At 31.3% G+C, this 132,555-nt stretch overlaps 18 protein-coding genes and 3 long non-coding RNA genes across 49 annotated transcripts in view; 9 read left to right on the top strand and 12 right to left on the bottom strand.

Annotated features, from left to right (window-relative positions):
- The window catches only part of LOC106666461 (unconventional myosin-IXa-like), a 23,702-nt gene extending 14,974 nt beyond the window's left edge, over positions 1-8,728 (top strand). For all 5 annotated transcript variants that reach the window (XM_024229730.1, XM_014393660.2, XM_024229731.1 and 2 more), the window contains 11 exons: positions 1,786-1,978; positions 2,056-2,300; positions 2,366-2,634; positions 2,704-2,877; positions 3,187-3,475; positions 3,535-3,752; positions 3,837-3,914; positions 4,506-4,702; positions 4,770-5,025; positions 5,096-5,288; positions 8,114-8,728. In XM_024229730.1, coding sequence (XP_024085498.1) covers positions 1,786-1,978; positions 2,056-2,300; positions 2,366-2,634; positions 2,704-2,877; positions 3,187-3,475; positions 3,535-3,752; positions 3,837-3,914; positions 4,506-4,702; positions 4,770-5,025; positions 5,096-5,288; positions 8,114-8,223 — 2,222 coding nt within the window. In that variant the 3' untranslated portion in view covers positions 8,224-8,728. The remainder of the gene's footprint in view (positions 1-1,785; positions 1,979-2,055; positions 2,301-2,365; positions 2,635-2,703; positions 2,878-3,186; positions 3,476-3,534; positions 3,753-3,836; positions 3,915-4,505; positions 4,703-4,769; positions 5,026-5,095; positions 5,289-8,113) is intronic.
- A 3,712-nt stretch (positions 8,729-12,440) lies between these two features.
- Positions 12,441-16,861, bottom strand: LOC106666464 (microsomal glutathione S-transferase 1-like). The gene is made up of 3 exons (XM_014393672.2): positions 16,461-16,861; positions 15,557-15,639; positions 12,441-12,791 (listed from the first exon to the last, which is right to left on the bottom strand). Exons 1-3 carry the CDS (start codon positions 16,695-16,697, stop codon positions 12,542-12,544), a joined length of 570 nt encoding a protein of 189 aa, XP_014249158.1. The 5' UTR covers positions 16,698-16,861; the 3' UTR covers positions 12,441-12,541.
- Positions 16,862-19,524: 2,663 nt separating this feature from the next.
- Positions 19,525-22,112, bottom strand: LOC106666463. 9 transcript variants are annotated; one of them, XM_014393667.2, is made up of 10 exons: positions 22,006-22,111; positions 21,810-21,869; positions 21,470-21,748; positions 21,354-21,392; positions 21,195-21,293; positions 21,046-21,122; positions 20,385-20,423; positions 20,242-20,326; positions 19,865-19,902; positions 19,525-19,796 (listed from the first exon to the last, which is right to left on the bottom strand). In XM_014393667.2, exons 2-8 carry the CDS (start codon positions 21,835-21,837, stop codon positions 20,300-20,302), a joined length of 588 nt encoding a protein of 195 aa, XP_014249153.1. In that variant the 5' UTR covers positions 21,838-21,869; positions 22,006-22,111; the 3' UTR covers positions 19,525-19,796; positions 19,865-19,902; positions 20,242-20,299. The 9 variants fall into 9 exon arrangements, with proteins under 9 accessions (XP_014249153.1, XP_014249154.1, XP_014249151.1 ...); XM_024229735.1 differs by having other exon boundaries at positions 19,564-19,604; XM_014393668.2 differs by having other exon boundaries at positions 19,525-19,902; positions 21,354-21,389.
- A 2,839-nt stretch (positions 22,113-24,951) lies between these two features.
- LOC106666462 (survival motor neuron protein) lies at positions 24,952-29,103 on the top strand. 3 transcript variants are annotated; one of them, XM_024229737.1, is made up of 9 exons: positions 24,953-25,242; positions 25,322-25,376; positions 27,948-28,022; positions 28,101-28,184; positions 28,241-28,364; positions 28,425-28,528; positions 28,610-28,645; positions 28,717-28,825; positions 28,884-29,103. In XM_024229737.1, exons 2-9 carry the CDS (start codon positions 25,344-25,346, stop codon positions 28,943-28,945), a joined length of 627 nt encoding a protein of 208 aa, XP_024085505.1. In that variant the 5' UTR covers positions 24,953-25,242; positions 25,322-25,343; the 3' UTR covers positions 28,946-29,103. The 3 variants fall into 3 exon arrangements, with proteins under 3 accessions (XP_014249150.1, XP_024085505.1, XP_014249148.1); XM_014393662.2 differs by having other exon boundaries at positions 24,960-25,238; XM_014393664.2 differs by lacking the exon at positions 28,610-28,645 and having other exon boundaries at positions 24,952-25,242.
- A 1,856-nt stretch (positions 29,104-30,959) lies between these two features.
- LOC106666553 (hsp70-binding protein 1) lies at positions 30,960-37,059 on the top strand. The gene is made up of 6 exons (XM_014393828.1): positions 30,960-31,384; positions 31,496-31,670; positions 36,144-36,365; positions 36,470-36,625; positions 36,702-36,910; positions 36,979-37,059. Exons 1-6 carry the CDS (start codon positions 31,214-31,216, stop codon positions 37,045-37,047), a joined length of 1,002 nt encoding a protein of 333 aa, XP_014249314.1. The 5' UTR covers positions 30,960-31,213; the 3' UTR covers positions 37,048-37,059.
- A 166-nt stretch (positions 37,060-37,225) lies between these two features.
- LOC106666560 lies at positions 37,226-42,047 on the bottom strand. Its single transcript, XM_014393843.2, has 3 exons — positions 40,838-42,047; positions 40,597-40,773; positions 37,226-37,591 (listed from the first exon to the last, which is right to left on the bottom strand). The coding sequence occupies exons 1-3, from the start codon at positions 41,915-41,917 to the stop codon at positions 37,511-37,513; spliced, it is 1,338 nt and encodes a 445-aa protein (XP_014249329.1). The 5' UTR covers positions 41,918-42,047; the 3' UTR covers positions 37,226-37,510.
- Positions 42,048-47,325: 5,278 nt separating this feature from the next.
- LOC106666564 (serine protease 55-like) lies at positions 47,326-48,370 on the bottom strand. The gene has a single exon (XM_014393848.2). It carries the CDS (start codon positions 48,321-48,323, stop codon positions 47,382-47,384), a length of 942 nt encoding a protein of 313 aa, XP_014249334.1. The 5' UTR covers positions 48,324-48,370; the 3' UTR covers positions 47,326-47,381.
- Positions 48,371-49,242: 872 nt separating this feature from the next.
- LOC106666519 (myogenesis-regulating glycosidase) lies at positions 49,243-62,119 on the bottom strand. Of its 5 annotated transcripts, XM_014393777.2 has the most exons (14): positions 62,009-62,119; positions 59,541-59,648; positions 52,676-52,782; positions 52,387-52,567; positions 52,017-52,154; positions 51,871-51,937; positions 51,540-51,798; positions 51,254-51,470; positions 50,922-51,192; positions 50,663-50,853; positions 50,327-50,501; positions 49,973-50,263; positions 49,646-49,854; positions 49,243-49,562 (listed from the first exon to the last, which is right to left on the bottom strand). In XM_014393777.2, the coding sequence occupies exons 1-14, from the start codon at positions 62,009-62,011 to the stop codon at positions 49,245-49,247; spliced, it is 2,535 nt and encodes an 844-aa protein (XP_014249263.1). In that variant the 5' UTR covers positions 62,012-62,119; the 3' UTR covers positions 49,243-49,244. The 5 variants fall into 5 exon arrangements, with proteins under 5 accessions (XP_014249263.1, XP_014249265.1, XP_014249264.1 ...); XM_014393779.2 differs by lacking the exon at positions 59,541-59,648; XM_014393778.2 differs by lacking the exons at positions 59,541-59,648; positions 62,009-62,119 and adding an exon at positions 55,427-56,258.
- Positions 62,120-65,704: 3,585 nt separating this feature from the next.
- Positions 65,705-74,259, bottom strand: LOC106666537 (sorting nexin-27). The gene is made up of 10 exons (XM_014393811.2): positions 73,783-74,259; positions 68,823-68,925; positions 68,622-68,750; positions 68,416-68,549; positions 68,218-68,347; positions 67,975-68,152; positions 67,657-67,907; positions 67,441-67,590; positions 67,109-67,237; positions 65,705-67,026 (listed from the first exon to the last, which is right to left on the bottom strand). Exons 1-10 carry the CDS (start codon positions 74,040-74,042, stop codon positions 66,958-66,960), a joined length of 1,533 nt encoding a protein of 510 aa, XP_014249297.1. The 5' UTR covers positions 74,043-74,259; the 3' UTR covers positions 65,705-66,957.
- Positions 74,260-74,519: 260 nt separating this feature from the next.
- On the top strand, positions 74,520-81,639 carry LOC106666538 (lachesin). The gene is made up of 7 exons (XM_014393812.2): positions 74,520-74,797; positions 74,868-75,109; positions 79,140-79,396; positions 79,454-79,717; positions 79,781-79,920; positions 80,599-80,713; positions 80,852-81,639. The coding sequence occupies exons 1-7, from the start codon at positions 74,737-74,739 to the stop codon at positions 80,865-80,867; spliced, it is 1,095 nt and encodes a 364-aa protein (XP_014249298.1). The 5' UTR covers positions 74,520-74,736; the 3' UTR covers positions 80,868-81,639.
- Positions 81,640-83,460: 1,821 nt separating this feature from the next.
- Positions 83,461-86,019, top strand: LOC106666566 (transcription elongation factor 1 homolog). Of its 3 annotated transcripts, XM_014393849.2 has the most exons (4): positions 83,465-83,557; positions 83,673-83,775; positions 85,480-85,606; positions 85,671-86,019. In XM_014393849.2, the coding sequence occupies exons 3-4, from the start codon at positions 85,491-85,493 to the stop codon at positions 85,801-85,803; spliced, it is 249 nt and encodes an 82-aa protein (XP_014249335.1). In that variant the 5' UTR covers positions 83,465-83,557; positions 83,673-83,775; positions 85,480-85,490; the 3' UTR covers positions 85,804-86,019. The 3 variants fall into 3 exon arrangements, with proteins under 3 accessions (XP_014249336.1, XP_014249335.1, XP_024085502.1); XM_014393850.2 differs by lacking the exon at positions 83,673-83,775 and having other exon boundaries at positions 83,461-83,557; XM_024229734.1 differs by having other exon boundaries at positions 83,477-83,775.
- A 1,400-nt stretch (positions 86,020-87,419) lies between these two features.
- LOC106666558 (zinc transporter ZIP1) lies at positions 87,420-92,087 on the bottom strand. The gene is made up of 5 exons (XM_014393837.2): positions 91,443-92,087; positions 90,681-90,769; positions 90,509-90,619; positions 88,117-88,326; positions 87,420-88,056 (listed from the first exon to the last, which is right to left on the bottom strand). The coding sequence occupies exons 1-5, from the start codon at positions 91,750-91,752 to the stop codon at positions 87,892-87,894; spliced, it is 885 nt and encodes a 294-aa protein (XP_014249323.1). The 5' UTR covers positions 91,753-92,087; the 3' UTR covers positions 87,420-87,891.
- Positions 92,088-95,208: 3,121 nt separating this feature from the next.
- On the top strand, positions 95,209-105,366 carry LOC106666474 (poly(A) RNA polymerase gld-2 homolog A-like). 7 transcript variants are annotated; one of them, XM_014393699.2, is made up of 13 exons: positions 95,209-95,734; positions 98,459-98,546; positions 98,622-98,928; positions 100,043-100,213; positions 100,271-100,471; positions 100,548-100,659; positions 101,164-101,265; positions 101,344-101,512; positions 101,572-101,715; positions 101,783-101,911; positions 101,971-102,148; positions 103,563-103,678; positions 104,741-105,366. In XM_014393699.2, exons 3-13 carry the CDS (start codon positions 98,642-98,644, stop codon positions 104,887-104,889), a joined length of 1,758 nt encoding a protein of 585 aa, XP_014249185.1. In that variant the 5' UTR covers positions 95,209-95,734; positions 98,459-98,546; positions 98,622-98,641; the 3' UTR covers positions 104,890-105,366. The 7 variants fall into 7 exon arrangements, with proteins under 7 accessions (XP_014249185.1, XP_014249182.1, XP_014249181.1 ...); XM_014393696.2 differs by having other exon boundaries at positions 95,210-95,734; positions 98,614-98,928; positions 100,530-100,659; XM_014393695.2 differs by having other exon boundaries at positions 95,212-95,734; positions 100,530-100,659.
- Positions 95,530-95,933, bottom strand: LOC112128009. Its single transcript, XR_002910820.1, has 2 exons — positions 95,860-95,933; positions 95,530-95,794 (listed from the first exon to the last, which is right to left on the bottom strand). It is a non-coding gene; the product is annotated as an uncharacterized LOC112128009 (long non-coding RNA).
- Positions 98,824-99,276, bottom strand: LOC106666478. The gene is made up of 2 exons (XR_001340436.2): positions 99,192-99,276; positions 98,824-99,102 (listed from the first exon to the last, which is right to left on the bottom strand). It is a non-coding gene; the product is annotated as an uncharacterized LOC106666478 (long non-coding RNA).
- A 1,154-nt stretch (positions 105,367-106,520) lies between the features above and the next one.
- LOC106666476 (metaxin-1) lies at positions 106,521-110,489 on the bottom strand. 2 transcript variants are annotated; one of them, XM_014393704.2, is made up of 7 exons: positions 110,125-110,489; positions 109,910-110,056; positions 109,736-109,839; positions 108,655-108,820; positions 108,078-108,312; positions 107,874-108,019; positions 106,521-106,838 (listed from the first exon to the last, which is right to left on the bottom strand). In XM_014393704.2, exons 1-7 carry the CDS (start codon positions 110,215-110,217, stop codon positions 106,773-106,775), a joined length of 957 nt encoding a protein of 318 aa, XP_014249190.1. In that variant the 5' UTR covers positions 110,218-110,489; the 3' UTR covers positions 106,521-106,772. The 2 variants fall into 2 exon arrangements, with proteins under 2 accessions (XP_014249190.1, XP_014249189.1); XM_014393703.2 differs by lacking the exon at positions 106,521-106,838 and adding an exon at positions 107,290-107,438.
- Positions 110,490-110,949: 460 nt separating this feature from the next.
- LOC106666475 (bystin) lies at positions 110,950-115,477 on the top strand. The gene is made up of 7 exons (XM_014393702.2): positions 110,950-111,278; positions 111,345-111,527; positions 113,551-113,692; positions 113,766-113,915; positions 114,586-114,812; positions 114,889-115,097; positions 115,155-115,477. The coding sequence occupies exons 1-7, from the start codon at positions 111,150-111,152 to the stop codon at positions 115,369-115,371; spliced, it is 1,257 nt and encodes a 418-aa protein (XP_014249188.1). The 5' UTR covers positions 110,950-111,149; the 3' UTR covers positions 115,372-115,477.
- A 541-nt stretch (positions 115,478-116,018) lies between these two features.
- On the bottom strand, positions 116,019-119,259 carry LOC106666477 (odorant receptor Or2-like). Its single transcript, XM_014393705.2, has 6 exons — positions 119,122-119,259; positions 118,763-118,944; positions 118,567-118,666; positions 118,316-118,420; positions 118,102-118,257; positions 116,019-116,189 (listed from the first exon to the last, which is right to left on the bottom strand). Exons 1-6 carry the CDS (start codon positions 119,257-119,259, stop codon positions 116,130-116,132), a joined length of 741 nt encoding a protein of 246 aa, XP_014249191.2. The 3' UTR covers positions 116,019-116,129.
- A 3,067-nt stretch (positions 119,260-122,326) lies between these two features.
- Positions 122,327-125,332, top strand: LOC106666527 (60S ribosomal protein L36). 2 transcript variants are annotated; one of them, XM_014393796.2, is made up of 4 exons: positions 122,327-122,431; positions 122,591-122,717; positions 122,806-122,940; positions 125,197-125,332. In XM_014393796.2, the coding sequence occupies exons 2-4, from the start codon at positions 122,598-122,600 to the stop codon at positions 125,284-125,286; spliced, it is 345 nt and encodes a 114-aa protein (XP_014249282.1). In that variant the 5' UTR covers positions 122,327-122,431; positions 122,591-122,597; the 3' UTR covers positions 125,287-125,332. The 2 variants fall into 2 exon arrangements, with proteins under 2 accessions (XP_014249282.1, XP_024085501.1); XM_024229733.1 differs by having other exon boundaries at positions 122,380-122,462.
- A 163-nt stretch (positions 125,333-125,495) lies between these two features.
- LOC106666526 (dolichol kinase-like) lies at positions 125,496-131,074 on the bottom strand. Its single transcript, XM_014393795.2, has 8 exons — positions 130,832-131,074; positions 130,535-130,773; positions 128,803-129,011; positions 128,512-128,700; positions 128,238-128,447; positions 127,918-128,176; positions 126,725-126,802; positions 125,496-126,653 (listed from the first exon to the last, which is right to left on the bottom strand). Exons 1-8 carry the CDS (start codon positions 130,903-130,905, stop codon positions 126,526-126,528), a joined length of 1,386 nt encoding a protein of 461 aa, XP_014249281.1. The 5' UTR covers positions 130,906-131,074; the 3' UTR covers positions 125,496-126,525.
- Positions 131,075-131,101: 27 nt separating this feature from the next.
- LOC112128010 lies at positions 131,102-131,460 on the top strand. The gene is made up of 2 exons (XR_002910821.1): positions 131,102-131,292; positions 131,415-131,460. It is a non-coding gene; the product is annotated as an uncharacterized LOC112128010 (long non-coding RNA).
- Positions 131,461-132,555: the final 1,095 nt, after the last annotated feature.

Consider the following 132,555-nt stretch of genomic DNA (forward strand, 5'->3'; position numbering starts at 1 on the left):
CTGCGGACTGATTGGAACACAAAGTCGTGTTGCGTGACAGACTATCTCTCTTTATTGACAAGGTACTACATTCATAGTACTCAGTTTGCACCTTAGCCTTCAATGTCGTGAATTCATCATAAGGCATTTTATCCTTTCTCATCTGTTTCCGTATTTCAGCGATCATTGAAACAAACTTCTCAAATGCGCTATTGAGTTGGGAAACACGGGCTTCGAAGATCGGTAATTCATCGGTGTTTTCCTGCAAGCTCTTTCTGATGTCCAATCCAATGTTCTGTGAATAGGCAAGTTCGGAGATTTCGTCCTTCATGCTTTCGATATCCGGATTTTGATTATCCGATCTTTTAGGCATGTTGGTTGTAAAACAGCGTCAAAAGCAAAGAAAATCAGAACATATGTTGAGGCTAGCTTGTGTAAATGCCAATGGGAGAAAAGTAGAAATATCTTGAGAAGCATGAGGAGACAAGGAAGATCAGATATCCGGCCCGGAGGACCAAAATGTGTTGGAAGAAGGGGCTATCCTTAATTGGCAGCAATGCTCCTTACCTTTGCTAGTTTGCCGGAACCTGTTCCTTCACGTTGACTCCCTTATAGAATCAGGACGCGATATGAAGAAAGATAGATTAAATTAAATTAATATGATATACATACATTGTACGATAAAGTTAATTTAATTTACATAAGTTGAACAATAAAGTGACCTGGCCAGGGTCAATAGATTAAAGAGAATAGTGACAGACTTATTACGGAAAATTAATCAAACTATACAAAAAACTTGGTTTTAAATGTTTTTCACAGTAGTTAACAATTAAGAGAACAAACACTTCAAATTAAAGTCTTATTAGAAGACGTGAGTAGCCGAAAGGAAAGATCTGACCTGTGAACAGCAAAATGATGTGTGGCGAAGAATTGCAGGCGACGTGATTCCACAGCGATGAGCAGGTGAAGAGAAAACAAAACTTTGTAATCCGGCGGGGTACTCGTAAATTGTAACTTAGATTACAAATCGAGATCAAAAAAAGAATTAAACAAACGCGTTCGTCCACTCTCCAATACTAACTCGCCAGCTGGACCCCGAGACCTTTTTTTCTTGTTTTTTTCTCCATGGATATTTGAGCAAATAAACAAAATTAAAAAAAAAAAATGAATAAAATTCTTTCCGGCGTAAACAGATGGGGATGTCGCTCGACTGGACATATGAGAAGTGATGGTGAATATATACTTGCAGCCACTCGTTCTGGAAGCACTTTTCTGGGGACGAGTCAAAGGCCCGTACAGACGAGGCGAACTCGGTGTTTACACAAACTCAGTAATAGATATAGTTGAACTTGAAATCTTGAACAAAAAAAGAAGACTTCTGTGGCTATCATCAGTAGCTAAAAATCTTAAAGCTACAGCTAGGCGGACTTTAGCTGGTATCGGCATTCTCCATTTAGTTTTTCTGTTGTTAATTAGTGGTTTAATTTTGCACAATATGTACTCAAAATCAATTTGTAATATTCTTCAAAAGTTTGCAAAATCTCCACAGTCCTCATAGAGTATTTCTATAAACATGTTTTCCATACTTGGTTCTGTTGAGATGACATGCTATCATCCACCATCATCTTTAGCGATTTTTTTTTTTACTTTTTTTTTTTTTTTTTTTTTTTTTTTTTTTTTTTTTTTTTTTTTTTTTTTTTTTTTTTTTTTTTTTTTTTTTTTACTTTTTCTGCAATTAGTTGTAAATAGCTGTCAACACTTAACAAATGAACAAATGAAATTTTATTGACAGTTTACATTTTTTAGGAGTTGGAAAGAAAAATGATAGCTCAATTCATAGTGATGGAGAAATGGATGTGGATCCTTGGAAAGAAAGTTTGCCATCTAAAGCCAATATTCCTCCTCCTCCAAGATTGCCAAGGCGAAGGGACCTAGTTTGCCGTAGCATCGGTGATGAACAGCCTAAACCTTTACCTGAAAAGCCATCTAAACTACCACTGTAACTACTTTTAAATAAACTATTATTATTATCATTAATTATTGTATACTAGGTTAAATAAGAAGTTTTACTTTCAGTGGAAATCTCGATTTGAAACGCAGAAACAGTGATCCAGCAGCACAATCTGAAGCAACTGGTGAGGTTAAACACACTCCTCCTCAGCATTCGCCTTCAGCAGATCTATTAGAATGGAAAGGAACAACGATGTTTACCATAGCAGGTCATAGTTTTAGGAAAATAAATCGCTTTACCAAAGATGACAGGTGTTCATCATGTAATCACCCTATGGATGCATTTTTTACTCAAGGACACAAGTGTTCTGGTTTGTAAATTAAAAAATAAATTCTTAGAAAATTAAAAAAAAAATTCCCTTTGTTTTATTAACAGAGTGCAAACAACTATTTCACACCAAGTGCATACAAAATGGAGGTGTACTCAGGCTTCCTTGTCATTCGTATTCGAGCAGTGCAAGGAAAGGAAAACAATCACGTAAATCATCGAGAGTACAACAGTCTGAAAAACATCAGGTCGCCTCCAACAGTTCATCCCAAGCCAAATTCAGCCTGCAAGGAACATCAGAGTTCACTGACAGCACGGACAAAATTATTTCTGGTATAAAGGAACTACAACAAATGCAAAATTTCATTACAAAAAAGGTACTCAATTTAGTTTTAAATTAGCTTTATGTGATTAATATATTCAAACCTGATTATTTTGCTTTTTAGATCTATAAAATAGAATCAACAGAGGGAGAAAGACCTTCCAAAGCTGATATGGTGTTTAAACAAGCTTTAAAAGAATTCAAGGACAACCTTATAGCAACATATAGCATAGTCAATAAGCAAGGACCAGTAGCATTGAATATAAAATATAAAGACTTGATTGCTAACTTTTCACATGTATGTTTGTTTAAAAAAATAGCATTTTATGTATTTTCTCATATATTCAAACAACCAAAAGCAAGATTTTAAAATTCCACACAAAATAATGTAAATTATTCCAATTAATTTTTTTTATTTTTTTAATCTAAGGTTTAACATGGTCAATTATGACCATTAAGGAAATATGGAATAATTTAATGTAAATCTTACAATCTTAATATAATTCTTACATGATGAAATTAAAAAAAAAAATGTTTCCAAAACCCTCCTACTTTTATAAAGAGCATATTGTACCACGCACATGAACCCTTCATTTCATAATTACAGGTAATGGATACTGTAAGGCAACAGGAGGACATGAGAGCAGAGGATTTCCCTGTGACCATGGGGGTCAACGCTTTCAGAGGATTTATGAATGAATTTATGGCGAAAACAAGAATGGAGCAAGAGAAACCAAGGAAGTTGAAAAGGAAAAAAGAAAAAAAGCGAAAGACAGAAGATCCCATCAACCACGCTGGGCACAATTTTGTGCTAACAATTATTAACATCCCGACTGCTTGTGAAATTTGCAATTCTTTTTTCATGTGGCCTTTAGAAAGAGGCTTGGTATGCCAGAGTAAGTGTTGACGAATTTATACACCAGATGCAGTTGTTGAATTGTATTGGCTGTTTCAGATTGCAAACTCACTTGTCATAAAAAGTGTTACATAAAAGTCATAGTGATGTGTAGTAAAGAAGTGACTGTACCTAAACAGTGCCCTCATCCAGTCTTCGGAGTTCCTCTTTATCAATTGACAACCGGAGAAGAAAAAATACCAGTCGTTGTCGATCGACTTATCACAACCATTGAAATGTATGGTCTTTATACAGAAGGCATTTATAGAAAATCAGGAGTAAGTTTTTAATGTAGCACTACTAAGTGTGATTCTTTTCAATTATTCAGCACAAATTTGATCCTTTTTTTTTTCTTTTTATAGGTAAGCTCAAAAGTGAAAGAATTGAAAACTATAATGGAAGAGAGGGAAATTGAAAAAATCCAGTTTGAACAATACCAGGTTAATTTCTTTTCAAATTTATTTATATATATTTCATAAACATTTAAATCAAAGCTCAGTTATCAAAAGTTACCACACAACACATTAAACAATATATTTTTTACTCTTCTTTTTTGGTTGTTGACTTGAAAAGGAACCCAAGAAATACAACACATTAGGTTGTACTATCTGGGTCAAGTACTGAAGAAACAATGTTAGTAATGATTTAAATTGATTTATAATTTTTATGTAAAGTGTGACTGAGATGAAAACAAATCAATCTAAATAATTACTTTAGTTAAATAGGACGAATTAAAATAAATATAAATTATTAATGATCTTAAGGTTTTTCGTAATACAAAAACAAAATATATTTCCAAATATATTTGTAATTTATTTTTTCTCAGTCTTATGTACATAATAATGGACTCATTATGCATTCTTCAAGTTAATATTGATTCATGTCAAAACGACACAGGCAAGAATCGGCAGGCGGGAGATGATCAACCTATTAAAATTTCATCTATCACAAACCTCACCACATTGTTTCATCATTTCCACATACAAAAATTTGTATTGTTTCAATTTAATAATTTTAAAATGTATTATTAGGTTCATGTTTTGGCAAGTGTTTTGAAGAGCTTTTTGAGAGAAATGCCAGAACCTCTACTTACTTTTGACTGTTACGAAGATTTTTTAAGAGCTGCAAATCTAACTGAGGACAGAGTGTCAACAATGTTCACCATTTTGAAAAAGCTGCCATCTCTCAATTTTGATTTGATGGAAAGATTGATATTTCACTTAGCAAGGTATTCACCTTTTTGTTTTATATTTCATTCATTATAACAAAATTTTATTTGTCTCGTTTAATTATAGAGTGGCACTTCATGAAGATGTCAATAGAATGAGTTCAAACGCTTTGGCAATAGTTTTTGCCCCTTGTATTCTCAGGACTAACAAAGTAGTACCAGCGCAAGATTCGCTACATGATATAAGTAGACAAACAGCTTGCATTGAGGTCATAATATCTGAACAGTTGCGTAAAGTTCGTTCAACACTGGCTGATATTGATACATTGGACACTGCATGCCATACGGCGACATACCGTTTGTCATCTATTCGTAGTTCAAAGGTAGTGGTTGGCCCATTTTGTAATGTGAATCCTAATAATTGATAATTCTAAATCCCCTTACTTATCTCAGATATTTACACCTGAGGAGTTAGTTATTTCAAAGCCTGATGATGAAGAAGCCTTATTAATGGGCAAGATTGAAGAAATCCAAAAAGAAAAGGCGTTGTTAACATCAACACTACCATCCTTGACACGGTCACCTAGTGATGATGATCTCCTGTCGACAGATGATGGCAGCTTAGATGACGTTGACACATCTATTCGTAAGTATCTATTTTCTAGATTAGGCTCAGTTTGGCCCATTAAAATAAATATTTAAATAAAATGTACTGTATAGGGGGTTGGTGTCTTAACGTAGTCTTAACTATAGTATGTGTGTCAAAAGTGGTTGGCCAAGTATTGGTCATCTAAACAAAATTTAAGTCTTGTGACAGTCATAATCAACAAAAATCACACAGTATGGAAAATAGCTGGAGTTTGAAACAACCCAACAAAAACCTAACCATAAAAAAAAGGACCAAGTTCCAGATCCCCTCTAAAAAATGAGCCTATCAATATCTACACTGTGGCCAATTCCTTTATTTTTTTTAGTCCGTAACCTGAGTGACCTTAAAATAATGTGCCAAAATATAAAGTTACACTCCCTCCCAAAACAGCAAAAAAGACAATATGACACCACAAGAATAGCACCACACTTTATTTAAGTATAAAAAACTTGGTTCAAAATTTATATTTCCATCTTTATTATATTTTTCCAATCAACATGTTTTTTAATTCACCCAGGCCCTGACGATGACCTGAGTAAAGGTCGAAATGTCAGCAAAAAATAAAAAAGGTGTTTTTCTAAACTACCTCGTTCTTGACTGCTCCTCACGAATCCAACAAATTATAAGACCTACCTTTTTATCAAATTTCACAGTTTACCTATACGGGAAGTGCCTTTTAATTTGCAATTTTCAGATTTTTAATTATTCAGAAATCGTGAGATGCGGTCTGGTGTGATGTAGGTTTCAGAAAAACATTTTCTTTATCGTGCCAATGTTTCGATCTTTATTGAGATCATCTTCAGGGCTCAAAGTGTTTGTCTTCTGTGTAATTGTGCCATTCTTGCGTGTCGTGTTGAGAGTGTTGTTTCAGATTTTTTCTTTTACTTACTATATAAACCATAACATTTTTACTGAATTTCACGTTTCTAGCTCGGGAAGTACCTTACAATTTTGATGATCATCGAGTCAGTCAAAACTAAAAGGCAAATTTCAAAAAGGCTTATTGCTCAAATTTTTACAATGTCCTAAGCGACCTAGGTTTAATTTATGTTATACATTTCAAAAGCCTATTTTAAGAGAAAACAGAGATCTGAGGGTGAGAAAAACCGGGTAAATTGGTTCATGTAAAGATAAAGATGGCGGCTTGCTGGAACTAGGCCAGCGCAGTGCCATGCGCTCAGATATCCATACAATCATTAAAAACCATAAGCACAAGCTGAGATTTGTTTCAAACTTCAATGTTTAGGTGTCACATACATTGACTGAAACCAATTTGATTGCTCGCATTTGTGATTTGCTGTGACATCATTAAGAATATGTCTCAATCTTAAAGCGAATGACTACTGGAAAGAAAAATTGGGTCCCATATGATAATTTAGAACCACAGTAAACAACCTCAAAAACAAGATTACCCTAAGATTCAACTGTCTATTGCTCACATTTAACGAGACTAGCTAGTGTGATTAGCTCAAACAGTTCAGAATTGGCAAGTTGTATGTCCTCCCGACATATCATTAATGACCTGAAATGAAAGACTTGTTTGGGATGTTTATCTGCATCATCCATATTGGGGCTTAGTGTTTTCGTATTACCACTTGATCTGGTCGTTGCAGAATTCTGTAAGGCTTAGTACACATGGAACCCTTGGACAAGAGCAATTTTACAATGGAAATCGAAGAAGTATGTCTGTGGTGTTATTTTCTCTATCGCTGCTAAACTAAGAAGACGCGACAAAAGGAAGTGTCGAGTCCAACCTATTTGCACAAATAGTATGTTTGTTACTCCCTACCCAAAATTACATGATTATGAACCAAAAATTTTCAATTATTGTAGAATTTCAATTAACTGTTGACGATTTTGTTTTGCATTTGATTAAGGGCGATATTTCATCAAGACATCAGTGTGTGAGGGATTCCGTCTTGCCCAAAAAAACCTGCCATAAACATTGATAATGTTGATATTGTAAAACAAGAGGGTTTCAACTTTTAAAAATACATTGGAGAACAAGTTAAAAGCTCAGGCGTTAGACAAGTTTAAAAAAGCTCCAGAACTTCCATATCATGCTGCAATGCTGAACTGCTTGATGGTAAAACCACCTTTAAATCACTGGAATGTGAAGAACATGGTGGTTGTTGAGATATAGTCATGTAGACATTTGTGATGGTTATGATAGGTATGAGGGATCTACAATAAATATAATAATCACTGCACTCCACATTCCACAGGTCTTTTTTCAATTTTGTCGGTCAAGAGATCGGTGTCAACAAGTTACATTTCCATCGTAATGATAAAAAAAATAATCTGTAGTGAAACGCGTGTAGTGAGGAGAATCTTGAATCGCACGTTACCATGTACATACTTCGAACTTCAGTATTTCATTTGTAAACACTCGTTTCAAAACTATTCATGTGTACTAGTCCTAAGTGTAAATGCTTTGTTGATGAAGAGGCTGTCAAAAAACATCTGGATCAGTTTTTCACCTGTAAACATCAGGAGTTTTATGAATACAGCGTAACGGTAAACAGATGGCTAGAGATCATTGATAAAAAGGGTCGATATTTAATTGACCAGAATATACTATTATGATTATTAAATAAAATGTGTCTAATTGCAATCACAACACAAAAACAAAGAAATATTTGCCAACAATATAGGTAAAAGGAAAAAGAAATCAATCACTTGATATCGCATTTTACTTATACACGTTTATTTTCTGGTTACCTGCTGAATATTTAAAATTATTACCTGAAACCTAGGTACCTACCTAGGTTTAGTTCGAAGTTTTCTGTGAAATTTCATTTAACAGGAATATGTTTTTCTAGCGCAACCTCTCTCGAGGCACCGTGTGGTCCACAAACATAAAAAAAGAGGTTCTGAAAGTTCATCTACATTTTACACTGCTGACGGAGATGAAGATCAAATCATGGTGTAAATATTCAAAATATTTTTTAAAACAAATTCCATTTTTACTGTTTGTTATGTAAGGAGAGAGTGAATGCAGATGCCTAGCTACATTAATGAAATGTTCTTCCGAAGAGTCTCTAGGTTTATTAATTTTAAAACAAATATTTTTGTATATAAATAATAAGTTTATGAAAACCTGACTGAACAAATCTTAATTGTTATTCTGAGTCAGAAACGAGTTGCATTTTAAATGAAGAATGAAAAATCAAATTTTACTTAGATAATTAATATTTTTAGTTAAATTGATAATCGAATCTCTGAGTGGAGGTCCTCACCCGCAAAGAAAAAAAAAAAAAAAAAAAAAAAAAACATCAAGTATTTAAATTTGCATTTACTACCATTTACTTCTTTTTTATTTTATAAAATGTGATATCTTTTAATGCGGTTCTAGTCTTCTTGACCTGTAAATGTAAGTAGTTATTGACTGCTGTATTACAAGTAGTTATTTAAAGAATATAACCGCGTTACCAGTGGTTTTTGTTTTTATATCCTTAAAAAAACTTTTGCATTGTAAAAAAAAAGTGAGACAATTTTTATAGCAAATTCATCTTCAAATATTTTTATTGGCGTAAAGGAAAATATATTATTTTTTATTTGAGGAAAAATTTACTATATCTACGTATAAATATTTGTTACAATATTGTAATTAAAAGATTATTTCTGTTGCATGTATATAGGATTGTATATATGATCAACAATGATCATGATGATAAATTGTATATATGATTTTATATATACATATAACACAAGTTATATTGTTGAAAACGAGTTTTAAAAAATTGTTAGCTTCTTGTTTCTGGTTGTTATCAACATTAATATCTAAATTTCAAGTATATTTTTTAATAATAATGAGTCTATTTGTTTTTATTCTCTAAATAAACTACTTATCTCTTAAAGTTTTAAGAGATTAAATATTATTAATTTTTTTACATTATCAGGTAGGTAGAATGTTTTGTCTCTGTTCATAGTTTATTAATATGTCCTGACAAAGATTTCTAATAGCTTTTGTAAATTGGATTTGTTCTATATGTTAAACCCTGTAATCTTATTCCTAAATAACAAGCCAACAGTGTACCAAATAATCATTTAACTGTTTGAAACCGACAGTTTTTGGTGTCATTATTAAAATAAAGTTTTGATTTATTAAACGTTGACTGCATAACTTATTTGTATATTAGACTAAGAAACACTTTATTGGTGCTGTGTGTAATTTTCATATGTTTTATTGATATGACCAATTAAGTAGTTAAGTTTAAAATGTATAAATTTATTTTTCATCTTTAAAACAAACAAAAAAACAAAAAAAAATTAAAAACCCTTGCAGGTTTCAAAATGGGTATTTTAAGAAACAAAATAAGTGATCATTTATCAAACTTGTTTATATTTTTTATATTATATACAAAAAAAATTTAAAATATAGAGAAGAGCAGAACGTGAATGTTCAATTTGAAAATTTTATTACTTTTCTTACCTTGGATGAAATCGTGTTTTATCGGTTACATATGATTATTAAACAATTGCCCAAAGGGTAACATGTTAAATTTATTATATTTTAAATAATTTTTATACTTCTTCAATGCAAAGAAGGATTGATTAATAAATATAGTAAAATAAAACCACATAATGTAGTACTTTCGCTAATTTGTATTATTTTTATTACCCATCTATTCTTAGTTTGTAACTTTTAATATTAAAACAAATATTTGTTGGAAAACATTATAAAAATATATTTTTTAAAATTTTTTATTAATATATATAAGGAAAATAAATATATTAGAGATAACACATGTGTAACCGATACAAACATGGTGTATTTCTACACATAAAGAGTAACAACATTAAAAAATACAAATTTCTATAAAATATAAGGTGTCTTCCATTTAGTTCCTTCCTCTTTCTCCTTGTTTTTTGTATACTGTGTAAATAGAGAAATATATAAACAATAAATTATTATATATAAAAAATATGGTACTTTGTAAATAAATTGAACTACCTTACTATGTGTATATAGCATTTAAACAAATATTGATTTTACACATACACATATATGGAGTGATGTGATATGAAAATTCACTCTCAATTTTGTTAAAACCATATACAATTTAAAAGTGTCGATGGTTTTATTTCATACTAAACATTGTTTCCATTTTCCATGATTACTGCCTCTTTTTTTACTATTATATAAAAGAAAATTAAGTTATTTTAAACAATATTGCTCAATATCAATATAAATATATTTAAATGTACTTCAAATTACTACCATATTTTAATTTTTTTATTTTAGTAGAAAATATACATATATTTTCCCATATGACAAAATGACATATTTTATAAATAATCATAGAAATACATATTTTATATAACAAGTTGTAATCGAAAAAATTTCTGTAATTCTAAGAAATAGCATAATCTGGAATATTTGTACTTGCATACATGTGGCACTAAATAATTATCATACGTTTATATTAATCCATATTTTATGAAAACAGTTGTTTGTTTCATACTTCGGTTTTATTGTTTGAGGAAAATAAATGTTATAGAAATTGACAAACTTAAGCACGCATATAAGCATAAGCCTAAACATTGTAAATAATAATATATATTTTCTTTATTTTGTATGTACAATAGTGTTGATTCCTTCACTATGTGAAAAATAAGTTTAGTTGACATTTATTTTAGACTTTATTTAATTTTTTTTAAGAGATACATAAAAACACAACAGAAAACTGAATTTTCATTTAATATTTTAAATGCTTACTAATAAAAATAAACCTAAATGTTGTAAATTCATAAGTTTTTAAAAAATATTAATAACTAACAACAAAAAAGAGCAAATTTAGTGTCATTAAAAATAATTGTAAATTTTTTGTATTACTTGAAAATTAATTCATATGTCAATAATTTGTCCATTCTTCTTGTACAATTAAGCTCAAATCACACTGAAAATTTGTCATTAAAAATTAAAACAACTTTCAATTATTATTATATATTATTTAAGTTTTGCTATAAAATAATGCTTATAAGTGTTACCAACACTTAAGGTCAATTATAGATAATGCTAGTGTGATTTTACATCAACTATTGATAAGTGGACTGACAGGTTAATTAAAAATTAAACAATTGTTAACATTCCAGTTGAAATTTTGGCAATATTTTTTCCTAAATGTCTAAATACATTCTTCTATGAAACTAGGTAGCTATTATTTGTATATTGATAATGATATATTTTATATATGAATATTGTCAAAACAACGTAGGCTATATCTATATTAATGTTGATGTTGAAATTCTAATCGATTTGATGTAATAAGACTAAACATTGATGTTAAATTTTAAAAAGCACAAAGACTAAAAGTTGGAGAAAGAATTCCTTTATGCTAGTCTATACTCAAATGTATATTTCATGAAGGGATGTCATTTAATTTTAAATCTTGTGTTAAAGTTTTTCAATAACATAAAAACTAATTTTGTTATTAATCCAATTCCATGTTATGCTTATTGTTTTGATTCTAATTTATCAGTAAACAATTGTACAATTCACTTTTAATTTCAAAGCTTTATTTTATAAATTTGTTTACAATTTATGTATAATTGAACTTAATAGCCATTCCAAGGTTCTAAGGATGAAACCAGTATATTAGAAATAATTGAATATCGAAGATAAAATAAGTTCCCTAAACCAAAATTGAAAAGGATAAATATATTTTTTCCCCAAATCCAAGTATAATTAAATAAATAATATACATTTGTAAAAATAAATGTACCTTATTTTGGTTGACCTTTAAAGAAAGATGAACAGTTAGTGGTTTCCATTTATTTGGAAATACTCAGGAACATATCAGATAGGTCTAATTATTTCTGTAAATGTTCTGCTAAATACCCTAATAAACTTTATTTGTAAAATGGTTTTTATTACTACACTTATGAAATCCTGAAATTCAACACCATGAGTCTTTTATCTTCGGTGGGGTTCAATTTTTACCTCTATCCAATTGAAAGTATTTAATATTAAATAACTAGCTGAACAGTGACAAGGAAAAGAACTGGCTCATAAAATTTTACTTGCTTATATCTTTTATTTTTTTAATAAAAATCCAACATGATCTTAAAAATTATCCAATTTACATTACATTCTAATAACACATTTAGATAACAAAACCAATATTAATCTAATAGGTTGTAAAAACTAAAATAATGTTTATCAGTAAGGAGTTTTGATTATTTATTTTTAAATGAAGCTCATATGAGCCATTACGTATATCATTAACTTAACATTGAAATTCACCTCAAAGTTGTGGAAATGATACAAATATATAAAATATTATAATAACATTTGTAATAAGCCCTATTTGGAATGAAATAGCCCTCGCTGGCTGTTTCACGACATAAACTGTATAGACCACTGTGTGTAGAAATCGGCCAATTGTGTAGAGCCGGAACATCATTAAGGCAAATATTACGTTTGGATCCGATGCTACAAATATGAGGCCTGTGATCATGAAGATCGGGATATTTTCCATATCATTTAGGTGGGCTCTAAAAAATAAATGATAATTTCTATATGAGATGATAATAGTGGTGATGCGCATATGTTTTTAAACGTTCTTGTGCATTTTTATTGTCAATTCATTTTAATATTTAATAAAATTAAAATAATGACAAAAGAAGTGTATTATGTACTTATAATACATAAAATAAAAGAGTATTCTTAATAGTGCATGCTATCTGGTTATGGAATCATTGTATTACCACAGTGTATGGTATATTAAATGTCTAATAAATATTTACTTTATATATGTTTACAAACTATTTTACATAGTTTAAACAATATTTTGCATAAGTTTCTTGAATAAATTGAAGTGCACCAACCTTTTTAAGTATTTTTTAATTTTTAATTAAGCAATTCAGGGCTTAGCTCATCAACAGACCTCCAGGGAGCGTGGAGGATAAATTTTGCTATATATAGCATTAATAATTGTAACTTAATTGTATGTAACTATAAAATTTGTAATAAAAACAAAGAACACACAGCAGGATTATCAAAAATTAATAACCAAAATGTTAATCACTTTGTAGACCTCAACACAATATTTTACAGGGAAGGTGCAAATACAATTTTTTCCAATTTCTTTTGATTCATGGTAGTTAGTTTAAGGGGAAACACGGATTATTATGACAGAATGACAAAAAATATATTAAATTTTAAAATTAACGACCTACCAAGAAAAAATAAACAAATATTGTTGTATTGAATTCGTGATGAGATGCGAGAATCGCCCACTTTGGGTTAAGGTCCAGAGTTAGACCTCAGCCTTTTCCAACCCTTCACTGAAGTAAGGCTCCAAGGGCTGTCAGCTAAACACACTCACACTCACTCATTCTTAAATATATTAGTTACATACCATTCACTCTTAGTACACACACAAAAAAACAAGATTTATATCATTGCTATATATAGTAAAATAGCCTTGTTTCTTCCAAAAATCGGAACAGAGGACCCAAATAAATTAAGTCTAAAGTCAATTAAAGCTTTTTATCATAAGGGGAAAAACCAACGTTTGATTTCTGATGTAGATTTTTATTATTCATTATTTTATTGGCAATAAAATATTTAGGACTGAAATGGCCTGAGTTTGCCAGTGTATTTTCAATTTTGATGGGCAAAATTTTAATTTTACAGTTCTTAATTTTAAAATATAATGATTTCATAATCAATATTAGTTTAATATAAAATTTAATTATTTTGTGTATGAATGTTATAATATTAATATCTCTATTTAAATTATTAGAATTGCGAGACCTCCTAGGAGGCCTCTGGCCTCCCCCTGATAGATCAGGGGGAGTCACCCACCTTGGTGCATAAGCAACTCCGAGGTTGATTAAAATTATTAATTACAAAATTTAATTAATTTATGTATTGAGCATAAATAATGAAATGTTATAATTTTAATATTTAAATTATTAATTATAAAATTTAAATATCGGTATATGTATATATATATATATATATACACACATACACACACACACGCACGCGCGCGCGCACACACACACGCACGTACATAATGTATATTATATATACATACATATCACATGTACATAATGTATATATATATATATATATATATATATATATATATATATATATATATACATTATGTACATGTGATATGTATGTATATATAATATACATTATGTACGTGCGTGCGTGTGCGCGCGCGTGCGTGCGTGCGTGTGTGTATTTACGATTATAATAAAGATCGTCTAGATATACATGTATAAAAGCCCATTTGTAAGGACCGCTGCATTCGAACCCGGGACCTTCACCCTGCAGTGAAGAGCGTCGTGACAACGCCTAGCCGTTGCGACCACCGACGCCCCCTCTGATCCGTTTATTCTTGCTAGTTTTATCTGCCAGACGCATTTCTTCGTCTTCAGTGGTTTGATATGTGTCATTTTATCAATATCGTGGCCGATTTCACAATTGAGATCGATCACCGAAGTCGGTGAAATTGTGAATATCGTCAGACAGACCAAATCATGGAGAATGGGATAATTTCGGTTTTATTTACTTTTTATATAATTAATAAACTTTTTGACGTGAACGGCGTTTTCAACTATATTCAGATCTTTTTTATTTAAATTAATTTACAAGCAGTGTTACACAATTTGAGTTTCAAATTAATAATGGACGAAATTATTTTGTGATCTTTTACGGAAATTATTCCTACAAAATTTTGTGAGAAAAGTCACGTGGAATGCGAGGGAAATGCAATTTAAGGGTACAAGTGCTTTCTTTAAAGATGGAACTGTCGTGTATTAAAACATGTTCGATATACGTAATAAAAAAAAGCAATAAGCATCATAATCAATACTGCACAACAAGCTACGTATTAATATATTTGAGGGCGTTAAGGAAAAATACTCTGTGTACATGCGTTAGGGAATTTAAAAAGGTTGTGACTTTTAATCAATAAATCAATAAACCTTCCTTAATATAATTTAACGAACGATTTGAATATATAAATTATAAAAGTTAAATTATTGGTATTGCACAAGACGAACGACGAGATTCATTTTTACCAGCTAAAAATAAAGCAGTATTCTTGCATCTGAACATCCTCATGTACCAAATCGAGCACGACATATAAGAAATATAGTAAATTAATCGTGACTGTCTCAGGACGATTACAACCCATATATAATTGATTACTGTATTAGCTTGTGATTTTTTCCTTTTTTATTGGAGGACAATTGAGACAAGAAAAGCATAGATTTCCGTTTATTAGACCTCGGCTCACCTACGAATCCTCTCAACATCTTCATCAGGAACAAGCTTGACTTCAGTACCAGCTTGAGCGGCGTCTTCGGGGTTCACGAAGGCCTGAAAACGTTTTAATAAAAATTTACATTTTCTAGTAGTTACTTTTTTTTCGGTACTAATATGAAATGGCGGAGATCGACCAAATTCAAATGGAATAATACTGTCTTTTTACCAGCTCAGTGAAACAATAAATTTTTCATTGATACAAACAAAAATGTCTGTCCTTGGTAACAGCAGAAAATATAGCATGGAAACTATTCAGATATATTTGATTCGCCTAATTTCGCTGTTTTTGCCTGAAAGGTTTCGTCTTTTCGACATCTTCAGTTGCTGCTTTGTGTGTTCCTTCATTTTTTTTTATACATCCATGCAAAATTTTGTTGAGGGTTGAAGTGGTTTTGCTGTGGAACTCCATCATCCAGGGATATAAATTGTAATTTGACCGAAACGGTCAGGAATAGGCATGCCCAAACGTAAATACTAACAAGCTATATTTTTTGTGACCAGAATTTTTGTTTAACTGACGTATATAAAAACAAGTAAATTATCATTTTTTCACTAAGCAGAATGGTGAAAATGGAAAAAATAAATTGCACAAATATGTACTTAGTAGTTATTATTGACCGTATTAATTATTTTCATTAATTATACTTTTTATCTAAGGTCTTGGTTGAGATGAAAAAGCTAGCCGAAAGTTGTGGGTTCGAATCCGGTTGTGACAGTAGCTTTTTCATCTCAACCAAGACTTTAGATAAAAAGTATAATTAATGAAAATAAATTATACACTTTAATCATTTGATCATTGTTAATACATACGTATTACAACTACGCGTATTTATGAAGCAAATAAAAAAGCACTTTTGGTGACTCTTCTACATCACCTTTTTCCTAAATCTTTGATAACCGGTTAGTAGAGCTAGTAACAGCATCTTGAAAGCTAGCAGTGCACTGTAGAAGGCGTAGCCTGCGAAGACCGGATTTTCCGTTGTGAAGAGTGACATGGCTTCTTTTAGACTGGAGCTTTGATGGTGGCCGTCATCGATCTGATCGACAGTCCATAATAATTGATATACCTCTTGTTGATTTAATGCCCTACTTGGACTTTGACGTTCGGTCATTGGTAAAAAGGGAAAATGACCCCGACGGGTTCATTAAACTTAAAGCCACTTTTGCAAGTCAAGGCGAATTTATAGGTCGTGATACGTCTGGTTAGCAGTCGAACTTTTAACTAACTTTTCGTTCGGCCATTTTTTTTGTCATTTTTCGGAAATTTTCTACAAGTTTCATTTTGAAACGAAGTGATAAAGTTGCATCATGGAATCAATTTATTTTAAATAACAACCTTCGATTTTTTTGTTTTTGCATAAATTCATGTCTTAAGTCAGATCCTAAATTAAGTTAATTAACTACTTAGTGGGAAATTTGAAAAAATTTCTGGCTGGTTGTGTATAGTTAGGATGTTTTGTAAAATTCACGTTTTGCAATAGTTTTCTTGACTGTATTTGGCATTTTATCTCATTTTTATACTTGAGAAAATTATTTATAACATATAGTCGGTTCAATTTGACATGCTTTACATTGATCGTAAATCGTGGCTGTTGTTCCTCTTTCAAACTAAGTTTAACTTCGTTGAGGAACCTTGGACCTCCAGAAGTATGTAAAGAATGAAGAAACTGTTTATTTCGAAATGTTACATTACTTGATGTAGTATTTATTAAGAATATTCCGCGTAGACTTCTAGATATTGTGTCCCCATGTTTTGTTATTGTGACGATTTCTTCTTTGGGAAAGCTGGCTAAATATTGATTTAGTTCAACTATCCAGGTTACATAGTTGTTGTCTAAATTGATACTAGTGTATCGGCAGGATGTTGTGTCTCCTGTTAATACGATTTCTTTCTTGTAGTTGTTCTCTTCAAGATTAATCGATTGCATTGAGCATACAGATATTGATTGAAATTTTTTACAATTATTGTCTAAAGGTTCAATTTCATTTGAATTCGCTCTTGGTTTCAGAAAATATTTTACATTTGGAACAATTGTTATAAAATTAGAGTTATGTGTTGTTGGTACTGGAATTAGTTTATATAAATCATACATTTGTTTTCTTATTAAGGGTAATTGTAAAAGATAAATAATTTGATTGTTTACAATTTTACATTGCACACTAATTAAATTTTCTAATTCAAAAATGTTCCTTAAACTTACTTCAAGTGATAATTGATCCTCATAATAAGTGGAAATTCTAGTAATTTCCTTAAACAATTTGTGAGGAGATGTAATACTAGGGTGTAAAGTCTGGAGTTTACAAAATGTTAATGAGTTTTCTATATCCTGTACTATATTTAATAGTATTTCGTAGGTGATATGTAATAAATTTGTTGTATCTCTTAATTTCTCTAATTCAACATAATTGTTTAATTTTTTATTTACTGCTAAAATTTTTGATTTTAGTTCGGCTGTATTTTCTTCAACTACTGTTAATGATTTATTAAATTCCTCAATGAGTTCATTGATTATTGAATATTGCAAATTTATTTGTTTTTCAAAATTAATTTGACTACCTTTTAGATTTTCAATATCTTTATTAAATTGAGCTCCATCGTAAGAATCTAGATTACCTGTAATAAATTTTATGATGGATCCTAATCCATTGATCAATTGTTTGTTCACGAATGTGGAATCATTATCTATGGTGTCAGGCCAATTTAAGATTTCTCTTTCAGGAGAATCTAAAATTGAATTCGCAAGGTTTTCCTCCCTTAGCTCTGGAAATTCTTCATAGAATTCATCTAGCAGGGTATCTATTTCTTCATCATCAACCTTGGAATTATTGGGATATTTACCTTTTACTCTGGCCATATTTATTTGGACTCTGGACAAGGCATCCGCGTTTTGGTTCAATTTACCTTTTTTATAAATGATCTCATAATCGTATTCCTCCAGTTTTAGAAGCCATCTTGTCAGTTTCGAGTTTGGCTCTTTAAGGGAAAATAGCCATTGCAAAGGTTTGTGATCACTAAATATTTTAAATTTTCTGCCATACAAGTAAGGCCGGAAATATTTAGTACTCCAAACAATTGCAAGCAATTCCTTTTCTATGGTGGAATACTTTGATTCTGTTTCATTTAAAGTTCTACTAGCGTAAGCAATTGGTAAATCCGCTCCATTAAAATTTTGGCTAACGATGGCACCAATTGCTACATTGCTCGCATCTGTTGTTAGGTTAAATTGTTTTTCAAAATCTGGATACTTTAATATTGGATCATTAGATAATATGTTTTTACAGGTTTCAAAACTTTCGACGTATTCTAGATTTTTTATGTCGATTTTACTATCCTTTTTTAAAAATTTTGTCATAGGTTTTGTCAACTGCGCAAAATTTTTGATGAACTTTCTATAGTATCCTAACAGTCCGAGGAAGCTTTTTCTTTCTTTTTGCGTTCTGGGTAAGGGGTAATTTTTTATGGCATATATTTTATCTGGATTTGGTTTCACTCCATTCGGTGTCACCAAATGCCCTAAATATGCTACCTAGAATCTGCTACGAAGAAATTCTGTTTTATCAGGTTGGATTTTGAAGTTATATTTTCTCAACCTATCAAAAACTAATTTTAACCTTGAAATATGCTCTTCTAAACTTGTACTGAATACTATGATGTCATCTAAATAACATAAACATATTTCATTATTTATCCCCCTCAGAATATTGATCATTACTCGCTGAAAGGTGGGCGGGCTATTTTTTAGGCTGAACAGCATCCTTAAAAATTCATAATGACCAGTTTCTGTAGAGAAGGCTGTTTTTTCAGTGCTTTCCGGACTCATCTCTATTTGATGGAATCCGGAAGCTAGATCTAAAGAGGTAAAATATTGGGACCTGCCTAATTTATCTAATATATCATTAATATTTAGGAGAGGGAATTTATCATCAATTTTTTTAAAATTTAAATTTCGGAAGTCAATCATTTATTTTAATCCCAGTTTTACAGAATTATTTTTCCATTCTCCTTCTTATATTCATTGCTTTTAGTTCAAAAAATGTTTGTTGTGATTGAGAAATTACATGAAATCAGGTAGAATAAATTATTATTAAAATTAGTAAAGACAGCATTGCATACACTACAAATAATTTACATTTTTTTAAAAATAAAAGATCGATTTATTCATTGTAGCAAATGTCTTTTTTAATCCCCTGTGACCTTCTAGATCCAATCCCTTTTTGGATAATGAGTTCATAAATTAATAGAAAAAAAGTGAATTGTTTATTGAAAATGTAATAATACCTTTTTCTTTATCTGGAGAATAACAGTTACTTTCCAATCTGAAAAACAAAATTGGAGAGTAAACAAATTAGAAACTTAACAATTATGATACATTTAACCCATATTGGTTACAACTTTTTATGAAAAATCAGGGATAAAGCGAATTTGAAAAAAAATTACATAAACAACAAGCTTACGAGAAATATATCCCCTTCATCAAGACTTTGGAACTATTTCTAATGAGATACACAACAGGTGGTCAATCTTGTCCATTATGCTAAGATAAACTCGTAAATTCATTATGATTGAAGCCATTTTTTAAATTTGCCTTAGCCCTGATTTTTTAAAATATATAATGAAAGGTTGATATCAATCGCTTCATATATATTCATTATTACCATTATTTTCATTAAATTTAAGAGTAAGCAGTACTTAAATTCTTCAACAACAGTAAAGTTATTTTTTCTTTTGCTTGATCGGCACCTAAACAAGTAAAAAATTTAACAAACTTAAAAACATATATATACTGTGCACCACTTACTTTTTTGGTGAATATACTTGTGACTTTTTCTTCTCGGTTCTAATTAAAAGAACAAAAATTCTATTATTTTGTTTGTTTTTAATTTTAACTACATCATTGACATTTAGTTAATCTTTTGTTTTTTGTCTCAGTTGCTTCTTCAAAAATTGAAGACGCCTCTTCCTTTATTAATTTTAAAGAGTTAACAGTAGCAATGTTTTGTTCAGGACTTGGTTCGAAAGTAATGGACTTTCTTTTAGAGGATTTTAAATTCTGTGAGAAATCTGTTCTTTTGCCACTGTTTTCACAATTATTATTATCTGATGTGGAATACTGCCTCTATCAATGTCAATTTAAATTAAAAATTGCGCTGTAAATATGATATTAAACAGTGAACACAACTTTCTACGGTCGATTGGAACTGATTGGAACTTCTCAAAAAATAACCTTTATCAAAGAATTTTCTGCCTTGAGTTCGCCTAGACTGGATAATTAACATGCATATTAACAAATTGTGAAAAATTGTTGTGAGATCTCCAAGATGATAGTTTGATCCTGATCTGCTTATGCTCAATGGCAAAATATCGCATCTGACAGACAAAACCAGTGAGAATAGGCAGGCCAGGATGTTTGGAACTGTAAAGTTACAACATTTAAAATTTGTCTCTTAGGTCTTACTTACTATATTGGGAGATTTAATTTCAGCACTAGGACTGAGGATAGCTTGATGTCTAGAATGCAATTTAACCACTTGGCTATCTATAAATGTTTGATCATTACCACAAATATAATTCTCAAACCGTATTAGTGATGTATTTTTAACAATCATACTTTTCTTTCTGGCATACATTTCTTGAGGATTAGACTTAAATGGTTTACCAGTCGCTAAAGGGTTAAAGGGCATCTGACTTTCAGGCTTTGTTACCATATCTGTAATTTATTTTTAATTATTATTTCCTTTTAATTTTTGATTGGCTTCTTTTTACTCACTTAATTGACTTCTTAAATTTCCTATTGATGAAATATCTTCTGATAAAGAAAAAATGCATTTATTATACATATTTAAAAACAAGTGAAAGTAAATTAATAAGGATGAAAATTTTTACCAAACTTTTTAAAGTGTTCTGCAAAATATTGATAACTTTGTTGCAGATTCACAGAAATGTCTCTGTCTGAGGTGAGAGTTTTGTTCAGATCTGTGAGCAGGTTTTGAAATACCTGCTTGAGCTCATTGTACAGTGAAATTGTAAAGATCAGTGTAAACATTAAATCTATCATTTCCTTTGTAATATTGAAATTTTCCTTTTGGGCTTGTAAAAGCGCCAGTTCTTGTTGAGCTATTTTATTGGTAAGCTTTTTGTTCATTTCGAGCCACTTCTGGTGTGCTTGTTAAATCAAATAGTTATAAATTAAATTGGGTTTTATCATTGCTTTCTTTAAATTTACCTTCTAAATTTCCAAAATGGCAAATCATTATTCTCACCCCCTTTTTTCACTGGCTTTGGCCTGCATAACAAAGAAAAATACATTGAAAATGTGAGTAGATGATATATATTCCAGAATATCTATAAATATAAATGTTTATCAGTTAAAACATTCTCCTTTGACCAAAAACTTCATAATTTTAACATTTTAAACTAACTTTTTGTGAAGTCAATATTTTCTTTGAAATTTAATATAGGATCAGAGCCTGTGCACTGTTAAAAACCAATTGAGAATTAAATCTTTCTAACATTATTGTCATAACGTGCCTGTGGCAGGATTATCGTTTGGACTTTGAGCTTGTGCCAGTGCCAAACAGTCACAATGCTTAGTAGCAAAACCATATTTATAAGATTAAAAAAAATTATAATGAACATTCACAAAGATAATGTAATATTATCAACATTCCTCTTTGTTTGAAATTTTTCCTGAGTTACTCAAGTATTGATATCTTGAGGCTGACATGAATCCACAGAACTAAATTCACCAACTTCCAAGAATTTTGTTTTCCGTGAATTATTCTATAAAATGATGAGATAGTTATTGTAAGCTACTCAAAATTGATGTATAACTGCAACACAACCAAAGGCTAGGTCACAACTAAAATAGACAATTAATTCAATTTTTTCATTGTTAAAAAGTTACTTGATGGTGATGATAGAGATGGATGCTAGGAAACAGTATTTGTGCTCCCCAGAAACTGCAGCCTTCCGGCTTATTTCTTCCTAGTACCCTAGTTCAGTGCTTTCGACTCAATCCTTCTCAAAAGTATTAGGCCATTTTAAAAGTTACTTAAGATAAACATAAAAAATATACTGGAGTAAATTCATGATAAATATTAAAATCGTAATTTAATTTCTGCTATAAGACAGACAATACGACAAGGTTGATTTTCATTAAACTACCTCTCTTTCTAATAATAATTAACTGAAGATCAATAAAAGTAGATTCAATTTTCTTTGGCAATCAATGAAAATCAATGTTTTTTGTTGGTTACTTTGTTTAATACTAAACATTGCAGGAAAGACAACTTTGTTTATTTTATTAATATTATTGGCAATGATTTACAAAGTTCCTAAATCACATTTTCTACTACTACTGACCTAATGCCATTAAATGCCTTTTACTTGCCTAATCAATACGAGGAAAAAAACTATTTTTGAAAGTCATATAAAATTTAAGTGCCATTACCAAAACACAGTATCCAGCCAATATGACCTACTTGTTAATTATTCTTCAAGGCAGACAAATTGGAGCTTTTATTTTAACTATGCAAACTTTTTCACTTTTCAATATTCACATTCCAAGCCAATTATTTTTTGATTTTCAAAATACACTGTTCCATTTCACCAGCATTAAAAAGAAGAAGATACATTTAACAATTAAATTGTAAAAGAGAATCAATGCATCTCAAAACAAGTCTGGACAATAAAAACAAAATATTTGTATTTAATAAAATTTTAACAAATGCCTCTTCATTCTAGATAGCACATTTCAACAGAAAACTTGTTTTTTTGGTTAGTTCAACCTGTTTGAAAAACAAAATTACACAAAAATGAGCAAAATTTAGTTTTGGAAAGGGATGATGGGAAGGAAAGATCTGTTTTATATCTGATATTGCATTTTCTGACATTTCGGCTTTCTTGGAGATGGATGAGGATGAATGGAAAGGCTCTTTAGGATAATTGAACAGAAGAATCAAGAAATTTTAATTTTAGCTGCAATTGTTATTTAAATTTATTTGAGTAAATTTTGAAATATTAATGTTGAAGTATTATTATATATTATTGTTTAGGTAAATTCAAAATGTTTTTGGAAGACTCCTTTCGCCTACCTGTTTTGTGTTAGAAGATATAAACGATCCCCAAAAAATAAGAAAGGCACACATAATGCAACTTAAAGCATATAGTCAACCTAGAATAAATTAAGCTATATTTTAATCCTTAACTGTTTATTGAAAGTTACAAAAATTAGTCTCTTTAAAGTTTCATTTTGTTGTTAATTTGATTTATAAAATAAGTACAAAATCACGCTCTTAAGAGTTAAAAAACAGAATAAATAAAAAGAAACAAGAAAATAATAAATTTGGCAATTATAAAATTTAATAATAGAAGCTAATTTTAATTACTATAAAACAGGATTTTTTGTATAAGCCATGTCTGCCCCTCCATGTTCCAAATGCTATCCTCTTGATCAAAACCTACTCACTACTTTGATGAACAGAAGACATATAATTCCAAATCATAGCAAGAATTCAGTCATTATGGACTTGGCTATATTTGAATGAAATTGAACTTTATGGCTACATCCTTTGATCAACCAAGAAAGATGCATAGCCTCAAGACTACTTCACACCATCGCAGAAAATGGTTCAAGGGCAGAATATTGGGGTCTGGAATAATAATGGATCCAGTGTGCATTTCTAAAATTTTAGTCTATGAATCTGCATCAGCGCTCAGCAATAAACCCAGTACAAATCCCACCATTCTTATGCTAAAAATATCCCATATTGTAGGTGTATTTGTAGATAATCACACTCGATTTTAATATCATAAGTACATATTTTGCGTGAGGTGTAATTTTTTTTTAAATTTTAATCATGCAAAATTAACTGATTTACATATAGATGTTCGTTTTGCCTAATGTACTGGACTTTAGAAAACAACTGAAATGTACAAATAGATGCGACACACGAATACTTCGGACCTTCTGACTGATTTACTTAAGTCAAAGCCAGAAAAGGAATATTTTACCCTCTGGATACAATTATAATACTGAATCCAGCCAATCTGGAATGTTTCTCTATTCTTGCTAATGCTATCTTATATCCAACTGGATTTTTATATTTTTACAGTTTTGCAATTGGTACAAATATTTGGTTTGAACATGTTCAAACTTGATGCTGGAATTACTTGAAATGCATTTTCAGTTTTGGCGCGATATTTCTGTTTTTCGATATAATAAATATCGATCATTTTGTTTCAATAATATTGGTTTTATTATAATAATTGTTAATTATTACATAATAATTATATTATTAATTCATATGGTGTTAGGCAGATATTTCATGGCTGATTTTGTTTTCCGTTGAATCCATGTGTATATATTATATTATAAAATGTATTGTCGGCACAATTATCTATATTTTTAGTATCGTAAACAAAAATTATTAGTTTAGTCAAAAATATGTATTTTTTTAGTATGAGATGTATCAGCCCAACGTTATATTGTGACAGGCATCGAGTCCGTAATATCGATTCAAGTGTTGCAAAATGCGGACATGTGAAGAAACAATTCGTTATAAACTTATAACAGCGGTACTCCGGAGTCAGGAGTTCAGGACCTCAGGGGCTCAGGAGTCAGGAGTCAGGAGTATATCAGACAGCATACTGCGTACGTAAGTGCATACCGCATACCAGAAAAAAGAAATCCACAGGTTTACTTAAAAACTTCATCTTGCCTTTTTTTTTGTTTAGGTTGATTCGTTGAGTTTCAGTAATGAGTGAAATGGCTCTTTGCTCTGAGGAAGGGGTAAATAAATCTTAACTTTGTATTATTTTCTGTAAATTGAAATGTGTAATGTTGCTTTCTGAGTTAACTGGTGTAATTGCTAAAAAAGACAGGAAACTGGACAGCTGTACTATTTTTATAATATTGTTTCTAAGAATAATAGATTTATGCAATTTATTGTGTTCTTGGCTCGGTTGAAAAACTGAATGTACTGGGTATAAGAGATAAAGTGATCATTACAATAATCTGATCAATGTTCAGATCTCTGACAAAACACAGTGTAATACTTTTGCACCATAAGTGCGTTGAAAGGCTAGATTCGTGCTAGCATGGGAAAGCAAGTAGAAAGTATGGACTTAAGCTTATGTCTGATTGCAGTTAAATTCACTAATTTCGTGGTCCGCTTGACCAATTAATATATTACAATTAATTAAGGTTTTTAGTTGAGATAAAAAAGTCAATGGCACGAGCAGGATTCGAACCCATGATCTTTGGCTAGATACGCCGTTGCTCTACCACTTGAGCTATCGTGACCTCGATTCACTCGGACACTAACTTCCCATTTCAACTCCACCAACTCTGATTACAGTGTAAACGATTTCAACAATTTTAAATTATTTTTTATATTTGTGATAAAAATATTGTCTAGGGTTTTCCTTCTGTGAAGTTTTCAATGATAAATCAAAATCTTTCTAAAAAAAAAGCTTTACATAAATTAGTAACATTATTAATATTTATTATTAGTCCATACTGGTAAACTCTAAATCGATATGTTAAACTTTAAGTACTTAAGGAAAGAATTATGATCTCATTTTTGTTAAAATTGTTTTAAGTTGAGATCTCACCCGGCCAATGACGGATGTAGGATGTGATTTAGGGTCGCCAAAGTCTTGATCAAAGAGAAGATAGTTGTCGCAATGTACGACGATTGTTTCGTACTGTCATTTAAAGCTTCTTTGATAGATAGTCAACTCTAAAGGGTCCGTGTGACCAGGGTGAGCTCTAATCCAAAATCAGGGTCTGTAGTACTGGAGAGGCATCGAGTAGAAAGGCAATATTTGCAAATCAACAACGCTGGAACATGGGGGTGCTGTTGTCTCATAGTTGAGTGCCAGTTTGGCTTGTGGTAACCAGATGACAAGGACATTGTATAGAGAATGCTTTGCTTCATGTGCCATGTGTAAGTCACAGTCTTTTCAAGAGTCAGTTATGTTAAGGGGTGGAATCAGCATGCCCATACTGAACTGATTGTCATACAGAATGTATCTTTGATTGCACTAAAGTTGAGGAAGTTCTTCTGGAAGCTGTGGTCCCATTCACTCCATTTATCGGGGACGACTTCTTGTTCATGCATGATAATGCTCAGCAACATAGAGCTAAAGTTGTCACCCTTTCTTTGGAGTTTGAAAGGATTACCACAATGAATTGGCCAGGACTTTCTCCTTATATGAATCCTATAGAACATGATGAAGAGACACATTAAACATCATTTGCCATCTCCAACAAGCGTTGAACAGCTTCAAACCACTCTCGTTGAAAAATGTGAGACTTAAGGCCCTCTGCTAGGTTAGAGGATGTAACACGTGCTATTAAGAACAAGACTAGGTAATAAATTGTCAGTTAAATTTTAATCTCTTTTTTTCTTTGATTGTATTTAAAACATTTATAATATTATTTGTAGTTCCAACAGATGGTGTCAATTCTAATCCGTACAGAAAATAAACTAGATTTACTAGATTTTGAAGTTTTAAAAATGCTGTGAGCGAACTCAGTACGGATTTCTTTCATGCTAATAAAGTAATAAGACATATTTGATCAATGTGCCATTTTGACTTAATCGTATTGAACCTAGGTTAGAATTAGTGTTAAGTTAACATATGCACTGAAACCAAGTTTTTAAAAATAAAATTTAAAAAATCATTCTATCAAATTCACAGAATCCAAATGTTTCGTGTATGTATGCACTTCAATACCAGTTCTTAAGAGATCTAATTTTATAATAATAATTAAAACGTCTAGGTTCCTTTTCTTTACTGATTCCTATTCATCCATGGCAGTTGGTATTTTATTTTAATTTATTGAAGAACTTAAGTATTTTTTCTCTTTATTAAAATGATTTTGGCTAATTCCAATAACCCCTCTTCAATTGACAAGGTTTGTAATATAAGGTGAAACTCATAACATCTGAAGGGGATTGTAGTTAGTCCGAAATGCATTTATTGCAATGAAGATTTAAAAAAATACTTGAGTTCTTCAATAAAATAACACCAATCCCATGGAACAATTTAAAAATTAAAAAATGGCATTTCCTGCTTGTTTAAACTAAATGCTTTTAAAAGTTAAAACATTAAAAACACAACCACTTTTACAGGTTGAAAATCTCTAATAATAATAAAAACGCGATTTTCATTGAATTCCAATAGTTTTTTTTTAATTTTTTTTTTTTTTAATTTTAATAATTCCATATCTTGAAATTGTATGCATGGAATGCTGAAGATGGGATTTATAACCCAAAACATCCATCTCTAAATATATTAAACTACCACGGAATACCTGATTTCTTTCAACCTTAAATTTTTTTTCTTTATTCAGAGTGATGATGGTGTCTGGGACGATACCCTTCTTATCAAAGCCTATTCCAAGGCCATAAATGCATCAGAAGAAAGGGTTAGTTTTTAAAAGTATTTTTTGAATTTAATAAATGTTTAAATAATAAAACCCAAATTTATCATTTTGAATAACTAGGTCCATGCCCGAAAAGCAAAGGAAAAATCAGTAAATAATTCATCCTCATCTTCAAAACATACAAATGATTCTTCTTCTGCAGAGGTAAATTAACAAACCAAAAATGTGCCAGTTTATACATTTTTAAAATATTATTTTAGAATGAAAGGTTTTGGAAAGTTGGAATGCCATGTCGCGCTGTTTATTCAGTGGATGGTAAGGAATATGAAGCCACCGTAGAAGAGCTTAATTATGAAAATGGGACTTGTACCGTTGTTTACGTAGGTCAGTTTTAATATTATATTTAATGAAAGAAATATTTTTCTCATCGTTATTCTTTTGCAGGATATGAGAATGTAGAAGAAGTAGATATACATAGTTTAAAGATGTCGAGTGGAGAGAAAGCCAGAAAATTACAGGATCAAGTTAAAAATAATTTTAAGGAAGGTGTAAGTATATAAATCAGTAAACTAAAAAAAAAAGTTAAATAAAATAAAGCACAAATTGTATATATTTGTCTATATTTTCAGTCGAAACTGATAAAACCAAATTCAAAACGTTTTGGCGTATGTATATATAAGTAGTATTTCCAGTGTAAATAATACATGATTTTATTAGTTGTTCTTTTTGAATACAGTTCATTCCTCCACCTCCTACCATACCAATCCTCGATGGGATGCCGATGGACGAATCCGATGCTTTCTCTGCTATGCTAATGTCTTGGTATATGAGTGGTTATCATACAGGTGATTACAACATCTACATATCACAATATTGTTTTATTAATTTATTTTTTTGCCATAGGTTATTACCATGGTCTGAAAGATAGAGATGCTAGAAGAAATTCCCATCATCAAAGCAGCTGATCGCAACATTACTAAGATGTGTATAAGACTGAAATTAATATTGTTAAAAATAATTTATTCCTTTTTCTAACATATAAAGTATGAAAGGAAATAAATTTATTTTAAAGGGAAAATCTTTTGTACATTGTTATTCAGTACCAATTGTATGTTAAACAGCATTCTGTTGTCGTTTTTTTTTTTTTTAATTCTGTAGAAAATAGTTTTTAAAAAATAAAATGTACTTACATCAAATCATAGGATTTCGCTACATTAACAAAGGTTGATTAGAAAGATGTTTTTAAATTGTTTATTCATTTAGTCTGAAACATGGTTTAATATATGCATGCCACATTTTATTGATACATATTTATATTCCTAACGTTTTTCATCCACTTTCATGGCATGCTTCCAGCATCTCTTCAGATTCCTTTGATTATATATTTGCTGCATTCACAGGAATGTGAAACAAATAATCTTTAAAGATTTTCTCGTGTCAGACATGACCGAAAACTTTAACTTTGTTGATGAATCTTGCAGGTAACCAATTTTATTCTTGGAAAATTATTTATTATTTTCCTATGCTTATAAAACGAAATTTATTTCTAAGAATCCATGTCACATTTGTACTTAAGCAAATCTCTAACAATATACTATAACAACATTCCTATCCCCCAACTGCATATTCTACCTTGGGTTCCACCTAGACTGATGAGGAATCAGTATATACGACTAAAACAATGACCTAAACAGATGCTATAGTCCACTCTACAAACTTACAGGATGACAATCTTATGACGAAAAACAAACACTATTTACAAAACACTACTACTACCGATTTGGACATACTTAATAGAATTGTGTGGAACCACTTTTTAAAATCCAATTCTTTCAATCTAAAGTCCTCATATTACATATAAATAATCTGTACTATGTCTCCAATACTACCATCAACTACGACTATAAAATCCCATTTATCCAGAATATAATCCCCAAAAATTTACCAAGTTTGACAGTAATCTCCTATCAACCCAATTGACTCGCCCAATTCTTGTCCATCAGAACCCATTGGTACAATCCCATAAGGCGTCATAATAAGAAACAACCTGGCGACCTCCTTTCTGAGGAGTAGGCAGTGAAGTGAAGTGGAAGAATAATATTGATTATTTATTCCCCTCAATTTAAATAGCTGTAAATATATCTGACGGTTAATTAATGATTGTGGTGAAGATCATGAGATGTGGTCTGGCGTGACGTAGGTTTAGAAAAATTTTTCTTTATAGTGCCGTTTCAATCTTTGTTGAGATCATCTTCAGGTCCTGGGATTTACAAACATTGTTTAAATTATACAAATACGTGTAAGATGTGAAAAAATGAATTTCTATCATTACATAAATTAATTTTTTCACATCTTACATGTATTTGTATAATTTAAACAATATTTGTAAATCCCAGGCCCTGAAGATGATCTCTATAAAGATAGAAACGTTGGCACGATAAAGAAAATCTCTAAACCTACATCACACCAAACTGCATCCCATGATCTCCAGATAATAATTGTAAATATATCTATGTTCATCAAATTGCATATACTAGCAAACAATCGTTGCTGACTCCTCTCAGGATATTTTCAGATGATAAATATTGTTTCACATTACATAATGTATATATTCGTACAGAAGGTACTACATAATTTACAAAAAAATTATACTCGTAATAAAATTTAAGATATGTACGTGTAAGGGGGTTTAAAGCCATATTTGGACCTTTAAAAAAACTAAAGAACATTGGTCCAATGATCAGCTAAAGGCAGTCCTAACGTTGAGTAAAGAAAACATAAATTTACGATTTTACTTCAATAAAAGGTTTATAGTTTGCAACAAGTGTTTAAGCAATTTAAATAATTGATAAATTAATAAGCAAGTAATAAAATAACGTTATTATGGTAGTTTTTCTTGTCCAATATCCAATAATTGACTCTGAAAAATTTGTCGATTCATCTTACACCGAATGATAGAAGTTTTTTAAAACATATTTCAACAATTTACAATCTTTAAACTTGGAAAAAGAAAATCGAGGTATGTTTTGTTTTATGATAGCAAAGAAAAAGTGGACACGATTAAAGGTTTCGAGGGAATATTTTTTTGTTTTAATGGTCAAAAAGTTGGTTAACCTTGTGAATAACACGTAAAGAAGGAAAAGTGTAAAGGCGAGACAACAACCTGAACGCATTCCTCTCTCTATTTGACCGTTGGTTTTCTTTAGAAAATCTACCATCCAGACCTGAGGATTATGTCCTCGAACGGGAACCAAGGAGGCCCGAACCAGGATCCGCCTTTGGCCCTGCCCCAACCCAGACAGCCGAGGAATCTTCAGGATCTGCTGAGATTCGCCGTCGAATCTAACGATGGTAATGCAGCTGCTAACAGCCGAGAACCACCTCGGGCCAGTCTCGACCCTGAAGTTAGTTGACTTTCACTACTATCAATGGTTCATAAATAATATAAAAAACATGAAATTAAACATTAATTTTCAACGTGTCATTTATTATAAGTTAAATTGTAATTGTTCCAGAGTAGAGAGTTTATATCGAATGCGCTACGAGCACTATCAGTGGATGTGACAAAAGAACTTCTTGATGCGATCAATGTGCTCAAGACGCTGGAAAAGTACGACCAGGATCCTTTAGTATATGAGAATGCCTTTGTGACAATTACCGACCACATTGACAACATCGATGCTGCCAATGGTAAAATATTTTGTGATATCTCTTGATGAACATTTAGCTCGGTCATTTCCAGTCATTTTGGTCTGCCTGATTTTGCCCCTCAGATGAATTTTGACCTTTCACTATCATCAGTGTTAGGTTTACAGATTTGGGTTATAGCAGGAAAAACTGGGGATCAGACCGGAAACCCTGCTTCGGATGTACGCCATGATGGTGAGACCTATTCTCACATATAGCGCCATACCCTGGGCCAATGAAGCCGAACAAATAACAAAATGAAAAGAACCTATGAAAATACAGACTTACATGCATCTGTATAACAAGAGCAATGAGCACATGTCTCACAGCTTGTTTGGAGATGATAATGGGATTAATCACCCTCCAGCACATGAGGACAGCACAGAAAACTATTAGTAGTACTTATCAAAGAGAAACCTAGGAATAAAACTGAAATAGCAACATCTAATGAAAGACCATCCGATACCCATGACCCCAAGAGACGACATGAATAGGATGTTTGAGTTTAACCAAAATTTCCAAATAAAAAAGTAGTAGTACCAAAAAGGAATGGGAAAGCGAGAACAACACCCCTTTTAAGAATGGCACCATCTACTGGTACACACACGGATCTAGAATGCTGGAATGTATGGGGGCAGGAATATTGGAACCAAATACTCAGAATCCATGGGAAATACACCAGTATCTTCCAAGCTGAGGTCTATGCAATTAAAAGATGTACCCAATTCAATCTGAACAAAGGGTACAAAAACAAGAATGTAGCTGTCATGTCAGATAGCCAAGCAAGTTCAAACATCATTAGCTTAAAGATGGTGCTGAATTGCAAAACCAAACTAAACAAATTAGGTATGCAACAAAGTCAGCCTATGCTGGGTGGCCAGGACATGTGGGCATAGAGGCAACAAGAAAGCGGACGCCCTTGCAAGAAGAGGGGCTGCTATACCGCTGATAGGACCCGAGCCCTTCTGTGACAAGAGTACATACATCAATGAGCACCTCAGACAGAATTTTAAAAAGAAAATAAGGGAACAATGGAACTAACTCATTGGACACGAACAATCTTAAGAACCTCCTAACAAACTTTGTTAGGAAAGAGGTAACTGATTGTATTAAAGGAAGAGGAAAAACTGAATCTTAATAGGACACTGCAAACTAAATGAAGAAGATTGGCTTAAACCAACATGACACGTGCAGATTCTGCAAAGAAGCAAAGGAGACAACAATACACTTACTAACAAACCATGGTGCTACACTTGCTCGCAGGAGAAAGATTTTTGGAACATACAACCATAGACGACATTCAACCACTGAAACCGGCCCTACTAAGTTCTTTGTAGTAGGGCTTATTGGTGTGCTTTAAGCACAGAACGGGGGATACAATAGCTCTTCAAGGTCGCAGTGTAATGTGCACCCTGACTATTATATCTATCTATCATTATCTATTGGGTTGTCCGGAAAATAATGCAGGATTTTAAGTTTTCATTAAAAAAAATCTATATAAAATATTCTGTTTACGTTTACAGGATAATCCCCTTCCAAATGATATTGTTTGTTTACCTCTGTAGCATTCCGCTACTTGGAAATAATTCAGTCATCCTTATAATGTCAAAGCGAGAATTTCGTACGATTTTCTTTTACGAGTTTAAACTCGGCCGAAGCGGAGCCCAAACGGCTAGGAACATTAACCAAGTCTGGGGCGAGGGTTGTGTTAATGAGTGCACTGTGCAAAGGTGGTTTAAAAAATTTCGGGAGGGAGATTTCAGCCTTGAAGATGAAGAAGGTCGTGGAAGGCCTTCCTCTCTTAATGATGATGTTCTGCGATCAGTGGTGGAAGAAAACCCCAAAACAACTGTTCGAGAACTTGCAGAGCAACTCAAAGTCAGTAAAACGACCGTCGCTGACCACCTCAAGGCGATTGGAAAAGTGAAAAAACTCGAAAATTGGGTTCCACACTCATTAAACGATCGCCAAAAAATCAGCGCTTTGATGTTTGTGCATCACTTCTTTGTCGAAACAAAAATGACCCATTTCTGGCCAGAATTGTTACATGTGACGAAAAGTGGATTCTCTACGATAACACTAGACGTTCTGGACAGTGGCTCGACAAAGGAGAAGCTCCAAAGCCCCCAACTCATCAAAAAAAGGTAATGGTTACGGTATGGTGGGCTTCATTTGGTTTAATACACTACAGCTTCTTAAATCCTGGCGAAACCATCAATGCTGAATCATACTGTAACCAAATTAATACCATGCATCAGAAATTGGCAGTAATGAAGCCCTCTTTGGTCAATCGGAAAGGGCCCATTTTGTTGCATGACAACGCTCGACCACATGTGTCACGTGTAACGTCACAAAAATTATTGGAGCTTGGCTATGAAACTTTGCCTCACCCACCCTACTCTCCGGACCTCTCGCCTACTGACTACCATTTTTTTAGACACCTGGACCACTACTTACAACACATAATATTCAAAAATCAAACGGAACTGGAAAATGCATTTATTGACTTTATCAATTCTAAAAATTCTGAATTCTACTCAGACGGAATTAATAAGTTACCAACACGTTGGGAGAAATGTATTGAGAGTATGGGAAATTATTTTGATTAAAGAACATTGCTTTAAAGTAACTAGTTTCTTTTTTTTTGTTTAATACCAAAATCCTGCATTATTTTCCGGACAACCCAATACAAAATAAACCTGTGTGGATAAGCTTACTAAAATTATTGTAAACAACCAAGCTATAAAATATTCATTGTTAATTGGGTGACTTGACATTTGTTATCAGCTTGATTGGTGCTCGCTTCATTTTTTCCCCTTCCATATCACATCCATTGGGACAATAAATTGCCTTGCGAATTTTGGAAAATCAAAGAGTACTGTTAGCAGCATCCAGTTGCTCTTCCAAATGGCTAATTGGGTATTGCTCATTCCATTTGGTGGAAAAAGCCCCCACAGATGTTTCAGCAGCATCCACCATGGGGCGTCGTAAATGTTTCATAGATCTGCTTCAGCTGCCTTGTCTTGTCTTCTTTTCTCTTGAACAAATTTGACAACGCTTGCAAGTATTGGTAATGCTTAGTGTGTTGGCCATTGTGTTACATGAAGTTTCTTTTACTTCATTATGGTCAAGAAGTTCTTGAAAATGGAACGTTATGGTTCGAGACAAGTGAGAGGAACCAGCAAATGTTTTTTTCATCTGGTCATCCACTAGCTCTTTTCCCAGATAACATAGGCATTTTTGGCAGGGTAGTTTATCCAAATAAATGAGTTTGGCATAATAAAATAACATAAAAAGGTCATCTTCTAGAGCCCTTTTGTATTTTACATTACACACATTTAGTCAAGTCTACACCTATTTTATGGTAGTTGTAATGAGTATTAATTTCAATCCCCCCCTCAATTTTGTCACACTACATCTGAATGAATACTCAAAATAAAAATAACTTTTTCTTTTTATTCTGGAGCACATAAGAAACTATAGTACTCCTTTGGAAACCTTAATCATTGGTTGGTGGAAAATGGTTCCCTGTGCTTTATTTATTTTAATTTGTTTGGGATTTTCCGCTTGTTTTTATTGTTATTTTATTTTATTTTTTTTGTCTAGTTGAAAATGCTTTGAACACTGAAAAATACGAGGTGAATGCTATCATCTGCTGTTCTTGTTAGCCACGGTTATGCTTGGTCCGTATCCCCCGTGTATAACAAGAGTTTACTGTATGTTGATTGACTGACCAGGTTTACAATAAGGAAAATCATGAAAATATGGATAGAAAACAAATAGTTTTATTTGTTACCAAGCTATTCATTAATTAAATGGAGCTAAAAAAGAGATGCATCAGTTTTTTATTTGTATTTATTTTTTTTTACTAATTTGTAATCGAAAAAGAATTTGTTCTCTAACAAAACAGGTGTGGTGTGCTTCATGGAAATGTATATGAATGCAAACTAATAAATTTTACATTTTTATAACTATACAAGTGTCATTCATTACCATTTATAACAGGTCCAAGCATTTTAGAAGACATACAAATTATTTAACAATTAGAATTTGATGCTAAGCAAAAAAAAAAAAAAAAAATAGAGACAATAAAGCGGGCAAACTTGCTAAAAAATTAATAAGATGTTTCTGAGGTCTCACCAGCCTAATTAAACATTATTTTTTATAATTATATCAAAGAAAAGACCTCATAAATTGTACTTTGTCTATATTGGCAGCTTGTTAATTCCACACAACAGAAATAATTTTTAATACTACTGACAAGCTTCTTCAAAGGACACAATTTACATTCAGAAAAAAATCTTCGGTTTAACTTTTATTACCAAAGACTGTGTGTACCAAAAACCATCTCTCGTTTTGTTAACTTGAAATAGTTCTCCTGACCTGAACTAGTATTAATTTAATTTAATTTATTCTATCTTTTCAATTCCAAGTGCCATACAAAACGCCATTCAGCTATATCTGCTAAATTTTCAGATTTTGTAAAGTTGGGTGGGTTTGACATTGCAACCAGTTGTTTAAGTACAAGACATGCCGAGGTGCGATGGAGAATGGCTGATGTTCTGGCTCAGTGCGCCCAAAACAATCCATTTTGCCAGCTTGAAGCGCTTAAAAGAGGATTTCTCCCTATTGTTCTGAAAATGACAGACAGTGATCGCGATGAAAAATGCAAGATCAAAGCGTTTTTTGCTGCTTCGAGTAAGTATCATGGTTGTTATTGCATAAATGTGATGTGTATGATTCTTTGGAGTAAAATTTAAGTTGACTTCTACAGGATTTATAAAATATCTTTCTTTTTGTAGACATTGTAAGAACTTGCGAGCCAGCTTTGGAAGAATTTATCAAAGTAGACGGGTTTTCTGTTGTACTAAGAGCTATGGAAAGTAATATAGAAAGGTTAGAAAACAAAGCTACGTTTTTTCTCTCGGCTATATTATCAGAAAACTCAAAGTTAGTTGGTGAGTTAATATTATTTTATTGCTTTAATAAAATCTAATGTCCAGTTATAACCATAGCCATTCATTTAATTTACAGCTGAATTAATCGGAAAAGGGTTTATAGAGCAGTTAATAAATATGATTAAAAAGGAACACAGCCCCAAACATGAACATATGGTTTCTGCATTGTTGACAATAACAAAAAATAGTACCACAGCTGAAAATGAATGTAGAAGGCAAGAACTAAATTTACTTCCTCATTTGACAAAAATATTAAACACATATGGCCATGAAGACACATTCAAGGTAATTGTATTCAATTTTGAAACTTTTTTTATAGAAAAATTATTTTTTCATCCAATGGATTTTTCTAGGAGGAAATCAACTATATAAAAGATTTGATTCTTCTAGTTTTCCCTGAAGATCCAGATGTGGAGAGGTAAAAATTAACAAAAGAAAAAAAATTAAAAAATATGAATACAATTAATAAATGTTAAATGGAAAATTATTTTGCCTTCATAAAACAAACTTTTGGCAATGTTATAAAACGATAAAATATTTTTTTCTTTTTAGACCTCGTAAGGGTTATTATTTTACTGATTATTTTCTTCAAATAAATGATACGTTGTAAGTAGTTTTTATTCATTATCCCTATTGCTTAAATCAAAAGAAAGAGTAACATTTTCATCAAGAGTGTTTAAAAAGTATTAAACACAATTACAATAATTTAGTTTTTACATGAACAGTATTTAAAAAATGTACAGAATAAAATGATGACCAGCTTTATTAATAATTAAATAGATTAAAAAAACAACCTGATGATATACACATGCACAGAAAACATTTAAATATGGAACTATAAATCACAAATATTTTTTTAAATTCCTTTTTCTAAAGCTTCCAGTTCTACTCTACACAGAGATCAAATTTGTCAACTTGCTGACACTGTGAATTAAACTCTTTTATCCATTTTTCCATTGCAGGATCCTAAAAACAACAAAACATATATATAAATAAAACTCTACAATAATATACTCTTTTTTTCTATTGAATTCTTATATTAACATGGGTGTGGTGTTTGGTAGATACCAGACCACATTTCACCACGATCTCCAAATAATTTTATATTAACCTTTTTTAAAATGAAATATACATACATATAAACATAATTTAATTTTTTTACTTTAGTGTTTGTATTGATTTCTATAATACATACATACTTTATCTTATTATTACAACGCCATTTGTTTTAAAATATAACAAGTATATCAAGAGTTATGTATATATTCATAAATAAAATAACATATTTTGGATGTTTTTTTCTTAAATTTTTTGTCACTTTTTAAAATTCTTTTAGTCTTAATTTTTTGCGGGTTCACTTTATAAATTATAAATGTCTTCTTTTTTTTCTTTAATAACTACTAACACACAGTAGGCCACTCATGATAGTTTATTAATTTAGTCTTTAATTTAATTACAATCTATTGTCATTTTAATCTTAAGTTAGTTAATCTGTAATTGTATATTATTAAGCATATGCTGGTTTCTAGTATCCCACTAACTATGTATTTATGTAGATATTAAATGAAGATACCACAGCAATCTGCCATAAATTTCATTCCTGAGTACTGAGAGCGTAATTTTACAAAGTAAAAACACATTTTTAGCATTATTTTTAACATATAATTAGATTATTTATGGGGGGGGGGGAGACTGACACATGTAACAGATTGCTGCTGAGCTGAAAGTGTATATAGTTTGTGCTTATAATGTTTTGAAAAAGATGTTTTATACAGCAGATATGTTAAAAAATGCATTTATTACTAGTCATTTAATGTAAAAGACTATTTCTGCACACTCAGGTCAAAACAGAATAAGTTAAAAAAATTCAGGATTGTAATTTTAAAATTTTGACCAATGGAAAATTCAATTTTTGTAGTAACATTTTTATTGTGATCAAACTTAATGCAGTTGAAAATAGGTTTCTTAAGTTTATTCAACCTTTTCAGGATGGATTTTCAGATGCTAAAATGCATTCTACTGCCTATTCCCTTGGGCACTGTGTCCCCCAGCCTGATTTATTTTGCATTATATATCAAATTTCAAAGCGTTCGCTTTCAACACTCCTTTTATGTTACACCAATTCCTTTCAAAATTTGACAGTACATTCCTCGGATATTATACTTTACAACATAAGTAAGTAAATGTAAGGAGTAAAAAGTTTCATTTAGTTGAAAATTTATTTGATTCAAAAATATGTCATTTGGTGTTGAAAATCAGTTTGATTTTAAATAATAATAATAAATATTTATTGAAGAATAAAATGATAAGGATGAGCCTATACTCATGTTGAGACTGTTGCTAGTCTGACTCCATTATTATTATTATTATTAGCCATACAAGCCTATGGGAAATATTTAAATTATGGAACAAAAATTCAGAATTCTAATTTAAAAAAATTTTTATATGTAATTTAAAATGGGATTTTTGCATACATTTGGCCTTCCAAATTAAGAATTTTAAAAGGATAAATTAAAGCTTGGATGGCAATAGGATAAATTAGTTAAGTGAATGTTTGGAGTCAGAGCTTTATAGCACTCACAAGGGATATAGCTAAATTAAGATAGAAGGTTTGGGATGTTAGGGCATGAAATGACAGCCGTTAAAACGCCATTAAAAATTATAATAATAATAAATATTTATTACTGATTTATTTAACTCAACTCTGCACATGGATGTAAAACTAAAACTGTGGCCACTTGGCAGCAAAAGGCAAAAAAATCAGAAAGACTAGGGTAGAGGTATGGAAGGGTAGAGAAAAGGGCAGTGGTGAGAGGTAGACTGAAGTAGGACATTCCCAATGTGACACAGATATAGTGGCCGAATGGTTTTTTTAATAAAAAGGAATATGACATAATTTCACGAAAGTGTGTGAGATAGAGAGAGAAGCCAAATTATGAACAAAAGGAGGTCACAAATTCACTGCAGAGGCATCTGCTAACAAATTGGATCACTCAACAATCTCAGCCCAACAGAGAGACAAGCACCTAAAAGGGAAAACCTCGAGTACGAGAAAACTCGACACTAGTCCCAAATACTTTTTGGTATTTATCACACTATGCACTGACAGTTAACTAGTTCTTTAACACAAATTTATCACACCTGCCGATTATCAATGCACAATTTTTGTAGTATAGGCAATTATAGGCTTACTAATAGGCAGTTAAAAATGGGAGATGTCAAGTTGTATTAAAAATCATAAATGCACTAATTCACTAGTTACCAATAAAACAAATGATAGTATTTTTTTTCTTGTTGCATAGTACATGTTTAAAATAAAATGGAAATTATCCCATTTTGTCAAAATTTGACTTATCCAGTTTTGTTTCAAGGGTGCCGATTTTTATACAGTATTTTTTGTTTCCAGTAATATGTTTCTTGTGTGCATAGAATATATATGTTTTTTTTCTGTTTTTATATACATAAATACGTAACAGGTTCTTTCGACAATTTAGACAAAAGTTTAAGTACTAAAAGAACAAATCTTTATGACTCCATATGAGGAAGAAAACTATTCTTCTTAGGCTTCCAATTGTTTTACATAGATTAGTTTTTTATTTTATTTATTTTTTATGAGTGTATTTCAACTATGAGATTATATGCAATCTCAGGGTGTCAGTGTTTTTGGAAAAAAAAGCCCATTTGTAAGTATGTCAGGTTCGAATGAAGGGCTGCTGAAATTCAAACCTTTATTGTACAGTAATAAATGTTGTGCAAATGCCTTAACCATTGCATCCACCAACACCCCTACTTTATTTTTAAAGCATTCCTTCTTTAAAGATAAATTTATCATAGAAAAGAAAGTCAGTTATTCAGTATCCATTTGTTTTTAAGCTGAGAAAATAATTCTTTCTAATTTTTCAGAACTTCTGTATCAGGCTTAAGTGTAAAGATATCTGTCATGAAGTGTTATTAAATATTAAAAATCTTACTTGTTTTTCATTTGGTTTCCCCTGTTTCTTTCCTCCTTTCTTTTTATACGATTTAGGCTTTTTTTCTTCCTCCTCATCCTCATCTGATAACTCTTCATCGTCGTGTTCTATTTTTCCACAAATTATAATTTTTTTCCTCTTTGGCCTCATCTGTCTTTCGTACGAACGTCTAGGCAGCTAGAAAAATTTTTGCAATTTACACACTTGTTAAGCGTTTAACACTGTGCCAAACTTTTTTTACCTTTATCATGTTTGATTCCTCAGCTTGTTGTTTTGGGTCAAACACACTTTTAGGATGTTGAACTTCTTCAGTCAATAATATTGAAGTATCCTCAGGAATACGTGAAGTTGTCATCAATTCTTCTGTTTCCTCTTTGCTGGATGGTTCTACAGTTGTATCTGGTTCATTCAACTCAAACCTAAGCCTTTTTATGACTTCTTTAGTCGGCACTGTCTCTCTATCAATACAGGCATTCTTATGTACAATAAATTCACACTCAGGATTCCTTACTGATAAATCTAAGGTCTCTTTTAAACTAATTTCAGGTTCGTCAAAGCCAAAACAATTAGATGTGTTGAACCGCTTCGGATCAATAAGTACGGTGGTGCAGGTTTCGTCTTCGTGATATTTAACTGGGGTGATGTCGCTAAAATGATGTACTGTTGAAGCATCTAAACTATTGTGAATGGGTGTGGAGTGAGATTTATCAGGAAGTTCTCGATCGGGACTAGGCTCCATGACGCAAGGTATATATTTCGGTGTCGATGAGATACAAGTAGGCCTCGGAGAACCCCCAGGGATCGGAGAACATCCTTGCAAGGACGCCGGAGACAAGGCTAAATGATGTAAAGTACTTTTATTCGGTGTGATTTTATCAAAAACTTGAATAAATGGATTGACATGCCTACTGGGAGTGCTGCAATTTCTCGTCTTTGGTTCTTCTGGGACATTTTCATTTTTGTCACTCAGGACCTTTCTCAGTGCTCGTTTTACAACTGGAACATCTTGATTTTTGCGCACTTTCGGTTTTGCTTTTTTGTTTTCCTTCGCCTTCCGGTCGTCGTCTTCTAACTCTATTTTCTCGCTGTTCGTCAATGTTTTTTTATGTTTTATATGAGCATTTAAGAGCACCTTTCTTTCTGCTTTGCTTATGAGGTTCGCTTCCGTGTTTCCCTTTTTCGACCTGATCTTTTTTACCTTTAACACTTTTCTTTTCTTCTTACGACCTCCGACTTCGTTCTCGTCCACCTCGTTGAAGGCGTAAATGTCCCCCTCTGTCTTCTTCTCCTTCGGAGAAATTGATTTCGACAGCTTCTTCATCCTTGGAATGCCGTTTTTACAATTTTACATTAAATTAAAAATCAATAAAACAAATATCCAGTGTTTACGTTTCAGTCCAGTTTGCCCCCACTTTATGAGTTTATGCTACAAAACCGTTGGATCACTTGGAAGTTGGATCTCGTTTTCCATTATCGATATCAACAATCGATGAAGACCTTTTTAGGACATCCACATCCTTTTCGTGTCCTTGTGACTTGGGACTTGGGAGATGTTGGTAGATGGTACTCATGTTTAACTTGTTTTAGAAACATTTTGCGATATGATCACCTCTACCACACCCGTCTACCCTCCCTAGTAATTATATATTTCTAACAAAAAATTCAGATAGCAGCCATCAAAGCACTAAGTGCAAAAATCATTACTTCAAAGATGATGCTGAACTGAAAACTAAACTAAATTTAGTTTGCAAAATAAATTCACCCTATGCCGGGTCCCAGGACATGTGGGAGTAGAGGGCAACGAGACGCCCTTGTGAGGAAAGAATTTGCTATACAGCTGAAAGGTCCTGAGCCCTTCTGCAGTATAGGGATTCACACTATCAATGAATATCTTAGACAAAATAACAATACAAAAATGAAATAGTGGTCCACTCATTGGACATAAACAATCCAAGAACCTTCTAGCATAGCCCACAGAACCAAGTTGGGAAGATTTGCATGGCAAAAGCAATGAAACAACAAAGGTAAAAGGTAAAGCATATGTGTCAGTCCAGTCACCATAGTTTCCAAGCGCTAGTTCTCAACTCTTACAAAAAGGCTACTAAGTACTAACTGCAATAATCAGAATACAATTGGGCTACAATAGTCTCACTAGGTATGCAATAAACTCCAGCATATGAATGCAATGGCGAGAATGGGCAGATACCGGTCATGATCTACTGTCTTGTACACTTTGGAGGGAAAAATTCATACCCCTAAAAACTGTAGTGAATAATAGCATCCACCTACCCACAAGGTGCAGGATCTTGCTGGGCAGGGAGGAGAACAAAAACAATAGTCAAAGCCATGGGTATATTTACAAATAAAAACAATATAGAAATTTTATAAAATCAAAATAGTAATAACATGAAATGAATATTAAATAAAAGTGAAATAAAATACATAAAAAAAGAAGAAGAGAGACATGGCTATATACCTAAATGGGCAAGCCACAAAAAAACTAAAATTTTGGAAAGAAGGAAAACGGAATTCATTAAAAAAAAAGCTGGGGAATACAGGATTCTTAACACTGCAGGCTGAAGAAGATTGGTATAACATAACATGTGCAGTGTATGTAAAGAAGCAGAAGACCTACTAACAGACATACCTACTAACTATGGTGTCACATTTACCTGCAGGAGGAAGTATTTTGGGATGTACAACATTACTGCATAAGAAATTGAACCACTGAAACCGGGCCTTGATGAACTAGGACTCACCGGTGTTATGCACATAATGGGGGATACAATAGCACTTAAAGGGCACAGTGTATTACTCACCCAAATTATATATGTACAACACCAAAAAATGTCTATCACAACACCAAAAAAAAAAACTATTTTCTTTTATTTTTAGACAAGTTTGAGTAATGCTGGCATACAGACCTAAATAGTGTAAAGAACTATTAGAAATAATTGAGCTGGAATAAGTATATTAATTTGCTGGATAGAAAGGATAGTTCTATCCAAATTTCAGGCATTAAATAGATAGCTGCTAAAACCTTTTTGTGACTAGAACTATCCTTTCCAACCAGAGAGTAGCACCCATCTGGGGCTTTGGGTGTCAGACAGTCTGGGCTGGATTGGGGGTGCCTTGTCGACCCAACCCATCCTTGATAAAGCCCTGCACTGAACTGCTTAAAAGGATTGAATTATTTATCCTTACTAACTTTAAAAAAAACTTAATATAGATTGCTGTCCCTTCCTTAATCAACAACTCTCCTATTAACTTTTCTAAAGTTAAAAATCTCCAATCGGAGCCCTATTTACAATGATATATGCTTTCTCTATATTAAATTTCTTACAAACAAGTTTTGGGGAAAAAAATTGAATTATTGCGTACACAAGAATATTGAAAGAAAGTAACAATATTTTTAACTACTTCATATAGCCTATTTTCTCATTAGATTTTGATGTTTTTACTTAAGAGAGGAGTGTATTTCCTTCGTGATTACTCATAGTTTCCCTCCATTTCAGTCAATTCACTTCTTAAGCAGGATTTGAACTTAATTTGTCCAGAATTGTATAAGGAATTCACAGACGGTTCAGTTATTAATAATGAAACTGGGTGTGCATTGTACAGCCCTCAACTTTCTCATGGAGTAACTTTCAAACTACATTCACTGTGTAATATATTTTCAGCTGAACTTTACAGGATACTTAAAGCATTAGAATATATTCTCAATAGTGAACACGAAATAACCAATGTTGTAATTATCTCAGATTCCAGAAGTGCATTACTATCCATACAAAATTTCCGTTTCTCGAAAATCTCAAATCATCTCCTGATTCACATAATTGAACGTCTCAGCCAATTGGAAAAATCAAGAAATGTTTCAGTTTACCTTTTCTGGGTTAAAGGGCACTCCAGAATTCGACATATTGAAACTGTCGATAGATGGCAAAAGATGCACTACAAAGAGAAATCATCGAAAAACTAAGAAATCACCAGGGGCACACCTGATCACCCAACCCCTTCTGAATAACTTACCAAGGAAAACACTTGTACAGCTCACCCAAATATTTAATGCCATGCTCAGGACCACTTATTTTCTCTCCAAGTGGAAGCTTGCCCACATAGTGATGATCTCCAAGCCACACAAGGACAAATCAAATCCGGAAAATTATCGGCCAATAAGTTTACTTAGCATTGTTGCTAAAACTTTTGAACGGCTAATTCTCCCAACCCTCATGAAATACCTGAAGCCAGATCATCAATTTGGTTTCTGAGAAGGACACTCCTGCCCACAACAGCTCCAGAGGGTAATTGACAACATCCTCGTTGCCTTCGAACATATAAAAGTCACGCTGGGGTTATTTCTTGATACAGAGAAATCTTTCAACATAGTATGGCATATAGGACTATTAGCAAAAATAAAAGACAGCCTACTGGACACCTACTATCGACTTATCCTTTCCTACCTGTCGGAAAGAACTTTCTGTGTCAAAGTACAGGATAGCATTTCTGACCCAAAGCCCATATTTTCTGGTGTCCCGCAAGGCAGCATTGTGGGGCCTCTCCTCTATTTGGTGAGTGTGAGTGATCTCTCATCCCAAATCATGATGGGATTACAGATTACAGTCAAGACAGCACTTTTTGCTGATGATGTGGCTATATTGAGCACAGGGGAAACTAGCAAAGTTAAACCCAGATAAATCAAATTAGTCCAGTTCACTTATCTGAAAAAAGCCAATGAACAACAACTGGTACTAAATAATAAGAATATCAGTGAATCGACACACACAAAATATCTGGGTGTTACTCTTGACCGGAGGCTGACTTGGCATCAACACATAAGTGATGTGCTAAAGAGATCACGATGCAGACTAATTGACCTCAAACCAATACTTAAGAGCCCAACTATCAGTCTGAGCAACAAAAGACTAATATATATGTCCCTCATTCGACCCATATGGCTATATGGCTCTGGTGTTTGGGCCTCAGCGTCGAACAGCCAAATTAAGAGAATCCAGACATTTCAAAACAGGGCCTTACGGATTTTAACTGGAGCCCCCTGGTATGTGCGAAATACCACACTGTACCGAGACCTGGACCTTCCTCTAGTGGACCATGCACTGAGAGACAGCTACTGGAAGATGTTTAGCAAGTTCCAGCCCCCCACACAAACACAGAAATCCAAGGAATACCGGACCACCTACCTCCTGCACGTCCACACCGCAGACTCAAGTTACACCGATATGATAACTAACTATAATTAACTGTGATAAACTGTGATTAAATTAGATTAAATCATGTATAAATAATTAATGGGGGGAGCTGCTGAACTTAAAGATCCAAGAACTGTTTGATGTCGTTAAACATTATGCCACAACTATAAGGTACTATGTACAAAAGTTTAAATAAAGTTATATTAAAAAAAAAATCTTTAGTACCGATCCTCGTTTAAACAAAAATCCATGGTATAAAGGAGGTAATTTTACCAAGAGATTGCTGTAATATTATCCGGATCCGAACTAATCACGGCATATGTGGTTTATATCTAACCATCCCTAACCATCCCTAAAAAAACCATCCAAGACTGACCTCTGCGAAACTTGTAATTTGGTTGATGACCTATAGCACGTAATAATGATCTGTTCCAGTTTTGCAAAAGAACGGGGGAATTTATTTAATGCATTATATCAAATGCAGTCAATTGAAAAGCCGTTTAATTATAAAATGTTATTATACTCACAAAATATTGAAATTTATAGAGCAATCTTAAGTTTTATTTATAAATGTAATATATTAATTTAACCGGAAAAACATAAATAATTACATCCTCACAGTATAATAGTTTCTTGGGTTAAGCACCTTTTGTCTCCACTGACATCCTTCTCTGCCTCCAGGGACGCCGAACCTGGTGTGGTGGGGTTAGGGGTCAGGAAAGATGTGGAGGATAGATAGGATAAAAGAGCAGTTGACTAATAGCAAAAGCTAAGGTTTAAAAAAAAAGTTAAAAATCTCGGCATTATTTTCAACTTACATGGCATGACCATGAGAGCTCTATTATTAAGGTCTACTCAATTCTTTCTATGCCTTTACTTTTTCACTCCACAGAAAACTATAGCCCCTAACAATTCCTTTATTCTCTTATTGTAGTGCTATTTTTTTCTCTTCCTAATTTGCTTCTTCAGGAAGTATGTTCTGCTTCCTCAATGGCTTGTTTCATTTACATGATTCTGAGTTTTTAAAATCGACATGAATCATCTTCTTTTATTCCCTATTCCTTTTCATTCTCCCATTTCCTTTTATCTTCTTTCACTTCTAGCTTTCATTTCTTAACGTGGTTTCTTTAGAAGAAGATAAGCTAAGAAAAAATATATTATGATTTTGTATGTTTTATTATTATTGCTATTGCTACTATTATTTAGTAATATAAAACTAAATTTATTTGTAAGATGTGTACATTTAAGAAGGCTTGTACCTTTAAAATAAATAAATTAATCATAAGAGATCCATGGATCTCTCAGGTCATGATGTTCCATTCTTTCCCTACCTTGGGCTGCCTCTGATCCATGGTCTGTGAAGGTTTGGCTCTTATAGGGCCTTGCCTGTGCCGCTTAGTCTCTAGTCTTATTAATGGTCAAAAGGATAAGGCCAAATAAGAATAGATAAATAAAATTAATAATAAAAGTTTTCCCTAATATTCAGTAGTTATCTCCATATGTTATTTAGATTTCAGGTGTTAATTCTATTGAAATAGAACTTGATAAATTTATTTCATATTATTTATTAATTGTGAATCACTCAAAGTAGGCATAAATAATGGAAATTGATATAAACATTACAGCAAATACAAAAATATGAAAATTAATTTGTAAAAATGAACTTGAAGACAAACCGACGATGAACCTGATGTCTGTATCAATTCGCTGATACACAGTGGATAAATTGAATTCACCACAGAATGGCCCCCAAGCCACAATGCCGTAAACATGCCCAAGGCAGTAGAGAGGTCCTCCGGAATCTGCTTTACAAACATCACTAATCCCGGAGTCTACAGCACATATCTGCTTTCTATTATTCAATTCCTTCGGTAAGATTATTGCACAGCTTTCCAGGCTAAGGAGATTCACTTCTGCGTAAAGCAAGTTTATGGAAGGATTTTTGTATATACCTTTACTACTGATTTTAGTCATCCCCCAACCAACACCATAACACTTGACTTCCTTTTTCATTAAATCATTCAATCTCTCTTCAAGGAGTTTAGGGTCGGTTGAAAATATTGGCATCGGTTTCAACCATGGTGTCCAATTGAACTGTTGGGTAACTCGAAGTAACGCTAAATCATAGGATGATCCAGGAAATATATTTTCGCATTTACTGTGAATAATCGCGTATTGTATAAATCGTATCTGTCCTCCTTTACCCGGAATACGATTGATGTTACCAGCAACGACAACAAGCCAACTAAGTTCATATGGTGTAATTTCTTCACTTTTGAGATCAACAACGCAGTGGCAAGCCGTCAGAATGAACCATCGTGTAACAACGTTTCCTCCGCACTTTTGACCGAAATGTTCTTTCCTCATGATACTTACAAGAAACGGAAACTGTCCAGGCAATGCCGGGCCTCCATTGATGACTTTACTCCTCTTTCCAAAATTTTTTGGATTACTATTTTGAAATCTTGTAAATAAAATAATCACGACAAAAAGTACTCTTGTGTGTAATAGATTTAGCATGTTTTAATCTTAATCATAAATTTCTACTTTTTTACATGTAAAACTTTATGATTCATATGTTTTATATGTAACTTGATTTTATTTATTTATAGAAAAATTGACTTTTTAGCAGATCAAAATTTTTAAAATCTCCAATAAATTGTGATTATCTTGTGCATGCTTTTTTAGTTAGCTTTGTAGTTGCTACTTGACTTTTCCAATTGTTATGAGGCTTTTACATAACCTATGGAGAAAGGAAAGGAACTTTTTTACTCAGCGTACTAAGAAAATAATTTATTTGTTATAAAATATGAAATTCTCCCAATCAAAATAAAAAAACAGATTTTCAACTTCAATTATCAAATACTGTAAAAGCATTATAAAATAAGTCTTAATTAAAATTCTACAATTGATGCAAATGGTATAATTGATTATTGAGTTTCATATTGGTTTGACTAAGCTAAATTTTCTAAATTTATCTCTCATGAGGACCAATATGGAATTTAAAATTAGAAATAGACATTTGCATAATGTCCTTTTTTTAAACGTAAAAAATTGAGTTATGGGAAGCATTGTATTATTAACATACATCTGATAGTCGGTCAATCCTTATGATGCTGCAATTTAAATATTAAATATAAAATGTTATCTTTTTATTTAATGAGCAGTAGTATGTATCACAAGTTAATTTAATCTGAAATGGAGTATAAATTTTTAAAGTCAATCCGTCAACAGTAAACTGCAATTAAAAAAAAAGAAAAAAAAAAGTAAAATATGTGCTAAAATCTATACCATATAAATAAATTATGTGCAGTCTGCAGAACAACTAATCAATAGTATTGTATTCAGTCATGTTATAATCAGTAAATTTCTGTTGGATCCTAATATCACAATTGAGTTCAGCATTTCAATAGAAATTCATGGGAAACAAAAAATATTCTTTTAAAAACGTGTATTGTCTGGCATTTTGACAAAATAAGCAATTTTGTCACCAGGGACTTTGTAAGAATGAAGCCATCTTGAACCTTTTCTTAGGCTTCCATCAATTCCATCTTTCCAGACACCAGCGGGCAAATAGACTTCTCTTTCAAAAGTGCCTTTACTCAAAATCGGCGCCACTATGAGTTCATCCCCAACCGAAAATTCATCTACTACCAGATGGCATGCTGAATCAGAAGGATCCAGCATCCACAGAGGACGAATCAATGGCACACCTGTATTCAGAGCTTCTAAAATCAATTTATTAAGAAGTGGATTGACCTGTAAAAAAAAAAATATATATATATATATATATATATACATATATTATGTTAAATATTTTCAGTACAAAGTCAATTACTTACTGTTTGCAACCTTAAAGCAGTTAGAACTTTGGCTTGTTCAAGCACCTGATTATCAGAGACATAATCACTTGGAAGATGAGAATATCTGATCACAGGCAAGAATGTTGCCAACTGAAGCCAGCGTATATATAATTCTTTGTTGGGAAGATGTGAATCTGATACTTTATGATCTCCAATTCCCAGCCCACGAAATGTAATATTAGATCCATCTTAAATTATATGTTTTTATTTAACAAGAATTGAACAATAACAGTTACTGAAATAAATTGTTCTTATACATAGTTTATGGTTTTAATTTATTGTTTTATTTGAATTTAATTATATTACCTTGATCATATGATGGTAGGTAGTCTCCACCTACCGGGCCAGGCATTAAAAATGGATATCCGACGATTCCGTATGTGAGTATTGTTGGGATAATCACTTGCAATGATTCCCAGGTTGATGAAAGAGTAGGTAAAGAAACAAAAACTGGCGCAGGTGGCCGTGATATCGCCCCCGAAACACCAAGCACTCTTATTCTATTGCTCATTTTGTTTGTAAAAAGTGTCTTGTAGAGATCTGGGTTTGTCAAATTTTGTTTTAACTGATAATATTGTGGCATATCATATGCAGTCCCTGAACAGATTTATTTAAATCTTATTTAAATATAAATATGATTAATTTAATTCTACAATGTACCCATGTCAAGGTAAAATGAGTCAACTTTGTATTTCTCCAACAAATCTGTTAGCTGTGCGTGCATCCATGGTATTGTTTCATTGTTTGTAACATCAAGCATCCCGGCACTCGAAACTGATTTATACCGTGTTAAAGCTGGTACTTTTCTTAATTGTTCTGATCCTCTTTCTGTAATCTATAAATGAAAATAAAAACAATTTTTTTTTTGAAAATATAAAAACTTGTTTACTGAAATTTGATCAGGGATGTCAATATAGTACATAAAATTTCATGAATGTCTGTTTATGTTTTTAAGTAAGTATGAGTTTTTATGTTTAAGCTAGTTCGGTTATTTACCAGCAATCCCTTTTCAACAGCAACTGCAAAATTCTTACTTTCAGTTGATATAAAAGGTTGGATTGTAAGAGCTATACGAAAACCTCTTCTATGAATAATATCAATTGTCTCTTCCATAGTAGGGAAACGTTCCTTATCTAGAGTCAAATCCCCAACATGCACTTGCCAATGTTCGTTCAACAAAACATATCCTGTTATATTTTTCCAAATTCAAATTTTTATTGATATTTGTATTTAACCGTTAGTTTGATTAATCTACCTTGTCGTAAAAAGCCAAGATCATTAACTGAGTCGGTATAATTCGCAATAGCCGATTGTGTCAAAAGAAGTTTGTCTCTTGGCGCAATTTGCCAAACAGGCTCGTAAACAAGTGAGTTTATTGCTTCAGCGTCAGACTTTGTCAATCCATCCCATAGAGATTTCTCTGATAAGAATGAGTGGAGAAGTTTCATATTACTCGAAGTGCACACAGAATAGTTTAATTTAGGTAATCCTTTGTGTGTTACATATGCAAAATCATCTTGCCTTGCCTAGAATTTATTTAAATTGCAATTGATTCTTCTTGACGTAATATATTATTTTTAAAACAACCTGGAGGCAGAGACGTGTTTCTCTTTCAGCATTAATTGAAACATAAAGTGGAGTTTCTGAATCGACAGAAATCGCAACACCCCGAGAATTTATGAAATATCGCTTCAACACACTTCCCCATCTGTGTCTGCCAATATGACCAGTCACAAATGCAGACATTTCCACTTGTCCAAGTTCAACTGGCCAAGCCATCCCCAATGTTCTTCCACCTCCATACCTGTACAATTATATAATATTTTGTATAAAAATGTACAAAACCATCTAGATTAATATTATTAATTTTTACCAATGACCGTGTTGTTTGCCGTTCTCAAAACAGTCAGTAAGCTGGGTGTTTGGGTGAAGACTTTCCCACGTAAACCTGTAACATCTAAAATCACCTTTTTGTCCCTTGATCTCCATTTGACTGTAACTCAAATAAAGCCTTGCTCGATGCATCCATTCCAAGCACACTATGTCCTTTTTCTGGTCTTGAGGCAAGCACTGGTGAACTCTGTCATCTCCTCGTAAATCTACTCCTAAATAACCTAATGCAATTTCTACACCTATAATTTACAACCGTGTACACTGTTTGTCCCCTACATTAAAATTTACACATATTTATGAAATTATTTTACCTTCGTTATTATACAAACGCACAATTCGTTCCTCCTTATTAAAGCGTATCTTTTCAAAATATGCTCTCTAAAAACCAGCAATTAATAAATACACACACAACATTAAAAATTTATTAGCACAACATTAGCAAGTTGTTATAACTTACTTGCAACACTTGCTGATGATAAAATATATGTGCAAAAGTAACTAGAAACACTATTGCAAAAAATAACATAGTTACGAAGACTCTCAATTTATATTCTTTTGGTTTTTTTCTTCGTTTTAAAGCTCTTGGGAACGTCATCTGTAATATTTAATAAACAATTTTCAGTTTCATTGTAGCACGCAGTCTTGTTAAATCCTAGGATTCATGTTAATTGCCATCACAAAACAGAGAGGAAAAAGAAAATGTGTCAATGAGAGGGAGGGGCTCTCTCATTGTGATCTCTTAGAAATTATAATTTATAATTACTCCATTAATTCAAATGAGCTCAATAATTCAACACAGGCACATAAAAAATTGTTTTATTACTAACCAGAAGTTTCTCCTTAAGAAGGCTTGATATAGAATTAACTGATGTTATGGAATTTCCAGGAGAATGATCATCTAAGTCGGTAATATCACTTCTATTATCATCTACATCTGTCTTTGACAATGAGTGAAGTCCTGGCATGACTGATTTTTTTCGGGCATTTCTTCCAGGTGTAAGTGGTAATCTAGTGTAAAAAAAAATTAATTATAAGACTTAAAAGATGAATCTGAGCATCAAAATATAGAAAATGTTATTCAATTTTTGTTTTTTGGTAAATTAATAACTTACTAACTTTCGAGCTTCCATCTCTGGTATACTGCTTTCAGCATCGGATATACCTCCATCGCTGAAAGTGTCACTTGTTTCGTAACCATCGTGCCTTGCACTTTCAGGGGTTAGCTAAAATAATTAAACAAGTCAGATTGATGTCTTAGAATATGTACAAAATGAAAATATGAAAAATGTAAAAACATTTGAGATTCAGATTCCTTGTAAATACTAGGAAAGAAAAAATAAAAATATTTTTTACTTTGTTTATTATCATTAGTAATTGTAAAATTTACAATTGTTCAAATTAACAAGTATCAGCTTTTTCTGTTATTATTAATACAATAGTTTTGAAAAAATATTTACTATATAAAACAATACGCTTTTGAAATAGCTGCACCAACAGAAGGTTCTAAAATTAAAACAATCTTAGTAACAATATTATCTTTACAAAAATACTATTACAGTTATCATATTATGCAATCCACATCACATAATGTACAATCCAATTATAATAACACTCTTTAAATAATTAAAAACAATACAATGAATTAATATCCAATAAAAACAAAATTTATATAGAAGTTGTAAACTCTTTTAAATATGGTAATATAATGGTTTTCATAATTATTCAACTTTATTTATTTTAATGATATCTTTTTATTTTATCTATACTATGCATTCTACAAATACAAAGTGTCAATTCAAATTTTATACATATCTAAGTATAAACTACTTAATATAAATAGTATAAAATAAAATACTAGTATAAAATACAATACTATTTTACTAATTCTGCTAACTTAATTTTATAATATGTAATTTAAGATTTTCTCCATTCAATAATTTTTTTTTATATTCAAATATTTCTAGAGAAAATTTATTGTTGCATTGACAGTTTCATAAAAAAAACTGTGTATAATCAATTTCGATGTTATCAAGAGATAGTTTAAAATTTTGTATTGAGTTGAAATCTAAAAGCAATTATATTGTTTAAATATATTAGTTTACAATTAATGGGTAAATTGATAATTATGTCACAACCTATTATGTCAGTTTTGCTTGTTTGGATGTTCAGTGTGAAAATTTGTCAATATCAATCTTTCATAAATTCTATAAAATGTGAAGAGTTGTGTCTAAAGAATCGCATTTTTTTTTTTTTTTTTTTTTTTTTTTTTTTTTTTTTTTTTTTTTTTTTTTTTTTTTTTTTTTTTTTTTTTTTTAAATGTGAATGCACTATCATTTTAATTATTTTCAGATTTTAACATTTTGTCTGTTAGGCAAGCTATAGTCATTAAACTTTCTTTAAGTTCATTACGAATAGATTTTAGTGATAATTAAATTACTTGTTAGATGTTAGCACCACCCAGAACTTTTAATTCTGGGCTACTCCTTATTCCCATATTTATTAGTTATTTATTAAAATATCATATATATAGTTGTATTGAAAAGTTTTCAAAAGGATTGACTAGCAAGGGGGAGACCTATTGGATTACGTAAATTAATAATAAGAAAAATATTTCCGCACCTTCCTTGGCTCTGACCTTTTAGGGCAAGGTCTAAGGAAGCTGTTAAGTACAGTTAGAACCACTAATTTTGCATACAATAGGAACTAGTTTAGTGGCCATGGTCTACTGGTATGGGGTCTCCCTTAAGTACGGCAGGGAGTGGGATTAAGGGAGTTTAAAAAAATTACATTTATAGTAAGCAGAACATTTTGAATAGTTTCCATCCCATTAGATCTCAAAAAACTAAAAGATTAGTGAATATTCTTTGGTTTTAGTAGGTTTAAAGTTTAAACTGGCCGCAACGGTTTAGGGTTGACACCTTCGCACTTATCACTGTAAGGTAAAGGTTTTGGTTTTGAATCTAGCGACCCTGCATTCAAACCCGACATACTTACAAAGGGCTTTTTGAAGGAAAAAAAGGTTAAACCCAAGAATCCGATATTGCATATATTACACTGCATGTCTAAAAAGCACTATGCCAACAGTCCATTCCAGAATAGTTTTTAAGCATTATTTTAGAATTTTATAATAGTTCATAGTCAAAAGCTATAATATTAGTTGAAATGTGTGTATCACCAAATATTGAAATGCCAAATATTAAATCTAAGTTGAAACCCAGGAAATAGTGGATATACCCAGGATTGCAGCTCTAGGAAAATAGTGAGTTTCTAAGAGAAATTTTATAATTTGCGTCATTTAAAATATTAAGTTAATCAATAATTATTAAAACTGATTATTCTTTAACAGTGTAAGGGCTAAGTGATCAATTACGCATAATTAAATACAGTTGATTATACTTCATATAATTTTGAAATAATAATCTTGGATGATTTTTATTGACCGAACTAATTATTCAAAGTGAATCAGCCTGGAATTTTTTTTATATCAATTTTTAAGGCAAAAATGTTATTCAATTAGCACTTTCGAACAAAATAGTAAAAAAGAAATGTTAATTTTCTCGAAGAGGAGATAAATAAGAGCGTTAACTTACATGCAAATAGATTTTAATCATAATATTGTAGTAAAAAACAAAGCATATCGCAAAAAATAGTCAAAAACGCAAGAGAGAAAAATATACTATATTTGGCGAACTGCAATGGTTTTCGAACTCTAATAACTTAACAACAGGAAGCACAAACCACAATTCAAACTTATTATTTAATCAATTCCACCATCTGAACCGAAAACAGAACAGCCTTTATCTGGCTGAATCGCGTTTACTGAACCATCATAAATTAAACGAAGCTGGTTTTAAATAATAAATTTACCATTTTAGAGTAGATTAAAAACTATATTGACTGACGGTAGCTAAACTGGAAAGGTAGAAAGAGAGAGAAAAACATTTTTCCCGAGGTTGAGTTGCCCAACCGGTGCTTCAACCGACAAAAACCAAGACTGGAGAATTTAACTGAAGATTATATGAACCGTCTCCCATTTTTCGTTGTTTTCTTACAAAACAAGACGACAAACAAAGAGGGGGGGGTCAATGACGAGTTAACTATCTTGTCATAATATTATCTTAAGTTACAATTATTTGTCAATGAAACGGCAACAATATACACTTATTTACTATCTAGACTGATGTCCCACGACGATAGATTTCCACAAGTTTTCCTTAAGTTTTGTTTAAACATTGGTTATTTTAAGATAACATAAATAATATAAAATAAGTCAAAATTGTCATTTTGGACATTATCAACCATAAGTTTTTTTTGCAAATTGTTTCTTAGCCAATAGGACTATAAAATTCATATTCATCCCCGAAGATATTAATGTTTTTGACCGTGTAAAATTTATTACAAAAATGATGGATTTCTTCAATAAATTAACACCAATTTCCATGGATGAATAGGAAACCAGTAAAGGAAAGAAACCTAGAATTCATTAAAAGTTATTTGCTTGATTGATTTTAAATCCATCTTGGATATATAATTTTTTTTTAAACTAAACAAATATATTTTTTTATGGAGTAGTTTCCCTGTTAACTACTCTCGCTGTCTGTTGTGTGTGTGATTCGTCGTCCAAACTTGAAACATATTTTCAATTTTTTTTTAATCATTTCGTTAGAATTATCTAGCCTTAAGTTTATTTATAACTAGCTTTTTTTATATAATGAAAAAAAATTTTTTTTGATGGAGTAGTTTTCTTGTTAACTACGCTGTCTGTTGTGCGTGTGATCGTCGTCCAAACTTGAATCATATTTTCAAAAATTTTTTTCCCCATTTCGTTAGAATTATCTAGCCTTAAGTTTATTTATAACTAGCTTTTTTACACTATGTAATATATAAATATATTGGATAATAGACTGGATTATTTTTGTACAAATTGAATCCACTGTTCTTATAAGAAAACGTCTTAATATAAATGGACCAAATAACCGGCTGATAACATAAGTAATATAAAATAAGTCAAAATTGCCATTTCTGTAAAATCTATTTTACGCAATCTCAAAAGAGTGGACGTATATCAACCATAAGTTCTTTTTCAAATTGTTTCTTAGCCAATAGGACTATAAAATTGATATTCAGCCCCGAAGATATTCATTAATGTTTTTGATCGTGTAAAAATTATTACAAAAATGATGGAGTTGGAAAATTTTGGCGTTACTAAAATGAACAAATATACGCTTTATGATATGTTCGGTCGTCAAGGATAATTTTAGCATAATGGGAGCTTTTATCATAATCAGCAAAATTACCACAAAAAAACCACTTGCTGTTAACAGTGAAACTACACCTCATAAAATACACCCAAAGACAATAAAAACGGACACTCGTATTTTGTTGTTCATTTCAAACTATATGTATTTTATTATGGTTTAATTGTTGTGAAACAGCCTTTCTCAAAATATGATATTCCCCTAGGCATTGATGATAATAAATGTACTATTATTATTCTACTTGATTTTTCCAATGCATTCGCCTCCGTAAATCATAATTTGGCCTATTTGGAATTGACGCACTTTTTTTTCTACTGCTACTAATCTCATCTCTTGCTATCTGTCTGACTGAACTCAGAGATTAAAGCTTCAAATTCTATCTTCTCTTCTCACTCAATTTCATCTGGTTACCCCAAAGCTGTATTCTTGGACCTCTTCTCTTTTCCATGTTTATAAATGATCTTCCATTAGTTCTTAATGTCGCCCGATTTCATCTTTACGTCGATGACAATCAGACTTACATTCATTGTCCAACAAGCAAATCTCTGAAGCTATCTCTCTGCTCAACCGTGGTCTTCATTCTCTCAACCATTGGTCAAGAAATAAAGGCATTGCTTTAAACCCTAACAAATCCCAGTCCTTGTTAATTTTCAATAACCCCATTTATACAGATTGCCCGTTCTTGTATGAACGACTCTCCTATTAATTTTTGTTACAAAGTTAAAAATCTCGGCGTTATTTTGAACTCCAAGCTTACTTGACAACCATGTGAGCTGTGTTATTAAAAAGATCTACTCGAGCCTACATTTTCTTCGACGCTTAGCTTTTTCACTCTACAGAAAACTAGAGTTCTCCTTATTAAATCCCAAATAATTTCTTTATTCTCTTACTGTAGGCGCTATTTTTCCAGTCGTAGACACTCAATCTGTTCATAGCCTTCAAATTGCCTATCATTCGTTCATTAGAAATTGTTATGATCGTAAAATAAGGGATAATATTTCTTCCCATCTTAACCTCTTCACCAACCTTAACATTTTAACCGCTTATAAACTCAATTTTAATATATATTTATTTAAATTTAAATAATATAATGTCCTGAATATCTATAGACTTTTTTCCCAAATTCTTTATCCAAACGCACCAATCATATCCCAAGCCCACACTCTTCTAAAACTTTAGCATTATCCTTTAGAATTGCCAAGACCATGGAATTTCCTTCCCTGGGAAGTTCGTTCTGCTTCCTCGATGGGTTTCAGATCCGTGACATTTGTTTCTTTTTCTTCCATCTTCCTTTTCTTTTTCCCGTTTCCTTATATAATGTTCTGAATATATATCAACTTTTTTCCCACATTCCTTATCCAAACGCACCAATCATATCCCAAGCCAACACTACATGTCATTTCTTCCCCTCTTCCTTTTCTTTTTCCCGTTTCCTTTTTTCTCTTTCTGATTTTCTTTCATAATGTGGTTTCATCATTCGATTATAAATAATTAATATTTTAAAGACTATATTATTGTCATTATTGTTTTGTATATTTTATTATGTTTTATTATTATTATTTTTCTTTTTTGTTGACAGGAGTATCCGACAGCTTGGTCATTTCAGCCCCGAAGCAGTAACAAAATACGGCTTCCCACTCTATGCACAATCACACCAATAAATAGGTTGTGTGTATGATTTGGGCTGATGGCGGAAATTTTATAAAAATACCCCATCGATCCCAATTTAGATTAGTTCATTATAGGGAATAGGCAAAGGAATATCGAGTACTTCATATACCAAGCAGTATGAGTATGATCAATGTATATAGGTATAGGCGATGGAGAAACTACTTCGCCATCAGCCCAGCTCCATTCACACCAATAAATACATTCACTTATACAACTTGTTTATTCTATTTTTATTTTTTTGTGGATTAAGACATTCAAAATAAAAAATAATCTTTAAATAATAACAAACGTAACTTCTATCAGGAGAAAGAACTAACAATAGACATTTGTAAGGGTTTAACATCATAAACGTAAGTGTAAAGGTACTTTATCAACATCTTAACATGACAATCATTGTACTTAATTGAGAAAAAACATTACAGTTTAATATTTTAGCCCAAGTTTTTTATTAATATTATTTTACTATGTTTATAAACTAAATTTATTTCTAATATGTGTACATGTAAGTTGGCTTAAAGTCCTATTTGTATCTTTAAAATAAAAAATAAAATAAAAACAGACAAGTAGGTTTATAAAGGAAGGTGAAAAGTAAATAATGTAATGTCCTCCGTATGTCCGAGTAATATGACTTTTGCATTCAACGTGACGGCCTTTTTATAATTTTATTAACTAGTTGTCGATAAAACTTTTAATTTTCATACTATTATTGATCAAATTGAGTGTTGGTTAATTATTACAAATTCAGCGACGTTGTGTGGAATTTGACAAATTGCCGGTCTGAATTGGTGCACTATTGCGGCAAATTTCGGTCAAAAGTAAAAGATGCCAGCATTTTTGTTTTATCATTATTTCAGTTTTGTCTGATATTTAATAATTTATAAATATAGAGTTTTCGGATTAGATACTAGCTATATTTAAGTGCATGGAAATGACGGTGAAATTGAATAACTGTATAAAACCAAGATTGTTTTACTTTTTTCATACTAAGCAGGCCTTCTTATTTCCATTTCAAAATTGAAAAAACGGCCAAATAAACCGAAATTCCTTCTTACCTGAGGATCGTATTCGACCGGTTCCATGTTGTTAAGCCCGGCTGGCAAGGATATCGAGTTCCTCCTGTTGAGCAGCCCCAGCTGCTGCTTCTGTTGAATGTCCTCGTCCTGGAACAGGATAGATCACATCTGGGAACGGGAGCAGCGCAGACCCAGCGGTCATGCTAATAAACCATTTCCTTAATCTAACTTATTCACCCATCCAATACCGTGATCCCTTTAAGTTAATTTGCAACTTTTTGTTTTGAAATTTCCCCCTAAATAATTTATACGAATTTCTCTTTATTCGTTATTATTTCATACCTGTTTTTATACCTGCAAACTTAAACTTTTAAAAATACAATTATCCATCAAGGTTTTTCCTTTTCAACAGATCAATTTGTATTTCCTTAATACAAGTTTATAAATTAGGTAAATTTAGCCTAGGACGTATCAAATTTAATTGTTTTTGATTATAATAATAAAAAAGAAATGTGCAAACATTTTTGTTCTGCTGGTTTAATTTTTGGGTAAAACAGAAAAAATCGATTATTTGCCAGTTTAAACCGATATCGTTTGCCAATATTTATTTAGCGATGTGAAAAACAATTAACAATATGCAAACATCTCTAATAATATTCATTAAAAAAAAGAAAAGTTATTTTCAAAAAATTTCTCATTCTCAGTTTGAAGTTCAAATATGGCATATCGAATCAATCAGTATTTTCTTTTTAAAAAAATGTACAAGACATAAATTATTTACCGTTTGGTTCATTTTTAGGGGGGGGGGAGAACAAATTAGTTATTTAAGATCCAATTTTTAGGCAATATGCAGGGTGTCCAATAATAACCAAATTTATTTCAAGTAACGTTGAAAATTAGGTAAATTTAGCCTAGGACGTATCAAATTTAATTGTTTTTGATTATAATAATAAAAAAGAAATGTGCAAACATTTTTGTTCTGTGGTTTCTAATATTAACAGTCAAACGATTCACTTCATACAGCAGAATTATATAATTAATTTTAACCCCAGTCTCTTTATAAGGCGTAAATAATCTTTATGCTGACTGAAAGAAAGCAAACTTTAAACGTAAATATTTTTCAGATTCGTCATATTGATTGTTTCGACATTGAACAAATGTCAATTAGAACAATTGTTTTGCCTTGATGATGACTTTAAAATAGGTCGAAAATTTGGCAGTAACAATTGAATTTGTTTTTTTCATCCAGATCATACAAATATCCGTATTATTCCTGAGAAATAAATTGGTCGATACAACTAAACTTTAAACCAATTAGATTGTCAGGTCTTTACTAAACCCCACTTTTCTAACGCATTTTACGTCTACGTTGAATTAAAACTAATTAAAAAAATCGTAAAATATTTTTTTTGAATCATTCAACAGGTCATTTACACAGGTGTGTTCAGTTTAATTAAACAATTTACTTGATAATATAACAAGTCTTTCATAATTTGTACACCACGTTTTTGTATAATGTATAACACAGTTTTTATGTATGAAATAAAAGAATTATTGGGTAAGCAATGATTTGTATAATTTGATAGTTGGTAAATCATGGGTTTTGGTGGTACTTGGGCAATATTTTTATATAAATTTAAAACCAAAAAAAAATTATTCCCATGTTAAATTTTGTCACGATTTTATTATCGAACGGCTAAGGCTTAAACGCGATAATTTGGCAAATGGTAGATTTATTTATGGATCGGGAAAATTAAATTCAAGTGGGAAAAATCCAAAAATTTCACTTTTTGTCACTTCACCCGGGAAGCATCAAAGACAAAACCGACGTAAATTTTATTTTCAAAATTCATGTTTTAACTTTTGACGTTTGGTCGTTTTGAATGTCCAGCTTTCGATACAAGGACGCTTCCGTTCAATGAACGGCGCAATTCCTGTTTGCTTTTTTTCTCTATTTTTAGTTCTATGTTTAAAATCTAGACCCGTAGCTACATTTTTTATGTTGTTAATTGTTTAACACCCCTTACAATTAATCCGTTATAATTAATAACTCAGTCATTTAATTTTTTTTCGGTTTTGGTGAAAATACCCAAACAAAAGTTAAATAAAAAATTGTACAGTCTGAACAAGTTTTAATTCGAACGTTTACGGAGATTAAGATAAGAGTGTATTTAAACAGAGGCATATTAACAAGGATTGTAAATATTCACTTAAGAATCCCCCAAGGTCTTCAAAGCTTGAACCATGTTCGCTCGAAACAAAACGGACCCCGTCCTCGTTTCTCGTTCTAATTGTTAATTTTCGAAAAGGCGTGCACATGTCGATTTTTCACTACAATGGCATAATTGTTTTTAGTACATTGTTATCTTCTTTTTTTTTAATAATAATTTTATAAGTACAGGGATTAAATACAAGGATTATTTCATTGATAACACTCAACATAAGCAAATTAGCGATAAAATATTTCCAATCGAACTGTTTCAACAACTAGAACAATTCAAACTTACCATCGTTTTCCATAAATGAGTGCAAGAGAGTGGAGAGTAGTCTGAGCTAAATGTCACAGATGTGGACTGCCGTGTAATTAACAAACTGAGGAAACGCCAACCTCCATTTGGGCATCCCTAATTTATATTACAAAAACATCTCACTTAAGATAAAGACATACTCGACCGTCTACTAATAACTACTTTTACACTTTTATTGAACACATATAGAAAAATTCGATAAAGAATAAATATTACAAATAACAATATAAAAAAAATACCCTTATAAATCACAATTTATTTAAATAAGTACACAGTATTTCTTCATTTTTTATATTTATTACAAACATATATATTTTTAAAAAAAATCAATAGAAAACCAATATTTCCTAAATAAAACAAATTAGATTTACTAAGTTTTAGTTCTCTTCACTATTCCACTTAAAAATATCCCCCTTTTTATTCTAATGATATATTTAATAAATTTATTTTATAAATTGCTTCTTTTTTAAATTATTATAATTGATCATGAAATTGTTGAAGAACTGTTTTTTTATATTTTTTATATTTATTTATTTTAATAAGGGTTTGCAACAGCATCAGACCTTGGGGTGTCGGTGTTTTTGAAAATAGCAAAAGCATGTTGGGTTTATACGCAGGGTCGCTGGATTCGAACCTTTACCTTACAACGATGAGCCCTGTGACAACGTCTTAACCGTTGCTGCCACCAACACCCCTCGAACTAAAATTAACATTATAAAAATATCCGAATTCCAAAATCTTTTCAAAGACAGAAATTTCTATTATTGTCAAAAATCCTTTGAAATATCTGCATTGTAATTCCTTAGATAATGTAACATTCTTGAAATTCTTATATCATTAATTCCATCAAGTATGAAATAAAAAGAGAGTTACAAACTTAAAAAGTATAAAAATAATGTGTAATAAAACATAATATACTTATTTTATTTTAATTATACAGTAGAACTTTTCTAATCGAGCTAAAGGATGCAGAGCCGTTTTGGAATACACCATTTTTTGATAATTTATGAAGGCACTTGGCACGGGGTGAAAGGTGTAAAAACCACAATTTCCAATTAAAACTGAATGATCCATGTATTTTACATACAAATATGAAGTACAGTGTACTGTAGCTGAAATGTAAACCAGAGAAAAAGAGCTTCAATATTTTTTTTAATGATTAACTAGCTTCATCGTCTTGCGGTTCTGAACTTTACAATTGTATTCATGAGGTTTAGATTTAGATTTTATCCACTGTTGGTATCCCAAGACCATAAATAGCGTGCACATTTTGCAATAACAAACCCCATTCTTACATACCTTTTTTTACGGTTTAGTTAAAAAGAATTTTACTGTACATGTTTATGTATAGGGGCATATATTCCAAGCTAGTTTGGATAACTGCGACGATAGTCTCTTTGCTGGATAACAATAAGTTCTTTTTTCATTTCACAAAAAATTCCCTATCGAAAGGAAATAAAGAACTAAGCGTGCTTATCTTAAAGCTACACAAGGGCAAGATCAGTTGAATAACTTGAAGAAAATAAGGCATACTTCTAGAAAAAGGGATTTTTTTAAAATCCCATTGAAATTTCCAGAGGAGAATGGTGTTATATTCAAATGAATTGTTCTATTGTTTTACTAAATAATGTACAGTTTTAATCAATATCTTTTTTTATTAAGCATTAAAAAAGTAGGATCATTCCTTAAAATTTTCTATTTGTTATAATTTTTAATTAATTAAATTTTCAATTATCCCTTTTTTTCTAAAGTTGTTCTTGTGATTACATATTAGAAATCTATGGTCAGGTTATTTCATTAAATTAAGGTTTTTAGTTGAGATAAAATTAATTATAAAATTATTTGGTCAAGCAGACCACGAAAAATAGTGAATTATTTCATTAAGTTATTCTAATTGTTCAGCCTCTAACACATACAGTTTTAAACCTAGATACAGTCAAACTCATACTCAATAAAAAATTAATGATTTCCTATTTGTACTCGATATTCCTCCATCACTCTTTACAATTTTTTTTCTAAATAATCTAATTGAGAGTAAATGGGGTACTACTGTTCAACTATCGGCCTTCTCACACTAAATATTCTCCCTAATAAATACATTCACCCTCAATCTCCCCAAAAGGGAACACAAAATGAGAAATCTATTAATACTGTTTACAATAAAACAGTGATATTTCCTCCAAAAATCAAGACCCAAATACTTGTTGCAGTGCTCAAGCATAATTCTCTTATCAGGCGGTATTCCAATACGTTTTCTATAAGAAGCCAAGGAATGGCGCCTTTCAATTAAGCAGGACATGCCGAGCAACATTTTTTTCATACATACCCAGATGCAGGCTACGTCCAAAAGTGTCCATGTGTCAGCCTCACACAGCCTATTCTTAATCGGGTGAAGATGATCCCTCTTCTACTTTTCAGATCTTCCGAGGGCCACCATCGGTTGTGATATTGATACATCAGATTTTCTCTGCTGATCCACCCACTGACTCTGCCATTTCCTTTCGATCATAGTTGTTATTGCAATTTTAGCATTTTGGTGATCAGGTTTATTGGTTCACATGTCCCAACTCCCAACCTTAGTACACTGAACTGCAGATGTGTTAGGCAGAGACCACATCGTTGAAACACCCCAAGCTTATGCCAAATTGCAATTCTGAGTAAGCAATATAGTAAGGCGGGAGATGAAATTTTGACATAATGTGAATTTCAAAAGAAAGAAAGATTTAGAGGTAAGATTTGATTGATTTAAAAATATTTTTATTGAATAAGGCATATTTTATCAATACAATTTTAAGAATATTGCACTGAAGTTTACATAATCTTTTAGATTTGCATAAATATACGTTTTATCGCAACATTGCAAAATAAAACATAGTAGTATTATTAATGTGAGTGAACTATTTAATATACTGGATTTATTCAAAAATCCAATAGCCTTTTAAACAATGATGTTTACCTTGTTATAAGAAATGAATAGTGCATTTATACAAATATTACAAATCGTATAATATGTTGATTATTTTTCAATGATAAATTAATCATATAACAATAGTTTCTCTAAACAATGATTAAATTGTAGTTAGTTAAGTTTTATTAATTGATTGATTATATTAATGCAAAAGCTTCACAACATTTTTTTTTTCCAATATGCAAAACATCACTTTAAAGCATGCAGTAATATCTACTCAGATCGTCAATTAAATTTTGTGAAATTCCGATATTGTATATTTCGTTTGTAATTTTTGAATGTCACCACACTAGGTTTAAAACAATTTATGGCACTACTGGAATTATCTATATCTGATAATATTTATTTAACAAAAACAATTTCATATACTTTAACAATATAAACGCCATTGGAAATGCTTAAGTTAATCAAATTCGACATATACCATTTTGCTCCCCATTTTTTGTCAGAACTTAAGTGAAACACTAGAAGGTACAAATTTACATTTTAATCTAAATCGTTTGGCCCATTAATCTTAAGTACAAGTGTTTCTAGTTGAGATTTTATGTGCAAAGTAATGTATTTTAACCGTAGATATCGACTTACTGAAAAGAAAGATGAAATTAAACTGGACAAATTGTCAAAATCCTACAGTGATGTACAAAACACAGAAATAACATTGAAACAAATGAAAGATGGAAAATATTGATCAACTTTACGCAATGCACTAAAGTGGAAATGTGTATATATTCAAAAATTTCTTGTTCTAAAATCTTTTTGCTTAAACCATTGACACGATTAGACAGTTCTACTATATTCACAAATCTATTACAAAATTATATCTGAAATGTTACGAACAAAATAGTAATTTTTTCCAATAAAAATTTGTTTTCCATACATGTACAGCAATAAAGTGATGATTCAATGTATTTTGCTATGTACAATAAATTTGCTTTAGTTAAATATTATTGTGGGTTCTAAGAGATTAATATTGATTATTTTAATTGAAAAAAAATTATAATAATAAAGCAATCGAATAGAAAAACCGACTATATAACTTTATACATAATGAGCAAAGCACTATTAATATGATGCCAATAAGAATTATATATATGCGAATGTTGACATATATAACAATACAACAAATAATGGACGGCACCACATTATACAGAATAACCCATATATGTTGTATATAATAACTTCAAATATATTGTACTATTAAATTATTTGTAATATATTAAATCATAAAAATGCAATAGAAAATAAATAATATAATAATATTTACTAAATTTAAAAAATACACAGCCGAAGTCCTAAACATATCTTTTATATTATGAATATCCAATAATGCTTTTAACAATGTAATATACGTTAACTTCTAAACAACATCGAACATTGTCTATTTCCACTATATTTAATCAATTAGACAAGAGAGAACAAAATATATTCTAAATTGGTCTACGTACTTTTAATTTAAGTTTCAGTTTAACAAAAATTTCCTACTGATTTCTAAACGAATTATCAATTTCCTGGTTCAGTTTAACAGAAAAATAAATTTCAATTGGAATGTGAACTATTTGTAATTTTTAAGTACAAAAATATGTCAATTAACTTTTTTAAACTTTATGACTGAAACTCTGTTTAATCTGCCATAGGAAGAACCTTATAAAAATACTGTATTCAAACTAGGTTTAAAAGCGTCAATACAATAAATAGAATCTCAGGGAACAATCGAAACAATCAACTACTAATTATTTTTGTGATTTGAATGGAATGTTTAAAGTGTCAGAATTAATTCTCATTATAATTTAGCCATTCTCAAATGGCTATTTAGCTAACAACAACACTAATTGTAATTGTATTCGTGTTCCTTTCCCTACTTCTTAACAATACTACAATTTATCGGAAATCTTATATAAATGAGAATGTTTAATTATTTTTTATATTTACAGTGGCCTTTATTACATTAACTATGGCATTATCATTCACCGGTATCTGCCCATTTCCTTTCTTCCTGTATTCTTTCGAAGCAATCAAACATAAATGAGAACTGCAAGCAAAAATTTGTTTTGTCAACTAAAGATCAAAATCCAAGGTTAAATTATAAACAAAAATTAAATAATAATAATTACGTAAGGTGTAAGAATTTTAACCCATCGCAAATTTTTCTCTCCTTTCTGATATTGGAATGAAAATGACATTCCCTCTTCATCAATTTCCCATTGTTTTATTGTTTGCCATGGAAACTCTATAACTTGGCCCTGAAACATAAAGAAATATTATATTGAAAAATTAATTAATTCTTAGAGAATAAACAATACATAAAAGCAGAAAAGAAAATGAATGATATACACAATTAAAGCAGTTTAATCTAAGCCTTATGAACCTGCACCTTGCTATTGGACGGTTATTCTCATTTGTTTAATCTTTAAAAAAAACATTAAATAATAATTTTAAAATTTACCTCAATTGTGCCATCATTTTTACAGGCATGAAGTTTGAAAGAAGAGAAACCAATAGCTGCAATGACATGTCCTTCTTTCCTACTGTCACATCCACAGTGAGGGAATACAACTTCTCCATATCCGGGTAATTCTCTCGCCAAGTTCAAGTACTAGACACAGACGAATGGGAAAAATTTTAATTATAGAATTTACAATCGATGCAATAAAACACTGACTTCGTGTTTTCTCGAAGCGTCTTGTAAAGCTTTCAGCTGGTACAGCCTATCGCTGGGGTGAACATGGCCCCTGTCCACTGCATCAACAGCCAACCAAAATAAGTAAAAGACTGCCAAATCATCATTAGACAATGTTAATTCAGTTGCAGGTGAAAAAAGCCATCTTCGCACACACAAACAAGTTGAACTTGCAGTACTATAATTCTGGATGTAAATGCTATGTGGGTATTCGTTGGGTTGCAACTTCCTTTCTGGTTAAAACAAACCAAAATTTATTTACATTATCATAAATAAAAAATAAAAATTTCATAAGCCTACCAAAATTATACTCGACAATTTCAAAGAGGTAAAAATACTTAGAGGTATTGTTTGATATGTGTATTCTATCAACAACTGTATAGTAAACATCGTTAGCTGTTGAATTCTTTTTAACAGTCACAGTCAAAATCTCTCGGTCAGGCAACAATATTTTTAAGTCCACCGGAGAAATGTTTCCCTATTGAAAAACAAAATTTTAATGTAAATTAAAAAAATCTTGGAACCAAAATTTTATAACCAAACCTGCTGGTCCTCAGTATCAGTTAGAAATTTATGCATAATATCACTTTCAGCTATTACCCTGACAGCACAGACTTTTTCTAAATATAATTCAAGACCCCTTCTTCTTTGGTCTACTTGCTGACCACTTAAACTAGAACGAACACATCTTGTAAAAAGTGGATGGCTGATGTTGATTAATGCAATTATCAACACACTTACGCAAATGGCCACTTTCCTGGAAGTTTAGGGAAACTGAAGCCGACAAATTCTTTTTTTAGAGTATTGTGTAGATTGGAAAATTCCCTATACCTTCTCGAACACAAATGCCTTCCAGCCATATAAATATTGAAGACCTAGAAAACAAAAACATTAAACAATTGTCCTTATTATTTATTTTTTTTGTCATTTTAAAATTGTCAACTAACAGCAAATTTTTCTCCATCCCTCTCCAGGTAATGATAGTCAGGAATAGAAATAGGTAAGGACCTTTTTTCGCTATAATCAATATAATTATAACTAGTTTGGTCTTCACTTGGTTCCAGTCTTTCGGCTTCCTATATCACATGGCAAGAAAAATAATTAAATCTAATTGAAACTTAAATTAAATTGTAATTAAATGAAGGTACCTGTGGAGTAACAGAAATAACAGTTAATGACAAAACATCTCCACCAGATTTAATCAGATCTACCACCTGTTTATGAGTCGCCCCTTCAACATTGACGTTATTTCTGAAAAAATAATTTAATAATTATAGCTCACATTTATTCTTTCATTGCTGTAATATGACACTGTCAACATTTATAAACTTCTTTTGTTATGTTAATTAAATCTCATTTGCTATGAAAATTAGAACAATAATAATGTTTTACAATGCTTGTTTATTTTGATGAAACTAACAATTGTTGTTTTTCTTGTGAAAATATTTTGTGAAAAACAAGGTCAAAGACAACCAAATTTTTCAGAATTAGTTGATATATAGGCCTTTTTTCCTTTCTTTCATACATAAAATTTAAATATAGTTCATTTTGTCACAATAAATAATTGTATACTTGGAATTCAGTAAATAACAAGATAAAACAAATTTTGACAGAAAAAAATTAGTAATACTCGTAAAACAATTTTTCTTCTAACCATAACTCAAAATGCTCTAAATTAACTATATTTCTAGGTGGAGAGTCGTTATGGAAAAAATGTCAAACTGATTTATAAAATGAACCAGAATGACTCCAGCTTTAAGTGATAATCGTAAAACCAGATTCAGACAAATTGCCAACTATTCGCTATTTAACTGTTTCTATTCCTTTCAATTATTAACGTTACGAATAATATTATTACTAATACATATTTTTAAGGAAATATATGTTTAAAATATTATTACATATTATACAAATTGTTTTAAAATGAAAGTATAACATGAGAAACTAATTCTAACTTATTTTAAACTAATTTTCATCGATATAAAATAATGAATTTTCTGTGAACAGTAGCTCCTACAAATTTACAAAATAAGAAAGCATAACCCTATCCAGACTACCAGTGATAAAGAAATAAGAGATTAGAAATGTAGATACTTTTCTAAATGCAACTTGTCTTTCCTACAAATTATAAACATAATAAATGTTACTGAATATAGAATTAATGGTAGAAACTTAAAAAAGATATTTGATATAGGTGGAATTGTTAATTGCTAAGATGTCTGTCTTCACCACAATCCAGGTTTTTTTTTTAAATGAAATGAAATATTTTGGGGTAAGAATAGGTCAAATTCAGATCTGAATTGAACACCAAATTGGACCATACAATGAGATAAGGAGAAGGAAATTTAGTACATTCCAAACCTCAATTTTTGTTTTAAATTTCATAAACATGAAATAAAATACCTTGGGATGAAAAAATGTCAAGAAAAGGCAAGATGAGCTCGATTAAATGTATAAATGGTACAGCAAAATCAATTTTCTTTCCTAACAGAAGACTGTGCCAATAGAACAAAAACTTTTTCAAAATATTGATGATTTTAACTACTTAATTTAAACCAAACCAGTAAGAATAGGCAGATCAAAATGATCAGAAACGACCAAAATACAGGTTCATCACCTGTAAGACTCCACTGAAAATCTCACTGGGAATATTACTAACTAGCTAAGTTTAGGAAGTATAATAATCTTAATAAATTGTACATGTGGAACCCATGGTCTCCAGATAAATACTCTGACACTCTGACATTGAGCCACCATGATTTCAGCCCCCGAGAGCGCATCTCCTCATCTCCACCTAAATATTACTAAATTTACTACTTAAAATACAATTACTAAATTATACAACTCATTTATTTGTCATTATATAAAACTATATGGGAAAGGTAGATATCAATGTAATTTGAACATTACTTAATTACAAATTTATTGGTGCGTCTATGATTTTCATTTCTACATTTTAAGGTATGATATATTATAAACAATTAAAATTGAGATGAAAAAATGTGTCATGGATGGGAATCAAACTCAGGGTCTTCAGACTTGTATTCTGATGATATGTCATTAAATTAAATTATAAACCTCGTTACGATTATAGAACATAATTGGTGTTATTTAAAATTTGCCGAATTAGTACAAGCAAGTTGCATACTGATAAGATAATTATTCATCAGTTACAATCTCAATACACAATGGCTTGATATTAATCACACAAATATCTTTGAAAAATTATTTTGAAAGTAAAATTGGTATTTAAATATTTAATGCTAAGGTTGAAAGAAACCAGGCATTCCGTAGTTGTATTAAATAAATTAAACTGCCACGGAATACCTGGTTTCTTTCAACCTTAATTCTATCTCACTGTGGACTCAACTATGAATTAAATTATAAGCAATCAAGAGTTATAGAGAGGCTTTCAGTCTGCTTTACATAAATCACCCATCCATGTCAAATTGCATGACATCCTTAATTTTTTCACATCTTATTTTATATATTACCAACCCCATGGTTCATATCTTCTCTATTGCTAGGTTGAAAAATTCCAAGTTCTCCGTGACTTAATACATCACTTGTAGTTGTAAATACCAAATAAATGTAATTAAAAAAAATATATGGATCAGCACAATATCCTTAAAAAATTCATTAGTTTACATTGTCAACACCACACGTTAAACTCAAGCAGACAATTTATGTTTACATTGTAACAATAAAGCCACAAATAGTTCAGGATTGTTGTGTTAAAACATGTTTATAGGGAGACTCAGCATACTACCATTACCATGTATTAGCCACGTCATGCTTGATATTAATCACAATAAAATATCATCACCCTCATTATAGGTTTTAAGAAATCATTGAAAAATTCTTTTAGACCCATGAGAAAAAGACCCACTGGGTTTTTGAAATGTAAACCAAAATTGGAATTAGTGTAGATGCACTTAGAACCCTATTTAAGAGCTGTTGGAAAAACATTTCAGCGTGAGGGAAAAAATATTGAAATTAATATTGCTCCAATCCATTATAATACCCACATATGTATTTATATAATNACACACACATATATACATATATATATATATATATGTGTGTGTGTGTGTGTGTGTGTGTGTGTCGCCGCGCGCGCGCATATAATTTATTAACTATATATGCTTTTTTATTTGTTTACTATATTTATAAATTCTTTTTTTTTTTCATTTTACAACGCTGATTTTTCACATAAAAATAAATAGATAAAATAATGCTGTAAAATCCAATAAAAATTTTGAAATCATATTTAATATAAGCATGTTTATTTATTATAAGGGGGTCCGTGATAGCCAAGAGGTTAAAGCGTCAGACTTTTGGCTAGTTGATCCCATGGGCATGGATTCGATTCCCACCCTCTGGATTTTTTTCTTACACATACGGGAGCGGTGACTGCAATGAAAGTTCACGGCACTTCTCAATGGAAGGTCTGAGGCAGGATGGGATATCAGCAACCCTGAATTTGGTGAAAACAAATTTCTTCGATAGACGAACACCAGCAAACAACTTTCACACATGTGACATTTGCAAACACCCAAAGTTCAATAATTTGTAAAGCTGTAGTGCTCAAGAACTCCTCCAGTTTCTGGTATACACATTAAAAATATTAAAAAATATATTTTGTTCATATTTTCCCTTATTAAACTTTTTTTAAAGCTTTGTCGATGAAAATATAATAATAATAATAATACTATTTAAAAAAAAGACTGGGTCACCAACGAACTGCCTTGTACACATATTTCCTTTGAGAGCTTTGCCTGTAGAGGGTTAAATTATATAATTCAATAATATCAGAGACCATTAAAAATGTATGACATAAAATGTTCTGGATTAGTACAAGCAAATTGCATATAAGTTATATATCTCAATATATAATGGCCTCACATCAATCCCCTAATCAAATATGTTTGAAAGTTTGTGGTGTTTAGTGATCATTAGTTAATGATTATTTGGAGATCATGAGGTGCAGTCTGGTGTGACGGAGATTTTAGAAAAACATTTTCTTTAACCTGCCAACATTTTGATTTTTATTGAGATCATCTTCAGATATCTTCCCTGAAGATGATCTCAATAAAGATCAAAATGTTGGCACGATAAAGAAAATGTTTTTCTAAACCTATGTCACACCAGACTGCATCTCACGATCTCCAAATAATAATTATGTTTGAAAAATTTTGTGACCTTTGAGAAAATTGTTGTTTAAATGTTAAATTCAATACTTATCAAAGAACACTATAAATGGCGGTTCTTAAAATTGATGTTTGACCATTTACAAGCGCCTTTGTATCAAGCATGTTATAGGAAAAACAAGGTTTTCAATATGCTCAACATAAATCTCACCATGTTAAATTGCATAAAATCATTAATTTTGTTAGAAAGAAGACTACTTACTACCTAGGTTTCACGAAAATATAATATCCACCCAGGAAGGATGTTGAAAAAGTGTTTTAAGAAATATGAATTGCTGCGATTTGATATTTTTTGGATCAGTACTACTGAATTTTAAAAAAATTCATTAGTTTACATTGTCAACACCACATACCGAAAACAAGCAGACAATTTATATTTACACTGTGTTAATAAAGCCAAAAAAACAGTACAGGATCTGCATGCCAACTTTCTGTTAAAAAAAAAGTTTATAAGTAGGCTCAGCGGATTACAATTACAAGTATTAGCCATTATGCTAGATCTAATTATAACAAAATATCATTCTCATAATGAGTTTAAAATCTTTTGAAAAAAAATTCCATAAGACCTGTAAGAAAAAATTGGTGTTTGAACATTAAATTAAAGAATTCAATAATATTACGGACTACTGGAAATGTTATGAATTGAAATTTTCTGAATCAGTAAAAGCAAGTGACAAATTGATAAGATAATTATTCATCAGATCTCTTGCCAACACTGCACTAAACTCAACCAGACGATTAATACATAAACTGCATTAATACATGTAGTTTAGTTTTTTAAAAGATGTTTATTGAAAGAAAAAAAAACAATATTGTGAAAAACAATGTTTAAGAATGGTTGTTGATTGATAAGATTGAAAGGTAAGAGTCTGGTAAGAAAGAGAAATAGAGTCCTTACACTTCCAATATCCTGTCTCCTTTCCTGATTCCTGCTTTCTCGGCTGCTCCTCCTTCAAGAACGGCGCTTACGTGTTGCAAGGGGGCGTAGAGCTCTCCGTTGATGCTCCTGAGCTGTCCGCCTTCGCTCACTTGGCCCCTGACGTTGAAGCCGAATCCGGTCTCCGTCTTGTAGATCTGCACCACCCTCGGCCCGGCCTGTGAGCTCCGGACGCCTCCGAAGTGCTCGTTGGTCCTCGGGCCTCCTTCGACGTCGGTCATCGCTCTAGAGGACAATCAACCCTCTGGTCACAGAGAATCCGACCCGGTCAGCGAATCATCCGCGACGGGCCTTTCAGCGAACCCGGCCAGATAGAATTCAAACGCGGAATCACCTTCGAGATTCTCCCAAAGATGTAGATGTCAACTGGGATACGATTTAGCAGGAACTGCAAATGTGGTGGGGCTGACGATCCGGGGTAGTGTCTGATAAAAAAGTAATTTGCCTTGAGATCGTTTGGCATGACGTTGCCGATCGTCATCACCTGGGCTCGTTAGTTATTATTGTTTCTAATTTAAAAACAAATTCACTATTTAAATCACCAAAAAATTTTAAAAAAATTGTGGATTTAAAAAACTTATGTTTAAGGTAATAAAAGTTTCACTCAATTAAATTAACTAGAACTTCATAATAAGGGATTTGAAAAGAATATAATATGGCGCTATGGCCAACTCACTCCCCCCCTATACGATAGTGAGAGTGGTTTGTACCTTGAGTAATTTGTGTCAGAATGGGTGTACCCTCAGTAATACTTCATTAACTGTGAAAAAGCTCTAATTTGTTGCATTTATTTTTTCATAATAGTTTAAAAATAAGTTTTGTCAGTTATTTTTTTTTTACATACGTACTCTAGGCTTTACTTACTCTCCATTTACTTAATCTAGGCATATCCGATTTCATTTTTTTCTTAAAAACATGGGCTTGGTATTTAAAATGGCTCTGTTTCTTGTGCCATTCCTGTTATTTATTCAAGCGGGTAAATGAAATAGGACAGAGTCTTTTAATCCGGGCTGTTGTGTTGTATTGTTTTAATCCTTTGTTTATAGTTGTGTCTCAAAGGACGCCGACTATATCCCATATAACTCAGGAGCAGATCAAAGACATCGGTGGTGTCGTCGATTTGAAATGCAGCGTTCAATACGCTCAGGATTACCCAGTGCTCTGGATCAAACTCAGCCCGGGGAGGGTTTTGGACAATCTGCCCATCTCTACGACCAGCTCCCTCATCATCAGAGATAGCCGTTTTTCCATCAGGCACGACAAATCCAGTTCCACTTATACTCTACAGGTAGAAAATTATTCATATCTTTCCACTTGATAAAATACAAAATCAGACAATATGGCATAAGACCAGATTTTAAAATGCTTATTTCGCTTTATTTTTTCAAGTTTTATATACTTTGATGTGTTAAGTTTCTAAGTGTGGCCATATTTCATCCTTACCAAAGCTAGCTTTATTCAACTTAAACACAGTGAGTCATAATCATTATATGAATTATCAAATTGTACTACCGTACACTCAGTTTCTGTCACTGTCTGAATGATAAACTGAAGTAACTGCACAATACTCGACAGCAAAATTTACGGTCTTTGATTGGAGACTCCTCCACTCAAGGTTTCTACTCACGAAGCTAAATAACCAAAGGAGCCGTGATTAAGGCTATGAAAACTAATAAAAATATTGAAGCTAGATAATGAGCCATAACCCATATGAGAAGGATCACAATAGGTTTGTCTGAAGAAATCTAATACAGTAATCCCTTCACTTTCGCGGGTGTTTGGTTCCAGAACACTACTGTGAATGTTAAATCTGCGAATGTTGAGTCTATTTTCCTATGATATAAGGAGGATTATGTTCCATGACGCCATAAATTGAGGTACAAATCAGAACTTATTCAGAACAGTATTCAAAATAAACGAAATAGAAGACATAACAGAGTTTGAATAGGTTAATTGTTTTCATTGTTTGTATTTTTGATGTGCAAGGAAAGAAATTACAATTAATTTTTCGCTGTTTTTACCGAATAATTAATTTCTTTAAGAATTTCCACATAAGGATTTGAAGCGGCCTCAGCATCCCTTTTAAACTTAAACTTTGATTTAAAGAGGGTCGGAATCCATTGCGATTGGATCGGAAGTTGGTCAGTTTTTTCCGTTTCGGAAGAGGAGGCATTTTGCAACATAACTTCCACAAGAGAAGAAAGAAAAAAAAGTATGTTGAAAGCAAGCAAGTTTTCTGAGAATCAATTAGAGCCTTCAATCCATTTTTTAAACAATTATTTTCTTATCTTATTTTTTCCACGAATAAAGACATTGGACTTCCACAAATGTCAAAAGTGCAGGTTTAAGGATTAGGCATCTTTCATACCATGCGGTTTGGTTGATTCAACTAAGTTGCCCGGTTGACTCTCAACTAGTTTACTGCTGTGTGAAGACTCAGTTTCATACCAGGCAACTTGTGGAATCAATCTCAATTCCCAACAGGAGGTCAGTACAATGTTAGAACCTGAGGATGCAGGAGACCTTCTGCTTGCTCTTCTGCAAAAAGAGAAGCACAAAAGGTAAAGAAAAATATGGGTTTATCCATTGTTATAAAATTGGGAAATGGGTGCTTTCTCTCAAATACTGTTGTGCTACTTCCCTCCAAGCTTCGCTTCTTTTAATTGTATCACTACACTCCTCACACCTCATGTACCATATCACGGGACTAATACGAATATTTCAATGAACTGCTCCACATTGAATCGTGCAATTGCAACACGTGAAGGACGAATGGCAGTGTCTTTTGAGTTGAATCAACCAACTCACTTGTGCCTGCTGGCCACCCGCCTGGGCGGAAGAGTTGACTGCGTGTGAAAGAGTTGGGGTGATAACCAAACATTTTGCTACCACTCCTTGAAATCCGTCTGGTCAGCTAGTTGCCTTGTCTGAAAGAGGCTTTACTGTACTTAGATCTGCCCAGTCTACTAACATTCAGCTACATTAGTTGAATGAAAATCTAAGTTTTGAAAAATCTTATTGTGCTACTTTTCAGATTTCAACTCTATCAGAGGCAGGGTCCAAAAAAGGCTGCTGCTTGATGCTATTTTTGTTGTCACCCATGCCCAAATACTTTTCTTGGCACCATCACAACATCTTCAAGGAGAAAAAACTGATTGTGTGGGACCCTTTATTTAGTTCTGTTAAGAAACCTGATATTCTAGTTCTCCCTCTTATACATTTTTAGACCCCAATTTGTACATTCTATAAAACTGGATTGTCTGTGTTCTGTGAGAAATCAGACTTGAGTAGTCCTTCCATTTTGTCATTTATATGGAAAATTTCATGAAAAAGATTTTTTTCCCTCTCTTCCTGCCATCAATGGAGTCATATCAACCTCCTATGCACTCTTAGAATCGATGGGGGTACCTGATATTCTGCCATTTACACAAACAAACCAATGTGTATGTACACAATGTAGAGCTACTCAGTAGTTGTATATAAAATTTTAATTTTGTATTTAAAATTTTTTTAAATGTTTTTTTCTTCTCATTACTTCGCTACGGCTGCACACGTTTAGTTTAAACAGTCATTCAGATTTAAGTTACTAATCTGATAGTTCAAGAATTGGACGCAAAAAAAACGGTTGTTGACTTTTGTTTGGACATTAAGAAGTACATTGACATTAAGACTCTGTTAACCATTCATTACCAATTCAAAAGTAATCTAAAATTGGCGTGGAACTGCTTGTAATCTTTTTAAATCAAAGAGCTCAGAAAATCTTGCTGTAGTAAACTATTATTAGTTAAATGTGAGATACCACAGGGGACAGTTTTAGGTCCAATTTTTCTCTTATTTCCATTAATGATTTATTAAAAATGAACATTTTTGGGGAAAATCTTTAGTAATGCTTTGCCAGTTTTTGTAGTTATTCAGCAAAAATTTTAAATAAATTTTACAAATTAATTTTTGTGTTACGTTCTTGATTCAATAAGACAGCCCAACTCTGCATTCTGTTTATTAGGAACAAAGCCCCAGATGTCTTGATCGAATTTGAATGCAACTGAACAGGTGCCTTTTTATAATAAAATTTAATTCAAGTGTTAAAACAATTTATTAATTACACAAGAAAATAACAATTAAAACTTTTAAAATTTAAATAAACAGTAATGTCATGCAAACTGATTGCCAGGCAATTTGGAATAAGGGTGGAAGGGTACTGAGTACTCACTATTTACAGTCAATCCGCTGTGGACCGAAGCACTTTTTTTTTAGGGATTCCAACACTTTTTAAACTCTTTTTATGATCTCAGACTTCTTTCTGTGTCTTATCTACACAGAATTGACTCTTTCACTTGTCAACTGACTGTCTCTACCCTAATCGTGGAGATCCACTTTTATTTTCACTCTAGGACTAATCATGAAATTTAAATCACAACATTGTCACTATGAAATAAATTGAAATGTGACATTTGTATATAAAAAATTGGCTTGTACAAAATTCTCTGTTTTTAAATATAGAAAAGCTAATGTTATATCCTTTTCATTAAAAAACATGCGATATTTAAACGAACATGAAAGTATTAGTTTAGGTGATTTCTCAGAAATTCCGAAACGTGTAAGAACAAACAAATATCGGCGAGGATAGGCAGCCTGGAATAATAGGTATATATATATACATATATATATATATATATATATATATATATATATATATATATATTTCAAGTCCTCACTCATAAATATTATTATATATACACACTTATATATATTCATATATATCACTCCAATACCACAGGAGGAAATCTCACAATTAAACATAAAATATTTTACATTCATGCAGAAATATGTTAAATTGTTCCTGCAAACTTCTTTGTAACTAAAGTTAAATACTTAGGTGTAATACCGGTCCAATATTTAAACTTTAATTTTCATATATCAAAACATTGGTAATTCCAATAAACACAAGGCTGAACTATTGCCATGATTTACCAAAAACAAATACAGCTAAATACTATACTTTTCTTATAATGGGATACTTAAGTTTTCCTTATTTTTTTCCCTAAATTAATATTAATATTTACTTGTTTTATTATACTAAAAACACATTGTTAATTGTACAAATAATACTTTCAGGCACGAGTATTTATACTAATGGAAAGCAGGCTGAATAACAAATTGTTTGACTTTGAATTAAAAAACTGTTATCTTTTGTTTTCCATAATTATTATATTATTATTATTTTTCCTTTGGTTTGTTATACCATTATATTTTTAAGTACAAAATATTTAATTTAGATAATATGAAATAAACAGAGATAATTTGTAATCAATTTTTAGATTAAAGATATACAAGAGACAGATGCTGGTATATACCAGTGCCAAGTGATTATTGCTATCAATAACAAAATAACTGCAGAAGTTTTGCTTCAAGTACGCCGTCCACCTGTTATATCTGATAATTCTACTCGTTCCCGTGTAGTTAGTGAAGGACAAAAGGTCGAACTAGCATGTTATGCCAGTGGTTACCCCGCACCAACCATATCTTGGAAAAAAGAAAACAATGCTATTTTACCAACTGGTGGAGCAAGATTCAAGTATTAAAAGGATATTGAAATGAATCTAAATCATTATCTAATATGTACTTTTATTAGGGGGAATGTCCTTACAATTCGGTCTGTCAAAAAAGAAGACAGAGGCACATATTATTGTGTCGCCGAAAACGGCGTTGGAAAGGGAACAAGGAGAAATATCGCTGTTGAAGTAGAATTTAGACCTGTTATCACTGTTCCAAAGCCTAGATTAGGGCAAGCGCTGCAGTACGACATGGATCTTGAGTGCCACGTAGAAGCTTATCCTCCTCCAGCGATAGTTTGGATCAAAGATGAAGTACAATTATCAAATAATCAACACTACAGGTAAAGTCATTGTAATTTTTATTTATTTATAAGTAAATAAAATTCTCATCATTCTGTTTGTAGTATTTCACACTTTGCCAATGCTGATGAATTCACCGATACGACTCTAAGAGTAATTACAATTGAAAAACGTCAGTACGGAACTTATATTTGTAAGGCAATTAATAAATTGGGAAGTGCTGAAGCAAAAATGGAATTAGTCGGTAATGTTTAAATTTTAATAACTTAATCTATTTTTTTCTCTTTTTAATTGTGTTAATTAATTTATTTAAATATATAAGTAAAAAGTGCTCTTTGCAAGGTAAGTTTTACACAAATTAGTATAAATAGAAATGCAAAACTTGCTTGTATGACTAGCTCATGCATTAAAATTCTGAAAAATACAAGTGCATGTTTCATGTTATTATGTATTTATTTTTATTATTGTATAAGACCAAAATTATTTAGTGCAAAAATAGTAATAAAAAAATGCGGAGATTGTGAGATGCGGTTATAATTAACGGTCACTAAATACTACACACTGGTAATAAATTAAGGCCACCGTAACAATCAAAATCTAGATCGTACTCAAAATGTCAAACCAAAATGATTCAATAACGAATTTTTAGTAAGAAATTTAAATGCAATAATCAAAAATAAATTATTCTTTGAGCAACTTTCCTTGTGTACACACACCTTAGGCTTTAAGAATAATGATGAATCATAATTTGAAATTTAGTTTTGAGTCCTAAGCCATTGTTCGACAAAATGTTTGGGTAAGTAAAAAAAAAGAATGTGAACTGATTTTCTAAATATTGTTTTGTTATTAGAGTGCTTGATAAATGAAGCAACTAATTGCACGTGCTTGCGTTTTCCTAGATCCTAGCGTTTGTATGTTACAGAATCTTCAATCCCTGTGTGCCCTCCTGCATGTGGTCTAGCTCAATACAGCGGATCAACAAAAACCACCAGTACTCCATGGTACCTTGCTACGCCAATTTTTCTTTTCTTCTTCAGGTCAGTTTGAATTTATCATGATTTTTGTTTGTTTGTTTATTGTGCTTGTGGTTGTATACTAACCACTTTTAATATTTTTGTACAACCATCAACTCTTGATTTAAAATAATTGTGTAAAATTTTTCTTTTCTTTTATAGAAATGTCTATGCCTGATGTTAATTATCCAGGTCTTCTGTCAAATTCAGTAAACAACAGGAATTTCCAAGCAGTTGTATTGGTGTTAAATGTATTTAGTATTTTAATATCATAAATTTTTCAATCAAAAATGAAATCATGAGTATGAAATGTTTGGAAGCAAAATGGAACAATTTATTGGTTAAATTTTAGAATCATTACCTCATGAAATTAACATAATGTTCATCAAGCTATAGTTGAAATGTATTGCAAAATCACTGGTAATACTTTGCACATTCATAAAACTTCAGAGGATTTTACTTATTTACCGACACTTTTTTTGGAGAGAGAAAAAAATACTCATTAACGAAATTGAATCCATCCATACATGCTAGTTGTAATGTAACAAAGTCACATTGTGTATATTGTTTATACATATCACTAAAATAATATATGGGCTTATCTGTGTGTATAGTCTTGTCATGTCTTGTACGTGTATTTATAGATTTATATTTTTTACATTTTTATAAAATTTGTACACTTTTCCTTTAGATAGCAATGAAATAAAATAAAAAATACATATTGCTTTCATTATATTTTATATTTTTAGATGTGTATTCTATTTGTATAATTTATTTATAATCATTTTTAAAATTTTCATTAAAATCATATTAAATTTTTGTTCAATCAAATTTCATTGTTTTTGAAGTCATTTAGGTATTTTAATTACGTTAAGCGCTGTTTGACAATAAATACATTATTTTCAATAATCCCTTGTGACTTTAGAAAGCTCACGTGCACACATATTTATTTTTATTTTCTGTAGTCCTTGTGATTTGTATTTTTAATTGAAAAATCATAATTTAATTTTTTGAAAGTATTTCAATTGTAGTTACAAATCATGCACCTTAATGAAAGTGATGTCTTCCATAAATAAACACAAATTCATAAAATAAGAGACATTTAAAAATAATTAATAAAATATCTGAAATGAACACCTCTTTACCTACGTTTTTCTTATTCTAGATCGCTTTCATTTTGCCAAAGAATTTTGTTTTGTATTTGTTCAATCAGCAGTTGATTGTCTTTGTTAATATGACTACTCCATATCTACGAGAATTAAATATTTTTTAGAGATTTAAGACATGCTTTGGTTGTTGTTAGTGATGATATGTAATTTGTTCAATTGTTTTGTATTTGTTCAATCGGCAGTTGATTGTCTTTTTTAATATATCTACTCCATATCTACAAGAATTAAATATTTTTAGCAATTTAAGACATACTTTGGTTATTGTTAGTGATTATGTATTATTATGTAATTTATTTCTTTTCAAAAGGAACAAGGCATATTATTTGCTTTAGTCTGTTTTATTTTAAGACTTTGTGAAGAATTAATGTGTTTAAATTAATATGATCTTGTATATTTTCAAGAAGTTCAACATGAAAGACTGTAAAAATAATGATCTTGAATTTTATCTTTTCACAATTATGTACAATTCTTTGTATTTATAATTCTAAATTTAGAAATAAATAAAAATTAACATTTGAGTTTCTTTATTTTCCTTGCAGATGATTTTATTACATATTAACATTATATTATTTAGAAATCGTGAGATGCATTCTGGTATAATGTGTGTTTAGAAAAACATTTTCTTTAAAGTGCCAACGTTTTGATCTTTATTGACATCATCTTCAGGGCTGGGATTTATGAACATTGTTATAATTATACAAATACATGTAAGATGTGAAAATGAATTTATACAATGATGTACACAATATGAAAATTTTTGGTTTAATCAAAGTATTTGTACTAACTCAAAGTGTGTTTTTTTGTGTAGATATATAAGATATGTGTCGTGTTGAAAGTGTTAGTGAGATGTTAATGTTTTTTTGTTTGTATATGTTGGGTTTTGAGAAGTGGGGAAGAAAATAGGGAAAATTTAAACAATGTTTGTAAATCCCAGGCCCTTAATGTGATCTCAATAAAGATCGAAACGTTGGCACGATAAAGAAAATGTTTTTCTAAACCCACATCACACCAGACCGCATCTCATGATCTCTAATCATTAATTTATAGTCACTAAACACTACATATGAACATTATAGGTGGATATAATTAAATGTGAACAGAAAACATACTAGGGTAATTTACTGATGTTTAACTTTTTGTGGATGTCCCTAAGCTAAAAGAACCACCGTTTATTAAAATTGGACAACATTAGGTTTTTATTGTTTAAGTTAAAAAAAGTTTTTGAATGGATATGTTCCTTCAACCAGAAATCTAGTGTGTACAAGATACAATTCAGAACTGTATAATAAATAAAAAAATATTTGCATGCATATCAAGTAAGTTTAAAAAAAAATTATATTAAACCATTTATTTAAATTAATTATACTTTTCGTTTCAACTAGGAGTTTAAAAAAGCTAAGACTAAAATATTACAAAATAAATTCTTTATAATATTTTATATAAGTAAATAGGTATTAACAAAATGTGTAACTATATAAATATTTTGGACTGTTTATTAGATTCAATTATTTACTTAAGAGTAGATTTTTTTATTTTTAAGCCCTTTAACAGAGCTTTTTAAGATATATCGATACCTTGAAATATCGAGTGTACAGGTATCGATGTATGCTTGGCATCCTTTGACTGGTTTGTACGATTTACACGGTCGTGAGTCGGTCTGTTGTTTATTGTATTGTTTACGATTGTTAGAAAGTCAACTGTAAGTTAGCAAGCATTACATACGTTATTTGCATATTTTTATTCCTTACGTCTTATATATCTAGTACTATTAAAAAAGTCGTAGCTTTTAAGTCGAATACGAACAATCGTTTCAGTTTTGAACTGCGTATGTATATACATACTTTTATGTTTGGAAATCGAATAGGGAAGCTCACAACAGGCATCTTTAAATCGTGAAGAGGATTAGAAAATTACTGTGTAAGATATACTTATTGTTAATTTTAATTTCATTTAGGTATAACTTTCTTTATTAATATATTAACCTATTTATCAATGAAACTGTCGTACTGTTCATAGTTTTTTTTAAAGTTATTTAATTAAGAATTACCTTTTTTTTATATAAACTGTACGTCATGTTTGTTTGCTGTTCTACAGATTGAATCCCTGAGAAAAACAGTAGTATTTCGACCATTCAGTTTTGTTTACATATTTTCTTTTTGGATTTCCTTTGGTTTTTGTTGATCCTTTTAGTCATTTTTAGGTTTTTTTGGCCAAAACATTGATATAACAAGGTCGATTGTGACCCTTTTTAGTACTTTAGGAAAACAATGCATTAACCAGGGCTGATGATGGACTATGGAGTTTACTGAGGTCTGACGGATATGTCCGTCTCAGGCTTTGCAGTACTGCAATCTAAACGGATAAGCCTTGAAAATCAAGTCTAAAGTATTTCTATGAACCTTACTTCTCTTACCAAAAACTCTTGAAATAGTTAGGTTTCAATTTGCACATAAGCATGCGGTTTGGAGTTTGGAAGACTGTTTTTTCAAAATAATTGAGATTATGTTAATTCATTTTTTTGGAATGGATGGTCTACTCGCAAACCGGTTTTAGCAAAAATATTTGATAATAATGATATGATATATATAATAATGATGATTGATAATAATAATATTAATATTTAATATTTGATGTAGAGCATTAAACGCTCATCATCAGGCTGAAATTAAAATTAATTAATTCACGTTGAGAGATGTGTTTGTAGATTTCAGCCTAGAACCATCGTTTTCAAAAAATTAACTACTTTTTTCTTCCAGTGAGGTATAAGTCTTATGATCTTGATCACAATTTTAAAGACACTCATGAGATAATACCAGGTAATCAGAAAAAAGAATTTCTACTGTTAATCAACATTTCTAATTACATAGGAGGATTAGGTGTTTACATCACATAGTAACAAGAGATAATATATCACTGTAAAGAAAAAAAAAGTCTTGAACAGTTTACTGTAATTTATCAGAACGTATTCTTCTGGGCTTATTGTATGAATTTCACTTCGGTACTAGGGTAGCTGAGGCATCTTGTAAAATTTACACTGCGTTCAGTGATGAAACAGTAAGTAAGCGCACTGCCAGTTAATGTTGTTCAGTTTATAAGGAACCCATTTGCTCAATGTCCTCCAAAGATTATGTAAGCCAGAATGAATGGTTTCATAGCTTACATTGAACACTAGTAATATTTTATTAATAAGTATAAGTAATATTTTATTTTATAATAGTTTGATTATTCATTATGGCAATGATTTACCTTCTTTTGTCACAAGGAGATATTTGTCTTTTTGAAATGACACCCATATAAACAGAAGGCTTGTTGGTCATTCTGGTACGACTAAGAACAAACAAAAAATTCTAAAATTCAGGGTAAAAATTATTTAGGAGAAGTTATTTAGGCCAAATGTAATGTTTTATTTAACCCAAGGAGTCAAAAATTATGAATTAAACATTAAAAAAAAAATCTTTTAGTTATGTGTTATACTGATAGGTAGGTGTTTTTTTGTACATGAAAAACTCCTTCATTGAGGTAGCAATCTGTTGTTGCAATATTTATTGCAAGCTACAGGAACTGTTATTGGTGTAATTATTATGTTAATATATACTATTTATTGTTGAATTATTCTTTCAGAATAAAACAGCATGGGACGTAGAAAGAGTAAAAGAAAACCTCCGCCTAAAAGGAAAGCAATTGAACCTTTAGATATCCAATTCAATTGTCCTTTTTGCAACCATGAAAAGTCGTGTGAAGTTAAAATGTAATTTTTATTATGAATAATTAAGGGGAAAACTTTGTTTAATTATATATTTCTTCACTAACAGGGACAAAGGGAGAAATTCAGCAAGGATAACATGTCGTGTATGCTTGGAAGATTTTCAAACTACGATAAATTTTTTATCAGAGCCGATTGATGTTTACAATGACTGGATAGACGCTTGTGAGACTGCGAATTAAACCTTTAAAAAGGTTTTATCTACTTACAGTGCACATCGGGAAAAACATTTGGTGTTTTACAGTAGGTTTATTTTGTAAAAACTGTTAATATACCTTGTGCTTATTTAGACAATTGTATAAAAAGAGCTGTAATTTTTTTTTTCGAATTTATTACATTTTTTAGTGTGTGTTAATATCTATATTGTACCTTTATGTGAAATAAATTTATTGATTTTTTTAGTTTTATTTTTATTTAACAAAAAGAGTGCAGTGATCAATATCATCAATTTTAATTTTGTTATATAACTGTTGAAGATGTAATGAAAAATGGTTTTAAAGCATTTTTGAACTAACGAGAACAGGCCCATTAACAATGTTAAAATAATAAGCAAATATAAATAAAGACTTTTCTCTTTCCAGATGTACACATGATTATTTAGTTTATTTGGAAACAGATTGACTCTCTCTCTTTTATTACACCTTCCAGCTTCACATTTCCTATGTAAATAAAGTGAATCGAAACTTAAAAAACAATTGTAAGAATTTTTGAGATTGTCTTTAAAAGTTGTTTTATTTGAATGGAAGTGCAGTATATTAAGTAGGGCTGTTGAACAAGACTGCATCCATGATATTGTAGGTAGTTTTTCATTTAATAATCCTAATAATTCAATTTTTTTTTAAATCCAAGCTATTATATTTCACATGGCAGTTTGTGTTCATTTGTAAAAATGTGTGGTGATCAGTGACCATGTAAACATTAAAGATTACCATGTTTACATGGTGACAGTTATTTAGAAATCGTGAGATGCAGTCTGGTGTGATGTAGGTTTCAGAACATTTTCTTTATCGTGCCAACATTTCGATCTTAATGAGATCATCTTCAGGGCCTGGGATTTACAAACATTGTTTACATATTACAATTACATTTTGGATGTGGAAAAGTGAATTTATACAATGCAAAATATATTTTATTTTGTCTTCTGTGTAATTGTGCCATTCTTGCGTGTCGTGTCGAGAGTGCCAGTGTGACATTGGCACGATAAAGAAAATGTTTTTCTGAAACCTACATCCCACCAGACCGCATCTCACGATTTCTAAATAAATATTTATTTGTAAATTTACATATTTTTTACTTGTTTTCATAATTTATTAGTATATTGTGTGGGCTAAGTGACTGGAAGACAAAACAATCTTTTGCATTGTTATAGTTGAACTTAGGCTAGGCGAAAACGAAAATGAGGACCCTTTGAAATTAAATGGGGAAAAGTTAAATGTGTGAGGCACTCACTTTCTGACATGTTAAAAAAAGTAAATGCTTCACCCTTTTGATTATCATTCAATCTCATTTAAACCATCTTATAAAAGTTTATAAGCTGTAATACCAAGAAAACCTGAATTTCTATGTTAAGTGTGCTGACATGCTCAAACCTGTTGCATATAATTGACTTAAAAGCCAATTCCTGTGTAATGAGTACACCATAATCATCAGCCTGTCATCACATTTAAAACATTACTTTATACAATAACTTACATTACTTGAAATAGGATTAAATTTTCAATAATGTTATTAATATTGGCATTGTCCGATCTCAGAACTTGAATTAACAAGACTGAAGGTTATTCACAAAACAACACCATTAAGAGTCAAATATATATTTTATTACTAAAGTGAAAAAATAATATATATCTATTACTCAGTATTATTAGGTTATATTGTAATACATAAATTTTTGTTCATCTTCAATCAATTTAAATTAAAAAGATTACAAAAAAAAATTGGTTGATGTTTTTATGTGACATAAATGCTACCTACAAAAAATAACATAACTAATTCTAAAGTCAACTTAGTAAATAATACACTTTGCATCACATAGAGTATTTTGATAACAAAATAAAAATAAACTTATCAAAACCAATTTAAAATTTGATTTGGTATGTATAAAAAAGATAAACGTATTGGGGTCAGCAATCTCCAAGTGTTGTGATAACATTTTTTTTAAATTTAAGTAAAACGTGTTACTTAAAAAGTAATAACATAATGTCAGTCAGAGATCAAAATATACTGTAATATCTATCTATATCACAATCTTTTATTAATAATAGTTTAAACTAACCATCCATTTCAGTCAATGTACTCATTGCTGCCATAAAACTGAATCCGATTAAGACAGCAAAATATTGTACTAGGTTAATAAAGCTTGGCTGGTTTTTCCGCCGTTCCCTTGGCAAAATTTCACACATCACGACATAGAGAAGTGTTCCTCCAGCTAAATCCTATAAAAATAAATAAATTAATGATAACAACTGGCCTTTTTGTTGTATGTAATCTTTTACTTGGAGAATAGGCACTAATAAATTGAGGCTTGGCATTTTGTCAGGCTGAAAAACAAATCCCAGAGCGATTCCAGCAGCTGAACCGACAGCAAATACAGACAGCGGAGGCACGATTTTGTATGTTGGTCGGCCATCGGCGATTAATTCAGAACCGAGGCAAAATGCAACAAGTAATTTATGGCAACATACAGCTAGTAAAAGTAATAGGACCTGAAAATTACAGTTTTAATTAATAGTTGCAAAAGAACCACAAATATTTACTTTTAATCAACCAAATATATACACGTTTTGTGATAGAATATAAGTATATATATAGTGCATAATATATTGAATAACATTGAAAACTATTTTAACAGTTTTCATTGTTCTATTGATCAGATACAACCAGCTTCTTCTGAAAGATGTCTATATTTTGTGTCTGTATACTGCAGTATACAATATTTTTTTAGATGGTGTCATAATCTCCATTGTGTTGTTATATTTTAGCCCCACCCACTAAGCATTAATTCATGTAAGGAAGTCAAACAGCTTGTACAATATTGGGAAAATTTTTAAACGAATTATTATTATTATTATTACTGCATGTTATGGGAGCTTGGCAGATTTTTTAACATTATTTGATAAGTCCATTACAGTTCGTGGTCCAATTGACCAATTAACATTTTTCAATTAATTAATATTTATGAAAGGTAATTGAGAAATGTTAATTGGTCAGACGACAAACTGTAATGAATTTAATAATTAAAATGAAGTATACCTTCACGAAAGCTCTCCGTGGCCATTTCATTTGTCGCCGGGAATCAAATAGAGTACACGGCATTTGAAAAATGGCAAAAAGGAGGGAAAATTCGAGAGGTGAGGTTGCGATGGCAAGTTGGTGTCCGAGGACACGATAGCTCAAGTGGTAGAGCAGCGGCGTAGTTAGCTGAAGGTCGTGGGTTCGAATCCCACTCGTGACACTAACTTTTTTATCTCAACCAATACCTTTCATAATATTAACAAATTGAAAAATTATTTTATAAGGTTGCAAAGAAATGTGTGGTGTTTAGAGACTGTTAGCCAATGATTTGGAGATCGTGAGGTGCGGTCTGGTGTGATGTAGGTTTTAGAAAAACCATTTTCTTTATCATGCCATTTACTTTGATTGAATCTAAAATTTTCTAGCATTGTATAAATTCATTTTTTTAATCTAAAAAAAAAATTTCTAGCATTGTATAAATTTTTTTTAATCTAAAATTTTCTAGCATTGTAGATTCATTTTTTGTTTCCAATCTAAAAATCTTTCTAGCATTGTATAAATTCATAATTTTTTTTTCACATCCTACATGTATTTGTAAAACTTAAACAAAGTTTATAAATCCCGACCCCTGAAAATGATCTCAATAAAGATCGAAATGTTGGCATGATAAAGAAACGTTTTTCTAAAACCTAAATCACATCAGACCGCACCCCACGTTCTCCAAATAATCGTTGCAAAGAAAAGTTAAACTACAGCCAAAAGAGTGTATAGACCATCAAGAAGTTGTATTAGTTACCAAGGAACTTTTGAAAAGTATACCAAACATCAGTTAAAAGGGCAGGTGATTTGGATTTAGATTTATACAGGCTCAAATTTGCACATGTACATACCAACATACAAACAAGTGCCAAGTTGAGCCTGTTCGCTTCTTATACTCCACCGGCAATTCCAGATTTTGCTATTTATGGTAACTTGCCAGCAGACCTGCGAATCACCCACCCTGGTCCAGAGGCAGACCGACCTCACCTTATCTTTTCAGCCTCCAAGGTTGGGCTCAAGGGGGGGGTGATGTCATCAGCTAGGTCAATTCAGCACCCAATGCATGCAATTCCAAAACTATTTGTACTCAAGTTCATTCTTATATAAATTCACTCCTATTTACATACCATTCATTCGATTAAGGAGATGTAATACTCAACACTCCTCCATCATCCTTTGTATATATTATAGAAATAACCTAATTAAGAGTCGATGGGGTACTTGATATTCCGCTATCGACCTTCTCACATCACAAATTCAAGCTAACAAATGCATTCACTCCCAACACAAACTAGGTATACAGAACAATTATTACTATATACTAGAATAACCCTGTTTCCCCTACGAATTGGAACAAGAGACCTAAATACGCTCTGCTGTGCTCATCGGGTGACAACCATGCGTGAAAAACAGGTGAAAAGAAACCTTACATTTTGCAAAACCAGAGACCTGGAAAGTTTAGAGTATTTATCTCTTATTAGAACAAATTAAATATTGACAGGGTCAAGTGAACACTTGAAATTTGAAAATATATGTACTAATTGAAACAGGTCTTATCTGTGTATGGATGAGAGTCAGAGGTAAGTAGCTTGTATATATATTATAATTTCCTACCCCTCGTACAGTCGGTTCCACGCCTATGACTAGACCCTCCAACAGCGAATGCAGAGAAAATGCAAAAATAAGACTGAAATTAGAACATTTCAATTCTGGCGGCATCTCTTCCTGAAATATTACGTTATGTTATTTATACGATTTTGTAATACTAAAAATAAATACTTTTCACCATTTCATCCCCATGCAGGTCATCATCCTGTCCTCCATCATGACTAATCGAACCATAGCTTTGTCTTATAGTTTGGTAAGGAAGGCTCTCTTTCAAAAGACAGATAACGGTTAAACATACAATCGTGAATTATTGTGTTTGAATAACAGACACTATTCTAATCAAATGATTGGATTACATAACAAAAAAGCAAATATTCTTTTTGAAATATTTAGATCAAGGTGGGAGTTAACAAACTCTTATGAACTTTTTATTATAAATTGTTTTAGAGGATGTTTAGAAAACCATTGGGAGGGCAAAATTATGTTGAATTGACCGTGAAATCATGTTACATAATACATGGCACTGAAGAAATCGGATAGATTCATAGATATACACATAGCATGTAGATATATAGTTGTGTACAAATTGCATATTGTTAAAATAATTTGTTGAAGAAGTGAATAACGGTCAGGAATAAAGTATTTTGGAAAAACACCTTTTTCATTATTTTGCCAACGTTTTGGCCTTTATTCAGATCATCTTCAGGGCCTGGGTGAATTACAAAACAAATGCTGATTGGAAATGAATAAAGGTAGAAACGTCAGAAAAAAAATGAAAAAGGTGTTTTTCTAAAATACTTTATTCCTGACTGCTCCTCACTACATCAACAAATTATTGAACAACCAGTTGCTAAATAACACACATTGTTAAAATATTTATTTTAAGATGTTTCCATTTATAAATTAATTAATTAGTTCACAAAAATAAAATAATGCTTACCCAGTGAGGATCGTTCAGCTCTCCAGTTTCGTATAAAATTTAATATGACATCCGACAGGTATATGAGCATGAATCCAGAGCAGAATACTATTTCAGCCCATCCATTGAGATTCTTACGAGTATCGGGCAAAATGTGTACAATCGACGTTGAAAGGAGGACACCGCCTCCGAAGCAAAGCAAGGCAGAGAGCAACACAGAATCCCTGTACCTTGTGCCTAGACCTAGAAGGGATGGGAGAACACCGAACAGTATACTGCCTCCAGTGACTAACAATATAGCCAGTAGTTTCAAATCAAACACAGACCACATTTTTGTTCAAAACAAAACGGTCCAATGATAAAACAGTTATACAGAAGAAAGCAAGAAATGTAACGTATAAATATATACAAAACTACAGCAATATTAAATTAACATAGCTCTGGTATGTCTCATAAAAGAGGGTCTGGTAGCTGACTAAACATAAAATAACTAAGGCGAAGAAAAGCCTGCAAGGAACGCCCCAATAAACAATGAGACATTCGACCTTTGTTATATATTGTACAGACAGTATGTGTTATCAACTTATCACACAACCACCAGACCGCATCTCACGATTTCGGAATAATTATCTTTATCACACAAAATTCATGATTATTAAGATCTAATCTTATCTTAAATTAAAATATATTGCAATCGTGTGATATTATCGAATAAACCATCGATAAATAACGATTATCGAAATCTTTATTTTAAAAAGTTATATTTTCCATTTATTTTGTAATTTTCAGCTACAGAGCTCTAATGTAATGTCATCAATAATAATACATTTTATAAAGACTTATGGAGAGAATGCCACCTCATATGAAAACCATATTTGAGCACAGCAACTGATTGTGAGCTCTCTATTATAATTTTGAAGAACTAGGGATCATCTACTGTACAAAGTGGTTTTATTTTATTTTTTGAAATGTATAATGAGATCAGATGTATTAATTACAAATTATATTAAAGGCCATCAATCATTTTGAAACAATAAAATTTTTCCTTTCCAAAATCCTTCTTCAAGACATAGACAGCAGCAATGCCGCCCCTAGCAGAGCCACCCAGACAGAGCAGCAGCTTCTCTTGTGCTAATGAGTGTGCTATTCAAGAGTGAGACATGCGAATGCTCTGGGCATCATTCACACGCCCAGTGTCTAGGTTTCCTTTAACCCACAGAGCGCTGCCCCCAAATTGAAACCATTCATGTCTTATTTAATAAAGCTGCTGATTGCAAAAAATTAAAATGTTCCTCTATATTCCCTGCATTGTCTCAACAAAGAGCATTGTGTCTTCAGTGCTTTATAGTGAACAAGTCAGTTAAAATCAGTTTCACATGAGGGACTAGGCAGTTTCTCATTTAAGTGTCCATGTGCCAGTCAGCAGTGCCCTATTTGCAGTCTGTTCAGTACCCTTTTTGACTTTGATCTCTCTCAATTTATTAATGGATTTTTTTGCCCATTGTTCTTCACATTCTGATATATAAAATGACATCCGACTCTGGAACTGTTTGTGTGTTAACACCTTCCAGAGCTGCTTTGCTAGCAACCTGATCAGCTAATTCTTTTGCTTATATATCTTGACATCAGGGAGCCATAAAAAGCATCTTGTGTCTATCTAGCAACAGCCTGACGTACTTCTTAGACTATGGTATTTAAACCGAAATGATTTTTCAACAGCTGAAATGAGGGTAACAAGTTAGTGCAAATACCCAAGGTGTCTTTGATGCACTCTACACTCTTGTATTGATTATTATTGCAATAAAAATATTCAAGCAAATGGCTGAAATATTTTTGAAGAATATATTGAATAAGAATTATAATATATTATAATGTGTGTGTGTGCGCGTGTGCACGCATGTGTGTGTGTCTGTCTGTCTGTCCATACCTACGCATTTTTCATCTAGTTAAAAAAAAGTGTAATAGTACAAAACAGAAAGAACTAACTAAAACTAGTTATTAATTCCTCTAAATACTGCACATGCATTACTAATACTACAATTATCTTTTAGTCCGTTGAGACTCAACTAAATCTTACTGAGAAGGCGGTTGGTGATAACCTCAAAATGCACTTAAATAAAAAGAATTTATAAACATTGCAAAAGCCTAACTATAGAGCCATTACCGCTTGATAATAGACATTCACAAACTAAAAAAATTGTGAAATTTCTTCTTAAGTCTGTGTCATCCTTGCCTCTTATTATTTGGGTGAATATGATCCCTCTCCATCTGAACCTCAGAGGGGTTTTGATAACCTGAACCTCACCAAGTTTTTGATACGTTGAAACTGGCCTGCTGATCCATCCCACTGGTACTGCCATTTCCTTTTGATCGTTTTGTTTATTGCATTTTCAGCAGCAGAGGGACAGATAAAATGATTATTTCATTCCTTGTACATCATTTATTATGGATTTTCTGTCATTCTCTGCAATAACCATTCAATTTCATATAATATAAAACATAAAACTTGGTACATAGGGCAAACAAATAATATATTTTTTAATGGAAATTATCCTTTACCATTAAATATTTGTTTGTACCTGTGTATTTAACTTTTTTGTATATCTTAATCTATTATAATATGTATTTCTTTTCTTTAATGTCATTGCTTTTCAAGGCCATTCTAGACATCAAAGCAAGATGTCTTTTTCATTCCTTGAAGTATAGAATAGAAAAATTCCATTTGTTGCAGTGATTATGTATAACTGGGGATATGTGATACAATATAGAACAGTATAGAAGAGAAAGAAAATATAAAATATTATATGTGCACTGTATTTTCTTTTATTTGCTGATGAGATCCATATGGAAGTATTTGTATCTGTGTATTTTGCTTTCTTATATCTTAGTCTAATGTTATAATATGTATTTATTTTCTTTTAATATCATTGTTCTTCCTGGCCAGTCTATGATGTATAACAAAGTAAGTTGTCCATTTCATTCCTTTAGGAATATGTATACTGTATTTTCTTTTAAGCGCTGACAACATACATAAGGGAATATTTGTATCTTTTTTTCAGTTTTCTTTGTATATCTTAATTTATACAAATACTGAATATATTTTTCTTTCTTTAAAGCCATTTTTTTCTTAGCCACTCTTTAAGCATACATCAAAACAAGATGCCTATTTTATTCCTTGCCGATATAGAATAGAAAAATTCCATATTTTTAGACTGATTATAACAGGGAGTATATGATGCAACATAAAACAGTATAGAACAGAAATAAAACAAAAAATATTATATATATACTTTATTTTCTTTTAATTGCTTACAAGATACATATGGGAGTGTTTGTATCTGTGTATTTTGGTTTTTTATGTGTCATTGTTTTTCTGACCAATCTGTGACATACATCAAAACAACATGTCCATTTCGTTCCTTTAGGTATATGTATACTGTATTTTCTTTTAATTAAAGAAATAAGTAATTTATTATGGATCGATAGGAAAACAAAAAATAATATTCTATCATTTTTAAATTATGTTTAATTTTTTCTTTGCTTTTTTTTTTTTATCAAGAAACATTCCGTTTAAATGTACTTCATAAACTTTGTAAATGAATTGGATAATTCAGAAAACTTCAATCTTCAATCTTGTTCAATTGAAAAAAGAAGAAAACATAGGCACTTTTCATGTAGACAGTGTAGTTAAATTTTCTTGCATTTATCAAATTGTTTATAATCGAAGTATAAAGTAGAGTATCATCACATGTTAGTGTTATGATCGGTTTTGAATAATGTCAAAAATAAATTGTGTCCATATTTAGTTAGCTTTATATTTTTGAGAGAAAAAATTATCTATTTTTCCCCATTTAGAGAAAAACAACTCCGCCATCACATAATTAGAATAAAGGCCGTATTACATACAACAGAAAGAGAAAGAAAGAGGGAGAGCGAGACAGATGAGAAAAGGAAGACAAATAAAATAAAAATTCGCCACACTTTTCGAGAATAAGAAGCGATTTAATCCCGAATTATCTTTCGGAAACAAACAGACCAAATCACAACAAGAAAATGGACCAAGGAAGGCAAAGTTCACAATTTCCCACCGTGTACCGCGGGGCAGATATTTTCAAATTGTACCCGTGCCATTATCTGTGATGGCGAGACAGACCAAATTTTCCGTATTCAGGCAAATGGTGTTTTCTTCCTTTTCCAACTGACAAGGCATTTCTGAAGGGTGAGCTTCGAAACGACTTTAATAATAAACCAACACAGTACATAGGTAAAGGCCGTCACGGAAGGGAGATAAGAGACGACTCATGGAATCTACAGTAAGTAAATCTCTCAATATTACACAAATAGGTCATCATTTCATTGAATACGGATTCTTTCTAAATAATAGAAATGCATTAGATTATTTTTTTAACTGTTTGTATATTAAGAGGATTTTATCCACCTGTTGGATCGTCCGGTAATTATTTTTCTTGGTTATTGAATTTACCGGTGCGCTTTTAAATCATTCGAGTCTTCGTTGGAGAAGAGCCAAGGTCAACGGTAGGAGCTGGCCGAAGATTTCTAAAGGAAAACCAAATTATTTCTTCAAACGCCGTTCTTTGTAATCAAGTTAATTATTTCCTTTAATATCACGACCATTCCGATTGACATATTAATAAAATAAACTGATCATTTCAAACGTGACGCTATAATCCATGAAACTGTTTTTATTCGGAAAAAATGGTGGAAAACTTTCTTCAAAAGTTAACACACTTCTTTTATCTGTAAAGATTTTTAACAGTTTAAATAAACATAAGGTTGGAACGTGTTACTTTTTCCAACAATGTACAACAAAATATGTTTTAATCTTCTTAGAAAAAAGAATTCAATAAATAGAATTATTTATTTTTCAAAATAATTTGTAATGATCGGTTGTATTTCATTATTTATACAATAACAAATTTAAAATAATAATAATAATATGACAAAATTAATTCAGCATCACAGATCTTCAGGCGATAACCTGCAATTTGCCATTTCAATCCTGCTCTTCGTACTGAAATCTGATTTCTTTTGTATAATCAACAACGACATAAACAGTGTTGGAATTAACTGAATTATTATTTGCAATTAAATTTATTTTATTATTTAAACAAAAAATCCATACTGTTGCAGTATGACGTGCGACAAACATTAGTGCTAATGATTATTTGGAGATTGTGAGATGCGGTCTGGTGGTGTCACGTTCTCCAAATAATTATTAACTAAAGGTCGCTAAACACCACACATTAGTGCTAACTGGTGTATGATCAAAAAAAGAAGAAAAATACTGCCCTGATATTGGCCTTTTAAAGGTCGAAAGCTTGGCAAGTGATTGCAGTTTCTTCTTGTTTAACTGTACACCGGGTAGACATCTTACACTATGCAACATCAGTCGATAACTCTACATAGTCGTTAGTGCAAACGTCTGAATTTTAAAAAAAGTTTTGATTTTACATATTCAAAACAAATTTTAATTAATTTTTTGTTATATTAATAGTCAGAAATGAGAGGAAAGAAGGAAAGTTCAAGTGTTCCATGCCATAAATATTTCACTAATCTGTATGTTTTGGGCTCCTGGCCCATTCTCAGCAGCTCAAATGGGATATTCTCCAATCCAAATCTCTGTAAAAACAAAGAATTGCTAGGTAGAATGTATATAATTAAAAGTTGGAATGTACAATAGACTCTCGTTATTTACGTTTTCATTAATCAGCGGGTGCCTCCCTATTGAGTTTTAGAGGAAAGTGGGATCATGGTAAAGCACATAAAAACAGCAGCATAATTGAATTCTCATTGGGGGGGGGGGACAAAAAAACAGAAAGTGCATTGGTATGCAGATGGAAAAAAATGCTTCAAAGCTTGAAATTCAAGGTGTTTCCTATTATGCGCGTTGCTGCTTGGAACGTATCCCCCCAGATAACAAGAGTCTACTGCATTTCTATTAATATTGTCTGATGTACTGTACTTGGGAGATGACTCATTGGCACTAGTGAGAAAGCCAAGGAGCCTGAAGTTTACAGAATAAGTAAATGTATGGAATACTTAATTTTTTTTCTCATACAACCTTTTCAATAAAATATTTAAAAAACATTGAAAACAAAAAAATTAAATGAAAATCTTGATTTTCCCCCAACTTGTTTTGTGCAAATATCTTACAGTACAATTTCGATAAAATACATTATTATGATAATAGTTCAATCAAATACTCTAAAAGTTTTTTTTTTTCTTTGTTGGTCGTAATATATATTTTTTACCCTGTGAGTTATTTTATTTGTTGCGTTAAATACCTTTTTTTTTATCCACCTGACCGCTTGCATATTTAAATGGTTCATGTGTCCATATTTTTAAATATGTACATTTCATGTTTTCATAATAAAGATTGTTAGTTCAATAATTATAGGTGTATGTTTATTTTTTGGGAATAACAAGAAAATCAAACTTTTCATTTTCTGACCATTTTCTATAATTGTCAAAAACATGAATAGTTGAAATGTTTATGTCTGGAGGAAAGGTATGATGAATAAGAATTTAAATATTGTCAGCTCAATAAAAATATGTTTTCATGCAATGTCACACGCAAAAAAGGTTGTTTAAAACTGTTTCAAGAGAACTAAAAGTTTATTTATTTATTTTTTTATTATAGTTAGTTATTTACATATATTTTATTTGTTAAAATTCGTTTTTTAAAAATATATTTTTAAGGAAGGAAAAAAAACTAAAAGCCATTCAGAGTGGGCAAACATATGTGTTTTATAATTTAAAAAACAATGTTTTTTCCACAAAAAAATTGTGCAATGATTTTGTTTCTGTTGTTATAAAAAAAATTTCTGGCTATAACAGTTCTTAACAAATACACATTTAAAAAATATCTTAATTTAAGCAGCCAGTGCCAAAATAAAATATATTTTGCGTTCATAAAAATACATTTGTATTTTAATACTTTTTAAACATAAATTTTGGAATCAATTAAACATCTTGTCCCTTTATTTTAAATTTAAATTGTGAATATTATCTTTCAGGACTGAAAAGTTTCGACCATCGGGTAGTTAAGTATTTACTGTCAATTTCCGCTTACCATGCTCAACATCGTCTAGTGAGAAATTCAGGGTATTGAAATAACATTTATCTTACATATTAAATTGTTTTATTGCAAAGTAACAATTAATTTATCAAGTTGTACAGGTATACACACTACTCTGGTTATGTACAATGCGATGTATCCTACAACACATGCTGTACACTTAACTTCCCAGGCAACCCTCAATGAAGGTCGACACTTCTCTAGTTCTTCTGGTTTAGACTTGATACACATCATGGACGGAGAGTATGCACAGAGAAAAGAATACTTTTTCCCACCTCACGGTGCCATCAACTTTTCTCACAATGGATCAACCAAACATGTAATGCCTCCTTCACACAACGGAAAAACATATTATAATACTTCTAAAAGAGAAAACTGGAGCTCAAGAAATCAGAACAAACCCAAAAGGTATTTTTCTTTGTTCCTATTTCGTTTCTCTTTTCTTCTTTACATGGTTCTTGGCTTCGTATGTCTTTTCTGAGTTAAGTCTATAGCTCGTTTCTTTGTTTGATAATACTTCACTCTGATAAAAGATCCACAACTTGACAAATATTTTAAACTTCTTACATTATTTTTCTCTTTCTACAAAGGCAATGCCAAACAAAAAACAAAACAAAAAAACAATTGTTACTAGACATTCTTTTGTCAGGTTCTCTTTAAGTAATTAATACTTTGTTAAAGGAGACTATTGTGTTAAAAACTTTTGCACTTTTAATGTTAAACATATTTTTTTTGGCCTATTTGAATTTATGAATTTCAAGAAAATTAATATTGTGTTAATCTAAACCATTAGTTAGTAGTTCACAAAAAAGGTACATACCCAAATTTACTGTCAGCTGATTTCAAATGTTTTTTTATTTACTTATTCAAATTTTAAAACTGTAAACTTGATGTGATAACGCAATCGCTACAACTAGTGGAGGGATTCAATTTTCCTACAATGAAAATAGTTAAGAACTAACCATGTGGAGTGGTCCTGTGGATCAGGGCCTTAATAAGCAACTCAATTTCTGTAAAGTTTAGAAATTCTGACTTATGTAACTAAGATGAAGAACAAAATTCTCAAAAGACTTTGAGGCCATGGTTGAAGATGTACGTAGTTTAAAAAAAATTTAAAAAAATTAAAAAAAAAAAGCTGGCTTTCATTTAACAGCAGCCAATACAAAACATGGCCCTCTACAAGTGTAATATCTTAGAATTGTCTTGATTATAATTTTACAGTTTGAAACTTCCACATTTTTCAGATTTCCTAATTTCCATTAATGATTTATAAGTTAATATTATTCTTATTTGAATGTTGAGGTAACATCTTTTCTATACTGATTACCAGCATTGAATCGTATAGAAAATATACATATATATAAAAAAAAATAAAGTGAATCATTTGTAATTTTAAAACGTACATATTTTATACAGTAATTTATTGCATTTATTTGATTATCATGCACTTAATTTGTTTGAACAAAGACTTTTATATTGTAACAGTTTCGTTCATCATAATATAATCCTGCATTATTTTCAGGTTAAACCATGTTATATCTGCACCATGTATCCCTACTGCTTTAACAGAAGAATCTGGTGAAAATGGTACGTCAAGATCAAACCAAAATCCCTGTTTACAAAATACATTTGCTGATGGCCTTAAAGATGATTCAAGTGACAAGTCAAGCAATAGTGACTGTAAAATTGTCACGTAAGTTAGCATTGTAAATAAATTTTAATAATTTATTAATTATAAAATGTAACCTAGGAGATTAAATGAAATTCAAAATCAGAAGCATACAGTGCATGGAAATAATAGAAATCAGCAACGAAATGAGAGGAGGAATGAAGTGTCTAGTTATCCAAAAAGGCGTATGAACAATTATCCTCGAAGTCCCCCGATGGGGGGGTACAGAACTCGCCGAATGAACAATATAATGATTAATGTCCCATCTCCCTTTCCACCCAAGTACTACATTTATGCAAAATTTCAAGTTGTATACAGTTGCTACCACTTTAGTAATTAGTAATTTTATAAATTTCAGTTCAATGTTTGCACCATTTTATACTGCCCCTGATCGTTTTCTACACAGAGCTCATTTAATGGAAGTTAAACACACACCAGAGGGACTTAACTGTGGATCAATTTGGGACCAAGTAATAAAACTTATGTTTTTTACCTTTCCTTCTAACATGTAAAAAAACTTGAACTTTTTTTTTAAGTGGCTTTTCTTGTTGAATTTTCAGTTAATAATATCTGACTAAGAATACAAAGATATGAGAAAAAGTTTTATTTACAAGTTGTTTAAACAGTTACTGATTATTATTTAGAATAATTGTTGGATAATTATTTAGAACAGAAGTGTGTGGTTTAAAGTAACAACCTTAAGAAAAAACTGCTTGGGTCTAAAAAGTAATATTGCTAATTGGATATGATATATAATTAAATATTGGAAATGAATTACCCATTAAAGAAAATCTCACATTTAAGTGATATTGTATTCCAACAATAACTTAAAATTTTATAAAGATTATATATATAAAACAAGCTAAAGCTTCTTCTGTCACAATATTTGTTATCCATTGAATAAAATTCTTAGAATAATTTTTGTTTATCTTCTAAAACTAGATACGTAGTAAAATGATTTTGAACAATTACAGCTCTCTCAGGCTATTTGGAAAAAATTTATTACAAGTCAACAAACTGAAGAAACTTACAGAAGAAAAATGGGCTTATGGAAATGTCTGTATGTTTATATAAAGGTGAAGATCAAATGTTCGATTGCTATTGCTATTAGAGCAAATAGTGATTTGAAAAAAAAATTTTTTTGTTTTTTGTAGACTTACTTCCCGAAATATGGATTGTATTTAGTTGGCTCAACTATGAGCGGCTTTGGTAGTGAATGCAGTGATGTGGATATGTGCTTACTTATAAGACATGTTGAGGTTGATCAGCGAAGTGAGGCCATTTCTTATCTCAGTGACATTTACAAACTGTTGGAACACTGCGGTAAAATTATTTTTCTAAGATTATATAACAAAAAATTGTAATACAAAGATAAATTTTAGATTTTGTTGAAAAGTTAAAACTTATTCAGGCCAAAGTCCCTCTTTTAAAGTTTCGGGATTGTAAACAAGGTTTACAAGTGGATCTGAATTGCAACAATTCAGTTGGCATTCGAAATACACATCTCTTATATTGTTATGGAAGAAGTAAGTTAGAGCATTCAACAATAACGACATAATGTTAATACTCTATATAAAAGTACTGTTTTCATAGTGGATTGGCGTGTCAAACCTTTAATTGTCATAGTCAAGCTTTGGGCACAATGGCATAATATCAACGATGCTAAAAACATGACAATATCAAGTTACTCCCTTGCTCTAATGGTCATTCATTTTTTACAATGTGAGTAATTATCATGTTTTCCTAAGAGAAACCATTTTAATGAGATGTTTACCATTCAGGCGGAGTGAGTCCTAAAGTTCTTCCTTGCTTGCATTCAATTTATAAAGAAAAATTCAATTCAACTTGTGACATCAGTACAATCGATATCCATGAAGAACTAGAGCCATATTTTTCCAACAACAAACAACCACTAGGAGAATTATTGTTACAATTTTTTCAATATTACGCTTCTTTTGAGTGAGTATTTTTTAACTCTTATGGGTGGAGGGATGACAGGTGTTTTGAGTTTACATAGTTTTATTATCTGTCCCAATATAATTAACCTGAAATTAGATTTAAGCTTGGTGAACCCAACAATTATTCTTTTCCTTTCTTCACCTGTCTAGTGACCTCCATGAAGATTGAAACTCCACAGAAATTAGATTTATTTCCTTATAAAGTATCTAGGGTAAAAGACAAAGACACAATAGGGTGTATAAAAAAAACAAAAAATAGGTTTTATCTAAATAAAATTACATAATATTCAAAATACATCCCAATATGAACCATTGTAGTTGGCTATGTTTCATCCAGTTGCATGATATCTTGCTTTTATGCTAGTACCTCTCTTTTAAATAATTGTCGAAAACCTCTTCCACAATTATTTTGACTTTTGCCAAATTTGAAATTTTGTTCATTTCCAATCATTTTGACCTGACAGACCGAAACATCATGGCTGGACAGAGCACAATGATTGGAAATGACCAAATAATCACAGGTTTATCATCCTGCAGACCTCAAGAAGAAATCCATAATTCTTCAAAATAATTAGTTTTTTTCCCTTCTGGGTAATTAATTGAACCAAATAAAATGGTGGAGCCAGCCAAGTATTTGTCCCATAAAGATTTAATTTTTTGTTGGTTCCTATAGGAAATATTTGACTGAAATTTAAAAAAAGTAATTTTTGTAATGGAGAGCTTAACTACCTGTTGGATGTCATGAACAACGGGACAGAATTACTTTTTTTTCAATTATTCTCAAATAAAAGTCCATGTACTATGTTAGGATTTGAACAAAGATCCAAGCACAGCAAATATGAGAGTTGGACACCCTAATAGCTTGGCCGGCCACTGGTCACACTAGTTAAACTTACATGTAATTAATATATAAAGCATTGAAAAAATATCTGAGCTATGTCCCTATGTGCTATATGGTTTCTCAACACACTTGTTCTGAAAAATTGTAAGATTTCCTGTTGAGGTTTGTGGGGCGCAAGGAACCTGTAATTTTGTTTTCTGATTGTCCTAGAATTTTTATCCTTGATTATTATTTCCTAGAATAGTTATCTTTGATTGTCATGGCAGACAGCAAAGATAGGTAGTCCAGGTTGATCAGAAAAACTAAACTACAAGAGTTTTATGCTTATTATTTTCAACCGATTACATACGTTTGTATTTATGTGGTTAGCATTGTACATTATTATATAACCCTAAGTAAAATCTCTTTTCTAAAACTTCTAACTTTTTTACAAATTTTGAACACACTAGTATTTTCTTACCTTTCAATCATATTTAATATCATTAACAACACAAGATTCAATATCGTTCTCTGTACTCTCCTAGAAAATAAAGATAAGATGGCCATGTTTTAATGTTTGTTTTGAATTTTTCAGCTTTATGCAGTATGCAATATCAGTAAGGTGTGCGTCTATTGTTCCCATTGAGGAATGCAGAAACGTCCGCAGTGTGAAGAATGATCCTCATCATTGGAAGTATTTATGCATTGAAGGTATTATATATTTCCAAATGTATATTGTAGATTTTTTCTTTTTAAAGGACCCAGAATGGCAATAATTTTGGCTTTATAATTGAAGCTAACTTCACTGACTACAAATAAACTTCAAGTTTCTCTTGTTCACACCATATTCAATATGCCATTCACTTATCTTACTGCTTGTCCTAGTGAAAGTGATGACTAGAATGCCTGGCACCTATTACGTTTCATGATTGTTTATTTGTCTTCTTACCAAGCTTGTTACTATTGATTCTAAGGAGGATTGATGCTTAATACGATTCAGGGTCTAAATATTTTTCTGATGTTCTTATTTAGCAATTGTTTTCATTTTCATTGGTTGCTCCCAAGACCAGATGGGTTTGCGTTGTGCAGTCATCCACTAGTTTTACTTTACTATTATTATTTTTTTGTATTTAAAGCTTAGGGCACTATCTTACTCTGTTTAATATGATTTTATCATACTCTTTTACAGTTATCAAAAGCAGGCAATTAATGGCATAATAATTCTGCTTGAAAGAATTTTCCAAGATTTTTTTTTCAAATCTTGAATAATTACAGTATGTCTTAGTTCATTGTGGTATTCGATAATCCTCCAGACTTGCTCCAGTAAAATTTAAAAATAAGGTAAGATGACAGAGTGTGAGAAACTGCATACAAGGAAAAGGCTATGGTACCTGGGAAAGTTATTTGACCTCCATACCATACCCTTGTAAAGAATTTGTATTTATTAAAGGAACGGAAATCTTTCAGGAAATCCATTAGCAGAGCTTGGACACAATAGACAAAAGGGGACAGTCCCTACAACAGTAGGTATTTGACCTATCTAAATCTTTTAGATCCATTGAGTGGGGTAGTTTTATATTCTTTCTCACAATTTATAGGTGGTTTAGTAGCTAATTGTAGGGGTGTTGGATAGTACAAATTGACGAGTATATTTTTTAGCTTTCTTCAGAGTTCTTTTTCAAACATTTTTGTCAGATGCCAGATGTCAGATAGATATATCTCATTTGAATTAATTACATTTTTTTAATGTCATTCTATTTTATTATATTTCAGAGCCATTTGATCTTACAAATACTGCCAAATCTGTATACAACCCGGAAAAGTTCGAACAAATACGCCATCTGATTACTACCACTGCACATACTTTGATGCATACAAGGAATTTGGAATCTATATTTAAATTGAGCAGCCAGACTGGATGACCTAGAAATAACTTGTTGGTTGTATGGAGAAAAAAGGAAAAAGTACAAAAAAATGATAATAAAAAAAAGACAAAAAAAATTTAAACCATCTATGAAGTAGAAAAGCTACAAAATATATAATGAAAAACATTAAAAAAGTTACAAGAAAAGTGATCGATCTGAATGTTGCCAATTGCGGTCGCTTTTGGTTCATATCACCCTCACTTGTCCATGTAAATTTTGAAATTATGAAGACCGATAATTTAATTTTTATACGGTAATGAAAGCAAATAGAAAACCTAAAAATCCAACAACAAAAAAAATATATATATATTAAAAAAAGCAATAAAAAAAAGTAATAATGTAAGTGAAGAAAAGCCGTTTTCTTGACTAATGGAGAACAGTATAAGGAAAATGATGTGTGATCCCTGCCTTAAAATATATTTAGTAAGCGACAAATTGTAAACTGCAGATATTAAATAAATACATTAAAAAGCAGGCTGTTGTTCTTAGGTGTTTATTAATTTAATTCATTAAATTTATTGTGATACTTTCTTACATGTTAGTATCACATGGAATAAAGTGTAATTAATTAAAAATTAGCGTAATATTGTTTGTGATATGCCATATTATTTTGGTGATAATGATAATTGTACATTTTAGTTAATAATTTACTTTATATAAATACTACATGGGCAACCCTTCAAATGTTTTTTCAGTCAAAAAATAAATAAAAATAATTTAAAAAAAGAAATAAAAATATGAAAATTTATTTAAAAAAAAATAAATAAAAAGCAAATTAAAAAAAATAATAATAAAAAACTTTAAAAAAGGCCATTCGAATTAGTCAATTGTATAAGTTGTTTATTTGTGTGTCAATCAGTTTAAATATTGACTCCTAAGTTATTTAAAAACGGATTGTAGTTCATTATCTTTACTGTGTTGTGCTTAGAAGCTAATAAAAAAAAATTCTCCAGTAGAAGAGTCAAAAACTGTAAAATATATTTAATTAGTTATCATGTTTAAACTTAGCAGCAAATGGAATTGTGGTTAACGAGTCTTCTGATATCGCAAATAAATTATTACATGGCCAGTTCTTCTTTTAAATTTTGGCCCATTTCTCGAATCTCAGTTTAGAGGTTCGATCTCCTTTTACCTCAATCTGACTGAAATTTATGGTGGCTTTTCTACAGGGTTAATATGCACGCTGTAAATTTAACTAAAATATTCGTTTGCATGTCTATGAGATTGTATTTGTTAGATTACATGTTCTTAATTTTAGCACCACACCTCGTTTTGTTGACGAATCCTCACAGGGTTAACATAGTCGAAAAAGTTAAATGTTTGGTAACAAAGTTGCAAAAGAAATGAATACAAAAGCAATATTAGACACGAGATCTGTGGAGTGCTGAACCTGTAATTTTGTTGTCTCAGATCATTTTGATATGCCTATCTAAAATCCAATGTTATATTATGGTTGTATTGTGCAAAGAGCCTAAATGCAGGTTCATATACATTCAGATTTCAAGAAAATTAATTAAAGAAAAATAAATCTTTCAGCCTTGCATATAGAAGGGTTTGATTTCAGGATTCAATAGCTTAGGTAATGGCATGCTGTTTGATGTTTAATTGCATTTAAGTTTTCAATTCCATTCCAAAATAATTAAGGATTTATTGGATAAATTACTAAAAAACCAAACCAAAATTAAATTACTATACAAACTTATTGACATGTAAAAAGAATTTCCATACAAAAGAAAAATGTATAAATCACAATCTCATTACAAAAAAAAAAGTTTTTTCTTAACAGTCAAAATAATTTTTCAGTTCAATATATACAGTACTATAATTAGTGACTATAACATTATCCTACAAGAAATGTAAGATGACAATTTATATTGGGCCTAGTCTTCTCCTTCATGACTGTACGGATCTTCTTGTGTGAAGTGGTCACCTTCGATTGGCTCGCGCTGTAAAGAACAATATGATTTATTTATTCTGTTTTAAACACTAGTTTTAATCAAAATATTACCAGGACGTTTTTCCTAGAGGTAATACAATTAAGTGTATACTTTTTACAATTTATATTACCTCCGTCAGTCAATAAAGCAGCAAAAAGATAAAAAATAATAATTATGCATAATAACTATACAATCATTTCTTCTGTACAATTTGATTCCAAGAAAATAAACAGCTATGTTTTGTAGCTTCAACACTTGAATATTTAAAAAATCAAAACCCAAATTTTTGTAGATAATATTTTACAAAACAAAATGTGGGTGTTAGGTGACTAAAAGTTAAATGGATGTAAAAATAAAAGACAATAATAAATTTTCCCAATAAATTTTCCACGGCTTTATTGGTTTTTTTTCCACAAATTATAAACTAGGCTTTATCTAAAATAAAAAATGTACACTAAAATTATTCACACAATAAATTTCAATTTTTATTTATGGTATTATTTCAATTTTTCTCGGCATTTTCTTCCAGTCCCACAGTAACATTAGATGAATATCGCTTGGTACAAGATCAAAACCTTGGTTAAACCAAAATTTCCACCCATTCGGTATCTAAACAATTTGTCATATTTATAATCAGAAACGTTTGAAATTTAAAAAGAAATACATTAGAAGAACTTTTCACATGTATTCTTCAGAATTAATAGCCTGGAAATATTCAAGTAGAGAATTTACTTTATTCTTAAAATGATTAAAATAAAGAAAAGCTTTTATCTCGGCCTATTCTCACTGGGTTTATCAACCAGACACGTTTCACCATCTTCAGACAATCTGGCAAAATGTGCTTGAAATATAAAGCCACTGAGAAAAGCAAAAGAACGAAGACTTCACCACAAGTCTATATGAGAAATAGTCTCTAAGAGAAATGTATATATAAAAAAGTTATTTTTAGCTTTTAGCTGTTAAAACTTAAATTCAACGAATTAGCTACATTTAATAACTGAACAATTTTACATCATACTAGGAAAAAATAAAAAATAAAAATACCTCTACAATTCCAGCATGTAAGGCATAACTAAACATTGCAATCGCCGCAAAGAGAACAGCCAAAAGTTGATTTCTAGTTTTATGTGGAAATTCAGAATCTTTATGCTGCTGAGATTTGGCTTCCTCTTTCCTTTTATTTTCATAATCTGGACAGAGAGAAAAATTTAAAACCACAACATACTTTTTTTTTTTCAATTAAATTACCATAGTAATCTTTAGAGTAATATCTTTGATTTATCCTTGAGACAAAATGGTGAAGATTGGGGCAGGCTTTTAAATGATTCTGAAGCGAAACATTCTGAAGAGGTGCTTTGAGCAGCGGTGCAAGGAATGCAAACATTGTTGCATCAATTGAAGTCGGATGTGCTCCAAACATGAAATCATTATCTCCTAGCCTAACTGATAAAGTCGTTAGACATTTTTGAGCATCACTGTAGACCTGTATTAAAAAAAATAAAATAATAAAATAAAATTATTGTAATACTCTGTATCAAAAATATTTTAAATTAAAGGGGGAGAGGGGATTGCTGATAGCCCAAGGAGTCCAACCTCGGAGGCTGGAGAGATAACATTAGGTTCGACCCCAGAAAACACCCAGGGTTAGTGATTCTCATTGCCTACTGGTAATTTAATGTAAATTACAAAAGTTGGAATTGCCCATAGACATTGAGGAATGATAGACTCAACTCTGTACATGTATGTATGTACGTGTATGTGTATGTCCAGGTTTGAGCTGCTAATCAGTAATTAGTTTAAATTAAAGTTTTAAAGATAAAATTACCTTCGCTTCAATATCTTTATCTAATTCGATGTTTTCATACAATGTTGTGATCATTTCTTGAGCGTTAGTTGCCATTTGTCCTGGATAGTAGAAACTAAATGGAAATGGTATCGCCTTACTATACCATGGTCTAATGACTCCATTACTATTTTTTGCATCTATCCAACTAAAAATTAAAATGGAATAAATAAAATTATGTAGCAATTGGGTTAAAAAAATCACAGTAAAATAGTTTTTGAAATTGTCTGGCAATTGAAATATATGTTAAATTATCATCCACTTTTGTACTCACAAAAAACAAAAATACATTCAATTGTTATTGCCAAGCTTTTGACCTATTTTAAGGTCATAAGGAAAAACAATCTTATATATGTCTACAAATTGAAATAATAGTTTTTATAAACGGTTTAAATATCTTTGAAAACTGGCTCAGTCCCAACATTGCCAAGTACTATTAAGTAAGGGCAGTAACAACTGAATTGTACATACAAGATCCAGATTATTCATGAATTGAAAAAATGAAGATAAGAAAATTATGCCATTTATTTGTCAAACATGTGAAGTATAAGGGTTACCAAATATAAACATGACTGATTTTCTTAAAAATATCAGAGACCCGCCTGAAAGGGGCAACATATAAAAACTCTTGGGACATTCTAGTAGACATAGGAGCATGCTTACACTGCTTCTTTGTCGTTGAAACCCTTGAAACCCCTTCAAGTGCTTCTTTGAGGGATCTAAAAAGATGACAGACTGGACTAACTGGTGTATGTTTCTCATCCTTTACATCCAATTTTTGCCTCATGATGTTAGCTGTGTAAGACGTTTTAGATCCCTCAAAGAAGCACTTGAAGGCCAGGGTTTCAATGACAAAGAAGCAGTGTAAGCATGCTCCTATATCTACTAGAACATCCCAAGAGTTTTTATGATGATGCTATAAACAAATACTAATCTGATGGGCAGGAGAATATGTAATTAAATAAAGTAGAATTTTTTTTAAATGAATATTTGTTACACCCTTGTATTTGTTTTGTCTGGCATTTTTATTGCAGCTATAAATTGATGCCAAAATTATACTTGCCAAACATATTGTAAAGCGGGGTATAGTTTTTCTTTCATTAAACTCGTAAATGCTTCTATTTCACCCTGCTGTTTGTTGGATAAGCCATGGTCGGGATTCGAATCCTGAAAATATGATTGTTTATACAAAAAAACTTTTAAAAGATTTCTCATAGTCAAGAGGTAAACCACTCACACGAGATGTTATGTACTGCACTAGATCCTCGTATTTGGTGATGTTCTTCGTGTTTAAACGTAGGACAGGCAGCTTACCATCCGGCGCCCAGAACGGATTGCTAGTCGCATTCACTTCCAGTTCCAAACCCGAAAATTTAATATAGGTCTGAACATCAAAAAACATGGAATTTTGTCATTAATAGAAATCTATGAAGGGTTGAACATACATCATACCATGAATCTAAGACAGTCCAAGTCGATTGATGGCAAACCCCAATCCCCTTTCCATACGTCTAACTTCAGTTTGGTTCTTGTATTTACACTCATTTCTCACACTAATTTTAAAAATACTTAAAGGAGACAATAAAGCCGTGGAAAATGTAAATTGCTACTTAACTTAAAACAAGTCTGACAAGAAGTAAATTTGAAACCTTCCTCTACTGATAAGAGGAAGGTTGTGCATCTGTTGGTATTTATTTTGTATTTCATATTCTTAAAAAATGTATATGTCTGATTATAATATAAAAGTGAATCAGATTTTCTCGAGTTTATGGTTACAAATAATCCACTTTTGTTAATGGATGAAAATCCAGATTGCCATAAAAATCATTGCGTACTTAATAAAAAAAAAGAATCTTCTGGCTATATGAATTTTTTTTTTTTGAAAATGGGTAAAGTTTAAAAAAACTTGTGATCTTATGAAATATTTCTAGGAGAATTTTATAATAACAAGAACAAAACATTCTTTAGTGTTTTATTAATTGTTAGTCACTAGCTTTTTTCTTTCACCTATTTTATTTTATAGATTCCAAAAGAAATCAATACGTATAAATAATTCATTTACATATGTGGGACAATTCTGTAGAAATAAAAAAAGACCTCCCTGAAAATGTAATGAGTATTTGAACAAACCGCTTACCGTCATATTTGCAATACTATTTATTATTCAATATAAAAAGATCAGTATGGCTATGAGTAAAAAAAAAAAATGGAAAGATATTCTGGCAGAAATTTATTATCACCATGCTGTAAATAAAAATTAAACAATAAATTTATGGCTTTCTAAAAGATGACTAGGAGAATCAAACTACAAATTATTATTTTTTTTAGTTCAATTGATTCCGTAAACCTAAAAGGTTACCAAGCATGAGCATGGCATCGTAACCTTTCTGTTAACTACCTACACTCTACAGCAATTCATGCCAAACATAACCATTCGTGTCAAGTCTTAATCCACGTGATTCTTCAATATTAAAAAAATGGGTAAGAGCAAAAAAGTGAAGCCGTCCCAGAAGATGGCAAAACCCACTCTGGAAGAGCAAATCGCCGATGCCATTCAGCAGAAGCAAAGGCAGAAAACTAGGATCCGAGCAGACGAGGAAGAATCCGTAAGAAATATAGTTAAAATTAAAAATTGAACGAATTTAAAAAAGTTTGTTGTTAAATTTCTACAGTTTGTCGATGCCAGGACTAGTGAAAAAATCCTCAAAGAGGCTAGGAAGCAACAACAGGAGCTTGAAGAAGAAACTATAGAAGGTTCACAATTTTCTGCAGCCAAATTGCACACTCTTGATGGAGAGGATGGTTCAGATGAAGAAGAAGTTTTAGATGAAACTCAGGACTTTTATGAAAATGTTGTAAGTAACATGTTAGCATATAGGTATACAAATTTACAACGGTATAGAATTCCAGCATTGTTTCACCCTTTCTTTTGTCATTTCTGATAAAGGCCTTCCTATCCTTGGTGCTTTGTACTGACGACCTATAATAAGTTAAAATCAGCTTTTATCACCTTCCCTCAGTTCTGCTTGAGTTGAAGGCAGAAAAAATGCATGTTTTTATATATTTTTGTTGTTCATTTCAACAAAACACATATACTGAGGAAGTGATTGAGGTTGTGGTCAAGGTTGGACATACTTCTTAATCAAAAGTCAGTTCTGCCAAGCTTTCGTCTTTATTTGAAGTCATCCTCAATTAAGCCAACAAAGTAATTACAGAACTTACCTTGAGGATGACTTAAAATAAAGTTGAAAACTGGGGGCCGTGGTAGCCAAGTGGTTAAGGCATCAGATTCTCGGCTAGTAGATCCCGCAGTCATAGGTTCTGGACTTTTTTCTGACACTTAAGGGGACTGGTGGCCGCAATTGAATGAAATTGACTTGGCACTCATTAATGGAAGGTGTGGGGCAGGATCAGATCTCAGCGACCCTGAATTGGTCCCAGCCTCCTTCAAAAATGGGTTTCTTTGATGGAAGAACACTGGCACACCAGGGCCTACGATTCACATGCTTGTTGTGAGCTCCTAAAAAATGGACCCATAAGCCGTGCGGCTGCAGTGCTCAGGGGGAACTCCTCCAATTCACAAAACAGTTTTTGTATTAAGAAACATCCCCAACCACGATCACTACATCAGTATAATTACAACTGTTGGTCAATTCTATCAATAATTTATAAAAGTATGTATTTTTGCATAAAAATACAATAAATAAAATTTTAAAAAAAATCTTGATTCTTAAGCGGAAGACTTCTGGGCAGAGGTGTGTGAGTTGAACCAAAAGCAGAAATTTACCAATTTTTTACCCTAATTTTATTTGGTGGTTAGCCAGTTATTTATTTTCCTTCTTGTACTACAACTTTATTTTTTTTAAAAATTCATGCGTTTATTGTTATTGTTTATTTCAGTCATCAAGTCGTCAAAAAAATTTAATTAGTTCTTCGTTTCTTCATTATTGTTGCCTTCTTTTTCTTTTTATAGATGAAAAATTTCTTTTTGGTAAGAATAATTTTGATTTTTTAGAATAAATATAACATTTAAATAAAAATCTGGTTTTGTGACATTTTGGAAATTCTGTGCCATTTTTAAAGCATATTTTATTTGTATTATAAAAACATCATCTTTTTCCAACGCTTCAAAAAGTTAAGCTAAGCATTTTCAAATGTTGTAAAAGATTACAAAGTTTTTATAATCCATTTGAGAAATATCCAACAAAAGAGATGCGAAAAATATATTTTATTTCTTATTTATTTTATTATTTATTTTCCTTCTTGTACGACTTTATTTTTTAAAAAATTCATGCATTTATGCATGTGTTTATTGTTATTGTTTATTTCAGTCAAGTTGTCAAAAATATTTAGTTAGTTCTTCTTTTCTTCATTATTATTGCCTTCTTTTTCTTTTTATATATGAAAAATTTCTTTTTGGTAAGCATAATTTTGATTTTTTAAAAATAAATATAACATTTAAATAAAAATCTGGTTTTGTGACATTTTAGCGATTCTGTGCCATTTTTAAAGCATATTTTATTTGGATTATAAAAACATCATTTTTTTCCAACACTTCAAAAATTTAACCTAAGCATTTTCAAATGTAAGAGGTTACGAAGTTTTTACATCCACCTGAGAAATATCCAACAAAAGAGATGCAAGAACTATATTTTATTTCTTAACATTGAAAAAAACATTTGAAAATATAAAACAACACGGCTACCTATTCAAATAAAAAATAATTTTTTTTAATGCAATTTAAGAAACAAAATATTTTTTAAAAATTTTAAAATAAGGCCTACCAAAAAGGAATTTTTAATTGGATTATTTCTTTTCCTTTCAGTAAACTTGTGACTTTTTAAAATTTAAGCTTGTTATCAATATCTTTTGTGTAAGGTTATAAATGAGGAAGATGAGAAAGCTCTTGAACTATTCATGAACAAAAACCCAGCTCCGCGGTTAACTTTGGCTGACATAATAAAAGAAAAAATCACAGAGAAACAAACAGAATTGCAGTCACAATTTTCCGATAATGCCAGTAAGTTTTGATCACTGCAATTAAAATATTTTTAAAAAAATCTTAAAAAGAAGCTTATTTATTGATGTTACAGGTGTAAATCTTCAGGATGTTGATCCTCGTGTTAAAGCTATGTACGAAGGGGTGCGTGACGTTCTGAAAAAATACCGAGCTGGAAAAGTGCCCAAAGCTTTTAAAATCATACCTAAACTTCGTAACTGGGAACAACTATTATTTATCACTGGTAATATATTTAAATGAAAAAAAAATGAAATATATACTTTTATAACTATTTTGTTAATTTAATGATGAAGCGGACCGGCTGGCCAAATCTGCGGCCTCCGCTGGCATTCCCTGCTCTATTATCTCCCCTAGAGATCTTAGAGCCCACATAAACAGTTACTGCAGGCTCCGTTGGCAAAACAAATACTCCGCCAGCACAAAAGGAAAATTTTATAAATTCATCCAACCTATCATTCCTATCTTCCCTTGGTTCCGATCTTACAATAGTCCTCGCCATTCTCTCACCTCTATAATTCGGCTTCGCCTAAACCACAATTGTCTTCCCTCCCACCTCTATAAAATAAATATCCTAGACTCTCCTTACTGTTCCTGCGACCCCTCGTGCATAGCTGATTCCAACCATATTTTACTAGCCTGTCCCAATACCTCCATCAACCGAGAGTCTCTCTACAACACTCTAATTTCTAATAATATCCCTCTTCCTACCTCAATATCCGTTATACTCTCTTTTACCCGCAATCCCAAAATAATTTCCTCTCTCTCTACACTTCTATCTCAAAATAATATAGTAATATAATATAACAAAAGTATACATTTTAATCTTGAAGTTTAGAGACGGCCAATATGCTAGACCATAAGGACAAAAAAAAAAAAAAACTATTTTGTTTCAGAACCTGAATCATGGTCTGCAGCCAGTGTCTATATGGCTACGAGGATATTTGCATCCAACCTGAAAGAAAAAATGGCTCAACGGTTTTACAACCTTGTCCTTTTACCTAGGATAAGAGATGACATAACTGAATACAAAAGACTAAATTTTCATCTGTATCAGGCATTAAGGAAGGCGTTATTTAAACCCGGAGCATTTATGAAAGGTTTTATTATTCCTCTTTGCGAGGTAAAGTATTTCAACTTTAATGGTTTCTTGCCAGATAATAGTATTGTTTATTAACTAAAAACAACCAATCTTTTAGTCTGGAACATGTACATTGAGAGAAGCAATTATAATTAGCTCTGTTATTGCCAAAAATTCTGTCCCAATGCTCCATTCTGCAGCAACTATTTTGAAGATTGCCGAAATGGATTACACTGGTGCCAATTCGATTTTCCTCAGGGTTTTACTTGACAAAAAATACGCTCTACCATATAGGGTAGTAGATGCAGTTGTTTTTCATTTCTTAAGGTAAATAACAAAATTATAAAAATTGTTTGTGTCATTAATGTACGTTCTTATTTTTAGGTTCCGCAATGAGAAAAGGGAATTGCCAGTGTTGTGGCACCAAGCATTTTTAACGTTTGTTCAGCGGTATAAGAGTGACATAAGCTCCGAACAAAAAGAGGCCTTACTTCAGCTTCTTAAATATCAATTTCATCCAGTAATAACACAGGATATTAGAAGAGAATTGCAATTCTCTAAGTGTAGAGATGTGGAAATTAGTGAGCCTATGGCTGAGTGATGTACAAAGTTACCTGTCTTATGTACAAAATTTTTAATTTTACTGTAAATATATTATACAATGTACTGCACAATTTTTTAAAATACAATGATATATTTAGTTTATATTTAATTGGTTTTTATTGAACTACCTATCTGAAAAGAATGTTTCCTTAACATTTAAAAACATACCAATGTAATACTTTTAGAATATGATAAAAAAAAATCATTCCTTTTTTCGTGTGGAAAGAGTATATTTTTTTAATAACATCTATAATTTGTTCCTTAAACAATGCTTAATTTTTTTTATGACCACATTTTATAATACAATTTTTTTTATTGAATTATATTAAAACATTTAAAAATTTATTAAACATTGTGAGAAATTATCTAATAATATTAAAAAGATTGGTTCGGCCGTTAATCATGTAAGACTTTCAGTGTTTCACCATGTTAAACCACTAAATGTGATGCATATGATCAAAAGAGGGAGAATAGGCTGGCCAAAATGTTTGAAAATGACAAAACTAAAACAAGATGAGACAAATTATCGAGTTTTTGTAGAAGAAATGAATTAAACAGCATTGTACGTCTATAACAATCATTAGTTTCAAATAATATCTCTTTATTTTTCAGTGAGAAAACCAAAAATTGCATGATTGCAAAATTGAAGGGCATAGGTAGAAGTAAAAATTTTTGTATAAATTCAAACACAAAATAATTTAAAGTACATATCTGTTATATGATCTTGTTTAAGTGCTGTCTATTATCTGCTATGTATTAATTAGTACTATCCATGGCGTATAAGACGTTGAAATAAGTGTAAGCTGAATTCATAATCTAAAACAAATGGAATGTTAGTGTTAATAGTTAATAAATTATTATTAATTTTTATCAACTATGCTAATTTATTTTAATTATCTTATCATTTTGTTAAAATAAATTATTTCATTTTGTTTTGTATTATAGTCTGATGTGTATAAGATGAAAATGTAGATTTTATTAAGATTTATCTACCAATTTGTTCGTAACTGATCATTTTAATCTGCCTTTCCTCATTGGGTTCTTGTCCGACACGTTTTGGCATAAACCATCTTCCAACCCAACACTGAAGATTACGATATGTTTAAATGCATCTGACAGACCAAAGTCAAATAAAAATGATAAATAATGTCTTGATTCATCACCCAACGGACCACAAAAATTCCACAATTATTGGCAATGTGTTGTGATTAGTGACCATTAGTCAATGATTATTTAGAAATCGTGAGATGCGGTCTGGTTTGATGTAGGTTTCAGAAAAACATTGTCTTTATCGTGCCAACGTTTCGATCTTTATTGAGATCAACTTCAGGGCCTGGGATTTACAAACATTGTTTAAATTTAACAAATACATGTAGGATGTGGAAAAAAGTGAATTTATACAATGCAAAAAATATTTTTTATATTCAATCAAAGTATTTCTACTCACTCAAAGTGTTTGTTTTCTGTGTAATTGTGCCATTCTTGCGTGTCGTGTTGAGAGAGTCAGTGAGATATTGCTGTTTTATGTTTATATACGTTGGATTTTGAAGGGGTGGGGAAGGAAGTCAGTATAGAAAGACATGTAAATCCCAGGCCCTGAAGATGATCTCAATAAAGATCGAAACGTTGGCACGATAAAGAAAATGTTTTCTGAAACCTACATCGTACCAGATCGCATCTCACGATTTCTGAATAATCATCATTGGCAATATTGGGTTCTGAGGATTTAAAATACCGATTGATGACAAATGATGGTATAGCATAGTGTACAGAGTAAAGTTTGTATTGAATGTTTCTCATACTCAATTAAATTGTCTGCTGTTAAATTGTCAATCAGGCAATTACTACTCGTTGTAGATGAAGATATGATATTTGAGTATTATACTACACTCTTTGAGAGCTATTGTATCCTCTGTTCTCTAACTAGCACACGGTGAGCCTTAATTCATCAATTTGTAAGTAGTTTGGGTAAGTCCAGTTTCAGTTTAATTTCTTCTATGGTTCAGTTGTTCATCCCAAGGCACTTCCTCGTTCCAGAATTTAGTGTTTTACCAATCTTCTTCAAATGCCAATCCAGTCCACATTGTACTGTTAAAATTCAGAAGTTTTTTATTCAGCTTCTTTTGGTGCATTCTGTTGCTGCTTCTTTCCTTCCAAAACACGCTAGAAAGTTATTGGGTTGTGTCCATCCAATGGGTGAATTCCATTGTTTCCTCATTTTCATTCAGTCCTCTAGTCTAAGGCACATTGACAGTGTGAACCCTGATGCCATAAAAGGACTAAAGGCCAATCAATGGTGTAGCAGCTCTTTCTATGCAAAGGCTCTGCTTTCTCGTCTCCCTCTATTCCTACATGTCCTAGGACTCAACAGAAAGAAACTAATTTAGTTTTGCAATTGAACACCATGTTTGAGTTCTGATGGCAGTCTGTTTTCGGACATTATAGCTTATAGTTCGACATTATAGTTCTTTTTTCTTTACCCTTTGTTCAGGTTGAATTGAGTACATTTCTCAATTGCATGGACTTCAGCCTGGAGTGGGTGTACTTTCCCATGGGTTCTGAATATTTGGTTCCAGGACCGAACACTCCTGCTCCGTACCTTCTTGCATTCTATATTCATCATATTACTCTTTATAAATGTATTTTCATTGTAAGATGTTATGCATGTATTACGGTTCATGATTGAGGAGTACTAATTAGATATAATTAATCAAAATAGATATCTTACTTTTGTAAATAAATTCCAATTTATTTCTGTGATTCCACTTGCTTTAATGCTTAACGGTTTTTTTGAACATTCTTGTATAATAAGCATCGATGTTTTGATTCTGTGAGGGCAGTGTATCCACTTTGTTTTGTAAAAAGATGAAAACACTTCATCACTCTAAAAATGTTCATACGGTTACGTTTGTTATACGGTCAATAGTTAACATACATGTTACCAAATGTGAGATGCGTTCTCCTCCTTCACAAATTTTGGCACAAGCAATCGCTTCCATTAATAAAAGCATAATTGATAGCAATTGTGGTGCGATTCTTGTGTCACCCTAAAATGTAATGCATCTATTAAACAAACTTTTTAAAAGACATCAAAATAAAATGTATTAATTAACTAATCCAATATTTTCAAATCATACATACTTTTCAATCTAGTTATAAAATAAAATATTTAAAGATGAATAATTAATTTTACCTTTATCAATGTTAAAAGAGCACATGCTAAAACCAGAGAGAATGTTAGTATTGCCAAAAACATGGGCCATCGTATTATACCATCTAAAATTTTCACAGCTCTGAAATACATTAAAATATGTACATATTTTCAAATGCATTTATACTTTCCTAAATAATTTCCTAATTAATAATGCCTAAATAATGGTTTTACTTACTCTCTAATGACATTGAAATGTTCAAAATTTTGTTTCAGGCACAATTCATACTCGGCTAAGAACAATGGGTTTTTGTAAAGTTTCCTGGAACTATTCGGTGTTTTAAAAGAAGGATATTTTGATTTGCAAATGTGCAATGTCCTGCCTTCAATATTTTCAATATAATGAATAAGAATACGAAGCTGATTGACAACAGAAAATGTGAATTTTATAATAAGTATAATTGATGAACAAACAATAACTACGATTAATCCATCTTCAATTATTTCAAACAATATAAAGCCGATTGTTTGAAAATATGTTTCAATTTTGTATGGTATGTATATCGGTACAGGAAGATTCATGTAAACGCCATTTACATATGAAACATTTAATGTTATGCCTTGGTACATGTCAATTAACGGTTGGCCTATACCAACTGTACCAACAAAAAAAAAATAAATTGTGATAAAAATTATAAGTTGCCTATCAAACTGTTGAACTTCTTTTTTCCACATGTTAACTTTTTTGTATACATAGTTGTTTCCATAATTGTAATAACCTCTTTCATTTATTGTAAGAAATGCAATAAATTGATCTCTATTTAAATTCACTGAAATTAAAATGGCCAGACAAAGTGTGAAACCAATAAAGATATGTAATAAGAGAGCTGTCAGGCTAAATTGGTAATCTTTAAGTAAGTATATCGTATAGCCCATTGTAATTATTATGGCCAACAACATTATTAAAAAAAAAATAAACTGGAGCACTGCTAACCAAAACCATCGTCCTCGAGAGTAAAATACAAGGCCCGATATCTGAAGTAGGTAGTAATACTCTCTCATAGAAAATTGCTCTACTTTCTCATCAAAACCTTCATTGCTGAACAAGTCGAAAATACCCATACTGCAAAAAGAGTACTGTGGTACTCAGACAAAAATGAAATAAAACTGGGAAAAATCCAAAACCACATTAGTGTTTATTTAATACTCCTTTTTATACATTTAATGGCTATGAATTTTACATAAGAAGGGGTACTTTTTTTGTTTTCTATTATTCCCGATAACATCAATTCTGTACAAACAATAATTTTTGACCTTAAATAGCTTTAAACATTAATGTACAATACTTGAAGAGAGATTTTAATATTTACAAAATTAAAAATATATGATAATACATCAATTAAAATCAGATTAACACTGTCAAAAAATAGTTCGTACAAAAGATTTCATATAAACAGTAAAGTGAATTGTAACATATAAACAAGACATTCTCCTGGCATGTAAGTATATCGTTGTAAATAACTACAACTGTTTTGATGATTTTTGAAAGGTACTTACTTTTTAAAGTAAGCTAAATTTTCTGAACATTGATACAGTAAGTAAGTTAGGATTTGCTTTATCTGACACTGAAGTCAGAAAAAAGGTGGTGTTAAATAAAACCTAAATAAAATATATTTTTACGATATAGGTCTTCCTCACCAAACAAATATTGTCTGTATGTCGTTGGAACCAATTTAATGTTTCTCTTTGGTTCAAGAATGTTCAATGGTGCATGAATAGTACAACTTTAACTTTATGATAAGTTTTCTCCATGTTGTATGTGGGGTGATGAACCTGTAATTTGATTGTTACTGTATTGGTCGGCCTATCCTTCAGTTCCAAACAGAATTTAGACAATTTTTGCTGTTGATAATGTGACATCTAAATGTTGTGTGTTGAAACTAAATTGCAAAGGTAAATAAATACCCAGATATTAATATAAGTTTACAACTTCTATTTTCATTTTGTTTATTTATATAAATTTAGTTTTATAAACATAGTAAACTAATAATAATAGTAATAATATTAATGCATACAAAAAATATACTAAATAATTTTGGCAATGATATATTTTTTAAATATTATTTACAATTGAATGATGAAACAAACCACATTAGAAAGAAAGAAAGAAAAAAAGAAAAAACACAGAAAGGAAACGGGAATAAGAATAGGAAGATGGAAGGAAAGATGATTCAATCTTTTTAAAACTATAGTTCCTACTCACAGTAAGTTGTTTTCAATGATCCGGATTTCAAGCTTTAGCTCATCATCAGGTTGAAGGAATTTACATGTCTCGCTTGTGATATGATTAGAACAAAAATTAATAGAGGATAGAGCCGTCGATATATAATGAAGGGATAGGCAATCTGTATTAATGGCTTTTTGGAAATTAATAAGGACTGGGATTTATTATGTTTTAAAAGAATGTTATTACTTGACCGTTGGTTTTGAGAGAATGAAGATCATGGTTGAGCAGAGAGATAGCTTCAAAGGTGTGCTTGTAGGACATTGTAAAGCTGACTGTCATCAGCATAAAGATGAATTTGGAAAATAGTAAAGGTCCAAGAATAGAGCCAAGGTACACCAACTGAAATTAAGAGAGGAGTTACAATGTGAAGCTTTAATTCTCTGAGTTCTTTCAGACAGATAGGAGGAAATAATATTAGCAGCAGTTGAAGAAAATTTTTTAAAAATCCAAAAAATATCTTCTGATTAATTAAGTTTATTTTTATCATGTTACCATATTTAATTTGTTCGAACACTAACCAGACAGAATTGAATAAAGTCTCTTTTCACTAGTTAATGCTTTCTTTACATTTTAATGAAGCTCAATTGAAGAATTTTTTTTAAATAGCCTTATGAACTTTGCATATTAGCCAAGAAGACGTGTATATATAATATATGTATGAGTACTTTTGAAAGGCAAGGGTTACATGAAAAAAGGGCCAGGGTGAAATGAGATATGAGACAGAGATGGTTCACCAAATTTGGATAGGATGATTTTCATTGAAAGATAAAGCATGCTTACAATATGAAACGTTTTAATAAAAAGAACTAGTTTTCTGTGGAGTAAAAAGACTAAGACTAAGAAAAGAACGGAGTCTTGGGTAGACCTTTATAATAGTCACACAGTCATTCCATGTAAGTTTGGAAGTAAACACAATATTAAGATTTTTAACTTTAGTACAACAATTAACAGGGGAGTCGTTGATATAAGGGGGGATAGGCAATCTGATTAATTTTATTAACTGGAAATTAATAAAAACTGGGATGTTAGGAATTAAAATAATGTCATTATTACTATTGATTGAGAGAATGATCATGTTTTAAGACTATTTTTATTTTGTAAATACCATTATGCAAACCACAATTTTTCAAAAAGAATATAAATTTGCATACAAATTTGGGTTCTAGTTAGAAGAAAAACATCAAGGCAAATTTGAACATTTCAACTTGGGCATTTGTACATTTAAATTCACGCGGGAGAAATTTGTATATTATATTTTATAAAATAATAGCAGTATTTTGATATTTCAACAGAAGATTGTACGAAATATTAACTGTTATTTATAAGAAAGTATTTAATTACAAATAATTGCTAAAATTGTACGCAAATTACCTAGAAGATACATAATATTTTGTACATTATTTTATCTTAAAAGTCCGAGATTTAAAAAAATATATATATTTTAATATTTATTTAAAATAGAAAATCTTGTTAAACAATAACTTTGTTTAATAAAGAGAAGATGACGAATAAAAGTTCAACCGGCATTGGATGTTATTCCTAGAGCTTCCTAGAACAGTCGTGGCATTGCAACCTTTTCACGCATCAGTTACTTTCGTAAAAACGTTGTGTCGAGGCTAGGTATTTTATTAACTTTTATCAATTAAATCCTGTAATTAAATAGTTTATTAATATATTTACTTTTGATATACTGATAAATTCTCTCATTAAACTCAACAAATTTAGCAATAACTTTGTTGATTATTTTCCTGTCTAAGGTTAAACTATACTTGTTCGCAGGTCCACTATGTCGCGACATCACGAAATGGCCGTAGGCCTCAACAAAGGCCACAAAACGACCAAAATCCCTGTCGGAAAGTCCAAGGCGGACAAAAAGCATAAATTGAGGCCGTCTCGGTTGAAAGGGGTAAGTGTTTTTTTTCATATTTGACAAATATTCAAAATAAAAAGTACCAAGTTGGATTTCGATTGTTGATTTATTGTAATTTTTGTAGGCACAGACCAAACACTCCAAATTTGTGAGGGATTTGATCCGTGAAGTTTGTGGTCATGCTCCTTACGAGAAGAGAGGGATGGAATTGTTGAAAGTCTCTAAGGACAAGCGAGCCCTGAAATTCTTGAAGAGACGAGTGAGTTTACGTATTTAACAATAATAACACTTGTAGTTTGGTTTTTTCTGATCATAGACTGCCTTCACTCGCTGATTTGGTTTGTCAGATATGTTTCGGTAATTCACCATCTTGATTGGCAAAATGCAAAACAGGCAAGGATAGTGTGTTTTTCTTACCACAAAACTAACATCATGAGCAGGACAAACCCATGATTTCCAGCTCTATACCCTGGTGCTCTAACCGCTTGTGCCATCATGGCATCAACCATACTTTACATAAAAATTGTAAATCAGTTTTGGTTAACTAAAACCAACTAAAAAACATGCAGTAGTTTGGTAAAGTAAAGAGATCAGGGAGGAAGCCATGCAGGTGAATGAACCAACTTGTTTTTCTACTGTTGAGCTTTCGGTCCTGACACAATGCCCTCCTCAGGACTCTTATTTAATTACAATCAATGTTCATTACAGATTACATATATAACAATTATAATAATTCAACAACTTACTTGAAAAACTATTTTTTAAATGGTTGGTTCTTTCACCTGCATGGCTTCATCCCTGATCTCTTTACTATTTATCATGAAGGCTGATACTATACTGAATGATATGCAGTAGTTTGTTAATTCTCTGGGGTCTCTGGTGATTTAACCCATTCAGGATGTCACCATATACTATAAGTGATATCTTGCTCTTTCTTCTCGTGCCATCTAACCCCTGCCACAACTCAATTACTGTGAGTGTGTTCTGGTATCAATTTTATACCGATGTTCAAAGAAGAGAGGTGCCTAAATTTCTACTGGTACAGGACTCCACCTGATTTATTTTAGATCATGCATCAAAAGTGGAAGCATTCGTTTCATTTTTTGACGTGACAACGTCTTATAAATCGGTAACGCTAGGAGGCATTCACAAAAAAGTATGACTCATTGTCCCATTACGATCGGTGTCCTGTTACGCTCGAGCCGAGAGTAATCGATTAAAGCCGAGCGTGCTTAGAGGCATGACTCATCGCTGTATTACGCTCTTGTCTTAGGATACGTTGTCACGAATTTAATGTCCGAGCGCCTTGCGCCCAGACCCCGAGTTTTTTTTTCTTCTTTTTTTTTTCTTTGAGGTGCACCAATTCGGTTCAAAATTTGACAGCACTTTTCTTGAGTATTATAGTTTTTGACGGATGTAAGTCAGTGGAAGGATAAAAATGTATTTAATTGAAAATTTTTCACAAAAAGTATTTATTATATGTATTAAAAACTATTAACAAAAAAATATATATATACATAAATTTCCGATTTCAGTAAACTTTACTTGTTTGTGGGTTATGTACAGAGTTTATTGAAATCGGAAATTTATATATATTTTTTTGTTATTAGTTTTTAATACACAATAAATACTTTTTGTGAAAAATTTTCGATTAAATACATTTGTGTACATATAACATACACACGAGTACAGAGTTGAAAAAATATGTGTAAATAAGAACAACAAAAATGCCAATGTTAAACATATACAATTTAAAATTAAAACTGGGCATTTGACAGAGGTAAAAAGAAAGAAAGTCTGTAGGGTAGATGTGGTATGGAAGAGCTGAGGTGAGAGGTATATAAAAGTAGGACATACCCAATGAGACTAATATTGTAGCCAAATGGGATTGTGAACAGAAGGGAGTGTGAGATGTGATGATGAGGATGGGAAAGGAAGGGTATGTCCATTTACTACTGATGTGTCTGTACAAATCTGTACAGCCCAATCGATACTGTTCGTGTTCAGCTAGAGCTCTTAAAATGCAAAAAAAAAAAAAAAAACCACCAGAACATAACTTGTTACAAAACCTGGGGAGTGTGAATGAAACAACGTCACGAAGGTTAACAGTAAACAATGACACTTTTTTTCTAAATTTCTTGCGCTAAAAATAATAACTTGAACAGCACACTACTTGTATTTACTTTAAACTAAAAGTGAAGGGAATGGAGTGCAATATCACCTGGGAAATGACACCACGTTGACCTAAATGAAACTAAAACCTAGACTGTCTTGTTCACTATTATGATCCACTTAACTGGATCACCAAATAATTTGCCAACTATTCTGGTTCCGCACTACTGAAACGCTGGTTCCACTCTTAAATAGTTGTACTCATATATTGTTGCTATTTCTTAGCTGATAATTAATATATAATAGCTGTGACATACGTATGCATCACATTCATTTATCTGTATGCTTTTTTCCTGATGTTTGCCTTTAAATATTTATTTATGTTGATTTTTATTTTTTCCAGTTGGGCACTCACATCAGGGCCAAAAGGAAGAGGGAAGAACTTAGCAACATCTTGACTCAGATGAGGAAAGCTCATGCCCAACAAAAATAAATAATTCTTATTGTATAAATAAAGGCTATTGTTTTTATGCCTGAAATTTTTCCTTTTCTCCATGTTTTTTCTAAAAATATTGTGAAACTTCCTACAAGAAATTCTAGGCTTGGACCTAAGGTAGAATATGCAACTTTCTAGACATCAGTTTACTCATCATGTTCCTCGGGATAATAGCAGATATTTATTAATGAAATAATAAAACCCAATTATTTCTTAAAAATCTTTATTAAGTAATGGGTGACCTCATTTGAGTGTAGAGTTTAACTAAGCCTTTTTTTTTAACAATATAACATTCTAAATAAATAACTGATATGACGACACAGCCCATCTTTCTAAAAATAGCTAACGTTAACAGGTGCATTTGTAGCATTTATAACTACATAACATTACATTTTTAACTAGTGCATTTTGTATGTGACACTTTAATTATTGCTGATAGAACTAACAGTAACATTTGTTTTTATTAGAAAATTTTAATATATAGGATTTCATTAACATTATGAACAAATCAGCCAATTATTAATTCTAACATTCATTATTAATATAAATTAAGTTTAAAGTGAAGCTGATATAAAAAAAAGGAACAAATGTGAACACTAATTATATATGGAACTAACAACAACCCATCTATCAACTTTAAGTATCAAAATTAAAATAATTTAACAATAAATAGTAAAAAATACGGGATTTAAAAAAATCTATCAGCTAAGCAATAGTCATGGCAATAGTTTCCAAAAGAACCTCTAACAAATCCTTGCAATGATTGTTAACAATCATTTTGTAGCTCAGTGGGTAAAACTGTTTACAGCAAAATATTGTAAAATGTACATAAAATATTGTAAAATGCAAGTTCTACAATAAAACAGTTCATAAACTCTGAAACATAGTACAGCATCAATTTTACATGTGCACGTTAGGATGGAAACTTGTTAATTCAAAATTAACAGTTTTTACACCTCTCTAATTGAAATATATGTAACAATCAATATAATTCAAATAAATAATGACAAGTCCTAGAGATTATAGGAATTTATATAAATTTAATTTGGATAAAAAATAATAAACCAAGGGCTTTTTATTTTTTCCAACTTAAATTTAATTAAAAATTGGACAATTTCTCCAACCTGTCATGAATACATACCACACAGAACCACATTAATATTTTATATCACAAATCTGGAATGACGTTTGGCAATATATTCATTTTTTCGTTGATCAGGACCCAACAATTCAGCCTTATAACATCATCACATACATTAATAAAGGGAGAGCGAGATTATCCACTTGATCAGTTTTCGCCTCGACAAACGAAGACATTGCGATTGCAAAAGTAGGTTTGATAAGATTTGTGCGCGGTACGTACCCTAAAGAAATGGGTTTCAGTTAAAATTTTAAAGTGAAACATCGTGTTAAAGTTTAAAGCGTGTGTCAATACCTATGTGTATAAGTAGTATAACGACAAAAAGCTGTGATAAAAAACATGCAATAGTCCCCTCCTTGGTTTTTCTCGAACCTGTAATTTCAAAATGTCCATTATAACGACATGTATTAAAAATAAAATATGGATAATAAATTTCAATTGATTCGGAAAAAGAAATATACTTTTGAATGGTTGAAGCATGAAAAAACTTAATAAAAAACAACAAAATTTCAACATTTTGTATATTTTCTCAATGTTAAAAATATGTTTTTTATGTAAGGCCTTGTGATGAAAAAGTTTCATGAGAGGGGTTCGAACCCACAACCTTTGGCTCAATTCAGCCGGTTTGAGGCGGCATATTGAGGCGAAGGTCATGGGTTCGAATCCCTCTCATGACACCAACTTTTTCATCTCAACCAAATAAATATATAGAAATAATTAATATGGTCAATTGGACCAACATAAATGGGTTAAAAATATGGTACATATTATGAATAAATTAATTGTTTTATCCCTGATCTTTTCGATATAATTATAATATTAAGGCTGATAATGATCATATCAAGGTAATATATTAAACATTTTTAAAAGAATAATTTCAAAATTAAATTTTTTTTTCCAGAAATAAAATGCATTTGCTTTTAATAGCCCAGGATCACAAAAATGTCATAAAATTGTCAATTTTATTTTAAGAAATACTAATAATGTACAAAATAATAAGGTATACAAAAAATAAATGTTCATGTGTGGTATTTAGTGACCGTTGTTAATTAATGATTATTTGGAAATCGTGAGATGCGGTCTAGTGTGATGTAGGTTAAGAATAACATTTTCTTTAGCGTGCCAATGTTTCGATTTTTATTGAGATCATTTTCAGGGCCTGGGATTTATAAACACTGTTTAAATTATACAAATAGATGTAAGATGTGAAAAAATTAATTTATACAATGATAGAAATTTTAGACTCAAACTATTGAGTACAAATACAATAATGTTCATATAAAAAAAAATCTATTTCTATGCAAACTGGAGTATATTCGCCTTTGTACCGATAAAAGCAGCTATAATATTCAAAGATGATAGAACATCACTTTGTTCAGACATAAAACAAATAATACATTAGAACCATTTTTTGGCGCGAGACTTGTTTTTTTTTTTTTTGTAAGTTAGTTTTTTCAAGGTACGAGGTTTTCAAAGAATTTGTTTACCTGGCCATCTGTTTTTTCCGACCAAGCTGCCACAAATACTAGCTGCGGAATCCCCAATGCCAACTGCAAGAATCCCAGAAAGCAGAGGAAGCAGGTCCGAGTAATTTGGATTTGGATGGATCCAAAGTGGGAAGGAACAGCCAACAAGAAGATATATGGGCGTCAAGGCAAGAGGCCCTTCATCTTTCTCATCGGCGAATTTTAAAAATCCAGACCGAAGGGTTTCACCCAACGGGGGCATTTTGAGAATTCGAATCATCTATTGAGTGAAAATATTAATTGACTTATTTAGAGAAACACTATGGGACGACATGACATACATCCAAAGTGGCAAATATTGCAAAAACTACTCCACTTGCAAGATATATCATACATGGTTTCCAAATCACTGCTGGAACAAATACTAAAATGATGAGGCCATGAAAAATTTTTCTCACAGCAGTCGATGCTTTCTGGTTCGTGTTAATTTGCAACATTACAGCAGCTGCACCTAGTATACAGCAGAACAGCCAAAAAACTACTAACTGGATCTACAAAGCACAAACATTGTAATAACTAAAAAGCATCAGTTGAAAGTAGATTAATTGAAATTACCGCTGTAGTGTCTTCTGTGAACAAATTATAAATCCACACAAGCGGATTTTCTCCGATTGAGAGATACAAAGATGGCAATAGTACAAATGCAAAAACAAACCCAATCAAGCTGTAGAATTTTCCAGGCTGTTCCTTCATATTATGATAATAAGATACAGTGGCTATCACCATTAGGCACAAGTTTCCAAGCTAAAATTAAATATTATAAGCATTCATATAAACGTAACCCTATGACAAAATAGTTGATGTTTAAGTTAAATGCTAAAAAAGTATTTAACCATTTAAATTAACCTGGATCATTGTGGTGGCAACAGAAAAACAGTTCATCTGTGGCTGTACTTCCCTTACTGCAGATGAAAAAATAAATAAGATGAATCCTTGGCAAACCGTTGTGCATTCTCCATAAGTAAAATTTTTTGGGCACAGTTTCATCACTGGCAAAATGGTTTTATGATAAGAGAATATGCTTAAAAACCCAAATAGAATGCTCAAAATTGGCCCTGGAAAGTGATTTCATTTAGTGGTAAAATAGTGGAAAGTGGTTTAATTAATTTAATACACAATTTGTTACTAGAATTTAGAACTGGGAAGTAGTATTTATGCAAAATATGATGTTTATAATTTTTGTCTTTTAAAATTGGAGGAAGCTAATGTGGAGGAAGCTTCAATATGAAAGATTACAACAATCTCTAGCAAACCTGACAGATACTTTTTGATTTACAAAAAAAATTAAATTAAATGTTTAAAAAATTTAAGATTTTTTTTTAAACAAATTTATTTTTAATATGCCTGCCACTCCACCAAGTTCTTTTGACAACAATCTGAAGAGATCCTATCATCGTCAGATCTCGCAAATCAGAAAGCACTTTTGGAGGAATGGAGTAGATAAGCCAAGAAGACATCTCAAATTTCATCATAAGAAATTTCAATATTTCACGATACAGTATTTAAAATTGGTTGTAGATGTAGATGATTAGTGAGGGCGTATTTTATACTGCACCCTTTAAGAGCTATCGTATCCCTCATTCTGTGCTTAAGGCATACTGGTAAGTCCTAGTTCATCAAGGAATTTGATTAGTAGGCCTGGTTTCAGTGGTTGAATTTTTTCTACGGTTACACTGTACATACCAAAGCACTTCTTCTGTGGGCAAGTGTAGCACAACAGTTTGTTAACATGTATTGGTGTTTCCTCTGCTTCTTTACCCACTGGATAGTGGACTCACTGGGTAAGATTATGCCAATCTTCTTCAAATGTCTATTTAGTTTGCAGTGTCCTGTTAAGAATCCTGTTAGGATTTGTAGGGTTTTCCTGCTTCTCTACCTTCTATTACTTCTTTCCTTCCAAAATTGGAATAGGAGGTTCTTGGATTGTTTATGTCCAATGAGTGAGTTCCATTGTTCTCTCATTTTCTTTTTATCTTTCTGTTTGAGGTACTCATTGTCAGTGTGGGTTCCTAAGCCACAAAAGGAAAAGGGTTCGGGTCCTTTCAGAGCAACGGCTATGGTAGAAAATGATTTTATTCATTCTGCTGATGCTGAAGAAATTGTTTTTGTTAAAGGAAGGTAGTGTTCAAAAATCTGTGACATATCATAAGGTTTAAGAAAGAGGTGTGACATTTGACAAACCAATCATTTAGTTTTGATGAAGCTTTGAAGAAGTTAAAATCAGGTAAAAATTTACTAGGTACAAATGGAATCCTGACACCAATAATAACTGACACCGTATAGCAAGTATTTTCTTGCAAGGGTGTGTGTTTTCTTGTTGTCTTCTACTCCCACATGTCCTGGGATCCGGCAGAGGCTGACTTTTTTTAAAAATTGAATAATTAAAATGAAAACATTATTAACTATATGTTTTTATAATTTAATTATTTCTAACACAAAGTATTTAAATAGATAAGGTTTTTAAAGTAAATGTGTTAGTTCAGTTTGAAAACTTATGTGAATAGTAGGACATAGATTGGACAGTACAGGTGTCTGGACCATGAGTGCCGGTACAATTTAAAGTAGAAATTAAAAGTACCTTTTGATGTGAAAATGTACAAAAGTATAGTTGAACTGGTACAGGAAAATATTACAGCTCCAAAGGGAGTTGGCTTCCGATAATAAGCGTTGAACATATCAATGACAGATTGTACTAGGATACCAGTGCAGATACATGCTGCAACTTGGTATTTGAGACTAGATTCGTATTTAATTCCACCAAGGATCACCGCAGAAGGTAGAAGTAGAGAGAGCCAAACACCAGACCCAGCATCTTTCCTGAATGGACAAGATAAATATGTAAAGACTTCTACAAAACATATACAACGTGATTTACCTCGGTTCTATATTATGCTCGGCTAAATTACAACTAATCTGCTTGTTTATGGACGTTAAAAAAGAGTGAGCCATTTGAATTCAGTGGGGAACGTTGGATTTGATGGATGGACAGGTATTTTTGACTTCCTCCTTACATCCCATCTGATGGTACGGATGTCATTTTGCCCGATTTAAGGTCAGATTTGGAAAAAACAGTACCAGTTGGACTTTTGGACTCGGCACTCAGAGTTCAAAGTTTATAAGGTTACTTAACTGTTAAACCGGAATGAACACATTAAACGACCACAGGTTATTTATTTCTCTTGTTGATAGTGTAGTTTCTTTCAAACATTTTCTTTTTAAATAATTGAAATAAATATTTTTTAAACATGACATCTGAATCCAACGTAAAACCCATGAGTTTATCGAAAGGAAATGAATTTGTTGGAACAGGAATTCCTTCACTGGACGCTGTTATAGGTAAATTGTTCTTGTAATACCACGTTTACATTTAACAACGTGCTTTAATAAGTCATATATTTAAAATAATAATAAATACAGATTAATTATAATTAATATTGTTTCACTGTTTTGTTTTCTAGGTGGAGGGTATCCTGTGGGATCACTTGTTCTGATAAGTAAGGTGATCTGTTGGTATTTTAAAAAAAATTTTTGTCAACACTTGTAAACTTATGTGCAGTCTGCAAATAAAATACATCATAAAACATACATAAAATCATAAACACTAATCTGAGTGGGTTTAGATTTGGAGCCTAGCCTGGCCTAGCTGTTGATAGCCTCAACCTCGGTAACAGTACGAATAAGTCTGAAGTCTGACTCTAGAACTAAACATTGCAATCACCACAAAGAGAACGGCCAAAAGTTGGTTTATATTTTTATGTGGAAATTCAGAATCTTAGTGCTGTAGAGATTTGACTTCCTCTTTCCTTTTATTTTCATTATCTGGAGAGAGAAAGCATTTTAAAACTGCAGCAAACTTTTTTTTTCCAATTAAAATACCATAGTTAGTAGTCTTTAGATTAACATCTGATTTATCCTCGAGACAAAATGGTGAAGGCTTTTAACTGATTCTGAAGCGAAACATTCTAAAGGGCTGCTTTGAGCAGCAGTGCAAGGAATCATCACTGCAGTGATCATTATTTCCTAGCCTAAGTGATAAAGTTTTAAAACATTTTTGAGTATCACTATAGACATGTATTTAAAAAAAAAGTTATAATGCTCTATATCAAGAATATTTTAAATTAATGGAGTATAGGACTGAGATTCGATCTCGGACAGACACCCAGGGCTAGTGATTCTTGAGACTTACTGGTAATTTTGTAAATATTCAAAAGTTGAAATAGATAGTGGATTGCAAGAAGTGATAGGCTCAACTCTCTACATGTACGTACGTACGTGTATGTGTCTGTGCAGGTTTGAGCTTATATAAATCAGTAATTAGTTTAAAATAATGTTTTAAAGATAAAATTACCTTTGCTTCAATATCTTTATCTAATTCGATGTTTTCATACGATGTTGTGATCATTTCTTGAGCATTAGTTGCCATTTGTCCTGGATAGTAGAAACTAAATGGAAATGGTATCGCCTTACTATACCATGGTCTAATGACTCCATTACTATTTTTTGTATCTATCCAACTAAAAATTAAAATGGAATAAATAAAATTATGTAGCAATTGGGTTAAAAAAATCACAGTAAAATAGTTTTTGAAATTGTCTGGCA

This window comes from Cimex lectularius, unplaced genomic scaffold (genome assembly GCF_000648675.2).
Source record: "Cimex lectularius strain Harlan isolate CLEC.00 unplaced genomic scaffold, Clec_2.1 scaffold415, whole genome shotgun sequence".
Lineage (NCBI taxonomy): Eukaryota > Metazoa > Arthropoda > Insecta > Hemiptera > Cimicidae > Cimex > Cimex lectularius.

Excerpts from the sequence above, each read along its gene's own strand:
- LOC106666464 (XM_014393672.2), bottom strand. The coding sequence starts at position 16,697 with ATGACCGAACGTCAAAGTCCAAGTAGGGCATTAAATCAACAAGAGGTA. Across the intron at positions 15,640-16,460 it reads ATCAAAGATTTAGGAAAAAG|GCCTTCGTGAACCCCGAAGA; the intron begins GTGATGTAGAAG and ends AAACGTTTTCAG. Across the intron at positions 12,792-15,556 it reads GATGTTGAGAGGATTCGTAG|AGCCCACCTAAATGATATGG; the intron begins GTGAGCCGAGGT and ends TTTATTTTTTAG.
- LOC106666463 (XM_014393667.2), bottom strand. The coding sequence starts at position 21,837 with ATGATTTGCCATTTTGGAAATTTAGAAG. Across the intron at positions 21,294-21,353 it reads AAATTTAAGAAGTCAATTAA|ATATGGTAACAAAGCCTGAA; the intron begins GTGAGTAAAAAG and ends AATAAATTACAG. Across the intron at positions 21,123-21,194 it reads AATGTATGCCAGAAAGAAAA|ATAGCCAAGTGGTTAAATTG; the intron begins GTATGATTGTTA and ends AAACATTTATAG.
- LOC106666462 (XM_024229737.1), top strand. The coding sequence starts at position 25,344 with ATGAGTGAAATGGCTCTTTGCTCTGAGGAAGGG. Across the intron at positions 28,529-28,609 it reads AAAATAATTTTAAGGAAGGT|TCGAAACTGATAAAACCAAA; the intron begins GTAAGTATATAA and ends CTATATTTTCAG. Across the intron at positions 28,646-28,716 it reads CAAATTCAAAACGTTTTGGC|TTCATTCCTCCACCTCCTAC; the intron begins GTATGTATATAT and ends TTTTGAATACAG.
- LOC106666553 (XM_014393828.1), top strand. The coding sequence starts at position 31,214 with ATGTCCTCGAACGGGAACCAAGGAGGCCCGAACCAGGATCCGCCTTTG. Across the intron at positions 36,626-36,701 it reads AGAAAACTCAAAGTTAGTTG|CTGAATTAATCGGAAAAGGG; the intron begins GTGAGTTAATAT and ends TTTAATTTACAG. Across the intron at positions 36,911-36,978 it reads GCCATGAAGACACATTCAAG|GAGGAAATCAACTATATAAA; the intron begins GTAATTGTATTC and ends GGATTTTTCTAG.
- LOC106666560 (XM_014393843.2), bottom strand. The coding sequence starts at position 41,917 with ATGAAGAAGCTGTCGAAATCAATTTCTCCGAAGGAGAAGAAGACAGAG. Across the intron at positions 40,774-40,837 it reads AGGAATCAAACATGATAAAG|CTGCCTAGACGTTCGTACGA; the intron begins GTAAAAAAAGTT and ends AAATTTTTCTAG. Across the intron at positions 37,592-40,596 it reads GGAAACCAAATGAAAAACAA|GATCCTGCAATGGAAAAATG; the intron begins GTAAGATTTTTA and ends TGTTGTTTTTAG.
- LOC106666564 (XM_014393848.2), bottom strand. The coding sequence starts at position 48,323 with ATGCTAAATCTATTACACACAAGAGTACTTTTTGTCGTGATTATTTTA.
- LOC106666519 (XM_014393777.2), bottom strand. Across the intron at positions 50,264-50,326 it reads CTCATTTTACCTTGACATGG|GGACTGCATATGATATGCCA; the intron begins GTACATTGTAGA and ends AAATCTGTTCAG. Across the intron at positions 49,563-49,645 it reads CTGCTTTAAGGTTGCAAACA|GTCAATCCACTTCTTAATAA; the intron begins GTAAGTAATTGA and ends TTTTTTTTACAG.
- LOC106666537 (XM_014393811.2), bottom strand. The coding sequence starts at position 74,042 with ATGACCGACGTCGAAGGAGGCCCGAGGACCAACGAGCACTTCGGAGGC. Across the intron at positions 68,751-68,822 it reads TTATTTCTGTTACTCCACAG|GAAGCCGAAAGACTGGAACC; the intron begins GTACCTTCATTT and ends CATGTGATATAG. Across the intron at positions 68,550-68,621 it reads GGGATGGAGAAAAATTTGCT|GTCTTCAATATTTATATGGC; the intron begins GTTAGTTGACAA and ends TTTGTTTTCTAG.
- LOC106666538 (XM_014393812.2), top strand. The coding sequence starts at position 74,737 with ATGGGCTTGGTATTTAAAATGGCTCTGTTTCTTGTGCCATTCCTGTTA. Across the intron at positions 74,798-74,867 it reads CCTGTTATTTATTCAAGCGG|TTGTGTCTCAAAGGACGCCG; the intron begins GTAAATGAAATA and ends CTTTGTTTATAG. Across the intron at positions 79,718-79,780 it reads TCAAATAATCAACACTACAG|TATTTCACACTTTGCCAATG; the intron begins GTAAAGTCATTG and ends TTCTGTTTGTAG.
- LOC106666566 (XM_014393850.2), top strand. The coding sequence starts at position 85,491 with ATGGGACGTAGAAAGAGTAAAAGAAAACCTCCGCCTAAAAGGAAAGCA. Across the intron at positions 85,607-85,670 it reads AAGTCGTGTGAAGTTAAAAT|GGACAAAGGGAGAAATTCAG; the intron begins GTAATTTTTATT and ends CTTCACTAACAG.
- LOC106666558 (XM_014393837.2), bottom strand. The coding sequence starts at position 91,752 with ATGTGGTCTGTGTTTGATTTGAAACTACTGGCTATATTGTTAGTCACT. Across the intron at positions 90,770-91,442 it reads AGCTGAACGATCCTCACTGG|AGAGCCTTCCTTACCAAACT; the intron begins GTAAGCATTATT and ends GTCTTTTGAAAG. Across the intron at positions 88,327-90,508 it reads TGGAACCGACTGTACGAGGG|GTCCTATTACTTTTACTAGC; the intron begins GTAGGAAATTAT and ends TGTAATTTTCAG.
- LOC106666474 (XM_014393696.2), top strand. The coding sequence starts at position 98,642 with ATGTACAATGCGATGTATCCTACAACACATGCTGTACACTTAACTTCC. Across the intron at positions 100,472-100,529 it reads CCATCTCCCTTTCCACCCAA|TAATTTTATAAATTTCAGTT; the intron begins GTACTACATTTA and ends TTTAGTAATTAG. Across the intron at positions 101,716-101,782 it reads CTTATATTGTTATGGAAGAA|TGGATTGGCGTGTCAAACCT; the intron begins GTAAGTTAGAGC and ends CTGTTTTCATAG.
- LOC106666476 (XM_014393703.2), bottom strand. The coding sequence starts at position 110,217 with ATGAGTGTAAATACAAGAACCAAACTGAAGTTAGACGTATGGAAAGGG. Across the intron at positions 108,821-109,735 it reads CCCGCTTTACAATATGTTTG|TTGGATAGATGCAAAAAATA; the intron begins GCAAGTATAATT and ends TTTAATTTTTAG. Across the intron at positions 108,020-108,077 it reads TTACTCTAAAGATTACTATG|ATTATGAAAATAAAAGGAAA; the intron begins GTAATTTAATTG and ends CTCTCTGTCCAG.
- LOC106666475 (XM_014393702.2), top strand. The coding sequence starts at position 111,150 with ATGGGTAAGAGCAAAAAAGTGAAGCCGTCCCAGAAGATGGCAAAACCC. Across the intron at positions 111,528-113,550 it reads AGGACTTTTATGAAAATGTT|GTTATAAATGAGGAAGATGA; the intron begins GTAAGTAACATG and ends CTTTTGTGTAAG. Across the intron at positions 113,693-113,765 it reads ACAATTTTCCGATAATGCCA|GTGTAAATCTTCAGGATGTT; the intron begins GTAAGTTTTGAT and ends TTGATGTTACAG.
- LOC106666477 (XM_014393705.2), bottom strand. The coding sequence starts at position 119,259 with ATGTGGAAAAAAGAAGTTCAACAGTTTGATAGGCAACTTATAATTTTT. Across the intron at positions 118,667-118,762 it reads CATTTCAATGTCATTAGAGA|AGCTGTGAAAATTTTAGATG; the intron begins GTAAGTAAAACC and ends AATGTATTTCAG. Across the intron at positions 118,258-118,315 it reads GAGAACGCATCTCACATTTG|AGTGATGAAGTGTTTTCATC; the intron begins GTAACATGTATG and ends GAACATTTTTAG.
- LOC106666527 (XM_014393796.2), top strand. The coding sequence starts at position 122,598 with ATGTCGCGACATCACGAAATGGCCGTAGGCCTCAACAAAGGCCACAAA. Across the intron at positions 122,718-122,805 it reads GGCCGTCTCGGTTGAAAGGG|GCACAGACCAAACACTCCAA; the intron begins GTAAGTGTTTTT and ends TAATTTTTGTAG. Across the intron at positions 122,941-125,196 it reads TGAAATTCTTGAAGAGACGA|TTGGGCACTCACATCAGGGC; the intron begins GTGAGTTTACGT and ends TATTTTTTCCAG.
- LOC106666526 (XM_014393795.2), bottom strand. The coding sequence starts at position 130,905 with ATGGCTCACTCTTTTTTAACGTCCATAAACAAGCAGATTAGTTGTAAT. Across the intron at positions 128,701-128,802 it reads TTGCCACCACAATGATCCAG|CTTGGAAACTTGTGCCTAAT; the intron begins GTTAATTTAAAT and ends ATTTAATTTTAG. Across the intron at positions 126,654-126,724 it reads TATACTACTTATACACATAG|GGTACGTACCGCGCACAAAT; the intron begins GTATTGACACAC and ends CCATTTCTTTAG.